Below are 144,179 nucleotides of genomic sequence, written 5' to 3' on the forward strand. Positions count from 1 at the left end.
AAGATAGGATAAATGTGTACATTAAAATAGTTATTGGTTGCTGCAATTGCTCTTCTTGTCTGTAGTGGCCACAATGAGTTCCCTTTCTAAAGTGAAACTTTGGTTGATCCCCATTTGATTTGTCTACCTCAGACTGTGGAAGCCTCATAAAAGTTTTGGCTTAACTTTGGAATGCATTTTTGAAAAGAATGAGAACTGTTTATTTTGTCCCTCATCTCATTCATTCAAATCACTTTAGGAAGGGCCAATATGGACAGGACGAACAATTACAGTGACTAGTAACTCAACATTTAAATTGTAGTTTTACTGGAAGTTTAAAATTTAGAAAGACTGATGGTCTAATGATTATTGTGGTTTTTTGAGTTTTAGTTTGTTTTTGATTTTTGGTTTTTGTTGTTTTTTGTAACTCTTTTGCCCGCACCGTGAGGGAAATAAAATTAATGTAAACACATTTTTATAGACTGATCTGAAAGATTGTCTTTACAACTTAAAGCTGCTCTATGGAGTTTTTGTAAACAAAATAAAGTTGTGTTTACATTCATTGTTTCTCAACAAAACACATAACACCATGTGTTACATGTATTTCCTTCACATAACACATTTTTAAAAAGCCAATTTGTAGAGATATCTTAAATTCTGCATTGTTTACAGTCAAGTTTGCTTGCTACCAGACCTCTTCTTGACTGGCTTTGTTGCTTCACTGCACTGTAGATCAATGGAATAGTGTGAGCTCGGTGCTGCTAATAACATTAGTAGGCTACTGTCATTTCAATTCAGTCTGTGTCTCTATTCGTTTTCCTATTCCATATTTCATATCGAGAGTGTGTAGCAAGTGGGATTTGCTAAATTTAAAGTTTAATTTATAGACCAGAGATGCAAAGAAGATAGGCACGTTTAGAAGTGGACCACGGACAAGGACACACAGGTTTTAAACTACATATTGTATTCCAATAATTTTAGAAAACAAACATAATACAATCATAAAAAATAGGCCTTTTCAATTCAGTTAGTTTTTAAAGCATTCAAAGTTCAATTCTTCCAAGTGGGAAATAAAAGTTCCGAAGAGTTCAGTTCATTCCTACTAAACAGTGTGGAAGGGAGGTCCAGTTCAGTTCAGTTTTAATCCAGGGTAGCTCACCATCAATAAAAGCTGAAGGTATTCAGGTGATCCAGGCAACACCTGACAGGACACCACAAACACGTGAACTCTAAAAAGGTCACACAAGGAATAATTAACAATAATTAACATTTATAATTTCATAACTCACCACTTAGTGTAGAGGGTTTAGGAAAGAGTATGTCAAGAACGCTGGGTGTTCAGTTCAGTCTAACCCGCGAACCAGTCAGAGTAGAGTGAGAGGAAGAGGAAGTGACCTTCCCTAACCCGGATATTATATATTTCAGGAGCGGTCCAGGATGGGCTAGATTTTTAGTAGTGTTTAACCTGGTTAACAAATGTATAGGTGACCAAACATAACCCCAAAAATGAGTTGCAAAGTCATTAAAATCCAAACTTAATAATAAGACTCAAGAACACTGAATTATAATAACATGCCTCAGAACATTTGACAACACAAAACCAAGGTACAGTACATATCGAATTGTAAATTTGGTGTACTGTTACAGTGACATTAACTAGGAAGCCCTTAGCTTGAGCTGTCAACAGTTAACTTCAAAAAGAAGGACTAACATAGAAAATGGAATTAAAATCCCTCGATACCAGTATCAGTACAGAACGGGTGTGTAACGGTACATGTATTTGTCCGGAACTGTTCAGTACACAACGTTTCATTCAGGATGAGATTTCGTTGATTCGGTACAGTCTGTGATCCAAACAATTACTGTCAGAAGTGTATTCATGTTGACATGCTTGCACCACAGGTACGAAAATTCTTGAGTGTGAATTCCACCCAGAAGATTTTGGCCGCACAGCGGTTGTTGTCTGCTGCTATAGCATGAAAGCAGGGTTAGCCTTGAAAGCTGGGCAGAAGCTGTAATTTTTTGAATGGCCGACCCACACTTCATGTTTTAATCTTCTTTCCTGCACTGCCAGAACCTGGGACTTTTCTGATCACACTTACAGGCCACCACTTGGAGCTCACACTGAACGTAAGCACCTGTACGCTTTCATCCAGTGACAATTCAATAAAGTTTATTAAAACAAGATTGCTGTGTCATTGGTTTTGACAGAAAGAAAAGCAGTGTTACGTTGAGCAGCTCTAAAGCAGAAACTGCATGGCTGACTTTAATGGTTAATTTAAATCAATTATAAATATGCTGCACTTGTTTTGATGGACTTACTTTAGATTTGATAGTAAGCAGGACTTTTCTTATTGACAGAATGCAGCATTTTAGTGCTATAAATGTTAAAGTAAGAATTATGACCAATTAAACACTTTTCAATGTTTTCATTATTTTAAAATAAATAACGTCAATTTATAGTTAGCTCCATAAGTACTTGGACCTCAGTACACCACCACAATGGATTTGAAACGAAGACATCAAGATGTGATTGAAGTGTAGACTTTCAGCTTTAATTCAAGAAGTTTTAGAAAAATATCGCATTAACAGTTTAGGAATTACAGCCATTTTTATACATAGTCCCTCATTTTAAAAGGCTCAAAAATAATTGGACAAACCAACATAACTATAAATATAAAGGACTCTTTTTAAAACTTGGAAGAAAATCCTTTGCAGTAAATGGCTGCCTAAAGTCTGGGACCCATGGACACCACCAAATGCTGAGTTTCCTCCCTTGAGATGCTTGAGTCTTTCTGCCCTCAGTTTTGTCTTCAGTAAGAGAAAAGCAAGCTCATTTGGGTTGAGGTCAGGTGACTGACTTGGCCATTGAAGAATGTTCCATTTCTTTGCCTTGAGAAGCTCTTGGGTTGCTTTTGCAGTATGTTTTGGGTCATTATCCATCTGTACTATGAAGCACTGTCCTATCAGTTTTTAAGCATTTGGCACAATCTGAACAGATAGTGTAGCCCTATACACTTCAGAATTCATCCTGCTACTTCTATCAGTAGTCACATCATCAATAAACAACAGTGACCCAATTCCGCTGGCAGCCATAAATGCCCATGCCACCACACTGCCTCCACCATGTTTGACAGATGATGTGGTATGCTTCTGACCATGAGCCATTCATTTCCTTCTCCGTACTTTTCTCTTCGCATCATTCTGGTACAAGTTAATCTTGGTTTCATCTGTCCAAACAGTCTTGTTCTAAAACTGGGAAGGCTTTTTTAGATTTTTTCTGGTAAAGTCTAATCTGGCCTTTGTGTTTTTGAGTGATACCAGTGGTTTGCACATTGTGATAAACCCTCTGTATTTACATTTATGAAGGCTTCTCTTGATTGTAGACTTTGACAATGATACACCTACCTCCTTCAGACTGTTCTTGATCTGTTTAGATGTTGTGAGGGGTTTTTCTTCACCAAGGAAATAATTCTGCGATCAAACACTTTAGTTTTCTTCTGTGGTGTTCCGTTTAGTGTCGCTGAACATGCCAGTATATTCCTTCTTTTTAAGAACGTACCAAATTGTTGTACCGCTATTATCAAATCGGTACCCTTCTTCCTTACTTTGCAAGATGTAAATACATGTTCTTCTTGCATGCATTACTCTTGTCTTAAAGAACACAAGAAATATAAAAACAGCAAAATAATGAAAAAAATGTCTTACTAGTTATATGGTTTTCGTGTTTCAAGAAACACAGGATGTGGCATGTCTCTTTTTTATGGAGCTTTTACAGTCTACTGTACTAGTTCTCTGTACTAGTTTCACTGAGTTTGAGTTCAACATAGAGAGTCTATGACTGCAAGAATTTACTTCTCAGCATTTGAATGTGAGCTGAGCAAAAGCTGATGCAAAGTCACTCAGGCCCTCTTGGACTACTGCAGCCTCCAACATGACAGCAACTTCAACTGTTCCAGGGTCAGTATGCTCCATCAGCACTAGTCCAGCTGTCATCCCTCTGACACATAGCTCTACAGTAGCACCCCTCTGGTAGAAAACAATGAAAAGCTTGTAAATTTGTGAATGAGACAATATCTCAATAACTTGCCACATAAAGTATAAGATATCTACACTTGCTTCAGAAGTACTTAGACCCTTTCACTTTTAAAAAAAAAGAAGTCCTTTATTTTGCACACTTTAGTGTTGTAAATTTGGTTTTAAATTAATAAATATACTTTTGTAAATGAGATTTCAGTGTCTGATTGTAAATAAATTTGCAAAAACTTCTAAAAACCTGTTTTCACTTTGTCATTATGGCTTATCAAGTGTAGATTGACGGGGGAAATGCCAATTGTATTGTGTCATTTAAAATTAAATTTACAACACTATAAAGTGTGCAACAGGTGAAAGGGTCTGAATAATTCCTGAAGTGACTGTACAAAGCAAATGCCCTGGATTATGTGGTGAAAAAATGTGTTTAGAACTTTAATGTGGTGATCTTCAGGGAATGCTGCTTATGGTTTCATATGGTATTGACAATTTTGATATCACATTTGTGCACAAATTTTAATTAGACATCAAATTTTTTCTACAAATAATTTTTACATACTCAGAAACCAAATTTCTCCCACAAGAATTTGGGATAATATACGACAAGTTGTACTTTGAATGTAATGGATGTTGTGAGGGCAAATTTGGTTTACATCTCTTTTTGTTTTTTAATGTTAATTTGACCAGATTTTTTGAAAGAAAATCTTCAGTAAATAGAACACATACTTATTTAAACCCAGTAATATGAGTTTTTCCACAACATTTCATGAGTTGTATTTTTACATATTTCTGTGTTAAGCCTATGTTTACCTGAAACAGGTTCAAGCTCACAGAGATTTCTGTGTTGAGTAACATACTCTCAAGGGTTTAACAGCTTAGTCATAGTTTGAGGTTTCAAAACAGCAGTTTTGTCAGACTTGCTTAAAAGACTTATTCTCATACTGGCCAGAAATCAGCTTATCAGGCAAGTCTTCATCACTGGCATTGTTTCTCGTAGATAAAGGTTGGGATGTGCAGGGATGTCTTGGGTCTGCATAAAAACAAACCATATTCGCTTAAGTAGTTCTGCAAAAGTAAACCCACCACTGCACTGTCGTGACTGTGAGAAGGCAGGAGCATGTTAATGAGGGGAATGGTCCCCTACATAGAGAGGATTTGTTTTAAACAGTTTTTAAAAGGACATTTTAAAACTTTGTGTGTTCTCAGGAGACTTCTGAGGTGTTTAAAAAATGTCTGCTGTGTACAGATGTTGGTGAAATCACAAAGGTCACATCTTAATGTTCCTTGTTTGTTCTTTTTTGTTTAGTCCGCAATGAGATCTGCTAAGGTGTGGGAATATGGAGGGGAAGCATAGACACAGACAGACGAGGGAAAAGATTAGAACTGTTAACTTACATTAAAAAAATATTATATGGTTAACGGGGCTAGTCTGAAAGTGTTTACAGTTGTTGACCCCTAAAACATCACAGGTCATCGTCTGTGTCCTTAACTAATGTCAGTAACATTATTTGTTCTACTTAGCGTCATTATCTTGACACTGATGTTATCTACTGTCTGTATGTGCATATTGTCATTGAATTAACCTGTCTACTTGCTTCGAAAAAAACCTCAACAACCCATATAATGGCTGTTCAAAAAAACAGAGGCATTAGAAACATTTTGCATTCAAATGAAAATGTTCATATTTGGGATATGTGTCACTTACCAAGCGTTGAAGCGCCATGCCAATAACTGCTGATTAAATGTGTGTCCTACTGCTCTGCTACTTCCACTCTCCATCTTTCTGTGTGAGGGACAAGGGGCCATTAGGCAACACTCATTGTTGCCGGACAGAAGTCAAAGTAATAGCAGGAGAGAAATTAGTAGGCAATGTTAAGAAACTGGAGTTAGCTAAGTTAATGTAAATCTTTGGTGTAGAAAAGGCTGCAAATACATTGCAGATATAACACCAGCTCAAGCAAATTCAAGCAGTACTGACACATTATAGCTCAATGAAAAACAACGTTACATAAAAAATTTACTTATATAATGCTTACTTAAAAAGAGTAAACTACCTCAGTAAAGGTTGTCCCCACTTTACCACTGTTTATTTTAAATGGTTGCAGTGCAGTTTGATTGGATGAACTCAAATGGAGGGCATTGCGTTGCCACGGCACAACAAAGTGCAAAGGGCAAATGTAGCAGGGAAAAGTATTTAATAAAATGACACTGAATAGCACTGTAGTGTTAATATAGATACATATTTGTTATGAATATATATTTATTATTAATAAATTGAAAAATTGCTGTGCCCATTGGAATTTTAGGTCCCTGTAAGTAATATTGTAAAGAGTACAGTCTAGACCTGCTCTATTTGAAAAATGCCCCGAGATCATTTCTGTGAAGACTTGGTGCTATGTAAATAAAATTGACTTGACTTAACTTAACAAGAGGGCTCTTACTGTCATTTTGCATCCGTGACCACAGACATATACTGTACTCCATCTTTATTTTCCCCTCTGTCATTTCCTACACTGCTTGAAATGGATGCACATATTAGAAGGTTGCAGTTAAGGCAGTGTTGCCAAAGTGGAGCTTACTGGACAAATGTTCCTCTCCACAAAATTATTTATAGCACATCAAAGGGTTTCTAGGGAGTGACAGTCAGACAAGGTCTAAGCAGTGTTTTTGATATTTTTATGTCACAGAAGCCAACATTATGCATATATAAATCTTAGTAAACTAAAGTCAACTTGATACATGTCTAAGCAATAAAAGTTCAATGGCATTTTTGTCCTTATATTCAAGCATTTTGCCCTCCATGAAGATGTAGGATCCCATGCACAGACAGTATTAATAGAACATCAATAAACCAGGTGAGGTCTAATTTGAGGTCAGGCGGTTGACCTTAAGGTCACTGAGCTAAATTTTTTACTAGCCTGTTCTGTGTTTGCATGACTTCGAGTCTGAGAATGAGATACACATGCCTCACAAAGATGTCAAAGAAACATATTCTGTACAATCCACACGAGTCCCCCCTGTGTGGGTATTGTTGTAGGCATCTGTGGGAAACTATACTTATGCTCAAAACACAGACAGGCTACCATGTGGATTGCTAGTCTACTGGCTGGCCCAGCTGTGGTGTCAGGTTGCATTAGGTGTTCCTGGATGTGGTGTCAGGTTACAGTAGGTGTTCCCGGCTGTGGTGTTGGGTTACAGTAGGTGTTCCCGGTTGACTGAGCAAATTTGTGTTTGTTTTATGTCACAGCCCCTCCTTCTAAAGGGATGTCAGTCCAGCAGTGCCTGAAGGGATGAAATCTGAGATAGGCAGAGGTTAGTAGTGAACAACAACTCCTTTATGAGGCAGAGGAGGCTGCTTGCTGCATTCAAAATCCCCAGCAACCTTGGGGGTCCTTCAGGGCTTTCTGGGGGGGGGGGGCACAGCAAAATTAGTTTATCTCACTGCTCGGTTTTTTTTTTAGGTTGAGATGAGGAGCCTAAATATCAGATAACATTAAAGCTGTGATATTTCTCTGAAAAACATCCAGAAGAAGATTTAGATTAATCCTGCACTCATTCTTATGGTAACTAAACACGTAAAGGTAGGTAACTGAAAGCAACTTTTGCCAAACATTAGCCACTGTAACCCAAAGTGACAATTACATGACAATGCCTTGTAAATGTTAAAATGTGGTGTGACAGTAGCACAGTAAAAAAGAATCAAGACTTCAGCTCAGTGACTCAGTCATGGAAGTTATAAAATAGAAAATGCACTCATTAGATGCATCAGTCAAGGCCAGTGTCAAAGAACATACACCAGACTTCAGAGGAAAAAACTATGATTCATAGTAAATGATCTGGATCTGCCCCAAAATGTAATAGGTTCTTCCCTGGCCCATGCCTCATCCCTCCACCAAGATCGTTGCAAATCGGTTCAATACTTTTGTGTACTGCTGCTGATAAACAAACGAACAAACAAACTAACTAACTAACACATAGAGATGGGTGATTTCATATCCTCCTTGGTGGAAGTAACAATATCTAGTTTAAATTTTCGAACATTAGCCATCATAAGCTACTGGTCATACCAGACCAAGCAAGGCTGTAGCAGTAAAACCCCTGAGTGTATTGAATTGACTAAAGGTTCCATCTTTAAGAGGAAGAATGGGTTTTTTTTCTTTCAAAAGTCAAATAGCCTTGATTAAGTGTTTCAAATAACTTTGAAATTATTTAAACAGTGTCATTTTTAGTTGGGGTTTTTTTTTTTTTAAATTGTGGAATATTTTTGTGGATTAACTTTTTTCATAGCTGTAAAAGTTTTAAATATATCGCTAAGAAAGCTTTTTGTATATTTATTAGAATAAACTTTATTTGATTCATTGCCAGCTGCTCCTCCATGCACAGCAGACTGTGTTTTATCTCAACCCATTCTCTTCCCCCACTGAATAGAGTTTAGGCGCTCCACTCTTTTGTTGTTAAACGAAGCCCATACAGTCCGGCCCCTTCCCCCTCGCTCTCTTTCTCTTTCTTTTTTTCCACCCACCCTCCCATTTCTCACTCACTCTATTTTCATCCAGGGTGACGCCGGTTGCTCTCACCCCGCCCCGTTCAACTCAGTTCACTGCGTTCATTTCATTCCTGCTCCCATTCCGCGCATATTTCGCATCCTTGGAGAGACGCTGCGCATTTTACGCACTAAGCGCGCCCGATCCTTCATCAAACCAAAACCAAGGAAGAGACTGGAGTTGGCGGAGGGTTTCTCGATGGTGTGGCGACTTCGGTCCTTGGAAAAGTGTGGGAATTAATCCATAAATAGGCGTATGAATCGAGGTAAGTTCCAAAGGAGTCCCCCCTCAGCCCGTTACCTTCGCGTCTGAAAGCCCCCGGACGTTTCGCTTGTTTCTAAAGCCCTGACTTGGTCACTGAAGCTCAAATTAACAATTTCGGTGACATCAAGAACGAAATCGACACACAGACACCCCTTGTAGATGTTAAACAAGTCTAACAAGCTTATCAATGCTTTATCGTGTAAGCTTTAAAGCCAGGGATGTCGCTTTCACTACAGTTTTTCTCACGAAACCAAAAACAAACCTTGTTTTCTAGCACTTCCCTCTCTCTCCCGTACTAAAATAGCCTACATAATTTGAGATATTTCACCATCAGAGTTGGCTTCGTGAATTTATCTAAATGTAACACGAAAGAGATGAAAGCAATTACGCTGCAGCGCTGAGAGGCAGCTTAACAAAGCTGGGAGTGAATGGGGGACTTGTTGCATCGGGTTTTCTCTTTCCCTACACAGACAGGCCCCAGTCACAGGAGCAGGCCATAGGCCGATAACATGCACACAGTAAGTGTTTACCCAGTGGACAGAGCAGATTATATGCTCACAAAGAACACAATCATACAGGTAGCCGATGGAATTGTTAACGTATTTACTCCTTCTCTCCACCTTAAAAACGAATAATGCTAATGGCTTAAAACGCATATTCATAAACCTAATTGGAGTTTTCTGCCATGAACTAGGGTAATTGAATGTATTTCTGAAAAATCTGATTTAAATTTGTCATTTTATTTCTTTCTAATTATTCCAATCAGATTAACACTTAATTTAACATTAGATCACTTCATATATATTTTAGGTGTCTGTGATCGTTAGTGGTTACTTTCTGAGAGACCTTACAGCTTTTTAAAGTCCCCTTTAGTGTCACCATCCTATAATATCCCACATTTGAGCTTATAGTGGTGGTATGTATTTCCTTTTGAATATTGATTAAAGGACTGTACTTGTCCTTTGTAAAAAGAGATATGCAGTAATGCAGGTCAAACCACAATGTAATTACTGGAGAAAATTACAGCCTGTAGGAATAAACGTAGTAGATTCATTAATTCTGAAACAGTAATCCATCTGTCAGATTGGGGGAGGGGTATGTTAGATATAAAATTATTTTAATCTAGAGAATACTTTTGGCTTCCTTTTTGATAGAATTATTGTGGCTTAATTAAATTGTTCAATGGAGATACATATTTTGCCAATGAGATGAGATGTACTCCCAGTAAAATAATTGTGATCATAGGGAGTTTATGAGTCAGTGTGTTAAGACTGCAATTAACAGTTGTCAATTAATTGATCATCGTGTTTGTTTTTTTGTCTCTAAAATGTCAGAAAATATTGAAATGTGTCTTTAAAATTTCTGAGATCCCAAGGTGATGTCCTCAGATATCTCTTTTTGTTTGACCAACCAAACCACAGAATTTTAGACCTTTTTACCTGAGAAATTATTCAAGGTATTAATGATAACCAGTGTACTTGCCTGTAGTTAGTTACCACAGTTACAGTGCAATCAATCAGTATTTGAGGTAGAGATGACATTTAACTGTCTTTTGAAATAACGGCAACACAAAGCAGAAAAAAAATCAGATTGATTTATGTAAGGTTTATCAAATGTTTTGATATACTAAACACTATAAATTAAATTTCTGACTTCATAAAGGTATATGTAAGTTTTGGTCCATTTATGGCAGCTACACCAACAACAGTATGCATGATGTTGTAATTTCTCCTGAAAATGGGGATTTCACGAAATGACACAAATTAGTTTTTAATGTTAAAACCTCTTGAAAAGGTGTTAATCGTTATCCCGGAATAAACTGCATTTTTTATTCGCTTTTTGCTCCTTCTAATTGTCCGATAAATCAGGCAGTCCAGTGTAACAGAGGAAGGTGAGGCATTTGTGTGTGTGTGTGTGGGGGTGTGTGTTTGTGTCATTGTCTTGACGATGGGGGGCAAACCCCTCCACTTTACCCCCCCCCCACTACCAGCCACCCCCCCACCCACCCCATGTCTCTTCCTCTCCAGTCCGTTGACATCTGTTTTGAGTGTTTTGTGCACCTGTACAATGGCAACGTGTATGTGTGAGTGTGTGTGTATGAGGGAGAGGGGGGGCGCAGAATGCAAATCCAGGCGTGTGTTCTGTCCTAAGCAACACAGACTGACAGACTAATGACCATTTGGTGTGTGTGTGTGTCTTTGCATCTTGCTGTCCAGGCCAGGCAGGCCCATTGTTGCAGCAGCAACAGGCGTTGGTGGATGAGGATGCGCCATATGGCCTTTGTGTGCTTTAGTCACAACCGCTGTGTACGTGTGCGTTTGTGTGTGCGTTCATGTACTTCACCAATGCTGTTACAATATGGTGGAGTTTGGAACGACTGGCTGCTCACTGCCTTCCTCCTTGTTGTTTCATCTGTCATCTCATCTCTAGACAGGAGGACAAAATCCGGTACACAGATTTTTATGGAAGTGGGATTAGGAAGAGTAATCTTTCCGGCATGAAATTATGTTCTATGACATCCAGATTTAGGCTCACTTTGTTCATTTTTATGAAAAAAAAAAAAAAAAAAAAAAAATATATATATATATATATATAAATGTGTGTCTGTGTGTGTGTATGCGTGTATATAGAGTAGTATAGTATAGAATTTGAATGAATCAACAGGTGAAACGGTGAATCTCCGAAATTATGGGATGCTTCTGGATGTGAAGGGGTGTGTTTTGTCATTGGTATTATTGACAATCTTCTATTTTTTTAAACACAATTCCCTTTTAATTTTAATTTGAAACCAACTCCTACAGCGTCCCTGCAGATCTGTTTTGATTTCCTGTTTTTTGGGTTGTTTTTTTTTTAACACATCTCGGACCATTACAGCTGTTGCAATTTGTTAAATATTTGTTCACAAATATGTTGATTTGCCACATTTTGGGCTCATCAAATAGTTTCAGGAATTTAGCAGCTGGCAGTATGAATTAGGATAAATTTGATCATTGTGTTTTTTAATGGGATAAAATTTCAGAGTGTAAAAGAAGGGGAGCCGAAGCTCATACAGCATGTATAGAAGTTTAGGGAGTGAAGCTGGTTTTTTACAGCAACAACGTTGAGTGTGTGGGGGGTGAGTTAGTGGGTTTAGGAGAGAAGGGGGCAGTGGGGGTAGGTCGAAAAAAAGAGGGTGGGTTTTTGGGGTGGGGTGGAGTGGTGGTGCGGGTGGGGTATTCTTTGTTTAGGTGATGGGGGAACAATAGACATCCTCTTGGGTGGGGTGGGGTAGGGGGCGATGTTGTGCGGGGGGGGGGGGGTGATGCTGCTTTCTGGCTGCAGGAGGCCAGCGGAGCATGTGCTGGCTTTTCTCACTGCCTGGGCTCCTTGTCTGTCGGTCTCTCTCTCATGTCCACACTACTGTAAATACATCCCATAAGACGTATCTCCATATTTCTGTATTTTGCATGAATCAGCAGATGATAAGAATGCAATTATCATACAGTTAATTCTGCAACATATTGAAAGATGATCATTAATGACACATGATGACTGTGAAGGATTCCCTTCACAGTCATCATGGTGTGTCATTAATCATCATTAATGATACATCATGATGACTGTGAAGGATTCCCTTCACAGTCATCATGATGTGTCATTAAATATCATGGCATATTTATAATACAATAACATGGCACATATTCATGTGACACTAGAAAAGATTAAAACAATATGTACAAAGCAAGATGTACTTTATTTTGCTTTTATTTTATTTTCCGCATTATAGAGATTTTTCAGTTCCACAAGGTTTTATAAAAGCTGAGATGTCACAATGCTTACTCATGTGTAGAGAGTCTCAGGTGTTTTAACACACACATGTTGCCATGTGAACATTCAAATGTTAAACAGCCATAAACTGTCAGAAAGCAGAACAGTTTAGAGAGAAAATTTCTGTAAAAGTAAGAAACACTGCCTCAGTGCCACAACAGACAGACTGCAATTATAGACCCAGTATATCAGTAAGGTATCACAAGAGACTCTATCAAAATATAAATTATACATCCCTTCCTTAATCCACTTTATGTTTTATACTGGAGCCCGACCAATAAATTGGTCAGGCCAGTATACCAGCCGATATTAGCTATAATGGGCTATAATGTCAGGCTATAATGTGTATAGTTAACAAAACTGCACTAGTATGGAAAGGAGAATAACTTTTTGAAACACTGATGTGTTTTCCAGCTTCTCAACTTTAAGGCCCTTTCCCACCGGACAGAAAAACCCATTAACACTCACTAACATCTTGCATTTGTCTTCAGTGGGAAAGGGTACAATCAGCATTCACTCCTGGGTAAATGACACTATAGTAGTCACGGGTACTTATTGGCCCATGCTCTGATCCGTAGTGATGGAAACACGATGCTCGTTTGGACAGATTAATTTTCGCCCATTTTCCAGTGAGATGCTATGATGCACATCAAAGACGTTGTCGTGTTAATAGCCAGGAACATTTATTGTTTTTTACAGTCTATGTGCCATCTCAGCCACAAATTCCACCCCTTTTCCGTTCAAGCAACGCTTGAACATCGTTGAGTCAACGCTGAGTTGGCAAATTCGTCTATTGCTGATGGGAAAGGAGTCAATTACCTTTTTTAGTGGGTTTACCCATGTTCAAATAGCCTGCATATACAGTACATGCTAGTTTTGGTGTAAAAATGGTATTACAAACATGGCCGACACACATATACTTTACAACAGATTTAAAAAGACAGCTTTCTGTTGCTTTCAAATCTCTCTCAGATCTTTTTTTTCGGTTTCTCTGTCAGAAGACTGAAAGAGAATAAAGCATCATTGGAGTTTCTATTAATATTTGTGTTGATTAAATCACTCATTTTATACTATATCCATTTAAGGTATATTGTTATTGTTTTTTATTGTTATTGTTTAGTGTTTTTTATATTTTTTAAAGAATTGCTCCCAATAGATAAATAGATAAATATGCCGAGCTACTTTTTTAGGAGAAAAAAAAAACACATGAAAATTGAAAAAAATAATTACTTGTTTCTTTTATACGGATTTTAAATTTTTTGTCTGTTTTTAATCCCTTATTTCACCTGTTTTTTTTTATATTTAAAACAAACACCAGCAGACACACAGAGAAAGTTGGGAAAAAAAGAGCTTTACCCAGAAAAGATAGTGTACTTTACCCGCCAAGTGTAGCCATGTTTGTCAAAGAAATCTATTCATTCAGCCACATCACTTACCAGAGCATGGTGGTAATAGACCATTTTGCCAAGCAACAAAAGAATAGGAAGACAGTTTAGTGTCTTTCTGTTGTTCTGCCATTTCAGTGTGGATGATACACCTAGAAAGAGCTTCTACAAACCCGAAAACACATTAACAGCATTTTCAGGTTTTCTGCATTAGCATGGACTTGATCTAAGGCTTTCAGGATTTTAGCACCAAGCAGAGAAATGGATGAGACCAGCTAACACTCCATGGGAAGTGTGAATCAACCTTATGTTTCCTGATCTCAGCAGGAAGCAAGCAGGAAGTCTAGATTTCAACTACTTCCTGCTTACTTTCCTGGTTGGAAGAATTGACATCATAAACACTCTGCATAGCGGGGCAGCAGCTGACTCTGCTCTCTGCTCTCTACAGTGGGAAAATGTTTCCCTGCTGTTGTGCTCACACCTCAGTTTTTGTTTTCAGCTGGCCTGACACTGATTACTCACTGTTGTTTATTGTGTATTTCTCTGATAAAATTTCTGAACTCAGGGTAGAGAGTAATGCATTGTTCAAAAGCAGCTAAATAATGGCCAAGTAGAAACCAGAAATTTTTTAAGTGAATGAAAAATGTAACAGCTATTACTTTTTCTAGAGCTTGTAACATTTTATTGTAACTCGTTTGACACTGATTTGCCTTTTTTGTTCTTTAGATGCTATTTGTAACTGTGAATGACAGCGGAAAATACCACAAAAATGAATCTTGATCTTCCAGAAATAACACATTCTCTTCTCTTATAAAAAGTTTAAGTATTCATAAGCAATAAAATTAACCCTTGCTCGATTTAAGACACTCAGTGGTTTTCCAGCTACAGGCTTATTCTGCCTGCATGGAAGACCAGTAGCAGCTCGCTATATAGCTAATGCAATGTTAGCAAACTTTAGCTAGATATTGTTGTGTAACTAATATGAAAGAGTCACTTAGCTGACTTCTTGACTCTTCTTTACTTGTGCTACTGTTTCACTACATTTTATTTATTACCATTATCTTCTAATTGTTACTTGTGGCTACGCTAAGTAATGTTTAGCAAAAGTTACATTGTTTTGCTTTAAGTTTAGCAATGCAGTGCAAACAAATCTTCCATTCTGTGGTTGTTATTAATGTAACAGACTGTCATGTTAGTGTTTACCTGTTATGAGTATCACTGTGTTAAGAGATAGGAGTTCAGCTAAGTACTGTTATTACAATTACTGAGATTTCCAGGGTGTGAGTGAATATGTTATAAGATTTTAAACTATGACATAGATTTGAGTGAGATAGCATACCTGACAGTTAGGCGGGTCTTTTGTTTCTTCCTGTTAGTTGGAGTGGAAGTTGGTCTAATGTTTAATCAAGAGCTGAATCAAGAGGCTAGTTCAAAGAGCTAACAGGACAGATAACAGGTTTGTTGTTTTAGTGTTGGCTATGGGCCACATTAACTGTGTACTGTTTGCTAATACATTTAAAATCAAGAAAGATAATGCTTCAGAGCCTTCTAAACTGTAATAAAGAAAAAGAAATTCAAGCCAATAAACTTTGCTTTCATTTAGACTTTGAACTTAGAATTTTTATTTTTTTTAACTTACTCAAAGTTAGACTAATATATGAATTTATATTGTCACAAATCAGAATTTCTATTTGATGTAACTCAAATCTGTATGCTGTACCCATTACAAATTCTCGGTTTACAAATGAGCTTGGTTTTTATTTTGTGAGTACAAGATTTTTTCCTCATGACAGGTTTTGCTGTACTGCTAAGAGCCATAATAAGCCCAGCCACAATATTCTTGAATATGACCCCAAGACTCAATTGTGTTACACAATAATGGTGTGGGAAGTGTTTAACATACAGACCTACCTTCATCATGGTTTGCATTGTTTTAACCTATGACACAATTAGAAGAAGACACAGCATAGACTCCGTTATGTAACTTTTTTATCATGGAAAAAAAGAAGGATTTTTTTTTTAGAAAGGGAAGCTGCGTCATCCAATATTCATTTACATGAAATCTCAGGATTGCTTGAGAGACTTTCTTCAAATTTGGCACAAACGTTCAGTTGGACTCAAGGATGAATTGATTAGATTTTGGAGGTCAAAGGTTAAGGTCACTGTGACCTTACGTCCATCCCATTCTCGTTAATCTAAGGAACGCCTTGAGGGAATATCTTCAAATTGGACACAAACGTTCACTTAGACTCTAGTATGAACTGAAAACAGGTTTCTCACTACAACTCGAGAAGTCGTGCACTAATTATAACATACAACTCCTTCAAAGTCTTCACTACATATATTATATGAGTCTGGACAGACATGGATTTTAACTGCAACTTGACTGTCTGGTAGAGGCACACAACCTATTTAATCCAATAATGTGGTGAATCATTTTTTTTCATGAAGTATGACAGCATATTTAAGAAAATTCTAATTTATTACAATTTTTTTCTTATTTTAGTATTTTTGTCCATCATTCTTGTTGACAGTTATAACATTATATTCATTATACACACAAGTTGATTGCTGAGATCTGGGAACACGTCAACATTGGTAAAAAATAGTCACATAGGAGCACAAATATGAGTGGTCAGATGATCGGGCAGATTTTAAAGAAAACCCCAGGTTAGCCAAATTTATTTGGCTAAAATGCTGTGTCCCAGTTCCATACAATATACTTAATGAGAGCTATAAACTAATCTTGATAGTATGTTATTTTCTGAAGTTGAAACAGCAAACAACAGTTTTAAAATGCAATTTGGTTGACAACAGTGTCCTACAGCACAATACAAAGCAAGTATTTTTTATAATCCATACTAACTTTTTTGAGTGTATTTAATTCTATTTCTTTTCCATTTTGAATACATTCTTTTAACTTGCTTAGAGTAAGTGATCATGTAGCTTGAAATAGGGGCAAAGCTAGTTTTCTAATGATATGAGGAATTATTTCTAACATTTCAGGTGCATTCACTTTTAGTTTTACCTTCAAATAAAATGGAGATAGATAATCTTATCGTGTGACTGCTTATGTTTTACAATAACTGATAGAAAACTATGAAAATAAGACCCAAGTTGTAATAAACTGTAAATATCCTTTAATGGTCCAGCTTAGTGGACCTGTAAATCTTTTCATACTTTTGGGGAAAAAAAGAAATAATAAACCCCAAAAAATGTTTTTGGGTGGATTTTTTAAAAATTGATTTTATTATTCCACTATTTGTTTTTTTTCCTCAGAAATGATACTCACCTTTGATGTCCATGTAGCACTGTGCTCTGTCCTGATATGTGATGAAGCTTAGTTATTGACTCAATTTTGGAGATAGAGGAATAAGAAATAATCAGATTTAGCAGATAAAGCCAGTTATATTCTTAAATAACTTACCACACACCAGCATGTTTACAGGATGCAGAGCCGCCAAACTCTTTGCCTGCTAACCTGCATCTCTCTAAATAAAGCAGTACCCAAGTTTTAATGGACCACAGATGAAAAACACAGTTCAGGGGCTAATTCATTTTCTGTGCGTGAGTGCGTGCATGCATGCATGTTTTCAGGAGTGCAGACGAGAGCAGAGCCTGTGTTAGCTCTAGAGAATGTGATTGTAGTGGTGAGTGGATAGATGGAGTTCACTGTACTCTTTTCACATTCAGGCAGCCATACAATGTTCCTTTACTAGGTGTGGAGTAGGACTCATACATGCACGTACAAAAACACACACACACACACACACACACACACACACACACACACACACACACACACACACACACACACACACACACACACACACGAACACACAATGCACATGTGATTTATGTCTTCCCACAATGCTCCCATGCTCCCAAGTTCACACTTATTAAATGGTGTTGGTATTGCTGTAACCCCCCCAGGCCTCTTTCTACTGGTGTGTGTGTGTGTGTGTGACAGTAACCCCCCCCCCAGGAGGAGGCTGGATAATGGCTCGGTATGACTCAGCAAAAACTGGTGAAAGAAGAAAAATAACAGAGGGGGATATAGAACAGGGAGAAGAGCTGCTAGCAAAACCTTTTACCATCACATTTCCAGGAGGAAATAAGCACTTCACTGTATCAGTGTGCAATCTGTGACCAATTACTGTTGGTGTGCATAAATGGTGATGCTTCTGTGAGAAGAGATGGTGAAATAATGAGGAGTGCACACTGTGCTTCTTCACCACTCATAAAGGAAGTCTCTCTCTCACTTTCTCTGTTTTTCTCAAGTGTGTATTAGCACAGAGAAATAATAAAATAAGCTATGCTGGTTTCTTTTCACTGATTCTGCTTTTTCATATGGCCCAATGAATATCTGTCTTTGTTTTTAAACATGAAGTCGGGTCAGAGCTAATCGAACCAACTTAATACTTTCATACAGGTGATATTTGTTTTCCTGGCATTGTGCAAGATTAACTAATTAGTAATGGATTAAGAGAAATTGTGATCATTTAAACTATAAAGAGTGAATTCAGAGATGTTCGTCAGCGCCAAGACAAAAATCACAAGTAGTGGAGTAAAGAACAAAGTGTAATCTGAGTGATCATCCATACAAGGCTGTGGAGGATAGTTACAAAAACTAGAAACCAGTTGAGCAAAAACGGCTCCCATTTCAGTTTCAAAATCCATGACAAACATTATTTTGAATATGTGTGCACTATAAAAATAAAGCGTCATGATCATTCCTGTCCATCAGTGCACAGTATAGATAACATCCACCATCCAACATCGTGCTTTATGGTTGGTTGAAGCGTTGGGGAGATTAGAGCAGTTCAGTCATAATTTAGTTGAAACAAACACTTTTCATATGGTTTTGTAGCCTTGTTAGAAAGCATAGTTTTTTTCTGCTTGTTGTTCCCTGTTTATATCTGGCCCATCTTGGTATTCTGTCTTGTGTGAGTGGATCATAAGTACAACAGTACAATCAAATGTGACTGAGAAAAGCTAAAAGCGATCACAAGTGATCATTCCAAATGCATTTGAGATGCTGCATGTCAAATGAAATCTGTTTTAACCGGATGTAGTCCAAATTTTGATGGTTCTAGATCAGGTTGTTTTCTTTGAATCCACTCCTGAATTGCAGTTCTTCTAATGGCTGTTAGATACTGGCTCTGAGATATTTGTATTGAATTGAATAAACTATAAAGAAAAATTTGAAAATACTTAATAAATGTATTTCTGCAATTTGTTAAACTGTTGACAGTTCATTTTATTTCTCTGTGTGTCTGAGTGCCAGTTTTTAAAGGTACCTGGTGGGTTTTTGACTACTAGCAGCACTATGGTGCACTGATTTTACTAGTTCGCTGCCCTGTTGTTTCCATCATACAAGCACACAAGGATGCACATGGCCTTGCACAAGTACGTGGTTGACACGATAAACATACTTGCCACTCGTGTTAGGCTATTCTGCTGATAGACTGTTATCAGCAGTAACACACAAAGAAACTTAGCAATGCGCCGAAGATGGCAGGCAAGAAGAAGACTACTAGCAAGCATGGAGTTAACTCTGGAGAAAGCTCCACATTATAACACAACTGAGACATTTGAGGCTGATACGTATCCCCATATTTAGGAGTTTTAAAAATCTGATTACAGTATATCTGGCCAATAGAACATTTTTCTTCACATAAACACATAATATAAACAACAATCTTGATCTTGTTTTTTTTTTAAAATTCTGACCAAAATGCATATTAAGCTAAACTTGTCAGTGCTCTCTGATAGACAAACTATGCAATGGAGACACTGTTTCTAATCAGCCAACATATACAGCAATATGGATACAACTGTAATAAGCTAATATGGGTCAGTATATTAAATAAGGCAATTTGGTTTGCGTCTCCCAGCTGGTTATGTCACAGATGCTATATCCATGTTTTTTTCAACAACGTTTTTGATTTGGATGTGGGATAACAGCAGCCATCATCAACCATCATCCATTGCATGTTTGAAATGAAAATTGTCCAGAAATTTTATGTGTAGAATTACAGACCTCTCTTACCATATTATTAATCTCACATATCACTATACAGTAAAGCCTTGAAGCTGTAGCTCTCATGCAGCCCAGCATCCTTTCAGACCAAGCAGAATACACGATTACATACTGGATGCAGCAACAAAAAAGAGATATAAACATTGAAGGTTTAATTCAGCACAATACTACACAGATTAGTGTAGCAAAAGGAAAATGGCACATAGTATTTTATGTATGTTAGATTTGTCCTATAGTTTCGGTTGAGGACCTCAGGGACTGACAGTAAATCAGATGTGGCTGAAATCATATACTTAAATACATGAATAACATGAGGTGTACTTGAACTATCTAACCTTAAAAATGATGTGTCCACTGTGGAGGCTCTTAAAGCGGGATGATAAATGAAGCACCCATGAATCTGTTCAGATATCAAATGCTTTAGTCACATTTGCACAAGTAAAAGATGAGTGTTTTGCCTAATGGTCCTAGATGCAAAAAAAGAAAAAAATTACGCAACAAACAATAAATATCACCTCAGATGCAGAATAATCCTGTTTAGGTTGCAAAGGACCATAACATTGTAAAAGGGAACATTTTTTACTTTGAGGATTATGAGAAAATCCTCTTGTATAAAACTTATGTGTGTATGTGTGTGCACAAGTTGGCAGCAGTTAAAACAGATATCACTGAGTGCTCCAATAGAAGAATGAGTGATAACACAGTCAAATTGTATACCAACAGAAACCCCTGCTGCCACAAGCACACATAAAGTATATTTGAACATACATACCCGGGTACCTATGGTAATGCAGGCTCTCACACATCAGTTGTATAACATTTCATAACAACCTCACTAGCTTGCTTCGAGAATAAGTTTGCATTTAAAATGCACATTGGATGTACACAAACACATACATGTAGTTGGCATGGAAGCCAAGTAAGTGCTGTAGAACAAGGTGTGAAAGAGGAAGAAAAGAGACACAGAGGGAGAGCATGAGAGTCCAAGGCAGCTGCAGGTTTGTGGCTGTATGCCCTATGTGTATTCTCCTGAGGGCTGGCACTAACACCAGAAGCCTGCTGTCCTGGCTGGAGTTGCCCGGGCTTGTCTGGTGACACAGAGACACACAGAAGAGAGGTACACATGGTGCACAGGAGTCATCCAGTGGACTGATTGATTTGAAACTTCTGTATCTCTCCAGTGTCCATCTGCCACTTGGTCCCTCTCTTCTAAGCTGTACAGTGGCTTCAGAAAATATTTAGACCCCTTCATGTTTTGCACACTTTATTGTGTTGTAGATTTAATTTTAAATTAATAAAATTGCCATTTTTGCCTATCAATCTACAATCAATAATCTATAATGACAAAAACTGTTTTTTAGAATTTTATGTGAATTTACTGAAAATTAAAAACTGAAATTTCTCATTTACAAAAGTATTCAGACCTTTTGCTGCGGCACTCACAATTGCAGTCAGGTGTATCCTGTTTGCTTTAATTGTCCTTGAGATGTGTCTAGAACTTTACTGGAATTCACCTGTGGCAAATTCAAATGGTAAATGGACTGCAGCACTTTTCTAGTCTTATTGACCACCCAAAGCGCTTTACACTACTGCCACATTCACCAATTCACACAGCACTCTTTTTCGATACATACTGCGCTTTCTACACACACTCACACACTGATGATACATCAGGGTGCAATTTGGGGTTCAGAATCTTGCCCAAGCACACTCCACATGCAGACTGGAGGAGCCGGGGATTGAACCACTGACCTTCTGGTTAGTGGATAAACCGCTCCGCCTTCTGAGCCACAGCTGCCAAATAATTGGATATTGTTTAGAAAGGCAAACCCTATGTATATAAGGTCCCACACTTCACACTACATGTCAGGACAAAAACCAAGCCATGAAATCCAAGGAATTCTGTGGACCTCTGTGATAAAATTGTGGTGAGGCATAAATCCAGGTATAAAATCATTTCTAAAGCCTTGAGTGTTCCCTGATGCACAGTTGCCTCAATTATAATTCAATAATTCAGACCTTTTGCTGTGGCATCACAAATTGTGGAGTGCCAGAGTTGTTGATTGGAGTCCACTGATGGAAACTGATTAGACATACAGTTCGGTCCATAAGTATTTAGACAGAGACACATTTTGTAATCTTGCCTCTGTACAATGCCACTTTGAAACTAAGCCATCAAGATGTGATTGAGGCTCGACTTTCAGCTTTAATTCAAGGAGTTTAACAAAATATTGCATTAACTGTTAATTAACTAATTACAGCCATTTTTATACATATTCCCTCATTTCCAGAGGCTCAAAAGTAACTGGAAAAAGCGACATAATTATAAATATAAATCAATAAATCTATTTTTATACTTAGATGAAAATCTTTTGCAGTCAATGACTCCCTGAAGTTGGGAACCCATGGACATCACCAAATGCTGACCTTCCTCCCCTGAGATGCTTTGCCAGGCCTTTACTACAGCCGCCTTCAGTTGATGCTTGTTTTTGGGTCTGTCTGCCTTCAGTCTTGTCTACAGTGCTCAGTTGGGTTGAGGTCGGGTAACTGACTTAGCCATTGCAGAATATTCCATTTCTTTGCCTTCAGAAGCTGTTGGGTTGCCTTCGCAGTATGTTTTGGGTTATTATCCATCTGTGAAGCACTGGGCTATCAGTGACAGCATTTGGCTGAATATGAGCAGATAGTATAGCCCTATACACTTCAGTATTCATCCTGCTACTTCCATCAGAAGTCACATCATCAATAAAAAACAATGACTTAGTTCCATTGGCAGCCATACATGCCCATGCCATAACACTGCCTCCACCATGTTTGACAGATGACTTGATATGCTTTGGATCATGAGCTGTTAATCTTGGTTTCATCTGTCCAAGAACTGGGCATGCGTTTTAGATTTTTTCATGCAAAGTCTAATCTGGCCTTTGTGTTCTTGAGTGTTACAAGTGGTTTGCACCTTGCACCTGTAGAGCAGTGAACTATAATAATAGCAGCTATTCGGGCAGAGTTTGGTGTTTGAAGACTGTTGCACAATGATAAAAAATAGCATTTTTGAGTGTTGTAGAACAATAAAGACAGAATTTAACTGTGGGAATCTAAAGCCCATTGACTTTATGTGCAGGTTGTTCATTGTCATTGCTTAAGTGTAGGCCTTCAAAGGGGTCAAATGTTTTATGAATGGTTCTGCAGTAAAATACAGAAATATTCAGATCATGGAAAGAAGAAATTTTCTATATTTCTGTAACGTAAAATCTTAAAGCTGACTTGAGACCTTTATCTCTACATTATATATATCTATATTTAGTGAATCACAGATCATACATTACTATAGAAGAAAGTAGATCAAGACCCTTGTAAACATGAGACTCTGCTTTGTCAGTGACATGGCAGATAAACCCAAATTTACGCGAAGAACTTGCCAAAAGTTCCTTAAAGCTGCATTGATTGTTTTATTTATTTTTTGTCCACTTGGGGGCAGCTGAAGCTGAAAACATAACACTGATATCACCTTATAAAGTTGCTATGACTGTCATGTTCACAAAAATATTCCTGTTTACACATTCAGCAGACATGGGGCTATATTAGCAATCATGTAGAGTCATGTTTCTGTCCAACTGATGAATGAAAGCCTAATATTCACTCTTATTTGAGGTTTTTTTTTTATCTCCAACTACTCATGAAGAAAGTATTTAGCTCTTTAGCTACTAACTGCTCCACTATCTTCACTAGCTAAAGGCTAATTTTTTCATTTGGTGCTTGGCGAGTAGTTTATCGTGGGTTTATCAGAGCTTTCTCCACGAAAATAACTGCTTGCTGTGGCTGGAAATAACGTTAATGTGAACTTAGTTTGTTGGCCAGAAAACCAAAACAGTGAGCTAAAAGACGCTAAAGGGCTTCATAGAGCTGTGGGGAAGTGCAAAGTTGGGTGATAGTCGTCTTTAAATTTGTCAGTATGGGTGACCCTTATTCATATGACACATAGACATTCAATCCATTCTTTACAGAAAATACTGTTATGTGCAGCATTAAAGCTGTATGTGATAAGTTGCCACAATCAGACTCCCCAGAAGACTTTAAAAGGCAATTGACGGTATAAAAGTTTAATTTTTTCAGCTCTACTACCATGTCATGCTTTCACCCTACTTTAACCTCCAAAGCTCAGACAAAAGTAGCATACCTACCCATAATTTTGTAAAGTGTTGATTATTTACAACATACTGAGCATATGGATAGATAACCTAGAATTGGATAAACTGCAGGAGTGGTTTGGAAAGTTATTTCTGCCATTAAAATTTATCTTTGAATCAAAGATTATCACAGCTTCGGTTATGTGTGAGGAAGGATACTTCACTGTAGCATACACAGTTGTATATTCACAAACACAATCACACTTGGAGTAGAGGAAACAAATCTTGCTGCTGGTGCTCAACCATACAGCCCGCTGAATGAATGAGTCCTGCTGGGGGAGGGCTGAGGGGAAGAAAGCAAGGGTGGTAAGTTGGAGAGGAAACGGAAATGAGGGTGAATAGAGTAAGCATGAAGAGAGAACCAGAGGACAATCTCTAGTAAAACCAGTAGATCCCATTCATTACACATGCCTGCAAGTCTAAGCCAACAAATGTTTTCTTGCGGCCTTGCAGTTTTCTCCCAGATGTTAAAAATCCATGAGCTGAACTCAAGTGTGTGGACCGGGTTAAAATGTATCCAAAATTTTGCCTGCTGCTTTGCATGCTTCATTTGCATGCATACGTTTGCACACTGTAAAGTGTATCTGTATTAAAATTAGCCAGGCAGACACAAATATACACACACTAATACACTTCACATTGAAGGCTTCTACAGGCTGTGGCAAGGGACACAGCATGGGAAGTGTGACCAGACAAAATTACATGTGTTCGCCCAAGGAGCTGGCACTGTAATTGTGTGTGTGTGTGTGTGTCTGTATTTGTTGGTGTGTGAGTATGGTGTGTGCCGTGCCAACCCTGCAGTTTACCATGGGGTATTTTAGAAGAATTGTAGGCAGCTGGCAAGCCCTTTCAGTTTTTTCCTTTTTTTCCTTTTCAAATCTGCTAGTGGCTGTGTAGTAGTAGTAGTATGTCTGACTGCCTCATTCACTTGCTTTACTTATTGTATGTGCATGTTGATTTAATGTTAGGCTACAACAACAGTTTAACAAAATAGGCAATTTCCTACATGAAAAGAAGCAATAATTTCCCTCTAGGAGCTGGCTTATGACATGTTGATCAGAACTTAAAGCTGCACTAGAAAATATTTTTGGTAAAAAAAAAAGGGAGGAGAATGGCCCATTTCCACTTTATTTGCCTTATTTTCTGACATGAAATTCTGATTGTGGCTATCATGTCTGTACAACACATGCTGAAAATCAAAATTTAAAAATTGAATCCAAACTCTGTTGAAAAGCAGTGAGCAGCACAGAGAAAGCTGGACTTACCAATAGTGATGGCAAAAATTTACAAACTAATCTTTTCTACTATTCCTTTTTTGAGTTTGATATGAATCAAGTTTACGTACTGCCATATGCTGCACTCCAAAATGATAAAAGCTCTCGCCTTCTGGTGCCTAGTGGGCTTTTACATGTTACTAAACTAACAGCCAGCCATATAAATGGAAGCATATACAACCTTACATACTGTTACAAACTCACTAGAGTACTGAATGAGGTTTCATCATCCAGCTCTTTATTGAGTATTGGCAAGACTCTGTGTTTGACATGCGTTTAGAGTTTTAAGTTTGGGAACGGGTGATAGCTGATAGAGGAGCTGACTAATGGCTTAGGATGGAAAATTTGTCACATTTTTATGCCTATAATTTTCAAGAAAATTATAAACAGGCGTACAGAGTGTCTTTTCATTATCCTGTGTGGCTGATCAATAATACTGAATAAATCACTGACACAGTTTGTCAGGAGTCTGGCTCTGTCTGTTTACACCATAGTCACCTCTAATATGAGTTTTTGTGCTACATTATTAATGTAGCACATTTGGCATATATCCAGTGTCTGGTATATTTTGAGGAAAGATACATAGTAATGTTCAAAATATAATAACCAGAATGAGTGTCAGTTTTCTTAACTCCCGCAGCAGGCAAAAACTGTTGTTTTTGTTTATGCTAACATACTTCAGTTTAACTTGTGCTGTCAGTTGATGTTTTTGGACACACACAGGTAGTTTATTTGTCTTCCTGTGGAGATAACTTTGTGTATAGCCTTGTTTACCATAATCACTGCTTCTGACTGCTGTATCTCTGGAATATGTGTCATATTAGCTGCCACAGTTGTCTATCAAAGCTGGCGTGTGGTTGTTGCATACAAATTAACCTCTAAACAGTAATGTCATGAGTTTCTCCAAATTTATTTCTAAATAGTGAAATAGTTTCTGTATATAAGCTGTCATAACATTGTGGAAATGTGTTTTCCACCCCAATGCTGTGAGCGTATCTTTGATTGTAAACTTTGACCGCAAGTCAAAGCATTAATTGTCACTGACTCCGATTTGAAAACAATAGCATGTAATTTGACCTTGTGAAACTTCACTTTGACTTGTGTTGCTGGAAGGTAAAATATTTCTAGTAATGTTGTGTTGTGTTGAGGCTAATCAATGATGCCTTAGTTAAAAATGGGGCAGTGTTTTTGAAATCTCAGTAAAACTGTCTGACGATTGATTGTTTTTACTTTTGGTTTGTGGTGTGTTTCAGCCACAAATATTTGCATGTATGGCAAGAGTTAAGGTTTTAAAATAGTTTGAACTTCAGCAAACAATACAATCTTTCTCTTTCTTTTCATTTTAGGGTTCCTGCTGTCTGGCATTGAATATAGGACCAGCTTGCTGAGTTTTCTACAGTCTATCACTTTCAGTATTATTATCGATAGTTAGTATTGGGGAGCACTATTGTTGAAACTGCAGTTAGCATTAGCATTCAGTTTCTAATTGCCAACAGCTGGCTGTCCCAACTGGGAGTTAATTATTGCCAGTAGTATTAATGTTAACTTGAGTTTACCAATAGCTTTTTATCACTACTTAGCATCAAACCAGGAATAGTGCTGAGTACACGTCGGCTAGTTAACATTAGCTTCCAGTATGGAGCACAGTAGTTGGAGTGGCAGTGAGAGTCCTGGGGAGGACATGGAAAGACTGAGTGACTCAGGAGGGGACAAGACCATGGACGGGGACCCTGAGGGGGTCTGGAGCCCCGACATCGAGCAGAGCTTCCAGGAGGCCCTGGCCATCTACCCACCCTGTGGAAGGAGGAAGATTATACTGTCGGATGAGGGAAAGATGTACGGTGAGTGATTGGAAATGAAAAGAAACTGGGTGTAAACTGCTGTCACTGAAGAAGGGAAGCTTTACTTTATAAAATATCAGAAAAGAATGAAAATGACCATAAATGACATCTTCAGAATGTTAGTTTTGTTCAATCAACAGTCCCCAAAACAAAAACATCGAATTTAAATGATATCAAACAGAGAAGGCAGCAAATTTTCACATTGGAGAAGCTTTCAGTGGCTTCAGAAATTATTCAGACCCCTTCACATTTTGCACACTTCATAGATTTGTCTATTTAATTGTAAATGGATAAAATTGCCATTTCTGGTCGTCACTCTACACTTAATAACTCATAATAATAATAAAGTGAAAACATGTTTTCAAATCAACAGAGGCTTCCCAATTAACCATATCTGATTTGCCTTACTTTATGTAAATAATGTCATTGTACCTAACAAGTAGTATGCAGAATTTTCGGCTTTTATCTTCTTTAGTTTCTTAGATATGGAGGCTTTAAAAAGGGGTCATGGCCCTAATAAACGAGTGTTGCTAAAAACCTGCAAAGTCCGATAAGCCATTACTTTTCAACTATTGGTACTACATGCTTGAAATTTTCAGGGATTTTTCTACACTATTAGATGTCTTTAACTTCTAAAATAGTTAGGCTACAGTTGCATATTTGCCAAATTATGGCTTGCTGAAAATTGTAGTGAAAAATTCTTTTGTGCTTTGGAGCCCATTATATTTTCACAATGATCCACATCAGATCTTTTAAATTTTTATTTATATTACTCACGTTATAGTATGAATGTCTGAAATAAATCAAAATTTCTGATTTATGAGGCATTAAAAAAAGATTTCACACCTATATTTCAAGTACATATTGCCCATGTATGACAAACTTTACCCTAAAAACATCAAAACTGGAAAGAGAGTGTTTTAATTAGTAAATGCACAGTAGCCAAACTATATTTATTAAGGTATCTAATTTCAAGCATGTAGCATGAATAGTTCAAAAGTAATGGCTTATGGAACTTTGTAATTTTTTTAGCAACGCTTGTTTATTAGGGCCACAACCCCTTATTTAAAGACTCCATATCTCAGAAACTAAAAAAGATACAAGCCAAACATTTTGCACACTAGTTGTTGAGTGCCAATGTCGCCAAGTGCTTGCTCATAGGGGAATGTTGCGTCTCTGTAAAGATTACTATAAAGAGTATGGTCTATACCTGCTGTATATGAAAAGTGCCCTGAGATCACTTCTGTTATGATTTGTCACTATATAAATAAAATTGAATTGAATTAAAGTGACTTCATTTACATGAAGTATGACGCAAATCCAAGTCGGCCAGTTGGGAAAATTTTCCGAACACTGTTATTTGATACGGAATTACCCTGTTGAGCTGAAAGATGAGATCAGCTCTGGAGCCGATTTTCTTGAAGGACCTGGCTATATTTGCCTGTATTCATTCTTGCCTCAATTCTGACCAGTCTCCCTGTCCATGCCGCTGAGAAGCACCCCCATAGCATGATGCTGTCACCACCATAATTAACTGTAGGGATGGTATTAGCCAGGTGATGAGCAGTGCCTGGTGTTTGTTAGTTGCTAGTTTGAGAGTCCTGCTCTGAGAGTTCCAATTTTTTTTTGTCAGACCAGAGGATTCTTTTCCTCATGCTCCCAGACTCCTTTAAATGCTGTCTGGCAAACTCCAAGCAGGCCATCATATGCCTTTTACTCAAAGTGGCTTCTGTCTAGGCACTTTACCATAAAGGCCTGATTGATGGAGTGCTGCTGAGATGGTTGTCCTTCCGGCAAGTTCTCTCAATCTCTGCAGAGGTCTTCTGAATCTCTGTTAGAGGGACGATTGGGTTCTTGGTCACCTCCCTTTAGGGGCGACTGTGGCTCAGGAGGTAGAGCAGCTTGTCCACTAAACAGAAGGTCGCTGGTTTGTTCCCCAGCTCCTGTGACTGTGTGTGTATGGGTGTCTAGAAAGCGCTGTATAAATTTGCATGTGAATGGATGAATGTGGCATGTAGTATAAACCGCTTTGAGTGTTTGATAAGCTTAGAAAAGCAGTGTATAAGTGCAGTCCATTTACCATTTACTTCCTGACCAAGGCCTTTCTCGCCTAGTAACTCAGTTTGGCCAGACGGCCAACTTTAGAAAGAGTCCTGTTGGTTCCAAAACTTCCTCCATTTCACAATTATTGGAACACTCAAAGCTTTAGAAATGGTTTTATACCCTTGCACTGATTTATGCCTCACCACAGTTTTATCATGGAGGTCTACATAGAGTTCATTCGACTTCATGGCTTGGTTTTTGTCCTGAAATTCAGTCTGAATTGTGGGACCTTACTGTATATACCACACAGGTGTGAGCCTTTCTAAACTATGTCCAATAAGTTTGCCACAGGTGGACTCCAATCAACATCTTTGGCACTCCACAATTTGTGGTTCCACAGCAAAGGGTCTGAATACTTTTGTAAATTAGAGATTTGGATTTAGATTTTTTATAAATTTGCAAAAATTAATAAAAACATGTTTTGAACTTGTTATTATGGGTTATTGAGTGTAGACTGAAAAATGGCACTTATCCATTTAAAATTAAATCTACAACACAGTAAAGTGTGCAAAAAGTGAAGGTGTCAGAATACTTTCTGAAGCCACTGTATATCAGTTATCAAACTTGTTGATAACTGATTAAAGGACTGATTATTTCAGAACAAGTTGGATGTACTCTATCTATTTGAGTGTTAGATATTTCTCTGGTCGCTAATCTTTCATACAGAAGGAAGAAGATTTTTGGACAGTTGTTTGTGTATTTATATAGTGACGAACCATATACTGCATGAAGAGTGTCTTAATTTTGTTTGTTCCTCACTAATTCACACAGTGTGTTGTGGTAGAATGTAACATCTCTGTATAGTGTTATAAACACATCCAATGACTGGCCGAGCTGCTGAAATGTTTGCTGTGGTGTGTCAGAATTGAGAATTACTGCATAGATGGCTGTGTATGTGGGCCGTCTCACAGGACATTGAATGTCAGAGACACAGGAAAGAAAAATAAACTGTAAAAAAGAGGAGATAGAGAAATGCTATAGGTTCATCATGCATATATGTGTGTGTGGTTGTATGAGCATGACACAGGGGGAGGGTATATGTATTTGTGTGCGCGCGTGTGTGTGTGTGTGTGTGTGTGTGCGTGTGTGCGTGTGTGTGTGTGTGTGTGTGTGTTTGTGTGTGTGAACTAATAGAGTGATGAACAGATGGTCCTCTGGCTGCCACCAGCTGTGCTTCCCTCCCTCTCTCTTCTGCTGCCATTTTTTTCCTTTTTTTTCTCTCTCACTGTGCAGAGTGCACACTAGTGATTTCTTCATACTACTTGAGTTTTAGACTTCTGAGTATTAAATTAAATTAAATGCCAGACATTAGATTTTTTTTCCATACCCATTTGATGAAGTTTTGCCTCAGAACCTTGATGGATTCAAGCACACACTACATGGCCAAAAGTTTGTGGACAGCCGGAGAGTTTGACCATATGTGATTGTTGAACATCTCCCATTCAGGCACAGTAGCATTAGTAAGGGCACTGATGCAGGACTGCCTGATTTGCAGTCTGTGTTCCAAGTCAGCCCAAAGATGTTGAGGTCAGGGCTCTGTGCTGGCCAGTAAAATTCTTCCACAGCAAACTTGAAAATCTCTTCTCCATCTCTTTAAAGCCGCACTTATCCATATTTTTTATATTAAAACGATCCACAGCGGACAAATCCACAGAAAATTACCACCCAACCTTGCAGTTCCCTTCAGCCCAATTTTAGTGTTTGGCTCGCTGTCAAAGCTCTTTCTCCCAGCCTAATTTCCAGCAGCAGCAGCAGCAACAGAAAGCTGTTTTCAGATAAAAAAACTAGCCACAACAACTTAATGATATGATAATAAGTCAGTATTTAAAGGTTGTTGGGTATCCCCTAAGTAGCCAAAAAAAGAAGAAAAAAAATGAATTAATGAAGCTTTAAGGACCTATCCTTGTGCATGAGGGCATGTTGAAATAGGGAAGGAAGGGTCTTCTAAAAACTGTTGGAAAGTTGAAGCAAACTACTGTCTAAAATAGCAGTGCTGTAGCATTAAGATTTCTCTCAACTGGAACACAGGGGCCCAAAACAGGATAAACAGCTGTAGACCAAAAGTACACAAGAGTATGTTATTGGCACGGTTGTTCACATACATACAGTAGTTTACTTATATCGGAACACACAACACAACCTGAAATGGTGATATGCAGTAGCCACAATCATACTAAAAACTCCTGTTGAAGCTCTTTTGTGTTAGGGCTTAGTGGCCATCAGTCAGGCTCATCCTGTACTCTGCCTTAGTGGCAGTGCTGTTTACCTTGTTGACTCTGTGTTGAGGTTGTTGACATGTTTATCATCGTGACCTAATTAGATTTAGACAATGTCTGTTTTCTGAGGCAGAGCAGGAAAGGCGAAATGGCGAGAAGGGATGAGCAGCGTTTGACATAGATACCAAGGGGTTTTAACTGTTACTAGAACATCTGTGAAAAACCAGAGTTATGAAACAGTATCTAGTTTATTCTTATTTTTGGCTTTCGATGCACACAGGATAGGGCAATCTCACATTTTTATTCATGCATGTTTTTTGACTTTTGAAAAATAGGATTATTATTGTTGACTTTTTTTCATGAAAAAGTTCAATGATGTTTTTCTGATTATTCAGAAGCAACATACTGTATGTACACAACCTTGGGGTTACTTTAAAAACTTTGCATTATTTTCCTTGCTATTCAAACCAAACTCTAGTGTCAGTAATGATGGTTTTGTGATTTCCTTGAGCATTACATTAAGGTAAAATGAGTAGCAGGTGAGTAGTCCTACAGAAAAGAAAGGGGTAATAGTGGACCCATGTGGGTCTTAAAATACCCCCCACTGGACCAGGGAAATGGACTGAAATAGAAAAGAAAGAAAATGGGACCCGGGATGAAATTAGCAGAGGAGAAGCATAGAAAAATCATAAATGGATGTATATAAAAGGGACAGAGAATGAAAAGGCAAATAATAGCATTGGCAAAAGTACATCAGAGGTACAATGCTATGGGCAGTGGATTTGTCCTCTACAGACATGTCATATAGATCTACTGGATAAATATGAAAGTCATTTAATTGCTATTAAACCTTCTCTGTCTCTTAATCTGCGGATCAGGGACATATTAAAAACAGATGCATTACAGAAGTCTACAACATATTGTGAATGGTAAAGGAGGACGTGTTGGCTGAAGCATTGACATAGACTACACATATTTCTCAAAAATCTTCAGTATGTGTCTTATTAAAGTGTTTTATATTTAGTCTTGTCATATTGTACAAAACATGCCTACATTCCATTCCATTTCAATCAAAATTTAATGCCCACTTAGTGGAGGTGTTGTATCACATTTTTCATCAGAGCTGAAGGTTTTGTTTGTTTCTGGTCTACACACTAACAGTGTTACAAAAGAGACTAAGAGAGACTAAGACTAAGAGCCTTTTGTGGCTCCAGATGGAGCTGCACAAAGTCTGATAAATTGCCTAAAGTGACATTACTCGAGACAGAATCAGTTGAGCCATTAAAACATTTCATACTTTTCCAAACTCACTATGACAGCCTGATCACCGGCACAATAATTCATAATTATTAAATTTGAAGGTAATACTGAAGTCAATGAGACTGAACAAAGTGATTCTATGTAGAACTCAGTCAATGTTTAGTGTCGATTGCTTGCAAAAGAAACCTGATGGCTTAGTGGTCTAAGACACATACCCTGTGACCATAAGGTCACTGGTTTGATGGCAACTCAGGAACCACAGTGTTTCCATCCTTGTCTCACTCTATTGTCTGATGTGAACTCATTGCTCCTCTTGTGCTTTAAAAGCTGTGTAATCCATAAATGTCAAAACCTTTTGCTTGGACTCCGCTTATCGCTGCTTGCAGCTATATTTAGCATGAGCCTCAATGCTTTTTGAATACTGACTGATATGCGCGAATAAAGTAATAAGTGTTAATTGTCTAAAGTTAGCATCAATCATCTGGTCAGCTTATTCTATTTTTTTGCAGATTCTTCAACCTGAAATTTCCTCATTCTAAACCTTTCTAACTGTAGACTATATTTTATTCAGGCAAGGGTATTGAGCAGTTTAGCATATTTTGTTGAACCTGCATTCATTGATTTTTTTTTTTTTTTTGCCATTTAGGGGCAGCGCTGTAAACAAAATATTCACGTTATCAACTTATATATTGATTATGGTGAATATCCTAGCAATCAGTTGCCTATATACACATTCAGCAGACTCAAAGCAATATAACTATTCATTTGAGCATGTTTCAAGTTGTTCTAAGTCTAATATTCTCTTGCCTGTTGGCTCTGTTTTGGTCTCCTCAAACTCCACAGGGAAATATCTGGTTCTTTAGATGCTCAATGTTCCTATGTTCCCCAGGTGATTGCTAATTTTGTCTGTCTGTCAAAACTGCTGTCTGCTCTTGCTAGAAACAGGGTTGATCAGCTCAGTGAGGCTGAACCAAAACAGTAAATATGCAATGCTAATGTTGCTTTATGTCCGCTAATTGTGTGAATGGGCAAAACAAACAACAAACAAAATAATGAGCTGAAAGACACTAAATTGTTCTGTAGAGCTGAGGTGAACCGCAGATTTGGGTGCTTTGTGGGTGTGACACTATGAGTCCTATATAATACAGTCAATACACAGGGTTTAATCTTTATTCCATCACACAATTAAATGACCAACACTTACAAAGAAAACAACTATTTAAAAAATTGTATAATTTATGCATTTATATATTATGCAGACCCATCAGTTGGGACACTAAAAAAAAGTGATTATTAAAAGGGGGGTATAAAATCCCTTTTACCACCAGACCTCGCTACAAAAGGATTTACATTTGAAACTGTAAAAGGTTTTGCTCCTTTCAATTCCTTTAAAATAAGTCACATACCCAGCCATAGTAGTTGCTGTTGGCTGATCTTTGGTGTAAGGTGATGTCACTTCCTGTTTCACTCAGCAGCCAAAGATTCCAAGGGTTTAGTTACTCTTCAAAGGAATGAGCAGCTTGTTTCTAATAAACGAATTATTAACTGTTTGGTTAGCAGGAGCAATGGTGATCTCAGCAACTGTACCCGAGAAGACAAAGAAAAGAGCACCAAACAAATGAACTGAGAGTACTCAAAACCAACTTTCAAAACACTTAAATTGTCTTGTGGATTTTGTCACAAGCACAACCCGTACTTGCCATTACTGAAGCCAGGTTCTGGCCCGGAGTTCAGCCCATGTGGTCTCTGAGGTCTTCCCAGGGGGCACACCTATGCACACCACTCCACTGCAGCTTTGTTAGTGAGCACAGTCAACGAGGCTTTGACCTTACTCCGAAAGGGTTTTCGAGCTATTCTATAAAGCAGCTGAAGCTCTTAATCACTCTGCTAACTGAGTGTGGTGAGTGACAGTAAACTACTGCAGTAATGCTTTTTTAGAGGACAGGATAAGAAGAAAATACTTCTAAGTACAAAAAAACTTATTTGCTAAGTGCTTATTTGTTCTCAGGTATTTCCATGCTCTTTCAATGACAAGTGACAAATTAGATGATATTTTGTTTCTCGTGTGGTGTTGGTGCCTTGGTTGCTACCTTGTAGAGAGTATTGCATTTCAATTACTTTATCTCAATTTGAGAATTCTTCCATCTCATCACCTCATTTGGACTTCATATTCACATTTACTATAAACTGAATCACTTTTTGATTTTATTATAAAGTCACTCGTCTGGTATTTATTCTTGTTTTTTTGTGGATCCTGTTATATGTCCTCAAATCTTTACTGAATGGTCCCAAAATCAGAAATCCAAACCTGAATTAAACGTGTAAATTCTGTTTATTTTGAGTGTTTCATCTCTCTCAATATCTGCTTGCACTCTGAGTGGCTACAGCCTGAAGATACAGCGGGGGGAGCGGGGGTATTTCTGTTTGTCAGTTAATGACCATTTGACTTTGGCCTTGAAGTCTTTCACTGGGCAAGTAGAGAGAGAGGGAGGGACAGAGAAAACAAGAGGGAGGAAGCAGAAGGGATGCCCATTCTCTACAAGAGGGACAGAGGAGGGGAAAAAGGGAACAGCCAGAAGAGAGGATGGATGGAAGGGTGAAGAGAGGGAGGGAAACGAGGGAGGGATGGGTGTGTGTGCGTTCTGGAGAGTTTTTGAGAGGGAGGGAGGGCAAGAGTGAGGGATGTGTGCCGCAGGGTTACTGAAGGATGACAATTCACCGTTAAGCCTCCTAGAAAGACCAGCTGGCCCCTCTGGAGTCAGATGTCAGCCTCCGCGGCCAGGAACCACTGTTTGTGTGTGTGTTGGCACTCATGTATATGTGCGTGTACGCGTGTGTGTGTGTGTGTGTGTGTGTGTGTGTGTGTGTGTGTGTGTGTGTGTGTGTGTGTGTGTGTGTGAGTGTTTGCGTTTGTGTGTGTGCTGTCATCAGTGGCAGCTTTTGACTGCTAGAAGGAAAACACCTGCATGGGGAGCTGTAGATTTTATCAGTCTAAGCTCCCTATCTCATTGAGAGTGGGACTGGTCAGAACACACACACACACACACACACACACACACACACACACACACACACACGCACACACACGCACGCATGCACATGCACACGCACAGGCACAGGCACAAGCACAGGCACACCATCTGCTAGTTAGTTAGGGCTATTGTTTTGAGCCATTCCGGTAGCGTGTAGAGGTTTGGCTTTGTGCTGATCTTTACCATCAGAAGGCCAGCTGGCCTGACTTTGGTTTTACACTTGGTCGGAACAGAAAACAGGCGAGGAGACAAACCAAAGCAAACTGAGCCACAGAATCGCAAATTTGCTTGTTAGCAAATAAAATAACAGTCGAATTACTTAATTTCACAAAATATTTAAAATAAACTTCTGTCTTTGAATTTTCAAGACTCTAAAATCATAAACTGGTCAGACTTTTCTTCAGAGGCCTATGCAATGCAGCACTGTTAATCTGTAAACTAATCTGTGTTTTATACTGTGTTGAATACACACAAGCAAATATACATACACACTTATCTGTAACAGGTTTTCTGGATGTAACATTGTGGTTTGCTGCTTCTTTTTTCTGTCTGTCTCCCTCTCCCTCACCAATCTATACTAGCCAGGTCATGCTGAGTCTGCTGTGCTCCCTATTGAACTGGTTGAATTATTCAGCATTGTAAGCGTGTGTGTATGTGTGTATGCGCATGCGCACACACATAAGCATAGGTACAGCTGGCCTGCTTGTTACTTTAATCAGGGGACGGCCGGTCTGCATGAATGCCTGTATTGTTCGGTCATGTGTATTCGGGGCCATGGCGTGTGTCTGCGCATTACTGTTTCTGTGTTAGTGTGAGCATGTGTAGAGGGCTCAACATGGGTATCGGTAATTACAGCGCTACCATGTGAAACTGCACGTCACAAATTGACTGGGTCAACAGCACTAAATCAGGCACTAAATTGTTTGCCACGGTCATGTGATTTCTGCTTGTGATTGTCTGTGAGAAAGAAATTTACAGCTCTTGAAAAAATTAAGAGACCACTGCAAAATTATCAGTTTCTCTGATTTTACTATTTATATGTGTTTGAGTAAAATGAACATTTGTTTTATTCTATAAACTACTGAACATTTCTCCCAAATTCCAAATAAAAATATTGTCCTTTAGAGCATTTATTTGCAGAAAATAACAAATGGTCAAAATAACAAAAAAATGCAGTGTTTTCAGACCTCAAATAATGCAAAGAAAACAAGTTCATATTTATTTTTAAACAACACAATACTAATGTTTTAACTAAGGAAGAGTTCAGAAATCAATATTTGGTGGAATAATATTAAATAATTTTCAATCACAGCTTTCATGCGTCTTGGCATGCTCTCCACCAGTCATTCACCTTGCTGTTGGTTGACTTTATGCCACTCCTGGCGCAAAAATTCAACCAGCTCAGCTTTGTTTGATGGCTTGTGACCATCCATCTTCCTCTTGATCACATTCCAGAGGTTTACAATGGGGTTCAGGTCTGGAGATTGGGCTGGCCATGACAGGGTCTTGATCTGGTGGTCCTTCATCCACACCTTGATGACCTAGCTGTGTGGCATGGAGCATTGTCCTGCTGGAAAAACCAATCCTCAAGAGTTTGGGAACATTGTCAGAGCAGAAGGAAGCAGGTTTTCTTCCAGGATAACCTTGTATGTGGCTTGATTCATGCGTCCTTCACAAAGACACATCTGCCCGATTCCAGCTTTGCTGAAGCACCCCCAGATCATGACCAATCCTCCACCAAATTTCATAGTGGGTGCGAGACACTGTGGCTTGTAGGCCTCTCCAGGTCTATGTCTAACCATTTGACGACCAGGTGTTCGGCAAAGCTGAAAATTGGACTCAGTGAAGATGACCTTACTCCGGTCCTCTATGGTCCAATCCTAATGGTCTTTTGCAAAACTCAGCCTGGCTCTTCTTTGCTTCTCACTGATGAAGGGCTTTTTTCTAGCTTTAAGCGACTTGAGCCCTACCCCTAGGAGCTTGTTTGGAACCGTTCTTGACGTGCACTTCACCCCAGCTGCCTTTTGCCATTCTTTTTGTAGGTCACTTGATTCCATCCTACGGTTGCTGAGTGACATTCGAATGAGTTGACAGTCATCCTGGTCAGTAGAGAGTCGGTTTTGCCCTCTGCTGGTCTGTAGCTTTGTTGTCCCCAGTGTCTGCTGCTCGACGTTGTTCTTATGAACCACTGTCTTAGAAATTTTTAAGATGGAAGCAACCTTATGCTCACTGTATCCCTTTCCCAGTAAAGCCAGAATTGAACCCTTCTTTTCTTCACTCAAAATTTTTCTTTTCAACTTTTCTTTTGGCATGGTCAGTAGTTATTTTTTGATTCCAATTACTTTTGAGGTACTATTAGCAATGTTTTTGCCATCCAGCTGGTTCTATTGCAAGAGGATAGTGATGACCACAGCAGTGGTTTGTATACTTTTCCCTGTTAAATAAGATTTGGCTCAGGTGATCACCTAATCAGTACCTCATTAAGTAAAATGAGGTGTGCTTGTGTTGGACACTGGAATGGAATGGCTGTCATACATGTAGAGATGCGGATTTCAGAAACATTTGCAGTGGTCTCTTAATTGTTTCCAGAGCTGTTGTTCAAATAGGATTTTATGTGTGTGTATTAAGAGAAAAAACAGCATGCATAATGTTTCATCAGTATATTCTGTGTCTTTTCCCTCCAGGCCGAAATGAGCTGATAGCCAGATACATCAAACTCCGAACAGGCAAGACAAGAACAAGGAAACAGGTAATAATGGGAGTGTGCATTAATTCCAATCATACCGGGTACAGTATGTATCACAGCATATAACATTATACAGATGTAATGAAGGAAATGGTGCTAACTTCAGTGATGAAAAGAATGGTTGAAAATCTTAAGTGAAATGGTCAGTGGTTACATTTGGTCAAAGAAAAAAGCATGTATTTACATTAAATATAAAGCTGCACTTGTTAACGTTTTTATAATTCTGTTTTCTACATTAGGAGAAAAGTAAACATACTAAAAGTGGTTGAATTGATTAAACACAAGAGCCTTGGTTAACTGATTTTATTTTAAAGGATCCCTAAGGTTTTGTGTTTTATTTTAGTTTTTTGTGTGTTTGTTTTTGAGTTTTTGACATTTTAAACATTTACCTCTTGTTGGCATTTGGGATCACCATCAGTGTTACGAGATTGGGTGGTTTTCCACCAAGATGGGCTACTTTTTCTTGAAATGGGCAGGTAAAAAACAATTTGGATGAGTTCTTTTGTACCATTAGAGCGACAAGTGAATTTGTGTGTGTGTGTGTGTGTGTGTGTGTGTACACACCGACGTGTATAAATAGAGTATACTGTTTATACACACAGTGTAGAGAGAGTAGTGGAGTAGAAGATGAACTGATCTCCAAAATGCATAAATTTACAATAAACATTTTAAGTAAAATTAGTGTACTATTTTTTTTTTTTTCAATTTTAGAGTGAAAAAAGTATAGGAGTACCATTCAAAAATTTGGGCACCCCAGGAGATTTGAGCTCTCAGATAACTGTTACCAAGGTCCCAGACCTTAATGAGGTTGTTAAGGCTATGGCTTGTTCACAATCATCATTAGGTTTTTTTTACACAGACTCATCAAACCTTGTCCCAACAATCAGCAGCCATCGGGTCTTCTAAGCACCTGCCTAGTACTCTGAAAATTAAAATAATTGATGCTGCAAAGCAGGAGAACACTATAAGAAGATAGCAAAGCATTTTCAGGTAGCCATTTCCTCAGTTCCTAATTTAATTAAAAAATGGCAGTTAATAGGAGCGGTGGAAGTCAAGTTGAGGTCTGGAAGACCAAGATAACTTTCCGAGAGAACTGCTTGTAGGATTGTTAGAAAGGCAAATCAAACCCCCGTTTGACTGCAAAAGACTTTTAGGAAGACTAAGCAGACTTTGGAGTGGTGGTGCACAGTCCTACTGTGCAGCGACACCAGCAAAAATATGGCCATGGAAGATTCATCGGAACAAACTGCACGTGTGTGTGTGTGTGTGTGTGTGTGTGTGTGTGTGTGTGTGTGTGTGTGTGTGTGTGTGTGTGTGTGTGAGTGTGTGTTTGTATGTGTGTGTGTATGTGTGTGCTGTCATCAGTGGCAGCTTTTGACTGCTAGAAGGAAAACACCTGCATGGGGAGCTGTAGATTTTATCAGTCTAAGCTCCCTATCCCTATAGTGGGACTGGTCAGAACACACACACACACACACATACACACACACACACACACACACACACACACACACACACACACACACACACAGACACACACACACACACTCCCTACAATATTACATAAGTACTCAGTACACGGATGACACCCATCTTTGAACTTGGCCTTCATTTTGATCTCAACTACACACCTGTAAAGTTTTGTGACTGCATCTTTCCCAGCAGACTGACAGACATATAAAATCAGTATACAAACTAAGTACTCAAGACCACCTCTGTGGTAGTTCCAACTACAGTAGGTGTACTCAGGAACGCATTTTGCCATGATGACACACAAACACACTGTTTCACTGTATGTATAGTTTTTGCTCATTTGCATGTCACTGTGATTTTAAATATGGTTTTCTTACTCCTTGATCAAAACTTTGAAGAGTTGCTACTGTTAGCAAATTAACAACTATATGCAAAATTAACAACTATATAAGCACAGAAAATGACATGTTATTACATTGCTGTCCACGTAGAGAGACCTTTACTGACTACTCAGTGTTATGGCTAATGGAGCTTTAGCTCAAAAGCTAGTTCAGAAGTTCATTCCTGTTTAACTGCTAAATAGCAGATGTAATTTAGAAATGTAAGAAGGCTTTTATTGTTTTTTAATAGCAAAAAGAGTTAAAAAAAAAAAAAAAAAAGGAGTACAGCTTACTATGTATAGATTATGTATGTATAGATTTTTTTGACAGCACAAAAAGTGGCACCATCCGTATGTTGTGTAATCTTCGTATCTAAGTTGACTTTTGGCTCTTTCAAAAGATGTGCATTCATGGGTCTATTCACTCTTGTCAGGGGATTAATATGTGTGTGTGTGTGTGTGTGTGTGTGTGTGTGCGCACGCGCGTGTGTTTGCCCTTTCAGTTTGGCAACAGTCCTTTCATAACTATGGCAACTCACTTTTTGGTCCTTCCTCCTCCCTTTTCTACCCTCCAACTCCCCTTTCTTTTTTTTCCTCTCTCCAGGTATCCAGTCATATCCAGGTCTTAGCCAGAAGAAAATCCAGGGAGTTTCAGTCCAAACTAAAGGTAAGGGGTGTAGTAATCATTTACACTTTTGAAAATAATGTTATACTTCAACATTTAGTCTTTGGGGTTGATGGTTTTTTACTGTGAAAAAAACCTCTTGTGCTCAGGAAGTGGTGTGTTTTACATTTCCAGTGTTTTAGGAATAAATAAAGCTGATCAGTTGGGATAACCAGCATGAATGAACAAACAGAAAAAGCTCCGCCTTATCAGAGTATTAAAAACATGGATAAAAAAATCTCTGGAAAATGCAGTGCAAAAATAGTGCAGCATTGAACACCATGAAAATCTAGAAAATTATAATTTTGATCTCACATACATTGTCCTGTTGCTGGAAATACTCACTAGAGCACAAAAATGTGTATTAATTGGCATTTGAAAATAGTCCCCAACAAATGCACTATTTTTTTTACCATTTGAGTAATGTCTGCTAAAAACTACAGTGCCCAACAGCCTAAGAAAACTACAGAGCCTTTTTAATAAAAACTATCTATTTGTGACCTTGATTTTTAAAAAGTATGTCTTCAGAAGGAACCAATGGCCTTGAGACTGAGCCACAGACACAGTGGAGTAGCGGAAAAGTATTGAGAGAGGGAGTAACACATTTGTCGTTTTGGTCTTTTCATTGGGATCTTTAAGCTAAAGACCTACAAAATTAATCAATTATCCAAAAAACAAGATTATTAATGGATTTTTCAGCAATATATACCATGGATCTGCTAATAGTACATCAAAAATGCCATAAAATCTCCATTCATTTGAACATGACGTAAGATCTTTACCTGCAGTTAGATTTCGTATAAAAAAAAAAAAAACACATGGGTTGGTCGTATGAAAGAAATTATTTCAGGTCAAGGATGGTTATCAAACCCATATGGTTCCTGGTATTAAATATGAAATTCCAGCATGATTCCCATCTCAGTACCTTCTATAATATTATGACCTCAGAGACATTTCTCTCAGTGCTAATCAACTTGAGTGAAGCTACCAAATAGTGATTCTCCAGTTATTGCATAGCCAGTAATTTGATTTCATTCAGCTGTTTTCTACTTCATGTTTCATATTACTTTTAGTTCAGGTGTTGCAAATAAGTCCACAAGCTCAGACTTACTGTGATTGTGCCATATGTAACTTTGCCCAAATGAAACAGCCCTTAACAGTGATCAATGACCAGATCATTGTGTTGTCTGAAGCACATTTATCTCTGCAGCACACTTTGTGTTTACAGCCTTCCACGGCCATAGGCCAGATCATTACACCCAAACTACACACGCATGGAGAAAGGTATATTCCTTCATGTCACTGAGAGACAGTTTAAGGCTAAACAGAGGATTTAGACATAAACACACATGGTCAGACACTGATTTGTGTTGGATTTTGGCTATAATTAGAAATGTGAAGCAAGGTCAAACTCTTTAATTTCATGTGAGCCAGGTAAGCCACTTGCAGCAGGAATCTCTTGGTATCTGAAAGATTAAATACAAACGGTGACGTTGCTCAACCCTTTGTCTGCCTAGGGAGCTCTGATTGTCGAGATTATCAAAAAAGCTTTGAAACTGTTGTAAATAGTTTCTATTCCTCAAGGTCCCTTTACAGTATTTACTAAAATTCATTTTTAATCAGTGTTTTATTGTCTATCCAGCACATTTTAGCTCTTAAGTTCTAATAAAACATACAAACAAAGCCTCAAATTTGTAGCAAAGTGCCTTTGCTACTTTCCACCGTGTTGTACTTTTGGTAAATGAGCCGCTCCATATTTGGAAGTTTACTCAAATTGCTGTATGTTAATTTGTGTAATCATAAAGCAGCAGCAGAAGCCAGTCAAATCACAGCCAGTTAGATAATGACTTTAGATAATGACAGGAGAATGACAAATTTTATAAGTTTTCCCCTCAAGCTTTGATCTTCTTTAGGATTTTAGATTCCATTACTCAAGATAATTCCAATTATTTCAAGAATTTCCTGCTTTTCATGACTCACTGTACCGCTCTGTATGAGCAGTTAAGTTTATTTATCATGGTGATATTCATAATGATGACGGTGATGGTGTGTTTGTTGACGTGCAGGACCAGAATGCCAAGGAGAAAGCTCTGCACAGCATCTCCTCCATGTCCTCTGCTCAAATTGTCTCAGCCACTGCCATACACAGCAAGCTACTGCCTGGAATTGTACGGGCTAGCTTCCCCAGCAATGCACAGGTAACACAGACTAACTGTACTTATTCTCTTCAAATAAATACAGGGAACACAAGGACATGAATAATAATAAGGCATCTTTTTTCCTACAATCTGGAGACCACATATGCTCATTTTGGTTCCTGGTGCACACAAAAGAAGACACATTCTTATTGTGTTGCAATTATGGTTTGCAGCATAATTTCAGTGTATTGTGTGTGTGTGTGTGTGTGTGTGTGTGTGTGTGTGTGTGTGTGTTTTCAGCTGTGGCAGGGTATGATTCCGGGGGGACAGTCCAGCTCCACCACAGAGGAGTAAGTCACACTCACCTTATGCACCCATATCTGACTTTATTTTTGATTTTCAGCTTTAAAATATTTTCCTGCTTAATCTGGGACTTATGTGGGTTAATATATGGTAGTGTCAGTAGGTGAACATTGCAGTAGTTAGTGATCTTTTTTGATTTCTCTTGTTTTTTATACCTAGTTTATGTATGTAAAGGAAACATTTCAGAAAGTCACTGTTAATAATTGTTCTATTAAATGTCTTTGGGAGTACTACTGCAGATGTGAAAAAACTTATATAAAGCCTTCTGTGGCTCCAGAGCGAGCAGTGTGAAGTCTGATAAATGTCCTCAAGTGATGTCACTTGAGTCATTGTCAGTTGTATCTGAAGTTTAAAAATGAAAGAAATCTGGGGGTGTAGAGTTAGAAAGTACATCAGCCACTGTTGCATAACGCATCAAAATCTCTTATAAACTGTGGGTGGTTTAATTGCATTTCGGGTAATGTAGGCTTTTCAGAAGAATACATATCTCTGGCTCTGTTGCATCGATGTTGATCCTTTTTTTAAACTGTACATCGTGAGTCCAACAATCTTACAGGAAAATAGTATTAAACCAACACTCACTGAGCACTTTATTAGGAACACCATACTAATACAGGGTAGGGCCTCCTTTTTCTCTCAAAACAGCATCAATTCATTGTGCCATGGATTCCAAAAGATGTTGGAACCATTTAACTTAAATTATGGTCAATGTTGACATGATTGCATCACATAAGTTGTGAAGATTGTGTAGCACCTTCATGCTGCAAATTTCCTGTTCTACCACATTCAAAAAGTGTTCTATTGGATTCAGATCTGGTGACTAGGGAGGCCACTGGAATACACTGAACTTATAGTAATGTTCATGAATCCAGTTTTTAGACGACTTTTGCTTTGTGAGATGATGCATTATCATGCTGGAAGTAGCCATTAGAAGATGGGTAAATTATGGTCATAAAGGGATGCAAATGGTCAGCAACAATATTCAGATAGGCAGTGGCTTTCAAACAATGATGAATTGGTATTAGGGGGGCCAAATTGTGCCAATAAAACATTCCCCACACCATTAAACAGCCACCACCAGCCTGGACTGTTAACACAAGGCAGGTTGGGTCCTTGGATTCATGTTGATGACACCAAGTTCTGACCGTACCATCTACGTGCCTCAACTGAAATACAGATTCATCAGTATTGGCTACACTTTCCCAGTCTTCAACTGTCCAGTTTTGGTGATCCTGTGTTCACTGCAGCCTCAGATTTCAGTTCTTGGCTGAGTGTGGTGTAACCCAATGTGGTCATCTGATGTTGTAGCCCATCTGCCTCAAGGACATTTCGACATTTTATGCATTCTGAGATGCTCTGCCGTTCGCCACAGTGGTAAAGAGTGGTTATCTGCGTTACTGTAGCCTTTCTGTCAGTTCCAACCAGTCTGGCCATTCTTCTCTGACCTCTCTCATTAACAATGCGTTTCTGTCCGCAGAACTGCCACTTACTGGAAGTTTTCTGTTTTTTTGCAGCATTCTGAGTAAACTGTAGAGACTGTTATGCATGAGAATCCCAGGAAATCAGAAGTTTCAGATATACTCAAACCACCCTGTCTGGCACCAAAAATCATACCAGATCACATTTTTTCCCCATTTTTATGTTTGATGGGAACATGAACTGAAGCCACTGACCTGTATCTGTGTGATTTTATACACTGCACCGCTGTCACATGATTTGCTGATTGGATAACTGCATGAATAAGCAGGTGTACAGGTGTTCCTAAAAAAGTACTCGTCAAGTGTATGCATGTCATATAAGTTCTAAAAGATTGTGGTCTAGCACTTGGTTGTGGACTAATGTTTAATCACTACTGAGTACCATTTTATCTCATCTCAATACATCATGCTTGGTTGTGATTATGTGGCTTGTAATGTAGCAGTTAACAACCCCGCCTCTTCCACTCACAGCTGGAAACCCCAGTGGTAAAAGAGACAGGCGACTGACCAGCTTCATGATTAGTTTTAGTGAAGAAAATAGCCCAAAAAAGACAGAGACCTCAGGATAACAGCGAGTGATATGGAGGTTGGCTGTTGGCTGCCCAGTTCTACAAACATACTCATACTTGACAAACTGTGAAATAATGAACTTGAATACAACACCGACATGCTGCTAACAATATTGTTATCTGAGTGTTGTTTGAGGTAAACAGTGTCTTGGTGCTCACCTCAAATCTTTATCGTATCAGTCCGCTTTATGTCTGCCTCTTTTGACTCTGATGTCACTTTTTACTGGAAGGTGTGCATGCACATATACACACAGATGCGCCCATGGAGTATCTTCTTCTTTTGTTTCTTCTGTGGTACAACACTACACTTAGTACAATGAATGCTGCCTCCACCCAACTGAATGTACTAATTAAATACAAAAAAGTATAAGCTTGAACTTTTGGCGTGGATGACATTTTAGGGGGATCAGATTTCTCTCTTTCATACACCTGGTTTGACATGTCTCCCTGCCCCAAATTGTGCACATGGATATAAGGTATTTTGATGATTAAGATTCAGCACCTGTTGGATCACACCTGTATCCACTGGGTCATTCTGTGTCAAATCAGATAAGGTTGTTGCAGCACTGTCTCAGATTTTGTTCAAACTTTGTCCATATCATAAATTGGTCCCAATACCAAGGCCTGTAAAATATTTTTGTTCAAATCCTATGTTTTAATATTTTTCCAGCCCTTGATATTATCTCATTTTTATAGCCTCAAAAATGCCTTATCTGGGAAGCCATGTTTGGTCATGATTATCTTGAAATAACATTACTAGCTTCACCAGACTTTGTAGGATGGAAGACAAACATGTTCTGATTATGAGAGAATCATTTAAAGGCAACGCATGCCTATTGATTATATATAAGATCCTAAATTTGGAAAAACAGTTCAAATTCCTGAACGAGAGTGATATTGAGGGTATCATAAACCCATTTTTTTCCACCCATATGATATCAATCATTGTTTTTTATCCAAATATAATCCATTCAATTTATTAATTTTATGCCACTATTTAAGGTCTGTTCCACTAATGGACATGAGGCTTTTCTGAGAGTGTGGAAATTAAAAAATATCAAAGGCCAAAAAAATATAAAAATACGGGATTTGAACAAAAATACTGAACTAAAGGCCTTAGTTTTGGCTGTTGTTATTGTAACAGAGTTTCCAAAGCCAAAAAAATAGTTAAGCATTTCATCTGTGAAGTCTGAATTTTAAAAGATGGAGCAGCTGGCTTTAGTTTCCTTTATGGCCTTTAAGGATGTAGACAGATTTTCTTGTTTTTAGATCGAAATATCACACAAAAAAAAAGAATAAAATAAGCATCAAATGTGTTCTCTCATTTAATATTTAAGAAACCATTGGTGTGATTAAGTAAGTCACATGAATGATATCTGGAATCTGTCTGATTTTATTGTCTATATAAATACCATATGCAGACTTTCAAATTTGGTGGACTTGTCTTACATTATTTTCTATTCACATAGATAGTGGCTAGAGGGGAAATTCAAATTCAAACCCTGCTCATTTCATTGCCAGCTGCTGTTACACGACCATGTGATGATGATAATTGTAGTAAAGGGGCTGGTAGGGCTTTTACTGAACTGAGAGACACTCTTGACCTCTGTGCTCCTGTTACTGTTCATACAGGACACAGTATAGCATTCGTTTCTGTAAAACATAGGTACAATATGAATTACCCAACTGTGTCTCTACTTCTGTCAACCTTTTCAATGCTCTCCTGTCTGTCTGCCGCTGCCTTTTTTTTCTTTCAGTATCAAGCCGTTCTCTCAGCAATCCTACAATGTGCAGACAGCAGGGACCACCACAATCTCAGGTGAGAGGGACCACGGTATAATTATCTCCTTTCTGTTAGCAGACAGGCGGCTCTCTCTCCGGTCATTTAGGCCACTGGCTTATCTACAGGGGGGGTTTTGGCTCTGTCTGGGCACCTTGATCTCCTGTGGGACTTGAGGTTTGTCCTGTGAAGGGGTCAAAAAGAGAAAAAAAAGGATGTCTGACTTCGTACTACTCTAAGCTTCCTCTGTGATTTGAGTGCCACCCTTACATGCTACTCTGTGTCATGTTTTTACCTAACATACAGACCATCAAGGTCACAGACTGCCTGTTGCTGTGAAGTTTGACAGTCTGGTCATTTGCCATTGACACATCTGGCCTCATGAAAGAGAGACTGTTAATGCTAGCTAGAGCTCTGCATTTCAATAATACGAGACAAAGAAAACACAGAGTGTGCAGGAGCTAGAAATTACTTAGCAAGTGCTGGAGTAACATGAACAAAAAGTAATGTTTAGCGGGAATCAGCATTAATGTTAGCAAGCTAGTCTAAACTAGGTAGCTGATTCTAGTGGGAATATGTGCTTACAAAAGTTACTTTCAGGAATCTACTACTACTTGTCACCGGACTCTCCTCCAGTGTTGATTTTTACTTGATAACAGTTCATCGAAATCCCTCTGCTGGATTGGCAATTTTACTGAAAGTAGGTGATTGAAGCTGTCAGTTACAGTAGCATGAAACTAAATGTCAAGAGGAGAGAGGCTTTTGTAAATTGAGCGTATGAGTGAATGAGACCCCATGGGATTTCACTGTGTCCTAATCATTGTTACCACTTTACATTTACCTTTATCATATGCTTTTCAGTGCTGCACCTCACCTCCGCCAGGCTGTGTCCATGAGAGTCCAGTAATGGCATTAATTTTACACATTTGCAGCAAAGAATTATGCTAGCACTGCAGCTAACCCTGTTAAATAGCATGATTGTACATTATGACAGTGGTGAAGAGAGGTTAATCTGAATGTGTGTGTATGTGTTGTCTAGGTTATGAGCCTCCGACTACAGCCCAAACACACAGAGAGCCAGCATGGCAAGGTCGCTCCATCGGCACCACCAAGCTACGGCTGGTGGGGTTTTCCTCTTTCCTGGAGACACAGAGGGACCAGGAGGCAGTGCGTATCACATACACCAGACTACATTAAGCACTCCCTATTGTCAAATAAACCGAGATGGCAGATAACCACACAGCAGAGAAATGCGTCAAAGCCCTTTGTGTGTCTCCTAGTATGAATAACCTTTGTAAAGATCTATCTCACTGTCTGCTCAGTCTATCTGTCATCCTGCCACACTTTGGACCCACTGTCATTTTTCTACCTTGGTCTCACAGACAGGTGGCATTCATCTTGTTGCTTTCTGTTTGGACAGTAAAACACCTCAAACTTTTGTATCATGACACTGAAAGACGCTGTTGTCAAAATGTGCCACGTTTCCTGCATAATAAACATTACTGCACCCAAAGTTCAGTTATTAACACATCACATCTCATTTGTTTGTAATCCATGAGTGTTGAACTATTCCCTTAAACAATCACAGCCTAGGTTCAGTGTTTTCCCACACATTGTGGGTGTCCTTTAGCCCAAAAAATGTGTTGAATGCATCAACCCCGTCACAAGACATTTGCAAAGTTAATGTTTTTTAGTATTTTGAAACCTACATTATTTATGTCCATGTTTGCTAGCTTGCAGTCTTCTTCTTTGTTGCTTTTGGTAGCACATCACTGTTTTTTGTTTTTTTTTCGGCCTAACACTGCTACGAACTGTCTTTTAGTGGGATAGTAAGCAACTATTGACAGGAATGCGTATCATGTCATCTGCGGCAAAATGGTTATGCATGTGTGTCCTCATGCGTATGCATGGGATACAAACAGAACAGGGACATGCTCATTAAAACTTTGGACCAAATTGCATCACAGTATGCTTTTACAGTGATTAGACCCTGTGTGATCATCTGACTGCTTATGTTTCTTGGCCTGCATCATGTCTCTAGAACTAAGCAATAGAGGTGGTTGGTAAAATGTTATTGGAATGGATGTAGATAGTCAAAACTAAAATAACACCCAAGTTGTAAAAACGTTAAATTTTCCTTTAATTTCTTATTATTCAATATGCAAATAAAATATATATTATATTTAGAATAGATAATGTCCAAATGCTGACCCTGGAAAGGGCTCCGGAATTAACATAAATGTCAAAATGTCAACCAATCCACAGAAAACAGTGTTATTTCTTTCAGTCTTTCTTTTGCTATTGTTTCACCCAATGTGAATTGAATTGTTTTCCATCTCTCTGCATTTTTTCTTCCTCTATCCTTGTTTGATTCAGTTTTTTCTCTCCCCTTAGTACAACAAGCACCTGTTTGTGCACATTAGCCAGAGCAGTCCGAGCTACAGCGACCCACTGCTGGAGTGTGTGGACATCAGGCAGATCTATGACAAGTTCCCAGAAAAGAAGGGGGGGCTCAAGGAGCTGTTTGGCAAGGGCCCACAAAACGCTTTCTACCTGATTAAGTTTTGGGTAAGCAGACAAACACTTGCTAACTTCCCGTGTTCATGATAGTTTGGTTTCATTTCATTTCATCTCTATCCATCTGATATAATTAAGGCCTCAAAATAGAATCTGAAAATTTTCTGAAACAAAACCCCAAAACTTTTAGTCAGCTTTTTGTTTCTTAATTTTGTTTTTGAAGACAATTTTTGTTGTGAGTGTTAGTATGTCCCTTACTAGTTTTTTTTAGGTCTAGTTTTGTGTGTGTGTGTGTGTGTGTGTGTCTTTGTATGTGTGTGTGTATTCTGTCTTTCCACCTGGGATATGGAGGTGGTGGGTTAATGAAGGCAAAGTCACTTTATTTGAACACCTGCTCACCTCCTGATTCATGTGTTGCTCTGTCTCCACCTGGGTGTGTGTTTTACTTTACTTTAATTGCTGCAGTATACCAAAGGACTTTCAAAAATCCGGGCAACGGAACACATACCACATTTGGTCATTTCTTTTAAAACAGACTGGTGCAGACACTGATTTAACAAAACTGAGGATCATGTATCTGGGGTATCTGGGTATATGCAGTTTGCAATGTGTACAGTGGCAGATTTTCCACAAGGGATTCACAGTCATTTATATGCCTCTGCCAACAGCCGTGGCCAGAGGCATCATGTTTTTTGTCCGCCTGTCTCTCATTCTCTCATTTAATATAATGTTCTGCGAATACACTTAATACCTTTATTAAATTCCTTCAAAATCTTCACTACATATTTTATATGTGTCTGGACAGACACGGATGTAAACTGCAACTTGACTGGTTGGCAGAGGCATATAACTGCGAGGCGGTAATTCTAGTTGATTTCAGATTGATTAAGCAGTCTTCTCATTTCTAGCTAGCAACCATCAATTTGCTGACTGAAATGACAGCTAGCAGATTTTATCAGCTTTTTTATCAGTTTCCAGCTGACTTGTTTTAAAATGAGAACCCTGTAAAAAAGGGTTTAAAATATGAAGTTGATGGCTACACATGATAGCTATCAAAAGACATGCTAAAAGACTGAGAAACAGCATTATTCTTCTATTGAAGTGAGAAGTTACAGCATTTAGTCATAGTATTATAAGTATGATAAGGAAAAAAGATCAGTCTCGGATTTTATCCTAACATAACCCTATTTAGCTAACTAGCTTACTTGGACAGGCAGACCAGAGGTTAGATGTATGCTTTACTGTTTGCATTTTAAAATAGTAATTTTCACTTGTAATGTTACAACCTTTGGGTTGTGAACCAACCTATGTATTTTCAATGAATGCAACGCTTTTTTAGATAATGAGTTTGGCTGGAGATGTGAGAGTGTAAACTTCCCCAAATCCAATAGAGAGTAGGACAGAGCTGCTAACATTATCTTAACCCATGGGTCTCCAGTAGCTGCTCCCCGTTGTAGAGTAACTCACCCAAAGGTTCAGAGAATATATTAATGTACAAACCATGGATGCATATTACAAACATTAAGCAACACTTCACTCAGTAAATTTGCTCCAAATGAAATAAAATCAAATATAAAGCTGTCCGACACCTAATAATTATTTCCTAAGTAGCCTTCAGTCAAATGAGTTATGCTGCCATCAGGTTTGTTTACGTCAGGTATGCCATAGGCGACATGCAGTGTTAGCAACTCTTTTGGATAATATTACATTAAAAGTTAAAATTCTCACCTATATGAACAGATTGTTGCCATGGATTAAGTTAGTTATGCTGCAACATGATCACTGTTTTTTTTAGCCTATGTTTGTTTACATTTTGGAAAATTAAGTGTCCCAAATTAGCTATTATATGTTCCTGTTTGCTATGTACCATTGGATGTACTGACAGCTATCACTGGATTACTTTGATACTGAAGAAAACTTCCACACGTAAAGATACCTAGGCAAGTTCTGGAGTTATAAGGAGCACTTTTTTGTCTGATTTCTAAAGAGATTTATGGATGTTATTTGCAATTGACATCGGACATAATTGTATTCTCGGGAAGTGTAAGTCACACTGAATCAAAAATATGTGTATCACATCTGTATCTTCACGTTTGACTGAATTATGACTCAGATTTTTGACACACAGATTGACACCAATATGATGTCTGATGTGAGTTTAAGATGTTTTTTGTACAAAATTTGCGTTTTGGATATTGATATTTGATAACTGGTTACACAAAACAATTGCTTATTCAGCTGGTTTGGTTTGGAGATCAGTTTTAGTGTTTTGATACAATATGTGAAAAAATATAACTGGTAATATAAAGTATGAGTAACTCTCAGCCAATTACATTTTATCAAAGTAGGTGGGAGACCCCTGGCATCCAAGCAGAGCTTCTATACAGTGTGGAAGTGCCATTGAGAAGAGTTTTTTACGTAACGCCACAAAATAATGTCTAAAAGTAACCCTGGTTTAAGTTACTACTGTATCAAGTGAGGTAGTTGTGTTATGTTACAAGACTTATGCTTTTACTCTTATGTTTTTGGTGTTGGAAAGCCTAAAAAAGACAACACCTTCTAAAAAAGGTACCACCTCTTTAAATGCAGAGTATCTTTCTAAAGTTCTATGTATACCACTTCAGCATGTGGAGAAATCCAAAGATTGACAGTTGCCTGTTACAGTTGCTAAGCTGTGATTGGACAGTTCCAATTTGGGGGTGGAGTTTAGCAACGGTCAATTATCAAAGTGATGGGCAGGATGAATATCTGTGAGTTGTGAGTTGTAAGCTGTGAGTTTATTAGACAGTAGGATCATTCAGCGGATGGTGAAGTATATGGTAAATGTAGAAATTATGAGGTGTGCTTGCACCACGAAAACAGTGTGTTTGTCATGTAGAGAGCTTCCACTCTGAATTTAATTTAAAATCTGCTGGTTTAATTAAGCACAGTTTGATGTTTGTGAGTGTGCAAGCATGAAATAATCTGAATGTGGGTGACTTAAAATATTGTGTTTGTGTGTATGTATGTGCGGCATGTGGGCGTGCATATGTGTGTGTGTTCTCAGTCGTGAAACATACCATGCTCCTTAGAGAACTCATTACAAATAGTAAAAACCCTTCTCCACTTCTCTCAGCCTGCAATCCAGGTGCGGTATGACCTCACTGTTCTGATTAAATGTTTTCCAGCTTCAACTTCAATGGCACAAAGTTACACAAGAATATTGTTTTTGCCCTATAGTATCTTGTATTATTTTTAGAAGGCAGAGTAGTATCTTACTATTTGTATATTTTTAAAAAAGTTACATTTAACACGAGCAAACATGCTACCAAACCAACGAACAAACATACGTGAAACAGCTATTTTAAAGGCCAGTTCACCCAACTTACAAAACACAAATGTTCTTAGTACCTCCAGTGGTATCTAGCCAGGCAGATACTTGGTTTTATTTGTCCAGGTTTTGAGATGTCTGTCTCTGAGGGACATTCATGTAAAACTCATGCTGCACAGCCAAAAATTGTAGAAGTTCGCAGAAATTTATTTCAAATTCTTGGGGATATCCCTCTCCAAAGATAGAAATATGTTAGACTGAATTTGGGAAAATTTGTATGAAATTATGCACAAAATATTTCAAATATTTCTATTTGATGTGATGGTCCAACCATAAAAACATGCAATCTTTGATTTAAATATTTCAGTAATATAGTAGTGACTATTTATCCTGGAGAAGGTAGTCCCACTAAAGTTGTCCCAATTACCTCCCTTATATTGGTTTGACTTTAAGAAAATGTAAATATCTACAGTCACACTATTTTCTTCTTATAAGTTGTTTGATGAGAAAAAAATGATGGGAACTATACAAACCAGGTTTCAGAGCAGGCCAGTCCAACCGACCACTCAGCACTGATAAAAAACAGATTGTTAAATAGGGGAAATTATAGATTATTATGTCCCTTTACCTGATGAAAATTAAGATTGTTATGCAATTATGTTGCTTAATTTTTGAACATGGACTGAACATGAACAACTTTTGGTTGTGTAATAAGGGGATTTAGTCAGCCTCAACCTGATACTTCATGCTGTGCAGTATGGACACATTTAATGAGACTGAGTTACCAGCAGAGGATGCTGTTGGCCAACTTTGGTAACAGAAAGCGTGTTGTTTCTGTGTACAGTAACTGACTGTTTCCAATTTTAAAATTCATCAGCATCATTTATATTGTAGATAACAGTGTAAATTCTAATGTTTTCTGTTTGGTTGCCAGGCGGACCTGAATTATAATGTGCAGGATGACCCTGCGGCTTTCTATGGTGTGACCAGCCAGTACGAGAGCTCAGAGAACATGACCATCACCTGCTCCACCAAGGTCTGCTCTTTCGGCAAGCAGGTGGTTGAGAAGGTGGAGGTAAGGAATTCTTTTTTTAAAATTCTCATTATGAAGTGCGGTTGATAGTAGCAATCTAGGACCTTTTTGTGGACATTAATGTCTGCTGTGCTGTACTTTATGACTGACATCAAACAAGAGGGGATTAAACTTGAAGCCCATTCATAAAACTTTTAACATTTGCTCTTAACATGTTATTTAAGCGTTTCTAGCTCACAGAAAGTGGTGGGTTTTATCCAGTTGTTAAATTAAATTAAATTCTGGCAGCCACTATGGAACAAAGAAACCTGAGACATTCAAAGTTAAGATTTAACAACCAAAAAAAACAAATCCTTCAGGCTAGTCTAACTGACAAATTATCAATTTAAAAGTTCATTCAGAGCTTTAGCTTTCAGGTTAGATATGCTTGAAATCAGGTGCACAAAGTTGTTAGAGATTTAGTAAACAATACTAAATCATGGGAATACTCTTTTAATATGGTATTATATTAAAAGAGTACTCCCATGATTTAGTATTGTAATCTCATAAAGTTGTGGGACTTGTAAGAGACAGATTAAAAAAGAATGGTTGAAATCAGTACAGCAGAGGCTGACATATATTGACTTTTAGTCCCTATTATGAGTCAATCTCCAAAACCACTGGATCCTACAGTTCCCATACTGCAATTTGATGTAAATAACCCAGTATGACATCTCTAAGGTTATTTTCTCAGACTTTATAAAGCTCCTTCAGAGACACAGAGATACAACTATACAACTATTTTCACAGGCTGAGGTCAGGACTGATAAACTGATTTTGATATGTAACAACTGGTGGAATTCCCCTTTAATGGTCAGATACCACATTTATTTTGATAATAACTGTCCTCTCTCTCTCCCTTTCTCTCAGACGGAGTATGCAAAGTTTGAAAATGGGCGTTTCATCTACAGAATAAGTCGTTCTCCTATGTGTGAATACATGATCAACTTCATCCACAAGCTCAAACACCTGCCTGAGAAATACATGATGAACAGTGTGCTGGAGAACTTCACTATTCTGCTGGTAAGGACATCAGTCACTGTGTCCGCCTGTATGTGTATGGTTGCATGTATTATAGAAAGAATTTGTAAGTTAATTTTTTGTATGTAACCTGCATTATTTCTACATGCAAATACAACACCTAACTTTTTTATCCTTTCTTTCCTCTCCATGTGTGTGTGTGTGTGTGTGTGTCCAGGTGGTGAGCAACAGAGACACTCAGGAGACCTTGCTGTGTATGGCATGTGTGTTTGAAGTGTCCAACAATGAGCACGGAGCACAGCACCACATCTATCGACTCGTCAAGGAATAACACACACACTTACAGTATATATATGTGTTTCTGTGTATGTATGAATATATATATATATATATATATATATATATATATATATATATATATATATATGAATTCTACCAAACAACAACATAGTGAAGAAAGAAAATGGCTGTATTTTCACTGCTGCTCATGAGATGCTCATGAGAATACATTACAACAATAATAAAGGAGTCATTTTTATTTCACGTAAGATATGACCCAGTATGCTGCAGAATCCTCTCCAACAGGAGGATTTCAGCAGAAAATATCAACTAACCTGACAAACCTGAATATTGGGTGCTCATTAGCTGTAAAAAGCACAGTGGCATTGCAGCCATAGAAAGACATTACAATCGACCTGGGTGATTTTCCAAGAAGACCCTGATTCGGATATCAGGAGATGTCATGTCTCCTGCTAATTGGTTACTGACCCACTTTCTCCTGGTAAATTTGTATTTTTGCTTGTCTGATGATGGAAATTAAAGTAGTATTTCTGTCATGTGCATTTGGGAAACTCAGCCCAGTCAAAGAAAAAAAAAAATCAAATTTTCTCCCCCTGTGAAATAAGTGTGTGTGCTATCTACCAAGATATTGACAGACACTGAAGGTCAGACCCTGTGTATCATCAGTAGGAATATTACTACTGCATTATCATATACTACAGTATAGAGGTGGATTTATACAGATAGCCAGTGCAAATTGTGTGAGCTGAATTCTTGCACAAAAAAGAGGTTTGTCCCAAAGAAAATAATCAAATTTTTACCTTTTGTATGTTTTCTTAAAAAAAAAAGAAAAAAAAAAGAATATGTCCTAAACTTTGGAAAATTGTTTATTAATAGTAGCATATAGACTATATTTTAATTCCAGGAACATTATCTAAAATTTATGTCAATAAGAAACTATCAGTGAAATTGAACAATTCAGGTGCCTTTTTGTGCAACAGGTGACTCTGCATCTAGATATACAGTGGGGTCCAAAAGTCTGAGACTGCTTTCAAGTGTGCTGAGACTTTTGGAACCCACTGTAGATAAATAAGTCAAAATCTTGTTGGAGTCATAATCCTTAAGATTTCAGTCCTACTTGATTTGGAGTTAGCCGTCGGCAACAAATACATTATGTTTTCTATGAATCCTTCACAGTAAAAGCCAACTCAGTGCTTCGTCAGTTGAATGCTTTTAAGAAGCAATGCTTTAAGTAGCAGCAGTAGGAAATGTTGTGTTAGCACCAGCAGCAACTTAATACTGCTCTGATACAGCTCTAAGAGAGTAAAGAGTAAACAACAAGGCTGATATGAATGAGATAAAATTACAAACAGTAACATTGGATTAAATAAATGCTTTTTTTCCCCCGCGAGGTTATTTGAGCCAAAGACTGGTTTTGATTTTATTGAAATCCTGAGGATTATAACTTTAAATATATTGTGCTCTGTCCAATGGAATCTTATGAACTATACAACAATTTCATTCATGGTGTTCAAGGAAAGAAAAAGTTTCAAGTGGTTAAAATTAACTATTAAAAACATATGATCTGCAAATTCAGCTTAGCTAAATTCAATATTCCTAAACCAGCTAACTTGAGCTTTAACATGTCCATACTTACACAGGTTTTAGAGCCTGAAATGTTATTACGTCCATATTTAATTTGAAGATTTCCCTGACCAGAGGCCTACAGTTTGAGAGTTTTCCATGTTAGGGCAGCTTGTTCAGTGCTCCATTTTAACACTACAGGACATTAAAACATTTGAAGACACAGTTCCATTAAATCAATAGAGGTCTGGTTTCTTTCAGTTACACAATATTATGTCAGCATTAAAGAAATATATGAAACAGGAACCAAAAACTGTTGATGACGTGTACTGTAGCAGGTGTCAACTGGTGGTTACTTCATTTCAGCATGAAGTGCCTTTGGTTGGAAATAGGAGGAAACATTTTTACTCTGTTTCACACGAGTCCCAATAATTTGTTGTTGTAGATGGTGGGTAGGAAGGCATTTTAGTGTATATACAGAAAATATAATTGGATATCACATGCTCCAGTACTCACTGTTGTATCCAAATTCAATATTTCTTGTTGTAATTTTTAGACAGTCAGTAGTGGACCATCCTAAATAATCTTAGCTGTTTTTATTTCCCACATGATGTCAGTGAGACACATTCTTGATCACTTTGTATCTGATGTCATTAAGCCTATGTGTATTTGCATTTTTGTATACATGTATGTGTGACAGGTTCATGCAGAAACAACTTGCATATGATGGTGCCTCATTCATAAAATGCATCTGTTTGGACTTGTTACTACTTTAGAAGTCCAATTCTAACTTGTATCTTCACATCCCTACTGTAAAATAATTGGAAAAGATCTGGGCAATATTGATCATAGATTTGATCAAATGTGGTTGCAATCATGTTCATAGGAAAATGTCCTTATTGGTGGTTGAGTTTATTTTATAAACTAATGGGAATAGTTTTGACATTTTGGAAGATGTACTTATTCACTTTCGTGCCAAGAGTTAGATGAGAAGACCGATACCAGCATTATGCCTGTATGATAAGCTTGAATCAATAGCCAGCAGACAGTGAGCTTAGCTTAGCTAGCATACGAACTGTAAACGTTGGGAAAAAGCTAGCCATGCACTGTCTGAAGGCAACAACATCTTACCAGCACCTCTATAGCCAGCCAATCTCAATTGTTTAATCCATACAAAAACTGAAGTGTGCAGTCAATAAGTGTGTTTCCACCCATCTGCATATTTTCAATATGTACCAAAAAAAAACAAACAAAAAAAAACTAAGTGGGAACTCCAAAAAACTTCGGGGGGGGGAGCTCAAAATACTGTAAAAACGTTTTTCACACTTGGCTAAGGTTAAAATTTGATTTGTTTGATAAAGGCAAAATGTGACAAAGTACAACAGAAACATAAAAACATCACTTAAATGTCTGCTGAAGCTCCCACTGAAATCAGATCCAGATCTGGAGCAATGAGACTATAATGTTCCTCAAATTAATACATGCAAAAAACAGAAATGCCATGTGTCCATCATGTTTCCTATTTTGGTTCCACTGTTTGAAGTGTGACTAGTGCTCTATTAATTATGTCATCTTGCTGCACACTATTCATGCAATACATTTTGTGGCACCCAACTGGAGAAGTAGCGCTATCAACTGTTTACCTCAATGAACCAACTCCTAATAATCACATAATTGTGGAATTAGAATTTGCACTATATATGGTGGGAAACCTGACTGATGCGCATGACCAAGAAATTGTTCAGCACATAACCCAATAAAGCCACAGCTTGTCATCTTTACATTTTTGCTTGTGTACAGATCAGACAAACAAAATGCATATTGAATGAGCTTTAGAGGTGCTGCTAGACAGATTTTAATTTAATTTTATTTTATTTTTACCGTAGCTGTTTCCCTCTGTTTTCAGTGTTTACGCTTAGCTAAGCTAACTTGCTCTTGACTGTAGCTTGATATTTAGCGTAAAAATATCATAGTGGCATCAATCTTCTCATCTAACTCTTGGCAAGTAAACAAATAAGTTTTTTTTCCCACAATGGGAAACTACTACTGTAAAACTGAATCGAAAATAATGCCAGCCGCTGTTATAAACTACACTATCTTACTATTACCATCCCACATTGCCAAAAAATGTCCATCAACACTTGGTCCATTGACAAACACGGGATTGTTCCAAAAAGTAAAATTGTTTGGATAACTTACTCAGCAAAATTAGCCAGAGTTAATATACTTGCTTGTTTACAACAGACCCCAGAGTTCCATTTGGGTGGCATGTTCAAATTCCTGATAAACTTATAACTCATAACATCTGTGAATAATACCATATCATTTGGAAATCTTTACTCACCAAGATTAAAACTGAAGTTAAATTACTTGCATATTAATGAATGAGGCCCAGAGTTTGTCATGTATGTTATAATAATTAATTCCTCCTGAGGCATCCTGGAAGTTAATCAGCAAACTGTCATGGCTCACAGGGTTAAGTTTTCAGTGTGACCAGCTGGGATGCTATGTGGTGTCCAGTGGATCCAGGAATATGGTGTTTAGTGCAATTCTTACCATACTACCAGGCCTGAAAAGAGCCATCTTTAGTCAGAGCTTGCCAACTGTTAAATATTTGGTCTTAATGAATAATGACTCAGATCTTACTCAGAGAACTTTCTACCTTTGTGCCTAAGAATTCAAATTTGCCATTGTCCAAACCGACTATATTTAGACTTTATTTGTTTAAAGACTGCGGTGGGTGTCTCTCTGTGCTACATCCACCTGTCCAGCAAAATACTACCATCTCAACACACTGGTGAATCATTTTGGCAGGAAAAGCCCTTTCAAATTCCCCTGCCTTCATCTTTCCCAGAGTTTGGACTCATGCCACAATAGTTTGTTATTTGCAGGCAGACAGCCTAGCATTCAAACAAGAGTACCGACAAGTAACATGTACATGATAATTGAACACACAGCCTCAGATGGGCTGATGCAATGATGACCCTCTGTCTGGAGATTATCTACCACCTGCTTACCAAAGACAGTCACCATGGGACACAAAATATGGAGGAAAAGTGATTTATTACAAGCTAGAGTAACTTACAAGCTTTTGCCAAAAAGGAACAGGCATCAACTTAGAAACATCTATAGCTCATGGGCTACACTGTAAAACGGTACAGATTTAAGTAAAAAAAAAACAAATCAAAACAAAACAAAACAAAAAACATACCGAAATAAATAAAATTCATAGGAATTAGGTTTAAATGCTTTTTAAGACATTTTTTAAGTTGACCTTTCTTAACGAATCTGGACACCTTTTATCATCTTGTTTGGCAGTGTGAAGAAGCCCTGTATGAGAAGGCCACTGGAAACTGATTTATTAAAATGCCCTAAATGTCTGTTAAACTCAACTGTAGGGCTTTACTGTTAAATGTCTACTCATTCAAATTAACTAGAGAATATGCTCACAATAATAAAGTCCCGCAAAAAGCAGTGTATACATTATGTCTAAAAGCTGTTCAATAGGTTTGATACTGCAGTGAACTGCTGAGTTTCTGAATCATTGTCTGTGTTGGTAATGTTATCTTGTATCTGCAAGCTGGATATTTAACTTCTTTTCCGAACCTCAAGTGATACAGAAATCCTGTCTGTAATCAATTCCAAAATGGCCTTGAATCTTTTCACTCCGGTGCATGTGCAACACATCTGTGTGCACTGAGGGTTTTTGATAAGGTGCTTTCTATAAATGTGACAATAACGTTTATTACAGATGTTGTGTATATCTTTGATATTCTAATGTTTATCCTATTTTGCAAAGAAGAGAGTAAATTTAGGAAAAATCCAAAAGCTAGTAATGTGTCTATTGGTACTGCACAGGGTCTGATCTTTCCTTTGTAACTTCTTTTCCCCTCATGGCTTAAAGTATATTAGATATTTTCTAGCTTTGTAGAGACTTTGTACGCATATGCTGTTCAGTTTAAATAAATGGTCAGTTCCAATCTTTGCTCTCTAGTTTTGTCTTTACTCATTAGTTCATATTGAACAATGACGCCTAGAGTCATAACTAGAAATTCATAATTTCACTATTTTAATTAAATTTTATCATAATTATATACATTACATTCTCATTTTCATATACAAAAACAAGTTATCACAAGAACAGAGTTCAGCACTTGGTAAAAGCCAGTAAGTGGACTTTCAGTTACTTTTTTTTCTTACGCACATTTTCTAAAACACTGGTGCAGTTCTCAACCTGAAAAAGTTAACCATATCATTGCACAGCTCAATACAGGCAAAAAGTTCTGAAAACACTGTGATTTTCAAGTCCATAGTTATTATGTTCTCATAATGCTATATTTGTTGTTTTCACATAGAAGTTAAATGTCTAAGAACATTTTTTTTTTATATTTATTTTCTGTCTTGACTTTTCAGATGTTTAATAAAACATAAATAATAAAACTTTCAGTAATCTGGTAGGGTCATTAAAAGAACTGATAACCAAAGAATCTTTAAATTCCATTAGTAACATGTCCATCCTCAAATTTTAGTTTATCTCATGTCAAATTTACTGTAATTTACAGGCTTCAGGTATCAGTTTTATGTAGGTAACATACTAAATATGGAGCAGAGAGACATCAGAGAGGGACATCAATCCTCTAATACAGAAAGAAAAATGTGTCAATGTACTGTTTTTGATGTGTGCAGTCAGGAGGAGAGCTGGAAACAGATTAACAGAGCCAACATGTTGCTGTTAGAGCATCACATCATAAACTTTAGGGGAGGGCTTCACATACCAAAATGTGTTTTTGTGTTTGTATTTTGTAAAAGCAAATATGAAATAAAATGCTGTGACAATAGAAATGTGTATTTGGATGGCTGGAGAGATGTTGGAGGAGATTTTAATTCTGTTTACATGAATGAATTTGTTGTATTGATGCCTTTGTTTTTAATATACTTTCAATTTTTTTCTTTTTAAAATTACTGTTACATAAAAGGTGTGCTGTGACTATGGGACTCACAGAAAGATGAACACTGACAGTGACAAAAACCAGTAAACAGAATGCTGAAAAAAGTGTTTGTGTGACTCTATGACACTAGGTGATTTCTGACAATATGAAAAATTTCTGTTTGAGAGGATCTGATCTTTGGCTAAAATATTTTGCATGTGAGGATTTACAGAATGAGGATATTGATAAACACAGTTGAGAATACTGCAATTCATTAGAAAAGCAGTGTAATCAATTTTAACCACTAAGCCTTCCTTAAATGCATCACTTGAAGTGATGAAAACTGAAGTTAATTATACATTTGAATATTGTGCAGAAGCAACATGAAATGCATTTGAGAATTTCACAGTGTATTGAGAATCCAGATTTTCATTCGACAATTATCGCAAAGCAACTGAGAAAACTGATTATTTTGTCCTAAAATAATTTTTTGTAAATTAGGTAAATGGAGAGCTCCAGCGGGTGAAAGTGGCTGCAACTGTGTAGTACTTTTTATGAACATCAGGGGGAGCCATTTTCAAAAAAACAATCCATCCATCTATTCATGGAGTGATAAAACATGCTTTCATGCATTATTTTTATTAACAGACCTGATTATTCATATTCATTTGCCAGTAAGATAATAGAATTTTTTCACCTCTCAGTAAATTTTATTTGTTTGGGTTTTTTAAATTAATTAAGTTATTTCTTTACTAATTAGTGTTTTATCAATCAGAATCAAAGACATTAGGCTCACATATAAGACTTTATTTTCACATGTAAGATATGGGATTTTGAAGAAACCAAGCCATTTTTGCGACAGTAAATGTTTGGGTTAGTCGGATTTGCTTTGTGGTCACATTTATTGTGGTAAAACTGGAAGCACCAAACCTTTAACAGCTACTCTACAGGTCAGACAGACATGATGACAGCATAGGAAATGAGGTCAAAGATGAGAAAAATATTCAGTGTTATCTCACAGCCCAGACATAGCACTGACAATCCTCTTTATCCAAATCTAGTGTACTGCGTGTTCTGAATGTGTGTGCACATGCTGCTGAATAATACTGTATGTTTATGTATGCTATGTGCATACACATGCATTGGCGTGTTCTCACATTCCAAGATGGTTTTCTAAGCAATTATTTTACCAACAAACCCGGCCTGATGCACCACTCAGAGCTGTGGTTACAGTACACAAACTAACTCTAATGGTGGCTAGTGGGGATGTACACTTGCCATTAATGTAATATGCATGCACACACGCACACTCACACACACATACACACATACACACACAGAAACACACACACACACACACACACACACACACACACACACACACACACACACACACACACACACACACACACACACACACACACACACACACTCTTAATGCAAATAAATAATTTAATCCTGATATGAGATTCATCGACCATATTCTGGCCTCAAGTAGTTGAAAGAGTAGATTATGGGGTCAGACACTATATGAGAACCCTGCAGGCTGTAATAGATGAATTTCTTTCTGCTTTATGCTCAATCCAGCTGAGTTCTCAAACTTTCAGCAGTTTGGTGATTATGAGGATAAAATTGTATAACAATGCATACCACAGTGTAACACTGCAGAGTAAGTGCTTCATCATTGATTTTAGCTTCAGTCTTCTTGGCTTGTAACCATGAATCATTAGATCTGGTTTGTGTGGAACATCATAAACAAACACGATTAACTCCATCTACAGAATGCAGAGCTGCTGCAAACTGTGGGTAATTCTGTAAAAATATAACAAGAGTATGAGATTGCCTTGTGAGAGTTGGTTGAAGATCAAACATAACTTTAGTGCAAAAATCCAGGGGGAGGATATATGGCTGTATGACCCCTGCATACCCACAAGGTAAAAAAAAAAAAAACAACTTCAACTAAAGTAGACTTCTTGTGCTGACTAAGATTTTGTTGGTATAGCTGTGGATTATATATCATTTAGTAGCAGTTATCACCATTAAAACACTAGTCTTGAACCGTAACCTTGAGTATACACCACCAGGAATTACATGCTGGTGATAACTTAAAGGACACACCAGCAAAAGGTGTCTCAGTTTTTTGTCCATCAATAAACCTCCCATTTCAGTGCTCCTTGGCACAAATTTGTGGAACTGTACTGGAGTATATGAATACCATCATTCTCCGTCTAATAATGGTGGTGAAGAGTAGAGATGTTCAGCTGGGTTGAGATTTGGTGTCCATATGGACACATAAACTTCTCAAATTCATTAATTATAAAATTAAGCAGTTAGCACGAGGCTAACTTGTCTTCAGATCTAGCTCAAACTCAATAGACTCCTGCCTGTTTGTTTCACTATCTTAGTCCTTGTTTTCCCGTGTAGAAGTGAGAGAGTCCATGTTTCCCATAGTAGAAGTGAGAGAATGTTTGTTTGTGTGTGTGTGACAGAGAGGGAGACGGACGGAGGAGCAAGGAGGCGTGTCCCAGTCGTTACAGCCCTCTCCAGTTTTGTCCCACACAGCAGAACAGCCTGTTCTGTCACAAAGGACGCACCTCTCCAACTCTTTTATCGGGAGCTGTGCGCAGGGCTGAGATCAATCTGCCGGGTAGCGAGGGATAAAGTCCCGACAGGCAGCCCGGAAACAAACCATTGGAAAATAAAAGGATGTATTTTTTCTGTAGACGACACTAATGGTTCCTCAATGGCTAACGAGGTTATATGTTCGGACCTCTGAGCGTATTTAAAATGAGAATTTATACGCAGCGACGGTTTTTGGATTATCCTCGATTTCCCCCGATCATTATGTTTAAAGTAACTACAAACGTAGTCAGAAATCTAAAGATTAATTTTGCCTTCTTTGCTTTCTGAGTTGCCACAGGTAGACTGACTTAGAGGATTCGCTGAAGTAACTTTTTCTCCAGGAGTTGAGCCGGAGATGGAATCAGAGGAGGGGAAGATCTCGGTGTGGGTATGCCAGGAGGAGAAGCTGGTCTCCGGGCTGTCAAAGCGAACCACCTGCGCCGACGTGGTCAAAGTTCTGCTGGAGGACCGCAACCCGCGGCAGGGCACCTCAGCTGCGATGCTGTCCGCCTCCCCCGAGTCCTACTGCGTTGTGGAGAAATGGAGGGGCTTCGAGAGGATTTTACCTAACAAGACCAAAATCCTCAGGCTTTGGAGCGCCTGGGGAGACGAGCAGGAGAATGTCAGTTTCCTCCTGGTGAAGAACGAGGCATCGCTGCCCAACAACGGGCCCCGCAGCGCCGAGGCCCGGGTGGTCCAGAGCCGAGAGAGCGGCGGCACGGGCGGGGTGCTCAAGTGCACCGCCAGGACCTGCTGGACCGCCGCTGCCACCAACCTGTCACAGGAGAAACAAAGGCGCATAGTCAGGAAGGCTTTCAGGAAGTTGGATAAGATGAACAAAAAGAAAGAGCAGGCTGTTTCTAAAGATAAGAGCTCCGTGGAGAAAATGGAAACGCTGGTTCACCTGGTCATCTCCCAGGACCACACTATCCGCCAGCAGATCCAGAGGATCAAGGAACTTGACCGGGAGATCGAACACTACGAAGCAAACGTGCACCTCGACCGCATTAAGAGACACGGGGTGAACTACGTGCAGGACACATACATGGTGGACACCTCATCGGAGGCTCCTGCTTCGTCGGACTTGAAGCACAAAGCGGAGCTGCAGGATGCGCTACATACGGCGGAGACGCTCGCGCAGTTTGAGGACTACGCGCGACGGTGCGAGGAGATGGTCCGGCTGCAGGAGGAGCTGACGGAGCGCCAGGCGCTCGTGGAGAGCATCACTGGAGAGATCCAGGAGGAACTCAACCGGCGGTGGATGAAGCGGCGGCGCGAGGAGAAAGGAGCGGAGGCTATAAAGGACACAGAAATTGTCGCAGAGGAGATGTGCCTTGCTGTATCTGCAGCTCCAGCTGTGGAACCAGATGTTGAGAGTCTGTCTGAGAACGAGCTTGCCCTTGAGGAGGAGAGTATCAAAACCCAGCTGGACACCAGTCTGTACATTGGCCTGCAGCTGAAGACAGACCTGGATACCATCAGGGGGGACTTGGACCTGAGTCTGGCACTCTGGGAGACCAAGGAGAGTGAACTGCTGGACCTTTTGGCCAAAGTTGAGACCATGGAGATAGAGCAGGTGAACAAGCAAGTGACTGATGATGGTAAGGGAGAGTTGGGTGCAGTGAGTGCTGAGATTGAACCTGCATCATCAGAGAAGAGCAGCGGCTGGGTGGAGCAGGCCAGAGGTCTGTCCAAGTCCTGCAACACAAATGATGAGGACTCGGACACAGGCCTGAGCTCCATGCACAGCCAGGACTCTGACAACCCACCTGTGTGCGAGTCACTGGTATAGACTCACTTTGTTTGGAAGCATGTTGGACTTTTCTGTAATTCAAAGGCACAAACTCAGGGTCAGAGAAATCAGTGTTGGCAATACCAGGAGATGGGCTTCCCTACTTAAAATGCACCTCAGTATGACAATGTAATTCTACAGCAATAATTTCTATATGTAGTCACTGCACAATAAGCTGGGAAGGTTGGGAATAAATGGACAGATTTCTTTAAAAGGTCAACATTAAGTATTAAGTACAGTCTGCTATCTGTCTCTATAAAGGTAGATAGGTCAGCTACAAACATGCTATCAAAGCTCTTTCTTTCAAACAAATAATGAAAGTGGGATGGGTTTACTGTAGTCCCTTCAAAATTTAAATTTATAGAAATCATAGCCACTCAAATTGCTATCCAGAACTCCTTACTATTCAGAATATTGTGAATAGGAGTTGAAACACTGATAGGGATCTTGTAAGCTCAGCAGAGTTGATATTGCCCTAAGTATAAATACAATGTCTGTCTCTTTAACACAAAAAGTGATATTTATTTAGTCGTGTTTTAGAGCTGTATGGAGTATCATCTACTACACTCTATCCTGTGCTTGGTCAGCTTTCACAGGCTGGAAATAAACATGAAACATTTGATTCCTGTTCTGTCATCACAGACCATTAGTGGTTGTTTCATGGTTGTTTAAAGGAATGGTTCGATAACCTGGGTATGCTTGCTTATTCACTTTCTTTCTGAGAGTTATATGAGAAGATCAATGCCATATCATGTCTATGGTCTATTAGGTAAATTTATAGCTACAGCCAGCAGCCGGTGAGCTTAGCTTAGCATAAAGACTGGAAACAAGGGGAAACAGCCAGCCTCTCTCTATCAAAAGAAAAAAAAAAATCCATCTACCAATCTACATGCTTGCTACAAATCTACATGACAAGAGAGTGGTATCAATCTTCTCATCTAACTCTTGGCAAAAAAGCGAATAATTGCTTAAAATTTGAAACTGTTGCTTAAAGCAGTGGTTCCCAGCATTTTTGGTTTGTGACCCTTTAAAGCAATACAAAGTCAACTCATCCCATTATCAAAAGTTACATACAGATGGGTGACAAATTAAAGGAAAAACCTAAATAAATGAGTGGAGAAACATGACGAATCCAGATCCACTCGTGCATTAGTGCGATAAGTAAGGAAAAACAGAAGAACAACTATTCGTCAGGTGACTGAGAACGTGATCAGACTGTGTCAGCAGGAACAGTCGATCGACAATTACATAGAGATATTATAGTAGGATTGCAGTGCATAAACCCCTGATTACAAAGATGAATGCACATTTGAGAGTTCGTGGTGCAAAAAACATAGGAACTAGTTTAAGAGATGTGGAAAAAGTGATATAGTCAGATGAGTCATCCTTCACCATATTCACAAGTGGATGAGTACCTGTGTGGCATACACAAAGAGAATGGTACAGGCTTGAATGCTTAACCCCTACAAGTGAGGCAATCTGGTGGCTCTGTTATGCTGTAGGTGTATTTTGCTGGTGTGGTTTGGGTCCACTTGTCCTTTTGGAGGGAAGGGTCACTGCAAGTCAATACAAAATTGTTCTGAGTGATCACCTTTATCCTCTGATGAAACATTTCTATACTGATGGGAGTGGTCTCTTCCAGGATGACAATGCCCCCATCCATGGCCCCATGGATGGGGGCACTGTCATCAAAGGATCACTGAATGGTTTGAAGAGTATGAAAATGATGTGGATCATATGCTATATGGCCTTCGCAGTCACCAGATCTCATCCCAATATAACACCTATGGGAGATTTTGCACTCAAGAACAACAGAGCACCAGTTAGCCACAATATTAAAACTGGTAACTGGTTTTAATGTTGTGGTTGATCTGTGTACAACCAGTTTCACAGAGTAGTGCCCCTCACTACAACTAAATTGATTTTCATCTGTAAAATTGGTGGAGTGTCCCTTTAAATCTGGGTTTTGACCATTCTTCTGACATTAGTTTGGCTGTTTGGGTGGATGTGTGTTTCCCTGACAAGCATCTTATTCAACCAGAAGCAAGACAAGAAAAGCATCATGTTTGTATGTTTGTGCTCTATTAGAAGAGGACAAGATAAAAAAAATTAACACACCAGGAATACAAACATGAATCTGCATAATAGGTACCTAAAATTTACAAATTATATGTTTTTCTTGTTTAGTCAAAAAATTTGTAACATCCTATGGAAAACAACAAAATCCAAAAATGTGAAATTTGCATTGAGAGTCAAAGGTTTTTGGTCTCCCCCTGCTTCTATATACTGCATAACTGACTTAATAATGGAGTTATTTTCATTTTCAGTATTGAAAAAAATGTGTTACACTTATTTAGAAATACATAATTTCATCTAACTCTTTACAATGTTGGCAGGCATGTACTTCTGAGTCCATCTATGTGTACAAACACTTGTAAAATTGATTTTTAAGATACTTTTAGGAGAAACGGCCCCATTTAGTAATCCCACAGCTCCTGCATCTCTGAATGCTGTGACATTAAGTTTTACATCCTGGAAATAGCTGCTGCAAAGTAGTAGCTGTTCTTCTTGGTACTCTCTTCCAAGAACTGCACAGACAAGAAGCAACAGAAAATAAAACAGAAGCCAGCAGAATACATTGTTTTGAGATAATCCACTGACTAAATCATTTACTCTGTATTTTCATCAGGCTATTGTGATGTCACATCTTACATGTTTGACTTGTGAAATGGTGAAAAGTAATAACCTTGTAACACCTAGAAGGCATTTATGATACTGTTTCTGAGGAGTTAGCTGTTAGCTGTATCTAAATAACAGAATGACCTGTGTGTAGTTAATTTATGTTGCTTGAAATGGGACAGTTTGAGCTTCTCACTCTGAGGCTAGAGCAAGAGAAATCAGATGATCTGCGGCTGCCTCGTGACACCAGTCAGCGCATTATGACACGTGACTGTTAGTGTTGAAATAAACATCAAAACCTACCTGGCTTGTAGTGTGACTTTATTCAGCGTGACTGACACGACTTACAGTATTTTTTATGTGAGAACAGCTCAGTGTTCTCACAACTCAGTTAAGAGACAATTTCCCCCCTTGTCTGAATATCTTTTCCATACACACAGGTTTGGGTTTGATGTATAGTTACTAGATGGAGAGATAGTCTGCATACCTCTAGGCTGCAGAGCTTGACAGTGAAAGGTGTGTACGAAAGTGTTCTTGTGCAAGTGCGTTTTGCCTGTCCCCACATACTCATCATGCATAGTTGTATTTAATTGTTGCCTCCTGATCGCTCTTGCATGTACTCCTGCATTAATTATGACAGAATGAAACAGAGACCAGAATGTACAGTGCAATGATTTACAGCACGTTAGCATTAAGTAACACATACCTTCACATGTTCCTCGGGAGTGTCTTAAAGGGTTGTTTCACCCAAGTTATAAAAAACATATTTTCTCACTTAACCCTACTGTTGTCTAATTATGTAGATAGTTTGGTTTTATTTTTCCAAGTTTTAAGATATCTGTTTCTGACTTTTCTGCATCCAGCCGAATCAATGGAGGTGAATGGAATCTAATTTGTGGCAATGATAAATGACCTTTTCAAATTCAACAGCAATATCCCTTATCGGAAATACGGTCTCAGTGACTTATGTGACAATTTTATGGGGAACTACTTTCTATGGAAGAAACATCAAGTTCTGTGGACTATCCATAGTAATGTGATGCTCCATTCACATGTAGTGTATTGGGTTTGGGGGAGTATAAATTTTACAGTTACAAACGTACAGATGCTCGTTATTTTGGAAGCTGATTCCAGCATGTTTAGACTTGATATGCATCAATTTGACTACTTTCAGGCCAACAAAAGCTGATACTTTGGTTGATGCTCAGAGTGTATTTAGGCTTGATACCTAGCCCTATGAAGGACTCAGCTTTTGAAGAATTTCATTCTTCATAATGTGGAGATTGCTTTGAAACAGAATTTAAACCTTAATTTTGAGGAATCTAGATGGCAAAGGAAGGAAGGTGTGAGTTAGAGGTATATATTTGAAAAGCCAACTTCCAAGGTTGAACTTTCAGGGTCTACTTTTAAACCATCATAAATGAGAAGTCCTTAAAATAGTAGGAAAATAAAAATCTGAACATCTACAAGACCCTAAAAACTGGGCAAACTCCATCTGCTGATGAAGATCATGAAATACAATTGAAAGTTCTCAAACAGCTACTTATGTACTTTGTAGTGACAGTTTTTTGCCAGCTGCTCTTTCAAGATTAAGTATGAATTTTCAATCTCAAGTTAAGAAAAATAATTTGCAGAAAATATATTTGAAGAATTAACTGAAAAAATAAATTTTAGAAATCCAAATATTTATAATTATAATTATAATTGGGGCGGGGGGGGCTACAGCAATGCTGAGACATACAATACATAAAAACCTCTGCAAATTAAACCAAAACCTTCTATGAGGCTACATACCACTAGAGGTAATTATTTCTAGTGTCAATAAGATCATTTTGTGTACATGAATTTATGCTTCAGAGAAATATCCTTGAGAAGAGAAGAATGATACCGCTCTCACCCTATGTTTAACTATGGAGCAGGAGTCATGGTGTGATTAGCTTAGTTTAGCATAAAGACTGGAAGCAGGGGGAAACAGCTAGCCAGGCTCTTTTCTACGTTCAAAAGCAACTGTTGTTTGTCAAGAAAATGTTCTAACTTCCTAAAACTACGAATTGTTGTTGCTGCAGTTCTGTTTATGCATGGTTTAAAAAAATGAGATACATTGTGTAATTGGTCAACTTTAGAGTTCTTGATAAGTCTGTTTTTTCACTTTGGACAGAACCAGGCTAGCTATTTCCCCCTGCTTGTAGTTGTTTGGCTAAACTAGGCTAAATCCATTTTGACTCCACCTCTGTACTTATGGATGCCAATAGTGACCAGTTTTCACAGAGGAAAAAAATTTTTTTTAAATAAAAGTCACTACTTCAGAATAATCTGCGTCTCTGCTGTTAAAAGAGGTACCCTCAGTATGTTTCCAAAAACAATTTACTTAACCAAAATATGGCTAAACACACAGATTCTGTTTAAATTTGCATGCACACAGTTGGAATCTTTTTTAATTGACGTGTATCCAAACTGACCGCAGCTGCAGCTCTCTGTGAAAAACAGTAGTATATCAAACAAAACAAACTATTGTACAGCCAAGGAAACAAAAATGCTGTAATATGAAAAGGTGTAACTGTTATTGTGTGTGTGTATGTTTGTGTGTGTGTGTGTGTGTGTGTGTGTGTGTGTGTGTGTTTCATTGTGTTTGATCTCCTGGTGCCTTGTTTGGCAAACCATTTATTTTACTCAAAACACTGGAATTTATGTAATTTAACATTTAGGCTGCGGTGGATGCTTTCAGTGTGGATTTGTGTGTGCGTGTATGTGTGTGTGTGTGTGTGTGTGTGTGTGTGTGTGTGTGTGTGTGTGTGAGAGAGAGAGAGAGCGAGAGAGAGACTGCAGTAAATGGATACAAAGATAGAGAAAGGAAAAGAGTGATATGGTTAGGTTATGCAACCTTGTTATTATTTTTGAGTATTTTGTTTGTGTGTGTGTGTGTGTGTGTGCATGTGTGTGTGGGTGTGCATTCGTGTGTTTTAGACCCCCTGGTGCTGTGTTGGCAGAAACAGTGTGGGGTGGTATGAGGCCACTTAGCTGCAACTGCTCACATCTTTCTACCAAAAACACTGCACTTTATATAACCAGACCACCAAAAGTTTGCATGTGTGTGTGACTGTGTAAATCAGTTGAGTGGTATTGTTTGTATATTCAATACACCTCATCAGCAGTGGTAATGCAGCATTTGACTATCTTCATGAGCTTCTAATGACCACAGTCAGCCACAGATGTAACAGTGTGTTATGTCCAAGCCAGTGTGAAGTCCTTGCTGTGCACATTTTGTTGATGTTGCTACTCCAGTTTAAAGAAAAAAATAAAGTTCTTGGGATTTTCAGAGAGAACACCCTATTCTAAAACTAACTCCAGTACATAAACAGCAGAGAATTCAAATGAGACCTTTAAAATATTGTGTATACCTACTTTTAAAGCAGTCTAACAATGTAATAAATCCTTTAAAACTTTATGTCTAAATTCATTGCAAGGATCCAACAGTCACAATGAATGATCAAATGGACACATTTAGTTGATGTTAGTTAACATGTTTTTGAATAATGGCCTAATCTCACCTGCTCATAGTGACAAACGCACAGAGAATTATTAGCAAAGTCTGCCGTTCCCCTCTGCTCTATGGTTTTGTCGAATCATTTTTTTTCATTTTCAGGCCAGCAAATTTACTGTTTTGGCTCAGTGTCAAAAGCTCAATGTTGTTTCCAGCTATAGCATGCAGCTATTTTCAGTGAAAAAACTCAGACAAACCCACTGTACACTACCTGACCAGCACCAAACAGTAGACAAAGTTAGCAACAAGTGGGTGAACATAGCAAAGCATTTAGCAGCTATGTACCCATATATTTCCATCAGGAGTTGGTAGAGACCTAGAGGTGATGGAGTATCAGACTTATATTTGTCAGGTGGAGACAAACATGGCTCTAAATGAAAACTAATATTGCTCTGTAACTGCTGGAAGTGTAAATAGGGAGCAGTTTGCCATGTCAGTTTAATAAATATAAAATTATTAAATTTGATTAATGATAATACAAATTAGGACTGTCATCTTAATTATTAATTTGTCATTTTTTTGATTGATTAATTATCCAGTCTATAAAATGTGAGAAAATGGTGGAAAATGTTAATCACAAATTCCTATAGTCCGAAATGATGTGTTCAAATAACTTGTTCTGTCTAACTAACAGTCTAAAACCCAACAGTACTCAGTCTACAATGATATAAAAGAGATAAGCGCAGCAAATCCCACATTTGAGGATCTGAAACCAGAGTATGTTTAATCCATTCTTAAATTTTTGTTGATTCATTCTCTGTTGATTGACTAAACTATTTTAGTCAATCATTTCACCATTTCACCATGAATAAAAATACACTTATTTTTTATGTACATCACGATGACAAAAATCTCTACACCAGTATTTGTACATGTGTGCTTTTATGTGTGTGGGGGTGATTACAGTGGCATGACAGTGTAAGAATCATACAACATTGTTACGTACAAATGAACTGAAAACCTCACAATGAGAAAAAAACCACAACACAACAAATAAAAGCTTACAACCATACAACAAACTAAAGAAATTAGTTTTCCTTCAACCATGCTTCAGGTTGAGGATGTGAATACATAAACAGCAGTCCAGCTCAGACAAAAAAGGATAGCATGTAAATGTGTGTATGTGTGTGCATGTGCAGTTGTGTGTTGAGTTGATCTCTGGAGAAAGCTTGCGGACAAACAGACAGGACTGAATGTATGTGTGTAGTATTTGTGATCTGAGATAAGACTGTTGCACCAGGGGTTTTTGTGTGACTCTCTCTCTCACACACACACACACACACACACACACACACACACACACACACACACACACACACACACACACACACACACTTAATATCATTGGCATTATTTTAACAACAATACAAGCAATTCATCATCAGTTGGATATAAAACTTAAAATAGACAGGGGATATTCTGCTGTCTCAGCCTTTTGGTGCTCATAATCATGTACGTTACCTAATGAACTTTCTGTTCATGTCACAACAGATCTGTTGTGAGACATGGATGGAAGGATTTTTGAAGTTGTGAGCTCACACTTAAGACATGTAATCATCAAGAAATGTGGGATTCAAAGCAAACAGGTAAAAGAGACAGTAAAAAAGTGACTAGATTCAATTTTAATACAGTAGTGCGTCATTTGACCTTTTAAGCTGTGTGTGTGTTGCCAACACTCAGGGACACTAGTGGGTCACACAGCTGGTGACAGATGTAGCTGTAATTTTTGTTGTTGTATATTTAATACACCTCATCAGCAGTTAATCTGTCAAATTGAAACTAAATTAAGGCTTTTAACAGAGTTTATTATGACAATATCAGAAAAACAGCAGATACTCGGTTTATTTTTTTATGGCCTGATTGACATTATGTTACATATACTGTATTTCAGCAGCTTTTAGCTGGCAGTGATCAGCTACTGCGATAAGAATGAAACCAACACCTCATCTCTCTGTTCTGTCATGAAATGGCCTCTATCACCTTAAAGTAGAAAGTAGAAATGAGTCTCATTTGTATGACAGACAATAAAATCATCTTTGCTCAGCAGATTGTTCGATCCAACCGGTGGAAGTCCAGGAATGACAAAGCCCAGGACTGACAATACTAAACTGAAATTAAATAAATGACAGAGTTAAATCTTTTTTTTGTTTTTGTTTGAAAAAAGCATGATTTATGCCAAAATTCAAATAAAAGCTCAAATAGAAAATCCAGTTATAAGTTGTAATTATGCTAAAACTGAAATGTAAAATGCATATTTCAAATCGGCAGAAAGCGCGAAAGCTAAAATTCAAATTTAGAAGTTACACTTGGACGTCTGTATTTGATTTTGAGATAAATTATGTTCTGACTTAAGTACAAATCACATTAAATTGAAATTGAAATAGAAGTTTACATTTTAATTTAAATAAGTACAGGGATTGTTACAGGCTCTGCCATGTTTGCTATCAATCATAACGACTTATCATTTCATAGAAGATAACAATCCAGTGCTTCCCAGCTTGCAAATTTCTGAACATTGTTGCCATATCTACACAGAATAGGCAACTGTTTTTTTAAACGGTAACTTAAAAAAGGTACCATATACCAATTTTAGAAAGATAAATAGAGGAAAAACATTTTTAAAAAAAGTATTGGTTTGCTTCGGGAGGTTGACACATATTTTACGCAAGAGCACATAATACAAAAATATGTTTTGGCAGAAAAGTCAAGAGATCAACAGAGTCATTTGTCTTCTTGGGGCACTGAATCCACCCAGTACTTGTTGAGATACTTCCTTTTGAACCAAATAAATGGCCTGACAGACTAACTGTCACTGCCATCCTTAAGGCTGACATGACTAAAAAAACAATCTTTACCCAGACAAAAGGTTTCTGCAGGAGCCACATCATACACTTCTGTAGCACTGTAGATAGTAGATAGTAGATACCCCTTCATCATTAACCTTTTATTGTAGCTTACATAGAGCACTGACCCCTGAGTAACAAGTCACATAGATCATGATTTATTGAGCTTGTCAGTGATATTATTTATTTAAATTGATTTTTAGCCCAGTGCAGAATGTGTCTAAATCCACATCCTCTATAAAATCTACCAACAATGACAAATGAGTAAGACACTCATTTCATAAATAATGAAGCAGAAACAGCTTGTAGAGACAGAGCTGCTGTTCTGTCATGTCAACTTGCATTAAGGCAGGGACTGATGAGGCCAGCAAGAATGGAAAATAAATATACATTTTACTTAGACATTCCACAGTGTAGTGACAACCGTCATGAGCAAATCAAAATGCATTTGCAGGCATGTAAAAGACCAGCTGACAAAAAGAAGGGGAATATATATGACTATTTAACATTTTTTAGCATATGTAATTTGAGTTGTGGTATACAAACTTCCATTAAGGAAATAAATCTGTTTTAAAACCCAATAAAAAGCTATCTTCCTTCCTGCTGCAGTGTCTCTGAGTAAGAAATGGAATTTCTAAAAGGGTTGGTGCTGTGCAATTATAGTGCACCCTATAAAGTGACAGGGAACAAGGAAGAGGATGACATAAAAAATCTGAATATGAAATTGTTTAAAACCGATGATGTTTATCATTTGTATCTTCAAGATACTCTGTGCTGCTGTACTAGCAGGATATTTATTTAAAGGCCTTAAAAACCTATTTTCTATAGTAGCTTCTTTTTGTGAGCGATGGTCTTACAGGAACACACAATTTTTATAAGTTAGAACTGATTTTGGGTATTTCGTGAAAATTTTGGTATTTTCACATGATCTGATTAGGAGAGATGGCATACATCCCAAGTTGGGTGGAGCAGCTCTCATATCTACAAATCCCACCCAAAACCCCATAAAAACTGTCTGCCCTCCGACCACTTAAGTTAATTAACTTAAAAATAAATAGAATAGGAGCTTTACAAAACCTAATTAAAATTACCACCACCACTGCAAAAGTACAACAAATAAAAGAATTAAATATGGACTGTTAAATATTAGATAGCTCTCATCTAACACTGTATCAGTAAACAATCTATTATCAGATTACCACATTGATTTATTTTCCCTTACTAAGACCTGGCTGTGTCTATTTGTTATAGTCTGCTGTGCTCCTGGCCAGTACTCTGAATTTTTGTCTCAATTCTCAGAGTTTTTATCAAGTTTAGTCCTTAGTACAGATAAAGTAATTATAGTTGGTGATTTTAATATTCATGTGGACATTGACAATGATAGCCTTAGCACGGCGTTTAGCTCATTATTAGACTCAATTGGCTTCGCTCAGAGTGTAAATAAACCTATTACTGGACTACACAAAATCAGGCAAAAAATGTCTATACGAAATGTCTATTTGATAGTTCTGTAGCTAAATTTAAGGAAGTAATTCCATCAGCTCTTAATTCAATGCCATGTTTCAATATAACACTCCAATGCTAACTTTAGTTCCTCCCAAATGGATCATCTTGTTGATCTTGCTGCAGGCTCAATGTGAATGACAATCGACTCTATAGCCCCTCTAAAAAAGTAGATAATAAAACACAAGAGGTTAACTCCATGGGTTAACTCCCAAACCAATATATTAAAGCAAACAGTGCAAAAACTTGAAGGATATGGCGTTTAACCAAACTGGATGAATCTCACTTAGCTTTGCAAGACAGTCTTAAAATGTGTAGATAAGTAGTAACGACTTTATGAGCTTCTTTTATGATAAAATTCTAACTATTAGAGACAAATTTCACCACCTTCTGCCCTCAATTGGCACCAATTTATCCTCAAACACAGGATCCTTAGAAGCAGCTGTACAACCTGATATATATTTAGACTGTTTTTTCCCCTATAAACCTTCACCAATTAACCTCAGCAATTTTCTTCATCTAAACCAGTCTCAACCTGTATATTCGACCCCATCCCAACTAGGCTGCATAAGGAACTTTTTTTTTTACTTCTAGGCTGGATTATTGCAATTCCAATTATCAGGCACGAACAAGTCTCTAAAGACTCTGTAGTTGATCCAGAATGCTGCAGTATGAGTACTGACAGGAACCAGGAAAAGAGATCACATTTCTCCTGTGTAACCATCACTGCATTGGCTCCCTGTAAAATCCAGAATAGAATTTAAAATCCTCCTCTTCACCCACAGAGCCCTTTATGGTCAGGCACCATCATATCTTAAAGAGCTCATAGTATCATATGACCCAACTACAAACACTGTGCTCATAGAATACAGGCTTACTTGTGGTTCCTAGAGTCTCCAGAAGTAGAATGGGAGGCAAAACCTTCAGCTATACTGTGGAACCATCTTCCAGTTTGGGCCCAGGAGGCAGACACCTTCTCCATGTTTAAGAGTAGGCTTAAAACCTTCCTTTTTGATAAAACCTATAGGTAAGTCTGGCTCAGGCTTATCTTGAACCATGCCATACTTATGCTGCTATAGGCCTAGACTACTGGGGGACTTCCAATGATGCACCAAGCTCCTCTCTCATCCTCTCCCTCTCTATCCATATGCATTCATATCACATTAATGCTTGTTACTGTCTTGGCTCTTCTCTGTCACGTAGTTTTGTGCTTTCCCGTCTCTCTCTCTTCTCTCCTCCTATCGCTTTCTGCAGGTATTTCTGCCTCAGGAGCTGCAGAGTGTGGATCTGTGACTGCAGGCCACCTACTGCCTCCACGATCTTGCCCAACACCCACTGCATAAGCCAGGTTCTGTTCAAGGTTTCTACATGTGGACAGACTATATTATGTTAGCTTAGCATAGGGACCAGAGGTGTGAGGAAGCAGCTAGCCCCTATCAAAAGAGGAGAATGGTGACTCCTGCTATCTAATTTATCATCTGGCTTGATGACATTAGCCACAGCTTACAATCAGGAATCAGTTGGTTTTATGCAGCGCTGGAGAGTGTGTGAACCTCAGAGCTTCATTGTGTGGACAGGACAATGTAGGTTGGCTGGTTGTTAAATCACATGGTTTTGTTTTCTATTTCTACACGTTTTAAATATTTAAAGGCATCTTTTACAGAACAGAGCTAAGTAATGAAAGTAACAAGTAATGTAACAAACTTTGCTGTTAAGTAATTGCTTTTTTACAAGTAAATATATCCAAAATCACAGCACAGTCATTGTCTTTAACTTATGTGTATGGTGATTTTGTCAACAACGTCACGGTTATAAAAAGCTTGGAAATGACTTGGTAGTGACTACTGGTTAACATGTAGTCTTAATGGGCCATGTTTCAGTCACTATTTTCTACTTGTTCTGTTGTCTTAGAACAGATACAGAAAAATGTATAAATGAGAACAGCTTTATGGGAATTCAACTGTATTAAAATACTGTTTATGTGAGAACAGAGAGTAGGAGAGAAGCAAACAGATAAAGGGCAGTCTAGCCATATACTAGTAAATATGGTATATATATAGTATATAGTTCTAGACATTCACAGGCTAAACATCATGGGTCAACAAAGGAAACAAGTTAATGGGAGAGTCAATGTCTGTAATGTCAGCAGGACAGAGGATTGGACTCTGTAGAAGTTTTAGACAGTAGACATTACAACTAAAACGTTGAAAAATGACTTTAGAAGAGAATGTTGGTGATTTGTAGGGATATGGATGAATCCAAGTTACATTGACATAAGTACCCAGCTTGCAGTTTTTTCATGGGAACTATAGTTTTTTCTATGTTCACAAAGTAATTATTTTTTTTATCTTTTTTAAAATCATGAAGGCTTCAATTTATTGTAGCAACTGCTATAGTGGATGCCAGTTTGTGTTAAAATATAGAAAGTAAACCCCAGAAATATGCTTCATTTTTAAAATAGACTGATGAAAAAAAAACACCGAATGAGATATTGCATTGATTCACAGAAATTAGTGGAACAGATGCTAGCTTTGACATTACACCCTAACTTTGATTCTCTACACTGGTGATGACAATTGTGGGTTTTTTGCTTATGTTGCCAGCACTTTCCATCGAATGTGATCAAACCACATCCACAGTCCTAATAGAGCCAATTAGAAGACTTTATGAGTATTAAACTCTTAATAAACAATAATAAAAAGTAATTTTTCCAAAGTTTAACCTTGTACATTTGTTTGTTTAGTCATGAAAATGTAATTTTATGGAGACAAACTTAAGATTTGTAACCAAGTTTTCAGTGGCTTTAAAGTATAAATCAGCAGCATTTTATAATAACAATTGAAACCTTACACATCTACATCTAAACACCCTGTGACTGGAGCTTTTTCATCAAGAACCTGTAGGTGAGAAGAAGTTATGAAAGCCACAGGACCTGATGATACAAAGGAAAGCACACGATGCATTTTGGTATGCATAACAAAAACACAGGTGAAATAAGTAATTAGCATCAAAGATGGCACCAAGATAACACAAAAATTTCATACAACCCTCTGAAAGTCTGTTATGACAAACTAATCAATGACAAATCACATGGCTCAGTTAAACATTCTATTCCACTGGCAAAGCAATTATAAAAATAAAACAAACTATCTTTTGGATACCAAGTGACATGTTGGAGATATCAAGAATACTTTCTATTGTAAACATTTACATCATGTGATTACATAGCATGAATTCCCTTCATTAGCCATCAGCAACACAACTGAGTTGTGTTTGCTTACACTGAGAAGGAAGGTCATACATGCTCGGCAATTATTCAAACACACTCATACAGAGGTAGGTCCTAAGTCCACCACATAGATATAAACTCACAGAAAAGTTTCTGTGCATATGGTCGCATTCAGGTGGAATGATTTTGTCTATGATGTGCAAGGTGCAATCCAGCAATTATTTCCAAAGTACTGTGACTGGTATTTGGTTATTGGTTAGCTTGCGGTTTCCTCACAATATTTTTTAACAAGACAAAAGAACAGGCTTGTACTTGCTGCATTTTGTTAATGTTCCCAACTTGCAATATTATTCCTCAAATTAATGCTAAGGGCAAAGCAATGCTAGGGGCAACTCAAATAAATTTTCCAATCAAAACAGTCTACATCACTGTACTTAATTAGGGTGGAGAACGCCAGTTAACAGAACCCAACATTACAGGAACAAGCTTTTCCAGTTACGAAGTGAGCCACCCTTGATGAACGGGGATTAAAGTACTTAATTTCAGCTTGGTAATGCTGGTCTTTAGATTCCAAAACATTTTCAGTATTAAAACTCCAATGATGGTGCAGTATTTTAAAGGTGACCTTACTTTTTTATTAGCAACAGCTCAATGTAGGATTCCACTTATTCCTCAAACAATCACTGGAATGATAAAAACAACAATCTGTGCTTTCCAATTAATTTAATATGAATGTTATAATATTACCCATTATAATAAGAAAGACAGTTTTAAAAGTATCTCCAGCTTGCCAGGAAATCACACTATTTCATATCATTTTTGATTGATGGTAATGAATGAGAGACTTCTACTGAGGACTCTTCAGCATTGTTTGGGCAATGCTGCAACAATGATGCATAGGCAACAATGACTGTTGCCTATGCGTCAAGTATGGAGCTGTAGTCTGGATATTGTTAGCCTAGCTTAGCATAAAAACTGCAGCAGGGTGGAAACTGCTAGCATGACTCTTTTTTGGATCATTTTGGAGGCTATAATTTGTGTTGCTGTTGAACTGTACTGGGTTATACTGAGAGGTGTTCCTAATATTTTGTCAACCTTAATCATATAAATGGGATGGACAAAATATTAAGAACACCTCTCAGTATAACCCAGTACAGTTCAACAGCAACACAAATTATAGCCTCCAAAATGATCATGAAAAATAAATCAAAAAAAGATTCGCAGATTTGCAAGTGAGTGTACAGTTAGTCCATAAGTATTTGGACAATGACACAATTTTCGTAATTCTACCTCTGTTCAACATCACAATGGATTTGCAATGAAGCCATCAAGATGTGATTGAAGAGTAGATTTCATCCAGAATTTATGGGATTTAATAAAAATATTATTTAAAATATTATTATTAAATATTTCTGCACTTATTTAAAAAATATTTAGGAATTTCAGCCATTTTTAGACATAGTCCCTACTTTCAGAGGCTCAAAAGTAATTGGACAACCAACCAACATAATTTTAAATATAAGGATTTTACTTTGAATGAAACTTTTTTGCAGTCAATGAGTGGATGAAGCCTGGAACCCATGGACATCACCAAATGCTGTTTCCCACCATGAGATGCTTTGCCAGGCATTTACTGCAGCCACCTTCAGTTGCTGCTTGTTTGTGGGTCTTTCTGCCTTTATTTTCGTCTTCCGTAAGTGAAGAGTGTGCTCAGTTGGGTTGGGGTCAGTTGACTGATTTGGCCATTGAGGAATATTCCATTTCTTTGCCTTGAGAAACTCCTGGGTTTCTCTCACAGTATGTTTTGGGTCATTATCCATCTGAACTGTAAAGCACTGTCTTATCATTGGTCTAGCATTGGGCTGAATTTGAGCAGATAGTACAGCCCTATACACTTCAGAATTCATCCTGCTACTTCTATCAGCAGTCACATCATCAATAAACAACAGTGACCCATTTCCATTGGAGGCCATACATGCCCATGACATAACACTGACTCCACCATGTTTGATGATGTGGTATGTTTTGGATCATGAGCCGTTCCTTTCCCTCTCCATACTCTTCTCTTCCCATCATTCTGGTATAAGTTAATCTTGGTTTCATCTGTCCAAAGAATTTTGTTCCAGAACTGGCCAGGCTTGTTTAGATGTTTTCTGGCAAAGCCTAATCTGGCCTTTCTGTTCTTGAGTGTTACCAGTGGTTTGCACCTTGTGATAAAACCTCTCTATTTACATTGATTAAGGCGTCTCTTGATTGTAGACTTCGACAATGCTACGCCTACCTCCCTTTTTCTTCACCAAGGAAAGAATTCTGCTATCATCCACTTTAGTTGTCTCCTGTGGTCTTCCAGGCCTTTTGGTGTTGCTGTTCTCGCCAGTGCATTAATTCTTTTTAGGAATGTCTGAGAAGATTGTCAGATATCCAGGTCATGGTATTCTGTAAGTGCTATGCAAAGGCAACTGGACTTGCTTGAAGTTCTTGAAGACGTTTTGCCTCTCATCCGAAAGGCTTCTTCAGTTCTAACTGACTAGTGGGGAGTTCCAGGTAAATATCCTCTGGTGAGATCAGCAACAAGAGGTTATCTCTTGCCAAAATGTATACGTTTGGCCAGAGAAGCCATTTTTGTCAATCTGGAACAACTGTCGCTTAACAGAGGAGGTGGTCTGAGACACCACCTGCCAGCCACCTACAATGCAGTTTTAAGTTCACTCCCCAGACAGCTGAACACCCATCCACACCAGGAGACATGTGACCACTCAATTGATGGCAGGGTGGGTCAACGATTCATTTGTCACCCTAAGGACCCTCAAGGTGTTAGCACCCATCCACACCTTGACCCGTGTGATCCTAACGACTCAAAGGATGACCGGGAGGGTTAACGACTCATGTGACCTCAACGATTGCTTCTTATTATTAGAACTGAACAAGCTTTTTGGATGAGAGGCGTAACGTCTTCAAGAACTTCAAGCAAGTCCAGTTGCCTTTGCATAGCTCTTTTTAGGAATGTACCAAATTGTTATTTTGGTCACTCCTAAAGTTTCTGCCATCTCTCTGATAGGTTTGTTTTGTTATTTTCAGCCTAATGATGGCCTCCTTCATTTGCATCGGCACCTCTTTGGACTGCATTTTGAGGGTTCCCATGAACAGCTATCAAATGCTAATTCAACACTTGGGATCAACTCTAAAACTTTTATCTACTTAACTTGTCATGAAATATGGAGGGCACAGGCCACACCTGGCCTTGAAATTGATTGTCAGTCAATTGTCCATTACTTTTGAGCCTGTGAAAAAGAGGAACTCTATAAAAATGGCTGTAAAAAAGGTTACTGCAATATTTTTGTTAAACCCCTTCAATCACATCTTCAAATGCGCTTCAATCACACTTTGATGGCTTGTTTCAAATCCATTGTGGTGGTGTAAAGAGGCAAAATTACAAAAATTGTGTCACTGTCCAAATACTTATGGACCTAACAGTATGTGTCACAGCAATCCTTTTGAATTTGTGGTCCAGTATTTTCTGATCAGGTATCTGACAAATAGGTTCTATTATTATTATTAATATCATAACACAGCAGGGACATGGAATTTAGATGATGATGATTAGATGACTGAATAGAATATTGAACTATCAAGGATAACAAGCATGTTTTGGACAGGCCCTGTACTAGTACATATAATTCAACACGACTGTCTTTGTATTGGGTTTTTCCAGTATGTTGCTCTCAAAATGCCCCATCAGATTTAGTCTCCAATTACCTACAGAGCAAAGATGGATGGAGTGAGAACAAAACAAGAGAGAGAGAGCCGAAACTGCAGTGAAAGCATGTGAGAGCACATGCTAAACAATAGAAATAAAACACTAGGATTTTTAAAGACAGAGGAGAGAATAAGGTCTTGACATTTATAAACTTGATGAGCCCGTTCGGTTATGTTTTATTATGTCACTTCAATCATCTCTCCAGTTTTGTTCCTGCACTTGTATGCCAGTCAGTTAAGGCAAACACCAGCAGGGAGGGCGGAGAGATGATCAATATTTTACAAAAGCAGCTCAAACAGACAGATTGGCACTGGTGACGTCAGAGACACAAATATACACACCAAAATCTCAAAGCACTTCCAGCTTGAAATTTCCCTTGCCTGAAATTTCATTAAGAAATGGCAGGTAAGGGGAACTGTGGAAGTTAAGACAAGATCTGCAAGACCAAGAAAAGTTTCAGATAAAACTGTCTGTATAGTGGGCAGAAAAGCAAAGCAAAACCCCCATATGACAACAATTGACCTGCAGGAAGGTTTTAGCTAACACAGGAGTGGTGGTGCAGCTTTCCGCTGTGCAGCATTGATGCAGAAACAGGGTCTATGTGGAAGAGTCATCAGAAGGAAACCTTGCATGAAACCTCATCAAAATAATCAACTGGTGAAGTATACAAGGCAACATCTGAATCAGCCAGAGTCGTTTGGAAAAAAGTGAGCTTTTTGGCCACAATCACCAAAGGTGTGTTATATTCTGCGTTGGGGTTGTGTGGAAGCCAGTGGTACAGGAAACACTCTGCAAATAGAGGGAATAATGAATTACACTAAATATTAGAAAATTCTGAATATAAATGTCCTGCAGTCAATCAAGAAGGTGAAAGTAAAAGAAGTTGGGCTCCACAACTGGACTGTGATCCAATGCAGACCTCAAAATCCTTAATGAACTACTACTAAATCTTTTGGATTGGCTCTCACAGTCCCTTGACTTGAACATCATTGAAAATCTGTGGGTAAATCTTGAACATGCTGTGCATCCAAAACGGCCTAAAACTAGAAAAAGTGCTCGGTAGAGCGCAGACCTCTGCCATGGCCAATGTTAAACAACAAACACCTAACTTCAGAGGAAAAAATTCAAATTCATGGTAAATGATCTGGATCTGCCCTAAAATTTAATGGGTTTTTTGCCTGGCCCAGGCCCCATCCCTCCACCAAGTTCAGTACCTTCTTGGCGGAGGTAAATACAGAACTGAAGTGATCTGGAGAGAAAGTGGGTGAAAATTTTGAAATCAAGAATAGAAAGGCTCTTAGCTGGCTACAAATAGGCTTTGCCAGCTGTATTATCTGCAGGGGGGGTTACTAACTACTGAATTCATACCCAAGCTTTTGCCACCTAAATTTTGTGGCCATACCACACTTACTGTTTTTTTTTCTTCATTTTTTTAAGTTAATAAAATAATAAGTGGCCCTTCATAATATTAGAATATGTAATTTTTCCAGGAGTGCCTAAAATTTTGCATACCATTTTATATGTATATATCTTTGGTATTTGTTTTGTCTTTATTAGGGGTCCAAGCCCGAGAGGGTTGGGGGCCATGCATGCAAAGCACCTATGATGTTGCTTTGATCCAGGTAAGCGCTTTTTTGCCAGTAAATCTCACACTGTACATCACATGTTAAAAAACCTTATATCCACATGTTCCCTGAATTTAGCTGAATTTCATGATATAGGCCATGGCCCTTTTGTGCCTATAATTTTTTTTCACAAAATTGCAAAATATGCAAATTATTTTTTTGAACTCCTCCCATGCTGTTATGGTGAGCTGGGTGAACTGACGTTTTAAAAGATGCAGAGACAAATATTTATTTAATTCATTCTACAGGATTTGATTTTTTTGTATCACAAACTCCTTCCTTTCTATTAGCCTGATGGTAATGTGTACTGTTCCACTCCACTTGACCCATCCCTGTCCATCTGGAAAACTAACAACTAAAATAGATGAATGTCATTCCTCCATGATGGTAATGATGTTAGGACATCATCAGATAAACACCTATCATATTCTTTAATCTTGTTTTTTTAAACAGATGATGCACCAGAAATTCAACCGACTGTGTTCCCTCTACCTCTGACACATGACCAGACCATTTTGAAACAGAAAGCCTTCAGCTGACATTATAACCAAAACTACACTTTCTATTCTCTCTCTGCTATTTTTGTGTGGCACTCAGATGGAAAAATAAGAATTTCACAAGCTGGTGGATGAGCCTCTAAGTTGTGCTGGAGGAAAGATGGTGTGTAAATAATTGTCCGTTTGACATAATGTATATTTTTATCATTGCAAACAAATTCCATTAAAAATCAATATTTAATTGACCCTACTAACAAGAAGTATCTGTGTATCCAAAGCTTGATATATCTTATTCCTTTGAGTCATACAGTTCCATTTTTGTCATCAGTTTGTCGCACCCTTGTACTGGGTGACATGTTCTCTCACTACTATGAGCACACACAGTAGTTTGTCACATACACTTTCCTGCTGCTAGAAATACTCAAAAGTGCACCAAATAAAAAAAAATCCAACAAAATCAGTCTTTACTCTGTTTGTGTAACATTTGCTTAAAACTACACTGTGAGTGTGTAAAGAAATATAAACTATACTGATTATGCAGCTATGTGCATATGTTTCAAAAGATGACAGAACCATCTTTGGAAATATTTGTGAAGCAATGTCTGTGTTTCAAACCTCTGGGCAGGTGTTTCCCATGACAGCAGTGACTGACATCTGAGAGCCAGTGTTGCTAGGGGTGTGCTGTCAATTTCTGTAGTATTGCAAATGTGCAAGAAGTAACACCGAACAACATACTTCACCTAGTAGTCTAAATTAAGGTTGTTATCAAGGGTAACACCTAGATTTCTGCACTGATTTTTAATGCAAGAGGACAGAGATCCCAGGTTGGTGGAAATGTGCTCACTGGAAGATACTGATATGCCTACCCAATGCTTAACATGTTTAATAAAAAGTATATGGTCAACTATATAAAAAGCTGCAGTGAAATCTAAAAGCTGTAAAATACATGTTTGGCAACGGTCAATATCATTAATTATCACCTCTATGGCCTACCCTAAAACTGGACTGAAAGAGTCTACTGCCATTCATATAATCAATGAGCCAACCAGCAACTATTTTTTCGAGACTTGAACTAAAGCTGATTTAAAACACCCAGGCACTTGACCAGATGAGAGTTAGGATTTGATCATGGCTAGGATAAATGGAGGGACTGAATGAAATATTTCTTTGAAGAAGTGAATTGGAAGGTCCAGTGAACAGGAGTATGAATTCATTTTAGCAGTAATGGTACTGGTTATATGCTTAGTATTACTAAGCATATAATTAAATGCAACTAGGTGCAGTGTGTGTAATAACAAAAGTTAGGGAGAGTCTGGCAGGGTGGCATATTGTGGTCCTAACAGCCTGAACCTTAAGAGAGAAAAATGTGCTTTTTTAACTTCCAAGTTAAACATTTTCATGAGATCCCTCAGCCTTACCAGGAGAGGGGAAAGTTTTGTAGCCTTCCAATTGCATTCTACTTTATGAAAATTTTTTCTTTATTAAACAGTTGAATAGTTTTTTTGAATGAAAAAAATAAACTGAAATCAGATCTATAGCACCTAAACCTATTTTAAACACTGATAAACCCACCCCCATTAGGATTTGTTAGCTTTGTGTGGGGATATACAGTCACCTGATAGGCTATTAAAGTGTTAGATGATTCTAGTTTCTTGTAGGCTGGTGCCCCTCCTATTGGGGTGGAGGTTATGATTTTTGAAGAGATCTCTCCTGTCCCCGAATTAATTGAAACGACTGATGAAGCCATGACCAGTGGCAATGAAGAAATTCTGCAACCACTGGTCAGTCCCAAAAAGACTGCTGAACCACTCACAGTCATTCTTCAGTGTCGGAATTGGACCAGAGAAGACACACTGTTCATCCGAACTTTCAGTCACTTCTGCAAGTAACTCAAAGTTCTTCTGAAGTTCCATAGATTGTCTTAGCTTCATGTACATTGTGCCTACATGTACAATAACAGTATGGACAATGGGACCTTCGACTATGTCTGAAGGTGGCGTGGCTTTCACAGGGACTGTGGTGGCCTGTTGCTGCGGCAGGTGACACCGCAACTCAGCAATGGGGGGAATTGCAACACGGGACCATTTCCTCTTGGAAGATGTTAATGGAGACCTGTTGAGGGAGCAGGGAGAGGGGCCCCACTTCTTGACCCATCAGGAGGCTCTTTGAGGAGGTTGTGGGGAGCTGATGACACCTCATCCGACAGGTCAAAAGAGTTTGACAGCGAGAGGACATCCTCGTCACCCATTGGGTCAAAGAGAAGGAGAGAGACCTTATGACTCTGCCAAACAACAGCCCAGGAGGGCTCACGAGCAGTACATCCATTTTCCTCTGGCATTAGGAATATATTTTGGTCAAAATATTTCTAACTAACTCACTAAACATTAGACCTTCAAATTCTAATACCAGTGCATTTTAAAATTAGAACGTATTTCAGCTAGATTGCACTGCTCTATTGCTTGTTTGGTACTGGCATTCAGTCAAAAATGTAAATGTCAACCAACAATTTTTTGTCCTCATCTGATGTGATTTAAATGATCTTTTCTCTATCTTTTCTGGTTTCAATCCAAACATACAAATATCTGCTTTGAAATTCAGTCAAACTGGGATAATAATTGTGGCTTTGATTTTAAAAATAGTTATACAAAGAGTGTTTCAGTTTGTTTCCAGCTGTGTTTATCAGTTTGGTGAGGTTGTTCCTGCACTGGTCAGAGTTTTGATGGCAGGCTGCGCTCTACCCAGTGCAGTAATGTAAACTCTGTATTAAACATCAACCAGGAGTCAACACACACTGCCTGAAGCTGCCTTGACCTCATGTTACTCTCACTTGTCAAAAGCAAACAGACCTGCCAGTGTCAGGGTTTTTTTAAACAGCAAAGAATATGACATTTACCAGATCTGTGAGTGCCTGTCTGCGAGGTATTCTGTTGAAAACAGTAACTACAGCAGAAAATAGGATCGCATAACATTCTTTTCTCACCAGACTTAGACTCTCACCAGACCAATACCCCCTCGAGGAAAAGAACTGACTGGGTAAAGCACTGTGTGTATGTGTGTGTAAACAACAAATGAGTTCCCACAGTTGGGTGGCATTAGAGCTGAGGGCGAACAACTCAGTCATATTCCACTTGAATTAGAGACAGGTGCATCATTACCTATCTTACACTTTGTGAAATACACACACACGAGCTGTATTTCTTTGCATTCATTCAGGTGCAAAATGTTCTCCTTTTCCCCTGGTCTAAATGTAAGAATATTTGGAAGTTAAAATTAAGTTTTGTAAAGTAAAATACAAGCACTGGTTTTTTAAGCTTGAATTAAATTAATGAATAGGCTTTCAACCCTCCATAAATCCATCTATCCATTAGCTATACAACTTATCCTTTGATGGTTGTGGTTGGGAACGACACCCTGGTCAGGTTGCCAGTCTATCACAAGGCTGACAAACAACTGGTCACACTCAAATTCACACCTAAAGGCAATTTAGAGTGGCCAGTTAACCTAACCTTCATGTCTTTGGACTGTGGGAGGAAACCAGTCTACCCAGAGCAGACCCATGAACACCCAGAACATGCAAACTCCACACAGGAAGGGCCCTTCTTGCTGTGAGGCAACAGCGCTTAACACTGTAACACTGTGCCACCCACCCTCCATAAAACTCTTGATAATGAAGATAATTAATTTTTGAAATTTAAGAAACATGCCTCTAATGAAAAGCAAAGACATTTCACATGTCTCTAAATCCCTTCTTACTGGTTAGATTTTTGTTGTCATGCCACAGTGTAATGTGAGCTAAATGAGGAAGTTGATTGAAATTTGATAAGTTAAGAAACAGTTTAGAGGTCAAAGAATGCAAAGCTGTTTGATGGATCAAGATAAATTTGTAATTAATAGATTCGAAGAAGAAAAATAGCAGCTCCATATGCTGATTTAAAATGTGATTTTAATTATACATTTGGAGTAAATCTACTTTTACCTTGAAATTTTGGCATCAAGTGTCATAATACAGGCTGCTCTGGGCAAGAAAACAAGCCCAGCTAGAAATCAAGCTAGAAGGGTGGGTACTTGTTATGCAGAGGGATTAGGGTTGGGCGGGGTTACAACATACTGTAGCCTCAGGTTTTGGCAGTTAATTACATAAGGACACTGTTTATTTTATAGAAAGGGGAGGGGCAGGCTGTTGTGGTGGGTTTAAAACCACATTAGTGACATAAGCTCTGAATAAACACAAAAAGCGCTGTTCACAATGTAGGAAAAAAAAATCACCAAGTGAAAAACCCAATTCAAATGAGCTTTGTTACCAAAAAAACAAAAAGAAATCACAAAATAAGTTGATGTATACAACTGCCAATAAGTCCCCTGAAAAGACCGAAACCAAGCATGTGTTAGTTTGCGACTTAATACTTTCTGACTTCCCTACCTGGTCTGTGGCTCTCAAACCCAAGCTTACCGAAGACATAAATCTTTAAAAACAACTCACAAATGTATAGTTTCAGTTTTTGAAAAAACCCTGTTATAGTAGTTTTTAGCAAATCTTACTCAAACTGGTGTAAATTGTGTATTTGTATTTTTATAACACATTTGGTGCTCTATTGAGTATTTACAACAGCAGGACGTTGTACGTGAGATTGACTCAAATAAACTACAGTGTGTGTGTTCATGGAAATGAAGGAAAACGACACCCAGTGCAACGTTGTGGCTCACTAATGTGTTTTAATAATTTTTTGACAACAATGGAGCTCTATAGTGGAGGTCTTCATGGGTCTATTCAGTTCTGAGGAACCAAGAACTGATCTGGGACCCAATTCAGTGCAGCCCAGTCCAAATTCTAGTTGGGTCGGGTAGGGTTTTTTTTTTTTTAATGTTACAGGTCTTGGTTCTGTGTCTCAATATGTCCAATACAAGAGTGGATCCGAATGGCCCCGCAGTATCAATCAGGTGTGTTTTGTGGTGATCGGGAGAAAGTTAACTGTGAATTTCAACTCACTGGAACTTCATTTTGATGAGGGTATTCAAGCCAACTTGTAGGAAAATCTGTAGCCTACAAGATTTATGCTATCAAATTAATAAATGTTTTTTGAGATTTGATTTACAGATATTAAATAGGTTAGAACATTGTCTTTTATCTGTTGCCCATTTGGCTACAGAATATTTTATTGTTAGTGCAGGAGGTCGAAATGGGACTTCCAATTATTTATATAAATTTAGACAAATTATTCTAGTTTCTAGGAAAAGCAAAATAATACATGCATGCATATACTATAACATAAAGTAATAAAGGGGCCAATTTGCTCAGTCAGGGAAAAAAGCTTATTTGCTTTCTTGCTGAGAGTTATGCTACCGGTCAAAAGTTTTAGAACACCCCCTTTTTTCCAGTTTTTATTTAAATGTAGCTGGTTTGGGATGAACTGAACAGAAGCTTGAAAGCAAAGCAACCTGTAGGTTCAACACATTTATGGGAACTTCTGGAACAATGCTATTTTTTTTTTATCTTTATTGTTTATTTGTTTTATTCTTTAATTTCATTTTACACTGAGACATTACACTATGTAACAACTGGTAAAATGGAGGTGTTTTTGACTGCTAGTTTAGGTGAGAAGATTGCGATTACTCTCACATCAGAGAGTAGTATTAACCCATTGCCGGCTTTAGAAATGGGTTAATACTACTCTCTGGTTATTTTACCTTGGTAAAAAATATGCTTACCGGCACCCAGGCCAGCAATTAGGAATTATGGACAGGGGGGCATCATTTTCCAAAATTGGGCCCACTCATCCATATCCACTCAAGCATCACCAACACCGACCCACCCTTAGCTCCAATACCAACACAGTCAATTTCAAATAAGCTCTTGGCCATTAGCCTTGTAGTTACACAGATGGTGTCTCCATGACCGTACACAGGGTTTTAGACATACCAAGGTCCAAAAACTGATCTTGCTAGAGGGATTCAGGGGCATGTCCCCCCCCACCAAAAAAATTGATTTCCCTGATCTACATACGTGAATTTTAAGAAATTTGGATTGCAAAATTTAATTGAATAGTTTTAAAACAATACTTTTAAAACCATGTCAGTGGAAACTATAGAAATGTGTCTCAAACAGTACATAGATGTAAGCAAACTGTGTTTTATACGATAATATATTTATACAATAATACTTTTTTATGACACTGTAATTATGCTACGTCTGTGTTGTTAAATTGAGCTTGTAGGTTCCACTGTAATTACCAAATAACGTAAATATCTGTGGTAATTAGATTCTACATTGTTTTAAGGTGATTAGGTTCTTGGTGTGATCAGTCAGTTTTTGTTTGTGTTTACAGCATAGGGACATAATGCCAATCCTATCCTGGGCACAACGGGCAGTACCTGCTCTTTCTCTCTCATCTCCATCACCTTAACTCTTTCTTCTGCTCTCAGGCTCTTCCTCTTGTCTGGCATCTCCACCCTTCTTTAGCTTTGATTGATGCAGTCTTTTCATTTTCACAGAGTCAATTGATAATTATATGCAAATGTTACCGGCCTCCTCTAGGATAATCTTGCAATTAAAAAAAAATAATATAGTATACAGTTTAACGTGCCTTTTAAACCCTTTTCACAAACTGAATTGAAGGAAAAACTTTTCAACTTTGATTGAGAGTTTATCAGTCTGACATTGGATGGATGGAATTAATGTCAGCTAACTAGCTAATAAGTTAATTCACTCAAGTGAAACGAACTAGCCGGCATCATAATGGACAGCCACTGTTTAAACCGCGCACAACTGCGTTATTTGTCAGATGACATCTGGGGATGAATGGCACTGAACTACAAGCAGTCAGCTTCTAAAATTCTCTAGTTAACTGTATCACAAGTCAGGGGATTCAGCTGTCTGTTTGCTTTTTTGGCAAAATGAAAGAACCACCATGTTGAGTAAAGATTTTGTAGTAAGGACAAGATCATTCACTCCACCCAAAAACACACAAGCAATGAAACAATGATTCAATTCAATTCAATTTTATTTATATAGCGCCAAATCATAACAGAGGTTATCTCAGGCAACTTTTCATGTAGAGCAGGTCTAGACCGTACTTGTTATAGTTATATTTACAGAGACCCAACATTACCCCATGAGCAAGCACTTGGAGACAGTTGCAAGGAAAAACTCCCTTTTAACAGGTAAAAACCTTGAACAGAACCTGGCTCATGGTGGGTGGCCATCTGCCCAAACTGGCTGGGTTGAGAGAGAGAGGAAGAAAAGAGAGAGAGAGAGAGGAAGAGAGAAAGGGGGGGTCAGATCAGATTCGAAAGTCGGTTATCTTGGCATTGTAAAATATATTTGCAGCACCAAAGACCCATGCTCTGTTTTGCATACATACTGTATACTCTATATGATTATTAAGCACAAAAGGTCAACTTACTTTCAAATTAGACTGTGACAGGTATATTCCTCCTTGTACCTTAAAACAAAACAGGAGAGAAAAAAATTGTTGGTGACTTGCCATTTTGTCAGCTCACGGCACATGTGTATTTTGTACATCTGAGTAACCAAGTGTTTTTCAACATTTTCACAATAATACCCGGGGTGGGGTATCAGATGACAAGTTGAAATGTTTTTTCAACACATATTTATATGTAAATACATATAAATTGTATCATCAGTGATATAAGTCAGTAAGTAAATTGTTGTTCTTGATCCCATTTAACAGTCAACCATAGACTTTTACATGGCCTTGGCCTTGGGCTAGGGTCATCTGTACCCTTTAACACGCCCCCCAGTGAGCAGGCTTGTCGGCACCTCTAAAGCATACTGATTAACATGTTATATAACCGTGTAAAAGTTAAAAAATTGTGGTTTCACAGAGGGTTAAGTACTGGAGTATTTCTTTGCTGGTAGCAGTGACCTGCAACCTCATAGTAAAGACAAGACTCCAGGAAATAACTGCTCTGAACCAAATAAGAGTCTTGCACAGAACTACCTGTAAAATCCAGCTTGTTGTTCTCACATTTAAGTGTGTCTGTGGATTAAACAAACAAATATAATGTGTTATTGAGCTTGGAGATGCTGGTAGGCCAATTTTCCCCGTCTCCAGTATTTTATGCTAAGCTAAACCAATTGTCTCCTGGTTGTAGCTTCATGTATTGTGTAAAGACATGAGACTGGTATTAAGCCTCTCATCTAAGTCTTGGAAAGAAAGCAAATAAGTGTATTTCCAAGAATGTTGAATTATTCCTTTAACTTTTTATCCAAAGAAAACCAACTGATGCATATCAGTTTAAAATGCAATATTTTCAGTGAGTGTGATTGCTTTCACTGAACCAAACACACATTCAGTATCATTACACGTTGGTTATCTCTGAAAAAATTACACACAGCACCATGAGTGATTTTACAGATAATGCTGAACAGAGCAACGGCAAGGCTGCACATCTGAAGAGGCATGCTGTGTGTGTATGTGTGTATATGAGAGAGTGACCAGGCGATAGGGCGAGCGGCATTCAGGATGTTCGCTCTGACTCTAGCCTCATCACCATCCTCACCAACAAATGAATAGAGGGAAACAGATGCTGCCTTTTGCTTTCCTGTCTGTCGATTCCTATTACCTCTGCAGCATGTGTGTTTATATAAGACATGTGTGAGTGTAACACATTTTACTTTCCTTTTCTGCTCTCGTCAGCAGCTGGAAATGCTGGTGTGTATGTGTGAAAGGGTAAGTCAGACTCTATTTTCAGGTTTTCATTTTTTATTCCTAGTTGTCATTAGCTCAGCCAAATGTGTGTATTGTATGTGATGATTTTGACATGACCTTCTGGTAGGTGAATTACTTCTCCCTTTTATTCTTTAAGTAGGTAATCCATGTACCATGCTCTTAACCCTGACATAACTTAACTCAGTTGTACAGTAGTTTTTTTGCTGATCCCTTTTACCTCAATAGACCAGGAGCCAGTTGCATCAGCTGCTGTTTAAACTTAGCCTTGTTATAAGGTAATAATTAATCAGGTGGAGATTTATGCATCACGAAATTAAAATGGGTTGCACCGCAGTTACTTGATGTAAATACTAAAAAAAAAAAAAAAACTGAATTAATAGTATAGTAATGTAAACTGGGAATATTTTAAATTACATTGCCCCCAAAAGACACAATGCACCTCAAATATCAAATGTTATGTCAATAACATGGAACTAAAGTACCAAGTAAGGTCTGTTAGGTTATCGTAATTGGATATTTTTCACTCATCTACACTGTAAAGCTGGCATGCATTACAGTTGTATCATATGACAACAGCAGCACCACGGCATGTCCTTTGACACGCGTCAAGTGTAAACCCTAGCACCAATAGGAAATGTCCCCCTGCAGTGCGCCAACAGAACCAGCAACGCACACAGAGCAAGGTCATAATTCTTTGATCATACTATACTAATAAAATTACTACCATAAAAATGTTTTCACTAATGTGCAGACATTAACTTGAAATCATGTGTGGACACCCACTACATAAATTCGATTTTTCACCTGAAGTACCAACCTCCAGAGCTATGGTTTGCCAGGCAATATCTTTTTGGCTGGACCGCAACAGTAAGACCAGCCCTATAAACTTGAACGTCTGTCTGATTTTTCACAGAGACACTCTTAAGGGACATACAAACCAGCCTTTTCCCTGGAAAAATGCATTTTTTCAGGGGCTGCAATGCTGGAAATAGGACAGTGGTGTGAAATGTCACGGGATGGCGCGTTGATGCGTGCCTAGCTACAGCTGGTGTGGGAGTTGTACAAAGAAAATAATAGGGGCGGCTGTTTTGACATGCGCCATTCAGCAGAGGTGTGTTTTGGCCTTAAGAACACTACTTACTCCTAAACACACAATTTGGAATACAGTATTTACATTACAGTTAGTAATCCTAGTAACACTCAGTTACTTCAACAATTTGGGGGTTGGCTTGTTCCCTGTCTCAACAGGACTTAGGTTTGGGTTAATATCAGTTTTGTCTCTGAGGTTTCAGTTGAGAGACTGGTCTGGTACGTGTTAGACTGGTTTGTGGGATGGAGGTGTGGGGAGGTGGCTAGCATCTGCCAAAAGAGGAGTTCTTTCAGATCATTTCTCCAGTGTTCTTCTTTTTCTCCCCGTCTAAACCAATGTGTTTCAGCTGTTTTCATTTGTTGAAATGCAGACATAGTTTTAATGCCGAGATAGATAGCACCTTAGTCACAAATGTAACTCTCGTTATTTGTGTTTAACTTGTGTGAACCAAAGCATATCTATTACTATCCATCTTCAATTATGGCTAAGAAGTGGTTAAGAGCTGTTTAAATGGTTAGCTTAGCCTAGGGTGCAGCAGAGGTAGTAGAGCAAATGAAGAGGGGCAGAATAGAGGTTAGGAATGTGTGATAGGGCAAGTGTAAATTGGTCACAAACACTGATCAGCTGTAAACTACTACCTCACAAGTAGTACAGGTACTAGTTGGGTGTGGGGTGTGGGGATGGGATTGAGGAGTGAATGTTACTTTCCAAAGTTTCATGTGATTGTTTTGGGGTCTTGAGAACAGAACTACTGGATGTTGTCTGGAACAAGGATGACACTGTACCAGATGAACTGGCACATCCTTTTCTTACCTAATCCATTGTTGTTCATGGGACAGGAATATTCTTGGTTGAGGCTTGCAATCGAGGGTTTAAAGGTGGGAAACTGAGAACATGTGGCTGGGTATTACTGTTTCAGTAGTAGAATGGCTGTAAATCGTTCAGATTCTGGTGCTCTGATATTATTATGTTATCATATAATTTATTAATATTATAGTAAATGAGTGGAGAAACATAACAATTGTAGATGCTTCCACACAGGTGCACTGCATGGGACAATTAAGCAATTAACATCTAATCATGCTTTGCAGCATACATAAGAATGCTTAGCATGCCCAGTTGACTCTGACTTTATATCAAGATGGCAAGAGGAAAAGATGTAAGCAACTCTAACAGAGGGTTCATTGTTGGGGCACGAATGGCAGGAGCTCAAGTCACAAACACTGCTCAACTGGCTAGTGTCTCTAGGAACAGTGACTAAAGTGACATATGCATTTAGATCTATGGTACAGTCATCAGTAAATTGGGTTATATTGTGGTCAACAGTGCATATTCAATGAGTGTGATGCTCATGCATGATATGTAAGGATAAACAGAAAACATTCTCGACAACTGGGTGTACATCTAGAGAGCAGTACAGGCCTGAATCCTTGAGCCCTACAGTGAGTGGATCCAGGGGCTCTTTTATGTTACTGCAAATCAAAGTTGTTCTGCGTGATCACCTTTAACCTACGATGAAACATTTCTATCCTGATGGGAGGGGTCCCTTTCAGTATGACAATGCCCTCATTCATGGAGGGGGGTCACTGAATATATATATATATATATATATATATATATATATATATATATATATATATATATATATATATATTCATAGATGTATGTATGTATGTATATATAATTATAGATGTATGTATAGGACCAAGGGATTTTCAAAATTTTTAAATGTTCCTGTTAAGAACCACTGTAGCGGCCAAGTGCTAAATGTAACACCTTCTTTTTATGCTCCTTTTGTGGCAATGATGAGGCCAGGATTTTGCTCCAAAACACACTGAGCCATACATTCGTTTTTTGTAACAGTTAACACCAAAAAAACTTTTGTGTCTTCTGGTGCATTCCTACACAGGAAACTGATGATGGATGTCTTTCAACAGTCTATCAAGGGGAACCCTGACTATGTTTGTCACCCAGCCAATGAGTCCATTCAATGACCGAGAGGTGCTGCTTCAGGATTTTTTCTGTTCTGTTTCCTTTAGTCTCCAAATAGTAGACTGATACTTCAACCATACTCTCACGAGATGCTGGGTGTGGGCTCCACTGTAGGGATCCACAAACCACTGTGTGTGATTGACTCTAAAGTGGATGTAGCCCATGGCAGCTAATGCACCTCTATAAGGTCTCCATTCAGCACTGATATTGGTGGTATCTGGATGCACATGCCTGACCACTGTTGGTACAAGATGCTCCCATCCTTTTCACTTTACAAGTCGCAGGACTGGATGTCGCTGTTCATCCTTCACTCCTCGTATGTCAAAGACCCACTTCCTTTGTCTCCAAGTTTTGGTGGCCCTTCCTTGCCCTACAGTAATAATAGTTAGAGTAAATGATATCACATGGCTAATCTGAAAATATTTCTTACACATAACAAAAGATAAACCCAGTGGCAAAAAGTAAAGGACTTTCTTTCATAATAACATTTACACAGTAAAAATGCATGCTTAGTATGCCCATAATGGATCAAGAATGTATATTAATTACAAATAGAGGTAATGGTTAAGCATTGGCAAGTGAGGCACAGACTCAACTGCCCCACAGCAGAAAAGAGATTGTATATTTTTCAAGTACTGTTGTCGTCATTTGCTTGGAGTTGGCAGAAGTTAGTATTTCTTTTAAGGGGAGAGCAACTGCAATCACAGTGAACAAAGCAGATTATCAATAGCACAAAGTTTGCCTTTTAAAGAAGAACCAGAAACTGTCCTTGTTGTTTACAAAAAAGGCGATTACAAAAGTGATTAACACCAATATATCAGAACTTGCTAAGAACAGAGAAAACTATTTTAAGCCTAGTGCCCAACTTAATACTAAAACAAAACAAATATGAGGACTATCATGAATGTAGAGAGCTGTATGATCTGCTATGTTATACCACCAACTACACATCTCCAAAATACGATCCTATAAGTGGCAGCCATCTTGGAGATAGTTTGTGAACTTCTTGAAATCTCATCTTGCATCATGTCAATTTGTCTGAGGTGCAAGCCTTGTGAGAACCTGGTAGTGAAGATTATTAGATATTCTTATCAGTTATTTTTCATCTTACTAAGCGGCAGCAACAATTACAGTAACAGGTAAGATTATTATTAATGTCAAATATGTGGTCTATTGAATCCTGTAAGTGGTAAGGACAACTCTGTTGACATACCGGTAAACAAATGCCATCCATGAAGACAGGGACATTTTTGAATTCTGAAAGAATGATCTTGCTCTTACAGTTCTGCTGCATTTTCTGCCTCTGTAGCCTTTATGTTTGAATTCCCTTGATAAACCATAAGACAATGTTAAATTACTGTTAACAAGCTGTTACTTTGGAGATACCATCCGTACTTTAAATATAATTAAATAGATCTCATTCTTTAAGTCATTACCCAAATCTCATGACCATAGGTGAATGTCTGAACATAGATCGAAATTAAAATCGAAAGCTCCATCCTACCCTCACTTGTGAACAAGACCCGGAGATACTTAAACTCCCTCACTTAGGGCAGAGACTCCATCCCAAACTGGAAGGGAGCAATCCAACGTTTTCTGACAAGAACCATGGCCTCAGACTTGGAGGTGCTGACCGTCATCCCAGCCGCTTCACAATTGGCTGCAAACCACCCCAGTGCATGCTGGAGGTCAAAGTCTGAAGCCAACAAACCAGAAATTCTGTGGCCCCCAAACCAGACATTCTCCTCCCCCTGGCTGTGCCTTGAAATCCTGTCCATAAAGATCATAAACAGCACCGTGGCATAAGCTTTGCCCAGGAGGCTGAGCAGTGTGATACCCCGATATTTTGAACACACCTCTGATGCCTCTTTTTAAAAATGGGAACAACCACCCCGATCTGCCAGTCCACAGGCACTGAGCCTCGCTGTGACACTGAAGAAGTGTGTCAGCCAAGATAGCCCAGTGATGTCCATAGCCTTCAGGATCTCAGGGCGAATCTCATCCACTCTGCCTCCTCCTCAGAAAACATGTAAGTCGGGTTCAGGAGTTCTGTAAAGTGTTCTTTCCAACACCCAAGGATATCCCTAGTCTGAGTCAGCATTTCTCTTCCCCTGCTGAAAACACCCTGGGCCAAGCCCTGCTTTCCCCTTCTGAGACACTGGATGGTTTGCCAGAACTTTCTTGAAGCCAATCAAAATTTCTTCTCCATGGCCCACCCTAACTCCTCTCACAACCGTGTTTTTGCATCTGTGACCACTGCAGCCACAGCCCTTCTGGCCTGCTGATATCTGTCTGCTGCTTCAGAAGACTCCTGGGTCAGCCAGACCCAAAAGGCCTCCTTCTTCAGCTTTACTGCTTCCCTCACCAACAGTGTCCACCATCGGGTTCTTTGGTTGCTGCAATGACAGGCACCGACGACCTTCCGACCACACTCCTAACAGCCATGTCCAGAAAGGCTTTAAACATGGCCCACTCAGATTCCATGTCCCTAGCCTCCCCCTGGATGCATCCAAAATTCTTCTGGAAGTAGGAGTTAAAGGCCTCACAGACAGGGGCCTCTGCCAGATGTTCCCAGTTAAACCCTCACTACACATTTGGGTTTGCTGGGTCTGTCTTGCCACCTCCCCTGCCATCTGATCCAATTCACCAGGTGACCAGTTGATAGCTCTGCTCCTCTCTTTATGTCCAGGACACACTGCTGCAGATGAGCTGATAGGACCACAAAGTCGATCATTGATTGTAGGCCTAAGGTCTTCTGGTACCAAGTACACTTAGGAACAATCTTGTGCTGGAACATAGTGTTTATTATGGCCAATCCATGGCTTGCACAGAAGTCCAACAACAAAACATAAATCGGGTTTAGATCAGGCAGGCATTCCTCCGAATCACCCAGCTCCAGGTTTCTCTATCATTGCCCACATGAGCGCGGAGGTCATCCAGAAGAACTATAGAGTCCCCAGGTGCTGCCTTTTCTAAGACCCCACCCTCAGACTTCAAGAAGGCTGGACTATCCGAACTGCTGTTAGGTGCATAAGCACAAACAACAGCTAGAGCCTTCCTCTTAGTGACTTGCAGTTGCATTGAGGCGACCCTCTCACTCTCTGGGGAGAACTCCAACACAGTATCACTTAGCTGGGGACTGTGAGTATCCCCACAACCACCTGCCCCCCCTCACCCTGGGCAGCTCCTCCCCAGGAGTTTGGTTCCAGAGCCAGTTCTGTGCGTGGACATGATTCCAACTTTATCTAGTTGGTACCGCTCCAGCTCCTGCACCAACTCCGGCTCCTTCCCTCCAGAGAGGTCACAAAGGCACCCCAACCACATGCTTACCCCTGTATGTGGTGAGCACACAGGTTGGTGGCTCCATGTAATTTCTTTGGGCTGTGTCCAACCGGGCCCCATGAGCCAAGGCCTGGTCACCAGACGTTCGCCGATGAGCTTCCATTTCAGGTCTGACTCCAGGAGGGTACCCCAATTACTCTAATCCGGGTAAGATCACGCAGAAGTTTGCCCTTCATCTAATTGTCGTTGTGGTTCAAAAATAGCGAATACAGTCTAATTGTTAATCTGCATTGCTAATTTCCAATTGATAATTTGTGCTGCTAATTTCAAATTGCTAATTTGCACTGCTAATTTGGCTGCAACAACAGATAGCTAATTTGTAATGTTTGATCAGTCAAAAGTTAGCATGTGTACTTAGCAGAAGTAAAATAACATTTGAGATTTTAACTGAAACTATGGCAGGAGAAATTCAGAAATCTAAGGATACAACCCATCAGAGACAGCCATCGGATATATTGCTTCATCTTTTCATCTTCATGTCACAACCACATATCTGACACATCATCCTCTTTGCTAGCAGTCTCTTTTTGTGAAGCCATTTTATGAGCCTTGCATTCCCTACTCCCTACCATTCTGCTTCCAGCGCCCTTGCCTGGACCACACCCATCTTCGAACTCAGCCTTCATTTTGATCTCAACAACACACCACCTAACAGCTACAGTAGGTGTCTCAAGGACCACATCTTGCCACGATGACACACACACACACACACACACACACACACACGCACAGGTGAAAATAATAATAATTAAAATAATAATTTTAATCTTAAATGACTGGTCAGGACAAAGATTAGAGATTTTGTCCACTCATTCACACGATGTTCAATTCAGCCTTTTCTAAAATAACAATTTCATGTTTTTCATAAGATGTATTAATTTATTTTTGTAAATCTATTCCCATGTTCATTCTGCCAAACATTTATTCACTGACTCACTTCTTAACTCAGTGCAGGACCTTAAATTGCCAGAAAGCAGTGAATCTGGCATCCCACAGGAACTGCATCTACCAAACCAAAGACATGCAGGGGGGAGTAAATATTCTGAAACTAAAAAAAACTAATTAAAAATTTTAAAAGTACATAGATTAGCACCTGCTCTGACATAAGTTACAAGATTTGACATCACCAAAGATGTGCAAGATCCAACTGTGCTCCACGTTGTGCTCGGTGGAGAGCTTCAGGCTTCTGTGCTTAAATATAGCTCTGATTTATATCGTAAGTAGTAAAGTTAGCAGTGACCCTTTAGCTTTCATTTGTAAAGTAACTTTGCTATCTGTTATGTTGCTATCTATTTGGTAGCGTTACCATAACTTTTCCCTAAAGTAACATTCAGTGTTAGCTAATTAAGGTTCATCACTCAATATTATTTGTGTGAACAGGCTGACAATCCGTGTGTAAATTTGTAATCTGTAAATACAATACACCTTCCACAAATACAAAGAAAGACAAGAAAAATATCTTGCAAATATAAAGTGGATCTGCAAATACATAAATAAATTCCACAAATAAAAAAAAGATCTGTGAACACATGTCGACACAGGGGCAGCTGTGGCACAGGAGGTAGGGCGGGTCGTCCACTAACTAGAAGGTCAGTTGTTCATCAGTGTCCTTGGGCAAGATACTGAACCCCAAATTGCCCCAATGTATCACTGGTGTGTGAGTATTGGCACGTGTGGAAAGCTCTGTATGTATAGAAAAGAGCGCTGTATGAATGTTTCTGTGAATGGGTGAATGTGGTATTTGTGAATATCTACCTAACATTTACAACTTTCGCACAGGCATTTATGAATCGAAAAGGTATTTGTGGATCTCAGTTCTACACTTATGGATTTGCATTTTACACACATGGAGATTTGAGACAAACTTTCCACAAGATTATACAAAAATCCACCTTTATCACTCGATTTTTCACTTGGCATTTTCATAAAGCAAGTGATCGCCTGCTGACGACATGGTTCCTGCATTTCAAAGTAAGAGCACGCAGACTTTCTATGAGCTTTTTTTTTTTTTTTTGATAATCAGTGATAAGTATTATTCTGTTATTATTATCATTATTGTTTTATTACACTTTTGTATACATTTCTGTTTGAATATGAAGGGTAAAGACACGAGGATGCTTGTGGGCAGCTTTCATGTCCCTAGAGCGGTGGGCTTGTGCTGCTTCTTCACTTGGCAGTTATCTAGCCACTGAGGGACAGTTAACTCATCCTTTATATTTTCCTTTCATTCTTTCAGGTGGGTAAAAGTCAAAAAGCCCTTAATGTCTTACTAATGTAGTTGTAATTGCTGTGTAGAACTGAACCGTATTTAGTTAAGTTACAATGTCTCAGTTAGGCTACATTAACTGTTGTAAGGTACAACAACTGACAGCAACCTGGTTAAGGTCTTGGATAGTATGGCTGTTGGAGTTGATAGTTGTTTTTGTGTAGAAATGCTGTATTGTAATTTCATTGTTCATTGTTAATATGTAGATTAAGCTACGCTAACATTAGCTAATAAAACGGCATGTGGTGGTGACAGTAAACACCATGGCATGGAATGTTGTGGGCTGGGCTAACGCAAGATTTTACACATTGTAAATATGATTAAGATACATTGTAAATGGACCAGATTTCATACCCATCCATGCTGAAAAAAGATAACTTGTGTCATATGCTTACTTACCATCGTGTTTATTTTAATCATTCAGTCCATTTGTTGTTTTCAGCATAACTGATCATTTCTATATGTATAATCATTTGGCATATATCTTCATTAGTCTAGTCAGCCACTGAGGGCCAGCCAACTCATCCCTTTTATTTTTCATTTATTCTTTGTGAACATATTTTATAAAATATGACACTGTGTATAAGATCTCAATTCATGAATTTAACATTAATAATGTTATTATTTATCAAGCTTAACTTTGACTGGATATTTACTATTAAACTTGTACATGGAGAACTGTTTTTCAATCGACTGGCGCACATCCAGTGTCATGTCACGTTCGATTGGCTGTTGCTACTACACACTAACAACTAAAACAATTCTCAGTGACAGTTAAGCTAAAGTATTATGTGTAGGAATCTTACAGGTGATAATAGTGAGGAGTATGTTATAATGCACAATACATAATATATAAATATAGGGGATATGTTACATAACTAAGTATAAGGTTACAAGGTTCATTTATATTTTATTTTACAGGGTTGTATAAAGAGGCGCAAGTTGTAATCCCATTTGTGCTACTCAAAATAAGAAAAATTATATACAAAAAGTATATAGAGTAAATGGGTGAATATTTATATATTTTTTAAAATATTTATAATATGACTATTTGTCATGGTAGAGTCTCACCTTGTTATACAACCCAGTGTTGTAAAATTATAAATTTACATTTTATCACTGCGTGATCAGCATCTGTTTTAATGAATCATTAGCTAATGATTTTTGAAGATATCATTATGTTATGACTTTACTTGGTAAGGCACACGACCATTAACTCATTATTAAGTATATATGAGGTTATGGTTATTGGTTTTGATACTGCCTGACAGGCCACACAACCACACTAATATTTGAGTTCTGTGGGACAGTTGCAAAGTAAATACAATGTCAGACAATGTGTTTGAAGGAGGGGTAAGTTGAGCTGCATGTAAAATATCACAACACCACAGTTTGAACGATTTTTAGCCATTACTACTACTAAAATAGCAATACCTGGCAGTGTCCCACCTTTGAATCCTGGACCGCAAGCCTCAACGAGGAGTATTGCTATGCCATGAACAACAAGGCATCAAGTAATAAACAGATGCACCAGTAGAGTGACATCCCAGTTGCAGATGGCTAGAAGTTAAAATCAATGGCTTCGACCCATTCTGGTATTTAACACATGAACTTAAAGTATTAATTATGGCTAGATGTTGATGGCGATTTAATCTATGGTGGCAGACTTAATTAATAAATTTATATATATGTAACTCAGTCTGTTAATCAGATAGACTCTGTATTAGAAGCTGATGCAGTAAACATGAATGCATGGCTTAGTTCTTAATGAGTCATAGATTAACTCATGATGATCTTTGCATTAGTTAAGCATTAATGAATGCAAAGTAGTGTCCAGTATCGTAAAGTGTTACCATAACTTCTGTTGCGATAAACACTCTAAAATGGGACCAGGTTGAAACAGATCAAAGAAAGTGACCGTACATGTAGTTTACTAACTCAAATAAGTGGGTTTAGTGTTAAGTTACTCTTTACGGAATCACTTTTTAAGAGTTTTGTTCAGATTTGAAAGGTGTTAAATTCAATTTTCAATTTAATTTTTCAATTAAATTAAATTTTATTTATATAGTACCAAATCATAACAGAGATACTTTTCGAGACTCTAGGAACCACAAGTAAGCCTGCGTTCCAGAATTGATGTGTCCTAGTGCGGTAATAGGTATGAGCTCTTTCAGATGATCAGATTTTCAGATATGATGGTGCCTGACCATTAAGGACTTTGTAGATGAGTAGGAGGAGGCTCCGTCCGAAGTGGGATGTTTGCCGTCTCTCTTAATCAGACCAGGTCTTCCCCAAAAAGTCAGCCAATTATTTGCAAAGCCCACAAGCTTAAACACCAGGCTAGCTTTTGATTGTCAGTAAATACTGTACTACAAGACTTAGACTACTGCTTGTTAAACTGAGGAATGAAAGTAATGTAAAGAGTAATGTAACTAAATACTTTTGCTGTTAAGTCATTTGTAAAATAAAGTAAGTAATATATAATGTGTAATTCATTGCATTTTCAAGTAACTGTACACTGCTGTTGATTCCATTTCTTTTTTAGAAAATAACTAGTTGCGAAACTAGCTAAAAGACTTTTTACTTTTGGAGGACTGTACACAAACTTTCTGAATGATTTACGAATAGCTGGTGCAAGACAATCCAAAATGCATCCACAGCACTTACATTTTAAGATTGCCTGTTTAATACAGCTTTAAGTTGGGCATTTAAACACTTCTCACAATCAGAGCTTAACTAGGTTATTCTGACTAAATTAGGATATTATCATACATTGACTCAAAACAGTGGCTTGAAAGACTGGTATGAGAGTGATCCATGCGCAGCTAGAGTTGTCATTTAAATCACCTCAAATGAACTTCTCGGTTCTGTTTCATGTAATGTTTATCTTTCCACTCTGTAGTCTCTGTCTTATACTTACGTGACTTTATTTTTGTCTTGTCCTGCCCGCACTTGAACTTATTATGTATAGACATTTGAAGTGATTATTACCTCTGCCAAAGAGGTTATGTTTTTACCTGTGTCTGTTTTGTTGGTTTGTTTGTCAGCAGGATTAAGCAAAAAGTACAGAACCGATTTGCACCGAACTTGGTAGAGGGATGGGGCATAGGCCATGGAAGAACCCATTAAATTTTGGGGGAGATCTGGATCATTTACTATGAATTAGAATTTTTTTCTCTGAAGTCTGGCGTATGGCTTTGGTGGAGGTTTGCGCTAGCTGACTGCCCTCCTAGTTCATGCTGTCATCATTAGGTATGAAGCTGCAGGACTTGCCAGAATTTAAAATGACACACTCCAATATTGGTTCACCATACTGCTCATCTACTGTGGTGCACTGATATCAGGTTTAGAGGGCTTCTCCTCCACTTTCCCTTGGCATGACAGAATGTGATGGTAGATTAGCTTAACAGGCAGGATGTTAGGAAATAGGAGACAATCATTAACCCCACGTTAGGAATCTTTTTGAATTCCTCTCGCTTGAATTCCTCTCGTTATTAATTTGTATATTTTATATATTTATACTAGCTACCTATGGTATATTTTGTGCACAGTGGTACAATATTGCTGTGAAGAGGTGACAAGTGCTAAATAAACTAAACTAAATCTAATTCCTTGGTTCATGACTTAACTCAACACCAAATTTCACTTAAACCTGTTAAGTTCTTTTTGAGAACTCAAGAGAAGCATGTGAACAGACAATAATGGTAACAAAAAAAATCACTTCCACAGCAGAGGTAATAATAACATGATATGTGCCTTGTATTCTTCACCTCCCAGCACATTCCAAACAGCAATTTTTGTGATTCCTCATGTGAAGCATCACAAAGGGAAAACATTTCTCATTACAATGAATGTTCCTGGAAAAGAAATATCACGTACAACGCTGAAAATATACCCGTGTTGATAATTATGCCTTAAAAACAAGATAGCCAGGCAGCTCTGTTTGATGTGTATTTTTGTAGGAGGAGGAGTAGATGGAAATATGAGTAAAACATCTTAATGTTAATTTTTGACTGAAATGAGATCTTCCTGTTTTGTTTTACAAAAACCTTGGCTTAACATAGACTTAGTTTCCTGTAAATCCAGTTACAAAATACACATTGTAACAAATTTAAATGTCTAAGTAGAAGGTTAAAGCTTAATGTTTCTCATACTCTGAGTGTTGATTTCATAATCTGAGACACTTAAACTGTGCAGGCTAAGTGAACATAGGTATGTGACCCCTGTGTCCACCCCCACAATTCTGGTGGGGTTGTGCAGTTTGTCTTTGATACTGAACTACCATGTCTACAATTACAGTGGACTCTAGAGAGTGGTCAGAGAGTCCACTCTGTACATTCCACAGCTTTGAATAGGTCACTACTGAAACACCTCACACTGAAAAGAGAGATAGGGGATGAACAATTATTACTTAAAAGAAAAAGAAAGTTGTAAGAAAAAGGAGAAGGGGTCAAAAATAATTGCCATAATCTGTTTCTTTTCAGTGTTCACCTACAGTTTTCTTTAACAGCCTGTAGTATCATAGAGTCACGTAACGGTGTTTTCTTGTTTCAACCCACACCCTTCCTCCATCTGCTGTAAATTAACTGTGTTTTCTGTCCTGGCATGACAGATTAATACCAGCACTAAATCAAGCCTTCCTATAATGACAATGCAGATGAGTGTTAATGAACTGGGAGATACTTAGATTTCCAGGTAATACATAAACAGAGGTGACAGTTTGAATATAATGTAATAGTTTCAACACAAGCAGTCATGATACAGTATGTCTTTATTTTTGTCTTTATTTCACAAGCATGTGAAATAAAAGAACAAGTCCTCATACCTTAACAAAAAAATGTGTAACTGTCTGCTAAAACAATCCATATACAGTAACTGCTCTGAAGGTGTGTTCAGGAGGAACAGAAAGTGAATTTCAGATGTGGCAGGACTGCATTCAAAATCAATGGAAAGATGTGACTGGGCTGAACAGACAAGAATGCCCAACTTGAGCAAAGCTGGACATAAATTTGAAATTTATCTTAAGACTTTATGTTCCTACGGTATTTCATAAACATACAGATCTGATAGGAAAAAGAAGAGAGACTGGAAAACATAACAAGGAATTGGAGGTCCTAGTGAGTTGTGAGATTAGAGTCTGAACTACCACCATAGTAAACACAGAGTATGTTTTCATCCACCTGGTTTTATTTACATCTTCTATTTGCGCATAAAAAACCTGACTGGAAATGTCAGAAATTAAAAAAAAAAAAAAAAAACACAACTCAAAATATTGAAAATTTTTTTTATGCTTGGCATGCTGAAAGGTTGGTGTATTGATAAAAGCAAAATGCGACAAAAGGCAATTGAAACAGATGAATTGATCCTGAGGTACATGATGCATGTGACTTACAATCTCCACTGAGGCTTCCACTGGAGATATGAAAAATAGCAATGCAGCTGTCCTGTCAACAGTTTTACAGACATGTCTTACATTATTGTGGTGTATGGAGAAAATGCTTCTTGGGCTGTAGAGGATTTTCAGAAAACAATCTCACCACAAGGTCCATTTAGTGTCTGTTCTAGGGCTTTTGATCATGTGACATGATCTTCATCAGCAGATGGAGTTTACCTTGATGCACAAAATGATGATGTTCAAATTTCTGAGGGTCTTCTAGTACATGTTGTCATGTCAGTTTTTCATTTGGCTTGACATGAACATGGACAACAGGGACGAGATGTTCTTAAAGTGGTCAGAAAAACGGAAAATTTGAACACCTTCAATTCTTTATTTAAGCTCAGGGAAAGAATACTGTAATTTTTAAAAGACACCAACACTGATTGTTTTTCATAGATAGGACCAGTAGCAAAGTCGCAGACTGTAAACCCTAGTATCCACCATGACCTCCTCGATAATATGTTTTACAGAGCTATAATAACAGCCCACTACTTGCAAGAGAACAGTCAGTATTCAATTCAATTAAATTCAGTTTTATTTATATAGCACCAAATCATAACATGCATTAACATGTTTGCAAGTTGCTTAGGAAAATTTGACTATATTTGATTATATATACATACATATACATATGTGTATACATATACATATGTTTATATATATACATATGTGTATATATATATATACATACATACAAATATTTATACATACATGCATATATGTATATATACATATGTGTGTATATATATATATATATATACATACATACAAATATTTATACATACATGCATATATGTATATATGTATATATTATATATATATATATATATATATACATATAAATGTGTGCGTGTATATATATGTATTTCCAAATATTTCCCCTCAATTAATATGTAATAAACAAAACAGAGTAAAACTTTGAGAAACTCTCCAATTCCAACCTTGACTTAACTTACAATAATTACATGATATGAATATAGTCTTGGAAGCCTGATGAAAAACTGACTCATTATGCAGGAACAAAAACACTCACACAGACACACACGAAGGGATGTCACCACAATCTAACTTTAAGAAAAGCAGTCCCACAGTGCCATTAGTCCCACCTATGTTAGACAATAAAAATAGTAATTTTTACACATTTATGGGTCAAGTGGAAAAATAGGCAAAACTACTGACACAATTTTCGTTATTTCACCTCTGTACACCACTACAATGGATCTGAAAGGAAGCTATCAAGATGGGACTCGAGTATAGAGATTCAAATTTAATTCAAGGGGTTTAACAAAAATATCGCATTAACTGTTTAGGAATTACAGCCATTTTTATACATAGTCCCTTATTTTCAAAGGCTCAAAAGTAATTGGACAAACCAACATAATTATAAATATAAGGATTTTTTTCTAATACTTGGATGAAAATCCTTTGCAGCTAATTACTGCCTAAAGTCTGGAAGCCATGAACATCACCATATCTGAGTTTCCTCACTTGAATTAAAGCTGAAAGTCTACACTTACATTACATCTTGATGGCTCTGTTTCAGATCCACTGTGGTGGTGTACAGAGGCAAAATTTTTAAAATTGTGTCACTGCCCAAATACTTATGGACCTTTGGTCATTTCACCATGGAGCCAGCATTTGCCATAATATTACAGATGTTTGACAGCTTTTTTGGACTTTGGAGTATGACCTCATCTTTACTGTCAAAGCTGTTTTACTCTGTGCTGTAAACCACTCATAGCACAGCCTGCCCTTGTTCCACTTCTGTTCCTTGGATTAAAATGTCTGATTTAGACTGTGGTGTGAGGGGTGTGTGAGGGAGAACATGGCTGAAAGAGAGATATGAGTTTGTCTGTGGGAGTATGTTTCTTTTTGACTGTGTGTGTGATTGAGTTAGTGTTGCTTTTGCAGTGCAGTGATTACCTTAAGCAGATCAGCTACAGTTGCTTTGGCTGCATGTGACTGGAGACAGATCCAACCTGATGGTAAACAGCCATTCACTGTGGCTGGCTCTCAGTCTGGCTCTCCCACAATACAAGCCTATGGAGATCCTTCAATGGAAGAACTGACACTTTGGTATTGGTGCTCCTTGACACTGGCCCCCACTACACAAGTGTATGGCCAAGTCTGTGGGGCAACCAGCAAGGTGAGCCCATGTTATTCTGTCCAAAGCCTTTAAAAGAACCTAAATAATCAAATTTTCACTTTACCAAAAGAAAGTCTGTGAAAAAATAAGGTGTATTAAACATAACAGACAGCCTCCAAGGCAGCATAACTGCACAAAAAAATAACATATGGTTCAAACAAAAACCCCAAATGACCAGTTGGAGAATAATACACACCCTGCCACCCACATACAAACACTACTAAAATGAACAAATAAAAGACATCTTTGTCACCACCAAAGGGAAATGGTCTCACACAATAACTGGGGGAAGGACCTGCATGGAAAATGACCTGTTTATTGTATGCATACGTGTGCAGATATTGGCATGATGCATGAGCTGTTTTCTTCATTTTATGTGGAAACCTGCAGTCTAAAATCCATCAATCCCTGTAATCATCTACCTTTATTCTCCATTCATTGTATTCAACTAGTCATTTTAGATGATACACACAGTTTAAAATTACAACTAAGCCCCAGGTTGGAAATTACAGGTATTATCCTTTAATCTGACACATTTTCTGTTGTTTAAGGGGGTTGTACAGCCATAATTTAATAATTTAAAATCTGACAGACTTACTTTGCCATCAAATTGCATTTTTTAACATTTCATCAATTTTACACTGAACGCAAATTAGCGGTAACACTCGTAATTTCATAATAACTTCCTATCTACTGTGTAATTTTGCTACTAATTACAAATTACTAATTACAATTAGTGACTTTAGTCAGTTGTTTTTACTTAATAAGCAGCAGTGAGTAAATATGGATTAATTATTAATTTATTACTTTAAATTTCATTCTTCATCTGTTTTGTGTTGTCTGTTTGCATGTATGTATATTTAACATTTTTTGCATGCTCGGCTGACCTGCTGTACAATGACTCTCTAAGTTAGGTTAGGTTTGGAATTAATCAATTACAAATGTTTTAATTGAACTCTGTATCTATATTCACTATAATCAGTACCAAATTACATAGTTCTTTCCAGAAAACATCTCAGGAAATGATTACAAAATAGTGGACTCATAAAATAAAGTGTTACCAAATTTAAAAAGTTCAGCTTCAGCTCAGTGTTGCTGTGCTTACTATTTTGGCTGCAGTCAAATATAGTAAGCAACAGATAATAAGGGGCACTAAGAAGAGTGTGACCATCCTGTTTACAGGATAGCATTAATAAAATTTGCATCTTGAAGATGTTGTCCACTGATTAATTTCTGGGCTGTAATAACATATGTTGACAATCATAAACCAAAGTTACAGTTCAGCTTTAGCTATACAGGGGTTAGAGCCACAGTTCTCTCTGCTATGCCTCTGTAAAAAACATCCTCAAACCAGAAACTTCCAAAGGAAAATAGTGAAGATGATATCATTCATGTCTATCAGGGGCTGCTGAACTAAAAGTGAGCACAATGAGCTCTTTTGACATGTTAGGGCCTGACAGAGTTGTATAACCTTACTTGGCCCCACATTTTTCACTGATATAGAGCTCACTATACAGTAGTTTGCTCCTCTGTCATACAAAATTGCTTAGTTAACAAGGTTTCCATTGATAAGGGGCAATAATGGAACTACTAAAACATTTAGACTGGGTGTCGAGTTGGGACCAGGCTACAGTGGGATAGGAATAATTTAGACTGAGGTGACTGAGTAACATCGTCAGGTACACACACACACACATACACACACACACACACACATACACACACACACACACACACACACACACACACACACACGCAGGTACGCACGTCCACACAAACACTGTCATTGTGTGCATGGTACAGTAATGGAAAAGTGTTAGCCAGGTAACATCCATCAGGTAAACTGAGCTCAGGTTGCTTCTGTTTCTTGGAGGCTGTGTGAGAGTGTATGCAAACATACAATCAGGGTTTATAAAAATAAATGGCTACCCACACAAAAGGTGTACAGCATGCATATCCCATACAAAAACACGCATATTTGTACAACGCTTACACATGTATAGACATCCATAGACAGGTTTGGACAGCATACACGTACACAAAAACACCTGAACAAAGGGAATGATTATTACTTCCCTGCTCCAGCAGACATACTGTACATCATGCATAATTTAAAGTCAATTACACTGTAAGGAGAAGAAGAAAAGTTTAGAGAGAAGCACAGGAAGCTGTATTGTGCTGCGCCACTAAAACCATTTCCTTTTCAGTGACTCAGCAAGTCACACCAACTAAGCTCAGATTCTCAGCTCTTTCTGCCATAACTAAGTTCTTAGCACAGAGATGCAGTGGTGAAACCTGACACCAGTAGCCAATTCACCTCAGAGAACCAAAGTGTAACTGCAGTATGGCACTATCCACTTTAAGCCTGTCTATGCCATATTGGGATAGGACTGCAACAATTATTTTCATCATTGATTAATCAGTCAATGTTTTATTTTTTGATCAGCGGAGTCTATAAAATTTCCAAAAATAGTGAAAAATTACTCATATCAAGTTAACAAAGCTCAAGTTGACCTCTACAAAGTGCGTGTTCTGTATGACTAACAGTCCAAACATGACATATTTAGTTTACAATGATATAAAACTGAGTTTATAGTCATGCTAGCAATTCTGTGAGGCTGTACTGCTGATGTTTACCAGATAATCGTTATAATTATTTACTATCTGAGTTTGTCATGTTAGCATGCCAACATTTGCTAATAAGTACTAAACACAAAGTACAGCTTAGGCTGATGGGAATGTATGCAGGTATTTCGCCATAACAAAACTAAAAATGAAGGATCACCAAAGTGATTAGAATCCATCCTCTGGGGACCATAAATGTCTAAACTAAATTTCATGGCAATCCATCCAACTGTTTTTCAGAAATTTCAGTCAGAACAAATGTCAAGAGATCAGTAGTCAGTGATCACTAGGACTCATCATCTGGGAATCATGAATGTTTATACAAAATTTAGTGCCAATCCATTTCGTAGTTTTTGGGATATTTTAGTCTTGTCCAAAACCAGCCAAATGAAATTACCATCAAAAAAACAATTGATTATCAAGTGTTAGTGATTAATTTACTGCAAATCATCTAAATGATTCATCCATCATTTCATTTCATTTAATTTAATTGCAGCACTACATATTGGTTTAATATTAAAAGGTTATTTGTTAGTCAAGGCATTTCCCCCTTGATTTACTAATGTACTGTATGTAGTACATCAGTAACCTTTAATAATAAGACACTGGTTTGCAATATCATCTAGATACTTGAAGGTAAAAAGACAATACTTAAGAATGAGTTTTACTTCATCTTTCAAAGATATTATTTTTCAAGTGACGCTCTATAAATGTTAATATGTGAATTTACCACATAATATCTGACGATGAACTCTGAGGCTAATTTTACCTCAACTACGGTCAAACAAGTGTCACAATAAATGACTGAAGAGAAAATGACTCAAGGTGAGGACTGAACTCAAACATCTTCTGTGAAACACCTTCCTCTTTGTCTGAGAGGGGGAAGGGAGTTGTAAATGACTGGGATGAGAAAGAGGAGGAAAACGCTTTTTTTTGTTTTTTGTGTCCTACCTGGCCTGTGTTTACGTCCATCTGACAACTCAGTGATGAGCTCCTTTCCCAAATAGAGACAATAAACTCAGTCATTCACTACAAACGTTTACAGACCCATCCTCCTCATCCTGTCCTCAACAGGTGTTCACATTAAGACACAGCAGATATCAAATACAATCTTAGATACGGGCTATAAGAAATATTGGGAAGTTACTATAGACTTGTAACATGACAGTTCATTAAGGCAAGTCAAATGTAGATCAGGGTAGGAAAAGAGTAAGTTGGTGTCTGTAACTGTTTCCGCTGTGCCTTAACAGGTTCTCTATGATGGTGGTTTTATTCAAATTTTACTACATTTCTACATTTCCAATGTAGCATCTCTAGGCCTGTAGACTTGTAATTACTGCTCCCACACTTGGAGCCTCAGGCCAGTGTTTTATCAGATTCTTACATAAACACAAGGAGATGAGGGCATTCAGAGTGCATTCTCTTCTGTCTTTTCCTATTTCCTTTCCTACATGAACTCCAGAGGTCCTGGGGGAATTCCTGTATTAATACCGTGGGTAAACAAAGAAGTGATCTTTTGGTAAAATCAATTTGAATTTCTCGCAAAACATTATATCAGAAACAAGACTAAGAGTCTATGGCCATGCTAGCAGCTCTGCAAGGTTATACTTAGGCACAGTGGTGCTTTGAGTTAAATGCAAACATTAGTGTGCTAAGATGCTCACAATTATAATTGTGAAATACTGTGGTGCTGTGTTTAGCAGGTATAATGTTTACCATGTTCACCATCATGTTTAGGGTGTTAGCATGCTAACATTTGCTTATTAGCACTTACAAATGTTTTATACAAACACAAAGGTGGCTTTAGAGAAAATGACTCACCAAAGTCAGTAGGAATCAACATCTGCTCAAATGTCTGTACAAAATTTCATTGCAATCCAGCCAGTAGTTAGGAAGTTATTTCAGTCTGGAACAAAGCAGTGGACCAACTGACTGACAGCCATTGCTCATAGAGCCACACCAATAGCATGGCTACAAATATTCTAAACTTAGTTAACTCATTGTAATCTAATTATTTTACTGAAATGATAACACACAGCCACCCAGCGTGCATCTGTTGATATTCATATGATTTCTGAAAATACAACAAAATAAATGTTAGTAAATGTTCAGTAAACGTTATATAAGTTGACCCAGCAGTCTCCATTAGGTTTGGTTTTCTAATCCTGGAAGGCTATTGATGAGCGCTTTTCTCCTTACGGAAAGTAACATCGGCAATTGTCTGACCGATGAGAATTTGGTTGGATGAGAACATATCGACTAACCAATTGACCAGTCGACCGGAAGAATACATCCCTATCGGCAATTCAGATCATTCTGCCATCTTCCTCATACAGGAATACAAACAAAGAATGGTATTGGAAGCTATGGTGGAGAGAGAGGTCATGTGTTGGACTGCCCTATCAGATGCTATACCGTAGGGCATGCTGAGTGATTCTGATGGGGATATATTCGAGCTCTGACAACATCAGTGAGTTTACAGAAGTAGTGACAACCTTCATAGAAATGCTGGCCAACAATATCATCCCAATGGTGACTGTAGGGTCATTTCAGAACCAGAAACTATGGGTTGATGGATCCATCTGCACTGCTTGTGACTCAGGACTTGCTTTGAGAGTAACCACCTTGCAATATACTTCACATATTAAGAAATAAAAGTATGTGAAAAATCAATCAATCAATCAAACAAAACACCCAAATTCCCGGTGCATCTGAGGACTTTGCATTGTCCTTTATCATGGCTTTGTTCACTTTTATACTTTTGACCTTGATGGCCTTTTCCCTGACAGTCATTAAATTTGACCTTTGCCATTCATTGCAGTGACTGGCATTCAAACCAACCCTTTCATTAAGATTTTAGATGTGCAACAACTTATGACATGTTTCTTGGTAAAATCCTAACACTTATACTTTTTCCATTTTACACTGGACAAAAAACAATCATTGTACCTCGCAAAGCAAGTTATTTTCAACCTATTCAATTAAACACTTCTTTTCAATGCACACATGGGGGCAACCCTTTCCATTTCGCCTTTAGAAAAACAGTGAGGTGTGGCCCATTCATGGTTCACTTACTTTTACATTTATACCTGTTAGCTTTTGTCATCTTTCTAGATAAACACTAAGGCATGGGGCAAAGCTGACTTTCACTTTTGCTTTACCTCTGCCTTGAGGCAGACCCCCTCAGTGTAAAACTTTACCATTAGAACTTTGTGTGTACATGTAGAGGTTATACTATAATTACCCGATTGGTGTAATGAGGGGTTTACCCAGAGTTGTCATGTTTGAACTAAATTAGAAATACTGAGGTTTAAACTGTTATAAAGAGCTTAAGACTTCCCTGTCGGCTATATAATTATGAATGATTGGAAGAAGTAGAGTATACCAAGGTTACCTTGGTTTTGAACTGATAAATCAAAACACAAAAAGAAGACTTGGAAACAAAAACCAACATTTAGACCACAAACTGTAGTTAATGTATGAGTGGAAACTAAATGGGAAATTAAGTTCAACCAGAGTGTACACAGCTAATTTATTGCATCTCTCTTGCAAACCTTAGAGGCTTAGGGTTGACACATTCTTAAAGTTGTAGGAGTTTGTGTTTCTGTAGGGCTTGAGGCTGCCTCTTTGATCAAACAAACGCCTTGGTGTGGGATATCATTGAGACCCTTTCCCTTTTCACTAGTGTGTGACCTGAAAAATGTTATCATGAGTAAAGCCTACTGCAGGTGCAGTCAGCTTAAACATACACGCACACGAAAAAACAGTCGGGAATTGCTGGGAAATCTGGAGTGATGTCACGAATGATTAAGATTAGTGTGGTGTCGTGTTCCAAGGGAAAGTGGAGAACACACATGCATATTTGCTGAAATCTGAAAAAAAATAAACTGAACACTTGGACAATATAGGGCAGTGATGATATAGACTATTATTATCAGTTAAAACAGTCACATTTCACAGGTGAGCAGGACATGATTACCACTTCCTTGTTTTATGTCATTCAAAATGACAAGCAAGTTGAGACAAGTTTTAAGAGGCTACATCTTTTGTGCCTGTCACATTACTCTAGTTTTAAGAATAGTGCATACCAAATATTACGATCTTACGATGTGACCATTAAGGGCTTTGTAGGTGAGGAGGAGGATTTTAAATTCTATTCTAAATTTTACAGGGAGCCAATGCCTAGAAGCTAACACAGGAGAAATAGATCTCTTTTACTAGTTCCTATCAGTACTTACGCTCCAGAATTCTGGATCAGCTGGAGAGTATTTACATAATATACACTCAGTTGCCAGTTTTTAGGGCATCTAGCTAAAACTAAAATCTAATACGACAGTCATTCAATAAATCCAACCTTTGTGAAGGTTATAATGTTAGAAAGGTGTAAATACAACTCTATGGTAATTTTGGAGGCTGTAGTTTGTGGTGATAGTGAATGATGCTGTGTCACACTGAGATGCGTTTCTAATATTATGTAACACCCATTTACATCAATGAGGGCAGGCTAAATATTAGAAACTGTATTTCTTTATACCTCTCAGTATAATGCAATCTATGTGTCAGCAAACTGACACATAGAGCAGCACCATGTCGCCTTATTGTGGTACTATCTTGTAAGCAATTTCTGTCACATCATTCCATAATTATCATGAGAGATGACAGGTAAACAAAGAAATTATATACGAAACTATAAGTGATAAATGTTTGTTATTACTGTAGAAGTATAGGTAGTTTGATCGCTGGGCAAACAAACAGCTGGCTTGCTTAGCAAGGCAAGTTACCCCAGTAGTAGATGTCTATGCAGTTAGCTACAATAGCTAATTCAAGGGGCTAATTTCTGTGTTTCAAAGTGTTTGAAATGACTTATGTACAAGATTTTGGAAAGTTTCAGGATGCTTTTGCTGCTTGCCCCGATATATGTTGTTTTTTCCGGAATTGCATTCCCCGAATTTCTACAATAGAGGAGGTGATGCAAAGTTAGCGTGACTTTTATTTAGAATGGCCACAATTATGAGAATAGGACCCATGTAGAAAAATACCTGAATTTTGCTTTAATGCATCAAACCTTACTTCAAATACCTTTGGAATCTGCTTTAATGAAATCTAAATGCTGAGAAAACTGCAGACATAAAGTCCTGGAGTTTACAACCACACAAGTGCCAGTATCTCAACTGAGGGGTTTAGTAGCACAGTCAGAAAAAGTTGTAAAAAATGCATTCAGGTAATGAGGTCTTGCCCATGCCTTATATCTAATACGTATCACTAACTTTTTTAATTTTAGAGACAAAAGGAAGGAGTGGTAATACAGGATTAAAACCTAAATACTTCTAGACAGCATGGTATGAATCAAAAGAGCTCTGATCTTTGTTGTCACTTTTGTGAGCACAAAAAACACTGCATAACACACTCGATGTTAAGTGAGTGAACTCAATTATTTTGATATATCTGAACTATCTACTTCCAAAGTGAAGGTGACAAGGCTCCTAGGGCAAGAACAACAGTCAAGAGCATTTTCTCCATTCTACATCGAGATTCAGACTAGGAGATGAGAGTGGACCTCAAGAAGAGACTTGTCTTCCCAGAGGAGGTGGCAGCAACCAAACAATTGAATCCAAACAACTGAGGGAAGCCACTGGGGACATTGCCACAGCAGCTGAGACGACCTCAAGATGGTTGTGGCTGATGAGAGCCCACAGTTGGAACCCTTCTGCATGTGAAAGCTAGTCAGTCTTCCCTTCCCCTCTCAGACAAGGCGTACAGGTAAAGGGGCAAAACGCTTGGGACCTTGTGATACCTCCTGAAGATTCAGAAGGGTTCCTAACAATGCTCTGACCACCCTGCCACCAAGCAATACTGGCAAAAAGAGGAACGTGTTGTCACACCATAAGAAGCTCCTGCAGTTTCTGCCTGTAGCAAAGCATTGCTGATGTTTAATTAGACTGTAGTCAAGGACTTGGACTGTATATTATGTAAAGTGTTTATCCATTATCACTATTTCTTTAAATGGTAAATGGACTGCATTTATAAAAGAGTTTTCTAGTCTTATTGACCACTCAAAGTGCTTTATACTACTGCCACATTCACCCATTCACACACATTCGTACAGCGCTTTCTATACACACACACACACACATTCACACACCTATGATACATCGGAGGCAATTTGGGGTTCAGTTTCTTGCCCAAGGACACTTCGATATGCAGACTGGGGCCAGGGATCAAACCACCAACCTGCCGGCTAGTGGATGACATGCTCTACCCCCTGAGCCACAGCCACCCCAGTAGGTTAGTTAGTAAGTTAGACTTGTTTTCTCCATCATTCATATGCAGTGTAAAATGATTGTCAGTATATTTGTGTCATCGTCAGTGTATTATTGCTTTTTATGATGTTTATGTTAAGCTACTGTACATTAAATATTGGTTAAAGCCATGCTTGATCTGTTCGTGGTAGTTAGGGCAATGAAGGTGTCACTTGGCTGATCTAAGCACTCAACACTGCAATAACGTTTCCACTGTCCCTTTGTTTCTTCAAATTGAATAAGCTGTTTGGGTGTGCATTTACTTGTAATTCTATCTTTGTGAGGACCAGTTTGAGTTTTACACTTTGGGAGTGAAGGCATATTGGGAGAGTGAGGACATTTTGGAAGGTCCTCACAACTTTAAAGGACTATTTGTGGGTTAAAATTTGGTTTTAGGGTTCAGGTTGGTATTAGGTTTAGGTTAGGGATAGATTACGGTTAGGGTTACATTCTTGTATTCATTTGCTTAGTTGAAGTATAACCTTTTAATTTGTCATCCCATTAATGTTGCTGGAACAAGGCTGGTAAATATTTCACCACTGATATTCATTTTCTAGTCATGATATCTTTACTCTGATGAATATTTGATATCACAAAAACAAAATCTTGTCTCCAACATGTGACTGTGGTGCTCTACCCACATGCCCCAGTGAACCACAGCCAGATTCTTCAGTGATTATCAGACTGATTGGTTTGTAATGATAAATCAGTCACACACTAATGTCTTTATGGTCTTTCTAATGGGTTTATGAGATGAGTATGTGTGAGTGACAGAGAGACAGAAAGAGATCACCCATCCTTTTGTGTAATTGTAAGTTACGCACCCTCTGTTCAATATGTCCCTCCCAAGAACCTCATGGGGGCTACACACATCTCCACTATTGACAGAACAACTTTCTTTATGTGTGTATACTGTATGTATACATGCCTTTTGTGGAATATATATTAACAGAGTACTTTGTGACTGAGTCAGTTATGTGCACTTGCTCCTTTTATGTGTGGGTAACAAGGAAATACAACTGACATGTACAGGAAGATAACCTTAGCTGTCCTGTCTTCACCACGTCAGTGATGGACAGTATCTGCCTGCCGGAGGCGCTGACATACACAGCCTAAAATTACTTTTCCTCTTTCTGTGACTTCCCTAATGCAGGAGGTCACATCAGGGAACAGAATTGTCTTAAATTCAGTCAAAGTACAGAAGCCAAAAGAGGGAGTGACAGAGACTAATATTTGTTGAACAGTAAACATGGGATACCTACAGGAAAAGGATGGAAGTATTGCTAAGACAGACCCAGTTGTTGATTAGTGACTAATTGCATTATTGCTGTCCAGGGCAATTACTGACTTCCCAAGGAAAACAAAAATCGCAGGCAGATACAAGTTGGGTGTTGTTATTTAGCTTTCCAACTTTTTAATTATTTTATTTTATTTTTTAAATTATTTAATTTTTTTTTTTTTAACATAACCAATAACCATTTACTGTGCTTATATGCTGTTAGACTTGAACTTGTTAAAGGAAGAGTGAGTGATTCTGGAGAAAGACTGTTGATATTTGAACTCAACAGCAAAACAAACACCCCTCCTTCAGTGCTCCTTCAGAGGTCTTTGTGACTATAAAGCACTTCCCATGTTTACAGACAAATACCCTGATATAGGGCAAACAACAACACAGTAAACTGTTACTGCTGTAAAGCCAGCATGCAGAGGGGACGAGACGTTTCCCAGAGCCACCACACCATCTGCAGACAGCGATACTTAAAACTCTCCTGCTACTATAGCTAACATCACACCAACACCATATCTTGGCAAACTAGAAAGTTAGCAAGTAATTTAACATTACCGGACATACAAATGTGAGACAGGTACCTGCTTGGTAACTAACCAGTTGGGATTAGCTGTCACAAACATTAGCAAACGGGACAAAACAAAACTGATCTACTGGCTCTTTGAAACATAGCAAAACTTATATTTTACACACCTGTCAAGCAGAAACAAAGCAACCTCCTCATCCATCTTCATGCCTTTCAACTCTCTTTGGGAAAGCTTCACCAGTGTGGCCCTTGCCTGATTATAACACTTCTTTTTCAATTTTTGTTCTTCTGACGGTGTCCAGACACTGGATTTTGTTTTTAGCACACACACACAGAACTAGCTAGCAGACAAGATATAGTGACGAAAAGTGTATTGGATTAGAATCATTTACCATACTGTTAAGTAGTACAGTTTGCATTCTGTCTGCTTTAGAGTTGCAACTAACGATTATTTTCATTATCAATTTAATCTGCCAATTTGTTTCTTGATTAATTGCTTTGTCTATAAAAATGTAAAAAAAAAATATTGAAAAATACCAAAATATAATTGGAACTCCTATCTCTTCTCACCATTATTGTACAAGTCAAAGCATTGAGAGATATAAATGACTGAGTAAGAAAGGATGACATGTCACAAAGGTCAAGTTCAAAACCGAGACATGCAAGACCCATTACGTCGTTGCCTTAGTTGACTGCGCGTCAAGGACACAAACCGGTTTCATCACTATTTTCTCATTTTTAGACTGGAATTTAACTTAACATTAATCATAATTAAACAGTCTTGTGGAACCTGCTATATCTTGGCCTACTCGCAGAATTTATGCCTGTCTATCCTATTATCTTTGCCATATGTGCTATATGCATATGTTAACAGCACTGTGATAGACAGGCTAGTAGGGAAGAAAACATGTTTTCCAGATGAGAATCACAGCGTTAATTAAGAAAGTCACAGTGCCAGGTAACTAGCTCAAACAGTCACACAGTCTTTTTCACTTGAACACAAATTTGTATCCTGCTTACATAAGGAACATTTTGCCTTGCATGCAATGTTCCTTGGAGCATATATTATATATGTTATATTTTTTCAGCTACTCTTTGTATTGTTAGTTGAATATGTTTTTAATTGAACTCTTTCCTTTTACAAGAAACACTTTGCAAACAGTGTAAATATTTTTCCATTTTTAGACACATATTGAAAATTTGTATAAAAAACCTGAGTGGAAATGCTGGAAATTCAAAAAAATGTTTAGATATCGCTAACATTTTTTTTTTAGCTTTGCTGAGGTATAAAAGTTTGTGGATCGATAAAAGCAAAATGCATCAAGGTGCAATGAAAACAGACTTATCAACTAAATCAGGATGTACATGTAACATGTGACTTAAACATCCGCTGAAGTTACTGCTCCACTGAAGAGATAAACAATATGTGTGGGGCGATGAGGAGAGTATAATATTCCTCAAATTAATATATGAAACAAACTGAGATTAAATATTTCCATCATGTTTTCTACATTATTTGATTGTCCCTCATTTAATGATGTCATCTTGTCTTCTGCAGTGGTTTAATGGCACCTGACTGGAGAATAAGTGCCACCAGCTGTTAATCTCGATGAACCAACTCCTGCAGTAGTGGATAGAACCATGCGTTAATTTGCATTTTAACGATTTTTCTCAAAATTCAGTTAAAATTTGTGTTAAAAATTTGGATGAAGAAAGAAGTTCTTGCTCAATATCTAGACCCGAGTACTGTTGTGTTTGTCTTATAAAACTTGTGTGTGTGTGTGTTTCTGTGTGTGTATCTGTCCACCTGGACAAAGCTGCCATGTTAGGTAGTTGTTTGGTCCCCATGTGCATGAGGACACCAATAGAAGTTGATCATTATGCACAGGTATTAACGGATAAAGTCAATGACACAATTAGAGCCATAGTTTTTCAGTTTTTCCCTTGTTAGAGCAGCAAAACATATGTGACCCCTGCAGCCTGCAAGAAGGGTATAAGAAGGGTAACAGACGTTATTCATGTCTGTGCATACTACAAGAGCTTGTGGGTGTGTAAGAGTTTGTGTTGCCTGAAGCTTGTCATCTGAGCCACTGGTGTTATTGGCTGTATGTTCAGCAGTGTGAAAGCCACTCTCCTGTCCTGTACTCACTTCTCATGTCCTGGGGAAATGTGTTTGTGTACACGTTTTAAGTACATATGCACGCTTTCAGTTCATATTAACATTAGCTATATTCAATATGAGATAATTTGTTTTTGTAACCTTGCTGTTGATGTGTGTGCTGATATGCCATGCCTCACGTGATCAAACACAATGCAAAATAAAATCAGGTTATGTCCATATACATGAATAATTTTAAATCACTCAGGCAGACACAAGCACAGACATGGATATACTGTATACACAGACACACCACCTCTGCCATTGTTAAGGGAATTGTTAAAATGCAGGTGTAGTGGTGTTATGTAACAGTGTAGTGAGGATAAAGGACTCTAAGCATGCCGTAAGGACATAAAAACCTGGATGACCAGCAATTTGCCGCTATTAAACTCAAACAAAACTGAAGTTGTTGTACTTGCCCCCCAACACCTCAGAGACACATTATCTAATAATGTAGTTACTTTAGATAGCATTGCCCTGGCCTCCAACACCACTGTTAGGAATCTCTGACTTAACTTTGAACAGGATATGTCCTTTAACTCCCACATGAAACAAACTTCAAGGACTGCCTTTATTCACCTTTTGTTACTCCTAGGGTGGATATTGTTATTCTTTATTATCAGGCTTCCCCAAAAAGTCTCTAAATACCCTCCAGCTGTTCCAGAATGCTGCAGCACGAGTACTGACAGGAACTTGGAGAAGAGATCATATTTCTCTTATGTTAGCATCGCTCCATTGGCTCCATATAAAATCCAGACTAGAATTTAAAATCCTCCTACTCACCTACAAAGCCCTTAATAGTCAGGCATCATCAGATCTTAAAGGGCTCATAGTACCCTATTACCCCACTAGAACACTGCGCTCCCAGGATGCAGGCTTACTTGTGGTTCCTAGGATCTCCAAATGTAGAATGGGAGGCAGAGCCTTCAGGTATCAGGCTCCTCTTCTGTGGGACCATCCTCCATTTTGGGTCCGGGAGGCCACACCCTCTCCATGTTTTGGAGAAGGCTTAAAACCTTCCTTTTCGATAAAGCGTATAGTTAGGGCTGGCTCAGGATTGTCTTGAACCATAGCATTATGCTGCTATAGGCCTAGACTGCCGGGGGAATTCCCATGATGCACTGAGCTCCTCACTCCTACTCTCCCTCTCCATCCATACGCATTTATATCACATCAATGCGTGTTACTAACTTGTCTTTTTCTCTCTCCCATAGTTTTGTGCTTTCTCGTCTCTCTCCTCTCTCCTCCTGTTGCTTTCTGCAGGTATTTCTACCTCCAGAGCTGCAGAGTCTGAATGTGTAACTGCAAACCACCTGCTGCCCCCATGCTCCTGTTCAACATCCGCTGCCTCAATTATCATTATTCTTATATTTAGTCTAATTATAATTATTAGTGTTATTATTAGCCCTATTATTATAATTATTAGTTTTATTATTAGTAATTGTTATTATACATCTTTGTGTGGAACCTGTACTGTGCTATGTTTTCTTTCCTCCCTCCTGCCCCCCCCCCCCTTTTCTCTCTCAACCAAACCAGTCGAGGTAGACTGCCGCCCACTATGAGCCTGGCCCTGTTCAAGGTTTCTACCCGTTAAAAGGGAGTTTTTCCTTGCCACCGTCACCAAGTGCTTGTGCATGGGGGAATGTTGGGTCTCTGTAGTATGGTCTCGACCTGCTCTAGATGACAAAGGCCCTGAGATAACTTCCGTTATGATTTGGCACTGTATAAATAAAATTGAATTGAATTGAACTGAAATAGCTACTTGACACAGAAAACAGCACTGTGACTAAAAAGATATTATTTGAGATAAACACATTAATGGATTTTTTTTTTTTTACTGTTTTTGAAATTATGGGATTGACCATGTTTTTTTTAATAATGAAAAGACATAGGTGGCACTCTGGGGTCTTGTTTTGGTAAAACAATGCCACTCTACCATAGGATGTAGCAAAAACTTGAACTGGCAAGGACCCCAGTGTTTAGCCAGTGAATGTCTGTGCTCTTGAAAACTTTTAAGGAATATTTAAGGAATATTTCACATATTTTTTCTTCTTTTTTTCTTTTCTTTATTAGTTGGAGTACCTTTCACTAACTGAAAAAATATCCTGCAGTTGTATTTGCTTTCATGGTATGGATAATATGCATATAGAGAGTTAAAAATAGAAATGAATCACATCAAAGTTCAGCCATGTTAACTGTTTCAGAATTCGAAATCACCTTACTAATATCACCTTACTAATGAATACAGAAATAGCAGCAGTAACAGGAGAATAATGTGTTTCAATCATCACCTTCCCCAAACTCTCAGATAGGATTACAGATCCATTTCTACAGTGTTGTGACATGCTCTTTATCCTCAGGTGAAGGCCTACCAATATACCACCTGCATAGTGGCTACTTCATTACAGAGATGGGATGGAAGTAGGGTAATTATATAATTCATAATATAACAGCTGAGTTTGTAACCTAATATCTGGAGGTAAAACGTAAAAGAGAAATTGATTTCTCTATGCTGAAATGATGCTGATCCAGGGACTTACAGAACATCTCAAAACTGACTTTGGGTCCTGCCAAACTATCAAAGTGTATAGTGCATTTGAACCTGCTGAGACAGGAAGGAAAGCAGAGGGAATTCTGAGAGACAAATGCCAAAAGAGGACATAGCATACTACTACTATTGTTTGAATGTTCTCCTCCAAATTCAACATGACTGAAAAGTAATTCTGACAAGATTCCTTAGTGACAAAGCCATAGAGACACCCAAGATACTTAGACAATACAGTACAGCAAGAGATATGTCACATGGTTATGGTATAATGTCAAGTGACTGTGGTATTCAGGTAGTGTGACCCTTAAGGCTGAGGGCACCAATCCCTGAACTTTGACCCCTCCAAAGCAGGACCCACTTAGCCAAGTCTGATATGATCTGAGCTCTGAACATAATTTTATTCTTTGATGGTTGCTGTGGTAGCCTCAAATCCTGCTCCGACCTAAAAATGCATGGCGATGCAAACAGAGAGAAGCAAATATTTATTCATTTGCAAACAAAATACCATCTACAGTTTATATAACAAAGACAAAAATTATTTCAAATATATTTATTTTAGTCTAATTTAGTTTTAAATAAATATGTGGTCTGCTTAGTTGGACAGAGCCCAGTGTAATCTTTTCTGTCTACCAGAAAAATCAAGTTAAATTAGTAATGTAAAACAAGACCAAGGTTTAAATGTTTAAATGCCCTGGCAGGATTCTCCCAAGATAAATAACAAATTCCCATTACTTGTATGTACTGTATATACTGTACTCCTGCGGTTAGATTTTTTATGTTTGTATATATATCTGCCTGTTTCATTGCCCTGGGTAAAATATAGCAGTGCTCATTGTCTCAGTCATTTAAACTCTGTTCATACTGAGGGCAAGATTTTAGAAAAACCTTTAAACAAAACAATGTTAAAATGGAATTGGTGCATAAATGACTGTGCGCTGACTTTAAAAATTAGTAGGAGGTAAAAGGACAAACAAAAACTGGATCAAGCTTGAATTATGCAAAATTTTTCAATTTTTTTTCAATTTCAATTTCACATAGGGATGGTGAAGGCTTTGAGTTCATCTGACTGACTTGCTGGCCAAAAATCATATATGATCTAAGCCCCTTTTAGAGATTCACCTTATTATGTAAATGTACAAGCAATCTTACATGTTTGCCTCATGTTTAACCGGCTGGAATTCGGGTTTATTTTGGTTAATTTTTGCAGACTTCTTCATTTCTGTCTTTCACTAGCAGCTTTTAAACTGTCTGCACATTCATGGTATTCTTTCATTCAGCATAAACTCCGGTATAAGTCTGATTTATAATTTTATCAATTAGCAAATAAAACTGCCTGGGTGCCAAATCGCAAGTAAAATGACACAGGTGCAAATAAAAATCACAAATCTTTAATGAAAATTACTCAAAATATCAGAAAACATTTTAAAGTTGTAAAAAATATTGTTTCACTATTTATTGTGTACAGACAAATACAGCAAAAAATGTAAAAAAAATAAAACTTACAATTTACATGTGTAGTCATTTTATACCAACTTGTTTTTGTATCTTTCATTTAACATCACTGAAAAAATCATAAATCATTGTGTCAAACAATTGTCCACAAGATTAAATACACAGAGAGTTTAAATGCACATTTTTTCCACCCTTTAATTAATTATTTTCCCTTATGCACAAAGAAAATAAAATCACTTCAATAAACGAGGTACAACTGTGAACGAGCTAATTGTAAATTGTTGAGGAGATTCCTCTAATTTTAGATCAGTCAACTAAATGAGAAAATTAGAAAATGTATCAGGGAATTCACTGTGAGAAGATGTATGCAAGTGTCACTCAATTTACGATGGCCATTAATTACGGTTTCAACAGCAAATTAAATTTTAAAATCCATTAGTGACACAGTCTGTGAGAAAATTAAAAGATCTTCTTCCTTTTTATTATTACTTTCCAATTTACAGCTATACCATGGCAGTGCCACTTTCCCTTGAGCACCAAGTGCTAAACGTGCAATCATTGCAGCTTATTCGATTAATGTCCTATCATGACTGCATAAAGCTGTAAAGAACATTTTTGTAAAAGATAAGGACAAAAACCCTAACAGACAGATAAAGGCAGTAATGATATGTATTGCATGTCTGAAAAGGATTAATGCTGTGTTAACGTTGTATCGTTTAAAACGTAATTACAAACAGTCGAGTGGGAAAAACTGTTCATGTTAGCCTATGACTTTTGATTCTGAGTCAGAGATATTGGGAATTTCTGACAGTGACAGTTTGTGAAACTTGGTGAAAAGAAGTACATCCTGTTGACAGAATGACTGCAAATGCAACATCACTTGCAGTTACATCAAAATAAAATCCATCAATAATGCCAATTGAATCCATTCAGCTCATTTCCCAGGAGCTATAGTACATGCGGTTTGGTTGTATCTGGTTTCACTTGGTAATAAACTGCTACAAATATGTAACACACCAAGATTTTATCTGGTGTGGCTACAGGATTAGCACCAGGACTAACCACCTTAGAATAATGAACACTCCCAAATCCGAATAAGGGGTGCTATTCCTGCCCTTTCTATTCTGCTGACATAATCTGAATGCAGCATAGAACTGAAATATAAAATGTTATACAAAATGTGTATTGGTGTTGGACTTAGCAGATGAATCAACTCCAACATATTTCTCCCTCTCCCTTCCTCATGTTCCACCTCTCACTAAATTTGTCTTGATGATTATCATGTTTGGTTTTATTTTTGTTAAGATGTTGTGAGCTTTCGACACCTGACAGAGAGCACTGTCCAGTTCCACCCTTTACCAGTAATTTGCCACCCAATTACAATAATCCTTCTGGTGACCCCTGACCCACAGCCTGGTTAAAACAACCTAAACCACTTGACACAAAGACTAAAGAGGTGAGGAATGACAAGTATGCTTGAAACATGCGCACATACAAATGCATGCATACGCACGGAGGAAAACACACACACACACACACACACACACACACACACACACACACACACACACACACACACACACACAGCACAAGAGTGACAGCCTTTTGTTATAAGCTGTGTGCTTGTCAGAGGAAAAAACAACATTACAATGAGAGGATTGGAAGACTATTGTGAAATTCTAAGTGCTGCTGGAAGACTGGTTTTATTACAAAGAAACAATACCTGAAGACAAAGTTGAACTTTCAGCTGGTATATAGAGAACTGAGTTTCATAAAGATGCAGGTGTCACACACACAGTATGTAACCATCTGTACTTAAACATGTGTGCACACATAGATACATGTGAGGTGAGTCTAGTGGGAAAACAAAAAGTGACAAACAGTATGTAAGGAGCAGGGCAATAGTATAATAACTTGTCTTTCCCACTGTTTCATCTTATGCATTTACATTACATTTGCATGAAAATACACAAGTTAAAACAGGTTTTTTTCAGCCATGCATGTGTGTGCATGTCATATTATAAATTGTTAATAGTTTAATGTATGTGCAAGCTCATTAGTCTGCATACATACTTTCAAGTATATATGGGAAAATCTCTAATATAATATATGGTAGGAGCAAATTCCCTAAAAGATGAAAGTTTAAAAAAAATTTAATTGAATAGGCCCAATAAAATGAAAAGAACAATAGCTGTGGGCAGATTTAGTAATTAAAATGTCTCAAATTCTGACACAGGGACTGGTTATCAGTAGCCTGCAGGGTGACAAAAAACCCTTAGGACAAAATAATAATCTCAGATTATAGTTCAGATCACATATATGCAAAGGGGATATTGCTGCAGGGGAAATATTAAGGGATCAACTGATGAATGTGAACTGATGGGATATCAAATGGTTTTGGGTGTTATTCAAGCAAGCACAAAAGAAAAAGTGAAAAAAAGAGGTGCAGATTTGAATTTTTTTTAAAGATGACACTAAAATTACAGTCCTTTAGTAGCAGGGTAATGGTATAGAAAAAGTTTATAAAATTTAAATAGAGATACTGTATATGTGATTTTAACACAAGGATTTTAAAAAATGACATAAGCTGCAAAACAGGTACTGTAGGGCAACTTTATTTGATTGCAATACATTGTACAGATGTTCATCATATTGTGTCTATCCTCTGTATGTATTATACTAAGATTTTTGGGAAAAATAGACTACAAGCAGTTACATGTTAGAATTTTCATTAAGAGATCCACAAAGGGCCATTTCTGTGTGCAGGCAGTATTTTAATACACGGTCAAATGTAGAAAAAAAACATTTCTTTGTGAAAGTATTGAAAAGCATTAGTGTAAGTATATCACATTTGTTTGCAAAGTTTAACCTTTGTACTTGCCTGTCAGTTTTTCCACCACCAGCTGTATCTGTCACAGTGACATAACCACTAGTCCCCTGCAATACCAGCTGTTGGGCTCTGCATTTCTGATGGCTTGGCCTCCTGGATCTCATTTGAAGGTGGACGAAACACAGAGAAGGTGAAGGGAGCTGTAACAAGAGAGGAGACATATTTCTATCTGACTAGACACCAGATGATAGGGTGCTCCATCATAGTGAAGAGGTGTGTCTTGTTTTGGCTCCTGAGCCACAGTCCCTGCTCTCCTTAGTTTGTGTGGTTAACCAGCATCAACAAGGTGTTATTGAAAGACTTTGTTTCAATTCCTTTTTGGACACAGCTCAGTATGTGTGTTTTGGCAACTTGGAGCTGCACATATTAAGAGGCTTACTTCCATTCCCACCTATCTTTAATAGAACAGAGTCCACTGTATTTCTCTATCTGTCCTTTTGTTTAGATTTTTATTTGGACCTAGAAATCATACTACTATTTCGATACAACCAGAATTGGATGGTGGAAGGGGGAATGAATTTAGAAATGTGAAAACGTAGAGGACAAAAATGGGTGAAATATTTGGATTTAAATCTGCACCATCTTTCACAAAACCAAACCTCCTTGCTCTAATCCGGAGGGTTTCAGCCAGTAAGACAGAAGAGCTAAAGGGAAGGCACGAAGTGAGACCATGACGCAAAGATATTATCTGAGGTGAAAGAGACTGGTGCATCTTGGTATTGGCCCATTTATCACCATGGTCAGCACTTGGATCACCAGCAGTGTCAATGGCGTACAGCTCAAGGAGCCAATTAAGGTGGATACTTAACTTACTCTCCTTAGAGTCATAACTCCTTAGAGTGAAATCTAAACAAAAAGACATGATGCATACAGAAAAACCAACCTAAAGTGTCTTAGTCAGTTGTTGGGCCACCACGTGCCACCAGAACAGCTTCAATGTGCCTTGGCATTTATTCCAAAAGTCTCTGGTATTCTACTGAAGGGATGGACCATTCTTCCAAAAGATATTCCCTCATTTGGATGATGATCGTGGTGGAGAGTGCTATCTAATATGTTAGTCCAAAATGGATGAAGGCATTGTCATCCTGGAAGAGACCACTCCCATCAGGATAGAAATTTTCATCATAGGATAAAGGTGATCACTCAGAAAAACTTTTGTATTGATTTGCAGTGACCCTTCCCTGCAACGGGACAGTGGTTTTGTACCAGTGTAATCTCAAATGCGCATTCATCTTTGTAATGAGGAGTTTATGCACTGCAACCCTACTATACTATCCCTCTCTATGTAACTGTTGACGGACTGTTCTCACTGACACAGTCTGATCACTTCCTCCAATAAAAATTCAATCCCTTCCATTCAAGGCAATTCAAAGTGATTTACAGAGGCATAGAAATACAAAAAAAATTAGGCATTAAGTACACATGAAAATTGAATTAAAAAGTAATACAAACAAAAACAGAATAATAAAGCAAGGTAATAAATAGATAAAGATTAAAAATAGGTTACGTATTTAATTTACTGGAAAGCTGCAGCAAACAGTAATATTTTAAGCCCTGATTTAAATGAGCTGAAAGTTCAAGCAGACCTCAGGAAGTTTGTTCCACAGCTGGGGAGCAAAGAAACTAAAAGCTGTATCATCTTGCTTTGTTTAGATTCTGGGAACACTGAGTAAACCTGTCCCAGATAACCTGAGAGGTCTGGATGCTCCTTAAAATACAAGTAAATCAGAGATGTATTGAGGCCTGAGACCATTTAGTGCATTATAGTGAGGACTCTGGCAGCAGCATTCTGGATGAGCTACAGCTGTCTGAATGTTTTTTTTTACTAAGATCTGTGAAGACTCCATTATAGTAGTCTACCTGCTGAAAATTAATGCCTAAACAAGTCTTTCTCTATCTTGTTTAGATAAAAATCCTTTAATTCTTCCTACGTTTTAAGGTGTTAGTAGGCTGATTTTGTAATTGACTTTATGTGGCTGTTGAAAAATAGGTCAGAGTCCATAATTACACCCACATTTCTGTCCTGATTTGTAGATTTCAGTGTCATGGATTTGAGGTGATCACTGACTTTTGATATTTCTTCTCTGATGGTAATTCAGCTTTTTCTGTGTTCAGTTGTAGAAATTTCTGGCACATCCACTCATTGATTTGTTCAATGCACTTGCTACAAATATTATTATTAGTCTTTACTATTATTATTACTTTTATTTTTATGCTTATTATAATTACCATTAATGTTCTTATTAGTCCTATCAGTAGTCTTATTATTATCATTATTGTACGTCTTGCAGTAACTGCAGTGTACTATGTTCTCTTTCCTCCTGCTCTCTCTCTCTCTTTCACCCCTTTGACTTGACTTTTTCAGCAATTGTAAGGGACTATAATCACATGATGACAATGCCATGTAGAGTTGTGTTCCAGTTGTGTTATTCCATAATCTGAGCAAGGGGGAGCTTTTAGATTTTGAATAGAAGAAGCCTGAGAATGGCCCTTTGAGGAAATCCACGTGATTTTTGTTTGCTCATAATCATAATTAACAAAGTAGTCCCTATCTTTTAAATATGATTTGAGCCAATTTAGCACAGTGCCAGAAAGTCCCACCCACTGTCCAGCAGTATCTTATGGTCAACCATGTCCAAGCAGCACTGACATCAACTAATACCAAAATGACAATTTTTTACATATCATTAATCAGATGAATGTCGTTTGCAGTCTCAGTGCTGTGGAGTGTTCAAAATCCAGACTGAAAAGCATTAAAGAAATTGTATTGCAACAGTAAAGTATTAAGTTGCTGAAAAAGCAGCTTTTCAATGATCTTTCATAAATGAGGTATGTTTGATATGGGCCTATAGTTACTTATTACTTAGGCATCGAGATTAGGGTTTTTAAAAAGAGGTTTAATAACTGCGGTCGTCAGGGCCCTTGGAAAATGCATTACTGAAGAGAACTAATGGTTATCTGTTTTTCATCTGATTGTATGCAGTTAAAAACATCTTTAAAGAAGCTTGAAGGCAGAGTGTCAAGGCAGCAAGTAATAAGCCTAAAGTGTTGAACAATTTCTGTCAAGGCTGCATAATCTAGGGGGTGAAAATGTGCCAAATTAACTAGAGTAATTTTATGTAGAGGCACAGGTGACACTGCGATTTTGCCCGATATGGAGTCACAGACTGCTTGTCTTATCCTCAGAATTTTATCTATGAAAAAACATGCAAAGTCGTTGCATGACTTGATGGACAACTGCTCAGGAGGAAAAGATGCTGAGGGGTTTGTCAGTTTGTTAACCACAGTGAATAAAGTCTGTGTCATATTTTTATTTTTATTAATAATCTCAGAGAAAATGCACAAATATATATATACATATATACATGTATATATGTATGTATATATGTATATATATATACACATATATATACACATACATACATATACATACATACATACATACATACATATACACATGCATACATATATATACATACATACATACATACATAAATATAAATACATACATACATATATATAAATACATACATATATAGATATATAGATATATATATATATATATACATACACATACATATATACATACGTACATATATACACATATATACATACTTATACATATACACATATATATATACATACACATACATATACACATATATATACACATACATATGCATATACATATACAGATACACATATACATATACATATACATATACACATGTACATATACACACATATATATACATACACATTTACATACACATATATACACACATATATACATACTTATATATATATACACACATATATACATACTTATACATATACACATATATACATACTTATACATATACACATATACATATATATATACACATATATACACACATATATACAAATATACATAGACATATATACACATATATATACATACATATATACACATATATATACATACATACATATACATATATACACATATTCATACATACATACATACATATACATATATACACATATTCATACATACATACATACATATACATATATACACATATATATACATACATACATATACACACATATATATACATACATACATACATATATACACATATATATACATACATACATATACATATATACACATATTCATACATACATACATATACATATATACACATATTCATACATACATACACATATATACACATATATACATACTTATACATATACACATATATACGTACTTATACATCTACACATATATATACATACACATACATACACACACACATATATATATATATGTATACACACACATACATACATACATACATACATATACACATATATATATACATATACAGCTATATATATACGTACATATACATATACACATATACACATATATACACATATACATATACACATATATACACACATATACATATACACATATACATATACACATACACATATACATATACACATATACATATATACACATATACATATACACATACACATATACATATACACATATACATACATACACATATTCATATACAAATATACATATACACATACACATACACATATACATATACACATACACATATACACATACACATACACATATACACATCCTTCATCCTGTAATGATATATTATTATTATTGAGATATATATGGATTTTTGTAAGGATTTATAAGATTATTATAGGTTAGCCTGCTCACCTCACAGCCGTAATGTGGGTTCAGATCCACTGGCTCCAGGGTGAAGCCATTGTCAACCCAATGTGTGATAGTCTTAAGTCCCCATGATCCTACATTAGTCAAGGGGCTATACAAAAGTCATACATAATTATCATGTTTTAGCAGATACCTGACTTGTTAAGCATAATGTCCAATGTAAATTGCCAACATCATTTTTTTTAAAAAGCATCGGAAACTGTGTGAAAATGAAGCTGACTGCTGGGTGGCACCTTCAGAAAGGGTAAAAATACCTGCACAAGGCCTAGGAAAAGGTAATAAGTCAATTTAGGGAAATTAAGGCCCTTAAAAAGTATTAAAAACACTTAAATCGCCAATTTTCATGGTATTAGCTGTTTTTTCAATGTGAATAGCCTATTTGTCCAAAGAGTTTAGATCCTAAAAGTTTTTGTGAATCAATTAATTTATATTGCATAGCTGCATATCTCTTGTGGGATGAGGTAACGAAACCGTGTCGCAGATGGGGTGCCATAGACCTCCAGTTGTTGGAATCCTGCTTTATTTGATGTCATATGAAAAGGTTTTTATTGCTCATTTCCATGTTACACCACTACTCAGTACCACCACTGCAGCTACTTTGACGGCTGCCACTCCAACACTGCGTGCAGAGGTTCTGTGGTGTCTGTCTATCTCAATTCTAACAAAGGAATTTCAGATATTTTTAAAACAATGTTTCCCAATTCTGACATTGCCAAGACCTTCACCTGTGGCAAGAACAAAACATCAACAGATTCAGATTAGCACCATACTTCAAACAACAGCTTGTTGATAGCATCATCAAGAATGCGTCCTTTGTGTTGATGTTTGATGAGAGCCTCAATCAATCGACAAAGAGAAAACAGCTTAACATCTCTGTTCGATTTTGGGAGGATGCATGTGCCCGATCAAGATACCTTGGATCTTAATTCTTGGGACATAAAGGAGCCGATGACTTGTTGCATCATATCAAAGAGAATGTATCTACTAACATTTTATTGATAGCTATAGAATGGACATTGTGTGGTGGCTGGGGTACACATTTGACAAGTATTCTTTGATTTAGAATTGTTCTATTGCTTAGCTATTGCTATTGGAATGTATTTGGCTACCAGGCTAGCAGTTAGCTTGAATGGCTTGGAAGTAGCTGGAGTACCTGGATGTAAATATTCATAGTTGTATCGAGTCAGTAGCTTTAGTGTACAAACGATATATTTGCACAATGTTTGTTCAATACCCCTTGTACGTTGTTTCAGTTATAAAATGTTTTCAAAAGTTCATATTATAATTTTACTTCAGAAAATTTGAACAGTACAAAATATTTCTATAATAATAACTATTTAAAATAATAACTAAATTTAAATGTAATAATGAATGACAAACCTGGGCTATAGTTATAACTTACTGTTTGTGTGAATTCCAGTGTATTTCAAGAATAAGCATTCAAGGATTAATGTCATTAATAAATTTATTTTTGTGTCACTTAACAGGATGTGTTACACAACTGAACATGATGCAGCTTTTGTCAGTATGGATGGCCCCAGTGCCAACTTTAAGTTGTCTGATCTTCTCCAGAAAGAGAATGTGGAGCTCTACAGAGGTGCTCAGCTGGTCCTTGTTGGAAGCTGTGGTCTTCAAACCCTCCACAACGCAGTAAAGGCATATTTACAATGTGGCAGCTGGAAAAGCTGCTGAGAGCAATGCATGTCCTCTTACACCATGTTCCTGTGAGGAGAGAGGACTTCACTAGCCTGACTGGGTCCTTCCACTTCCCACTACCATTCTGCTGCCACAGATAGATTGAAAATATCCCAGTGGCAGAGAGAGCAGTTGCTGTGTGGCCGATGCCAGAGATGTATGTGGGTGCTCTCAAAAAGAAGAAGGTCCCAAAGCCTGCCACTGCCTCTTATGATACAATTGTGGTGGCACAAGGGGATCTATTCATCATTGCCAGGCTGACCCTCAAACCCTTCCTGACAAAATTCCAAACCGATGAGTCAGTGTTGCTCTTCTTGGCCAAAGACTTGACTGAGCTGCTGGAGGTAATAATTACATGTTAAGTCTATAGTTCTTTATGTTAATGGTTCTTTCACTGATTACTTGTTTGTGAAGAGGGAGCTCCTAAAGGATCTGTAAATTTTGTAGGTGATGTAATCGTCCAACAGTTCGAGAGCTTTCTCTCTGTTGAGCGTAGAGAGGAGCGTGTCCTCTCCTTTCAGTTATAGGAGCTGTGGCTTCATGTGTTCGGGACTCAGAAAGTCCTACCCGACAGAGCCTTGCACTTCTTTGCCATGGACAAGCCACAGAAGAGAGCCACATTATACAGATGTGTGAAAAGATGCAGATCAACTAGCAGAGCAGGCAGAGGTAAAATCTGGATTGTTAATGGCCCGACTGATCATGACGTTCAGCACCCTCAGGAGGAAACACGAAGAAAAATGCAATGAGCTGGTACAAACTGAAAAATTCTTGGATCACAAAGAAATGTAATTGAGGCACATGCCTTGAATCTTGATAGGTAAGTTCAAAGTTTACACAAGTACATATACTGAAATTCTGAAATTGACGATTTCATAAGACACAGAGAGAGAGAGAGAGGAAAAAATTGTAATATAGGCGTAGGAATGTCCTTCAAATGATTGAGTTACCATTCACTGCTGTATAGCCCAACCTGCCCTACAACACGTTGACGACGTGATTCCTAATGATGTATTGTGTGAAAATTTTATTCTTGAGATTTGCTCCGTCCTGGCTTATCTGAATTTGGTTATATTGATAAAGTGGTCCATAGAAGTAATCAGAGACTAAGACTGTTAAGTTTTGCAATCTCAAAATCAATGTATAGTAAATGTAAGTAATAGGTGTGTTGCTTATGTAACCAGTTACAGGTGAAATTGGCAGTAAGGTCTTAAAATATACTGAAAAAAAAAAGTATTGAATTTAACTTCAGGATTGCGGCATATACCCTGAAAGGGTTAAAAATTGGACTTCTACAGATTCTTCTGTCACAGGTAACCCGAACACTGGACACAGTGGTCAGAGGTCAGAAACAACAAAAACAAGTTTATTTTAAACTCAGAGGTGAGGTTTGAAAGAGAAGTGGGGAAATTTGGCCCGGGGCTGAGGGAAGCGGGCAGCAGGCAGAGATGGTGAAGGGAAGGCAGAAGTACTGAATGACTGGGAATGGTTATCTGAGTGGGCAGGCAGGGTGGGGAATAGGGCCTATGTTAAGCTTGAGGTCTGGAGTGAGGCACACAGAAGGCTGTGCAGGCAAGCAGTGGTCCTGGACACAGAGAAACAATTGTTAACATAAAGAAAAAGCACTGGCACCTAGCTGAGCATGTTCCATTCTAAGTGGCCCAAGCATAATCTACCAGACTGTAGAGTACAGCAATTTGGCAGGGAATTGCTGTAGGACCAGGGAATATATACTGCAAGCTAGATGATTTAGTGGACTGCAGGTGTGCTGGCTGATTGGCACCAGGTGGCTGAGAGACAGGGATAGAGGGAGAGGGAGGAGCACCACACCCCAGACACAGACAAACATATATACACAAACAAAAGGCCGACTGGAGAAAGACAGAGAACATGGAACACTAGAAACCTATGGGAAAAAAAGGCTGTGATATCTATAGGTTATGTCAGACTTACAATATTTGACTAATTTCCCAACTTAATTTGTTTCAGCGAGTGGATGAGATAATGCCATATGTTCTATCCAGTTAGTACTTTGGTGGCTTACAGGAGACATGCTGTGACACGTCAGTGTTTTGAAGTTGGCATTTGGCTGTGGAAGGGGACCTCTCCTTAACTGATGTCTGACAATGATTGAGATAAATCGGAGGAACGGAAGGAAGGAAAGAGAGAGACATAAGGCAGAGGACGAGAGCCATGGTCTATTGGTGGGGGGAAGGTGTGTCTGGAAAAAGGAGTTATTTTAACATCAAAGATAACCCTAATCAGGACAAAGGCCTTGCACTAGGCTGGGAGAAACTGCACTTAATCACTGGCTCTTCCTGTCTGGTGGAAGCCTTATCCTTGAAGCGTATGTTAAATACTGATATACAGTAGAAGAAGTCACCATCACCCCTGCTTTCCAACATGAACAAACACTGACTCGCATCTCAGCCTTACTCAGGCACAGTGAAAAATTTAATAACTAGACATGTAGATTTTAAAAAAACAAAACAGACTAGAAGCTTTTCCAAAAAAAAAAAAAAATGATACTACTATTGTAAGATCTGGTTTAGTGACTGACTAGTTAAATCTGACCTGATGAACACAATTGGAAGGGACTAAATATCGATAAAAAACTTTGACAAATAAATACAATTATGAACTTTAATTCAGCAAATAGTTTACAACTATAGGGCATTAACTAGTGACAACAAATCTCTCTGTTGTACATACTACAGGAAGGTGCAATAGAAGGATAATTGTGTGTGAGAATGTGTAATTAGAATCATTACCCATATCTATAAAGAGTATGATCTAGACCTGCTCTGTATGAAAAGTGCCCTGAGATAGCCTCTGTTATGATTTGGCACTATATAAATAAATTGAATTGAAATTAAAGGGGTGCAGGTAGGCGGATTTTGTTAGCTATGGATAGAGCCAGGTCAGCTGTTATCACTTTTTTCCAGTCTTTGCACTAAGCTAACCAACTGCTGGCTCCAGCTTTATACTGATTGGAAAGATATAAGAGCAGTATCAATCTTTTCATCTAACTCTAATCAACTAAGCGAATAACTGCATTTAACTGCAATAATAATCATTATTATTACCATTTTTATTTTCATATCCCAGTCTGTAAACCAAGATGTTCAGCACAGACTTCGATGACCACATCTGCATTAAGTAACAATGACCAACTGATCGAAGTTAACATGGATGACATGATAAACATTCCTGCCAGTGGTTTCAAATTATTCCACTGATAGACAGGAGGAGGTGACTAAGATTTGCAGTAATACTTCAGCAAAGGTAGTGAAGCCAGTAAACAATATCTTCAAAATCTTGGTTTTGCAAATGTTTTGTTAGGAAGGAAATGCATTCAACACGTTGTTATGATACACACAATGCTTTTGGGGGTAACACTAAATATAAACATAACTTTTTTTCATTTACAAGAAAACTCCAATGAGAGATTTGATAACGTATTTTATTCATGTGTTAGCTAGTGCAGGTAGCAAGTCAGCACACTACTTCTCGTGGATGTGGTGGACTGTGGACATACAGTGTACCCGTCTACAGGTTGTCACTAAAACTATGTCACACACAGCCAAAAGAAGACAGACTCAGACTCACATAGAGATATTGCTACTGCGCACCTAATAGTGCAAACCACAAAATTCAAATTTGTATTGAATTTTGGATGGTCTCCTCTTCAGAACATTGTGAAAAGCTGAAGGCCACACTGTCCAGCCAAATCAGAGGAGATAAAGAGGAAGAAAATATATAAGCACCGTCAGAAGGAGAAAAAAATACTGAGAAAGGTGAGTGTGTATATTGTGTCGTTCTGTTTTTGATGTGTGTTATTACAACATTAGTCTGTACAACATGTCTAGGCCTCTCACATCTATATATCTTAACCTGACTGGTGAATGGTCTTGGCTAATACAGGAAAAAAGCAGGACCTAAATCACTATCAGTTACGCAGGTTTAGCACAGGGCAGAGTTATATGCAACAAGATGATAAGTACAAGCCTACTTTAAATTGGAATTAAATCATAATTCACAATATTACACAATATTCCTTGGTAATATTTTTAGGTAAACTGTAATTGGATAACTTAAATCTTAAACAATACGTAACCGGAGTCAAGTACAGATCTATCGTATAACACACGTATGCTTCCAGTTCTGCTAGTACAGTGAGTGCACCACTGTATACCTTCAACATACTGTATACCTTCTGCAGACTTCTCCCAAGTCAAAGAATTTACTTTCGAAACAACACTGTTGCTCTTTTTTCAATCTGTTGCCAAATTTAACTGACTCTGTCACGTGAAGAAATTATAGCCAGCTGTGCTGTAATTTTAACCATTTTTAAACAAGGTAAGTCAGTTAAGTGAAATCCCTTTTTGCACAGATCATTTTGATTTAGCCACAGTTGCTGTGCTGGTACTGTTCATGTTTTTGTAAACGATATTCTCTTTAAAATGAAGAATAATCTTGTCGATGTTAAAATGCTAAAAATATATTTTTAGCCATAATAGCAACATGGCTCTAGGGATGGCAATCTTGGTCTTTCAGTTGGCCCACCACATTGGTCCAGGCTGAAATATCCTAACAGTCTGATGGATTGCCAGGAAATTTTGTAAAGATATTTATGGTTGCCAGAGGATAAAGCCTAATGAATTTTGTGGTCCAAATTCTTTGGACTTTTCCTCTAACGGCACCAGCAGGTTTACATTTTTGTTTTTCTGTCAAATATATCAAAAACTATGGAATGGATTGCCATGAAATCTTGTATCTGTATTCATGGTGCTCAGATGATAAATCCTATCCAGCACTTATTCTTCACCATAAAATTTTGTTAATACATTAATGGTATCGAGAGGATGAGTCTTTCTTTTGACTTTGGTGTTTCTTTGACCTTTCCACCAGTGCTGCCATGAGGCTGATATTATGCTTCTCAGTAAAATTTCATGACAACTATTGGATGGATTGCCATGAAATTTGGTTCAGACATTCATGATCCCTTTAGGATTAATCGTAATAAATTTGGTGATCCTCCAGCTTTCATCAGTACCATCAGCAGGTCAACATTTCAGTTGGTCCACTACTGTAATTTGTGACCAAATACCTGCAAAACTAATTAACTCCCTAAAGTCAGCTCTATTTTACATTTAATCCCAATTAGAAAATGTTAGCATGCTATCATAGCAAACAAAAGTGGTGAACTTGGTAAATATTGTACCTGCCTAGCATCGGCATGTTGGCATGCTTACTCTATATTAAAATTTACATCAAAGCCCTGCTATACCTCCGAAAGAGCCGATAGTGTGGTTGTACATTCTTACTCTTACAGTCTAGTCCCTTTCTTAATGTTAATTAGCCTGATAAGATTGAGTTGTTTTGATTGAGTGAATGCTTGCCATCACAATTTGGATGTAACATTGGATCTTAACATTATATACATGGAGTCTAACATTAGCTAGTGTACTTGTTATTCCAAATTTCACTTGTATAATGCTATTGACGTTAGGGCTCTGGCAACATTACTGATGTTACCATTTTGCTGATGATTACAGGATAAGTTGAGTTTCTCAGCCAAAATGCCAACATAACGTTAACATTAGCCGTTAATGGTTCCATTTTCTTTTTGCTAAGTTAATATTAGCAAGGATAATACAGTCATAACCATTAATTAAACAATCCGCTCTTAGATTTGTTTTGGAACATGAGACTAATTCATGAGACAGTAGTGTAGACACTTTGGTAAAATCTTACAGTAGCCTAATTATGTTGCTTTAGAAGGGGGCAAATGCCAGTAGTAGCAGTTATGAAATCATTTTATAAATGTTATATCTAAGCCTTTTCTATTAATTGACCAAACAGCAGTTGCGAGTTGTAAAGAGTAAAAAACGCACTAATTTGTTGTAGCTAACCACCATATGTATATATCACAATACTTTATGTGATACACAAGACTGATTAACTGTCAAGATGAGTCTCTATATTGCTGATAGCTGAACAGGAATTAAACTACAACTAATTTGATAGAAAATATAATAAAAGTATAGTCCGACTGTCTAGTCTAATAACTATGCATTTTAAATAACCAAAGAGATACAGAGACATACATTGGAGATTACACAAGGGCTGTAGAGGCATACTTATCCATGTTCACTAGGTGGCAGTATGGTCACATGGTAAACCACACTTTAAATTTTACATTTTATAACTTGGCTATAACCTATATATCATTTAGACATGGGACTTCAACTAATTTTCATAAAAACAGTTGCTGAGTATTATTAACTGGATTACTCAATAGTTGAACAGCTGATTCATGTTAATTCAGACATGTACTAAACCAAGGAGAGAATTCCAGTGGTATATCAGTTCAGGAATGCATAAAGCATGGCAGTTCTGTTATCTGAAAGAGTGAGAGGGGGAGAATGCAGGTGCTTGTGTGTGTCTGCGTGTGTGTTAGATAGACACAGAGAGAGAGAGAGAGAGAGAGAGAGAGAGAGAGAGACAGACAGTGACTGTCGATCAACTATGTGTTTAATTAATGATGATTTTCCTTTGTGGAATATTTTTCAGTTAGTTGAGTAAAACAGTCTCTGTTCCATGAGTACTTTATTTGGTCATGTCCCATTCCTTGAGAATCACAGCAGAAATGCC

At 37.9% G+C, this 144,179-nt stretch overlaps 2 protein-coding genes across 3 annotated transcripts; both read left to right on the forward strand.

Annotated features, from left to right (window-relative positions):
- Nucleotides 1-8,673: 8,673 nt before the first annotated feature.
- Nucleotides 8,674-55,776, forward strand: tead1a (TEA domain family member 1a). Of its 2 annotated transcripts, XM_040131892.1 has the most exons (12): nt 8,674-8,820; nt 26,862-27,356; nt 38,652-38,716; nt 41,170-41,232; nt 43,296-43,427; nt 43,668-43,717; nt 47,535-47,596; nt 48,597-48,724; nt 49,952-50,125; nt 54,319-54,459; nt 55,327-55,479; nt 55,655-55,776. In XM_040131892.1, exons 2-12 carry the CDS (start codon nt 27,152-27,154, stop codon nt 55,766-55,768), a joined length of 1,287 nt encoding a protein of 428 aa, XP_039987826.1. In that variant the 5' UTR covers nt 8,674-8,820; nt 26,862-27,151; the 3' UTR covers nt 55,769-55,776. The 2 variants fall into 2 exon arrangements, with proteins under 2 accessions (XP_039987826.1, XP_039987827.1); XM_040131893.1 differs by lacking the exon at nt 26,862-27,356.
- Nucleotides 55,777-64,799: 9,023 nt separating this feature from the next.
- Nucleotides 64,800-67,933, forward strand: rassf10a (Ras association domain family member 10a). The gene has a single exon (XM_040132073.1). It carries the CDS (start codon nt 65,206-65,208, stop codon nt 66,640-66,642), a length of 1,437 nt encoding a protein of 478 aa, XP_039988007.1. The 5' UTR covers nt 64,800-65,205; the 3' UTR covers nt 66,643-67,933.
- The last annotated feature ends 76,246 nt before the right edge of the window (nt 67,934-144,179 follow it).

Source organism: Xiphias gladius, chromosome 8 (genome assembly GCF_016859285.1).
Source record: "Xiphias gladius isolate SHS-SW01 ecotype Sanya breed wild chromosome 8, ASM1685928v1, whole genome shotgun sequence".
Lineage (NCBI taxonomy): Eukaryota > Metazoa > Chordata > Actinopteri > Istiophoriformes > Xiphiidae > Xiphias > Xiphias gladius.

Bases quoted from the DNA above. Each gene is read 5' to 3' on its own strand.
- tead1a (XM_040131892.1), top strand. From the start codon at position 27,152: ATGGAGCACAGTAGTTGGAGTGGCAGTGAGAGTCCTGGGGAGGACATG. The intron at 43,718-47,534 runs GTAAGTCACACT...TTTTTCTTTCAG, and splicing joins TCCAGCTCCACCACAGAGGA to TATCAAGCCGTTCTCTCAGC. The intron at 55,480-55,654 runs GTAAGGACATCA...GTGTGTGTCCAG, and splicing joins AGAACTTCACTATTCTGCTG to GTGGTGAGCAACAGAGACAC.
- rassf10a (XM_040132073.1), top strand. From the start codon at position 65,206: ATGGAATCAGAGGAGGGGAAGATCTCGGTGTGGGTATGCCAGGAGGAG.